Source organism: Malus sylvestris, chromosome 14 (assembly GCF_916048215.2).
Source record: "Malus sylvestris chromosome 14, drMalSylv7.2, whole genome shotgun sequence".
Classification (NCBI taxonomy): Eukaryota; Viridiplantae; Streptophyta; class Magnoliopsida; order Rosales; family Rosaceae; genus Malus; species Malus sylvestris.
In genome coordinates this window covers 27,627,731-27,769,541 of record NC_062273.1, presented here as the reverse complement: position 1 = coordinate 27,769,541, position 141,811 = coordinate 27,627,731, and the positions used below count along the sequence as shown (strand labels likewise).

Below are 141,811 nucleotides of genomic sequence, written 5' to 3'. Positions count from 1 at the left end.
TTTTAAACCCATAATATATTTTATCCAATATCTACTAGGGTATAGTGCTATTTCCACGTTCATTCTGTATTTTTGTACATTTTTGTTAAATTATTTTTCATTGATATTTTTTTTATTAATTCAATTTTGTGATTAGAAATTAAGAAGAGTATGTATAAAAATAAAATAATAAGTATCTAAATAACACCACCCTATCTACTAAACTATTCGAGTACATTTTATCATATTTTAGTATTTCAATATAAAATTAAATAAAGGGTTTTTGTAATAAATGATCTTTAAAATTGACCTACTTCATTAAGATGGTCTCTAAAATTAAAAACCAATCAATATAGTCTCTGAAAATAGATGTCGCAAATCAATGTGATCATTTCGTAAAAAATTCTGTTACAGGCTGACGTGACACATAAATGGGTTCCACAAATCTAATTAAACATTATCATGTGAAACTAAAAGTATGTAAATAATTAAAAAAATATTTTTATATAATTAAAAACTTAAAAAATTAAAAATGGAAAAACTCGGTTTTGAGTTGGGTCTGGCATTCGACTGCGCCACGGATCGAGTTCAGCGACGGCGAGTCGGGATTGAGTCTGGGTGGGACAAACATGGTTGAGGATGGTGAGTTGTCAGCGAGTTCCGATGAGGAAGAGAAGGCGATGGTTGTGGCGAAGGAATGGAAGCCACCGGAGCTGAAGCCCAAGAAAAGGTGATGCTGATGTTAACTGTTTAACCAACCAACCAAATTGGGGGTTCATCATGTGGTAAACTCTAGTAGCAAAATCTATCCAAAGTGTGAAGGATTTCTGAAATCCTGAAAGCTTTAAAAGGCAATGAAGGTTTTAATTGGGGAGGGGAAGAAGATGTCTATTCATCTTTTCTTTTATTTTTTTTAAAGTTTTCGATTATACAAAAATAAAAATAGTTTTTTAATATTTTAATATTTTTAATTTCAAGTGATAAATGCCCAGTTATGTGCTACATCACCATATAACAAATTTTTTTACGAAATGACCATATTAATTTACAACACTCATTTTCAGGAACTACATTGATTGATCTTCAATTTCAGAGACCATCTTAATGTGGTTGGTCAATTTCAGAAACTATTTGTGATAAAAACCCTTAAATAAATTTAGGGTAAATTACATAGTAGCCCTTCAGGTTTGAAGTCTATTACAACCTCATACAATATCTTTAAAACATTTCACTTTCATACCTTTCATGCTATTTTATTTCAATATAGTACCTCCGTTACATTTTTCATCCATTGATCAGTTAAGAGCTGACGTGGTTGCCACATTTGTACCACGTGGCTGCCACATGTGTGCCACGTGGTAAAAAAAATTAATTTAAAAAAAAACTGAATCATATCAAAAAATAAAAAATAAAAACTATAACTCGCAACCCTTCACCCCCAAAAGCAAACCCAGAAACCTCTCTTCACCCCCTCCCATCCAAGAACCCACCCCACTTCTTTTTCACGCGCTCTGCATTTCTTTGCTGCTTCCCGTCTTCTCCCTCCCTCGCCGATCAAATCCAACGATCCAAACCCCCCAACTTTTCTCTCTGCACCCCAAAACCCTTAACCCACACCCACAAATTCCCAAATGGACCCTCGCCGGCCGTCCCGCACAGTCAGCGACCCCAAGGTCCGACAAGTCGAGTTCTTCGCCTCGCTTGACCCCATCGCCTCCTCCTCGCCTCCCATCTCCAACTCCCCCTCCGGTAACTCCCTTTCTCCGGTAAGGATCCCCCCGCCATGTCACTTCTCCGGTAATGACCCATTTCGAAAATCCGTCTCGAAATCCATCTTGAACCATCACAAACCCATCTCGAAATTTTCTTCCCTTAACACTTAGATCCAGCGAGATGCCATTAATGCCCAACTCCTGCAACCTCAGATTCAATCCAAAACCCAAAATCCTTCGTCTCTCAGCATCTCTGCCATGGCGACCAACTGAGTTGTACATCATTCAAACTGCACCATCGATGCTAACGAGTTTTCAAGGGGGGTGAGAGTGAGAAATTGGGTGTGTGGGATTTGTTAAGAAAAAAGAATTTTCATGGTGCTAAATGCTAGAGGGATTGTGGAGTTTGGATCTGGGAGGGATGTGAAGGTGTTTCCATGGAAGGTGGAGATGCAAAGTGGAAGGATGGAGATGCAGAGAGAGGGGTAGTTGGAGAAAGAAGAAGGGAGTGCGTCGGGGGTGGGGGTTGCGAGGGAGGGAGTGGGTGGGGGGAAGATGGGTTCTGGGTTGGGTTAGAATTATAATATTTTTTTATGTATAAATTTTTTTTTTTTGCCACGTGGTAGCCACATCAGCACAAATGTGGCAGTCACGTCAGCACTTAACGGATCAATGAATGGAAAATGAAATGGATGTATTATATTGAAATAAAATAGTACTTGAGGTATGAAAGTGAAATGTTTTAAAGATGTTGTATGAGGTTGCAATAAACCTCAAACCTAAAGGACTACTATGTAATTTACCCATAAATTTATTGAGAAACTATAAAATTGATTCCTATATTTTTATTATGAAATTAATTTCGTTTTTTAATTAAAAATTCGTTAGTTTTAATTTTTAAATTTTATAGTACATATAGCATTGGTCTATTTGTTAACTTTTCTGGCAAAATCTAATTTTTTTTTATACAAATTCTAAAATGTTATAAGAAAAATTAAACAAAGAAAAGAGATAATTAAAAGAAGAAAAAAACAATTAAACTAGTTTTACCTCCAGCAATCCGCAACCACCCCAGGTCCCCAGCCCCCAACCTCCCGCCATCCACCCCAAACCCCTACCTCCAACAACCCGCCCAACCCCCTATCTCCCACCTATCTCGCATCCACACCACCCCTTAGCTCTTTTTGAAAGTAAAATATGTTGATTATTTAAAATCTGAGAGAGAGAGAAACGGTGGTGAAGTCGCAAGCATTTGGTGGGAGGGATGGGAGGCGGTGAGAGAGAGAGGAGAGAGGTCTGGGTACGATTTTTTCTTTTCAAGCTTTTTTTTTTTTTTTTTAAATTTATTTTCAGATACTAGTTTTATAATAAAACTATTATTTTATTTTAAATTTTGATGCCACCACGTAAGAGAAATAACGGAAGATCTAACAAAGTTATGATGAAACGACCAATTCTCCACATTTTGTCATATTCAAGGACGAAATCTAAACTATAGTAAATATTCAAGGACCAATTCTTCACATTTTGTATATTTGCAGCATAGTTGCAGGAGTATTTCTTTTTATTTCTAAGTAAGAGGTTTAAGATTTGAATATCATAAATAACAAGTTTGATACCAATTTATTCTTCTTCTTAGGTCATCTCCTCTCATGAAGGCTAAACGTGGTCCCTCAAAATTAATAATTTACAAAATAATGTAGGTTAAAGTTTTCTATCTCCAACTGTGCAAGGCTAAATATGTCCATCTCAGTTTAGAATGCACGTGTTGCTACTCATTACTACGGTCTGATGATATTCATCTTCACTAAAATTGAGAGGTCTTTGGTTTGAATCTCGTGGATGACGAATTCGATACCAAATTAGGCTGCCCATTATGTAGCTTCACCGAACTCTCCCTTCCGTAAAAATATCAATGTACTAAAAAAAATAGAATGCACGTGTTGGAGTCCACCAAAGAGCTTGAGGACTTACTATATATATGTACCTAACATTTGGCTAAATTTGACTTTAATTTTGGGTTTTGATCACAAATGGTCCCTGAAAATTGACCCTCATCATCAAGATGGTCCCTAAAATTGAAAATCAATTAATGTAGTCCTTGAAAATAGGTATCACAAATCAATGTGGTCCTTTCGTCACAATCTGTTAAAATTTTTGTTAAGTGTTGATATTAGGGGTGGGCAAACGGGCCCTGAGCCCGTAGGTAGGGGCGGGTATTAGCGGTTCGGAGTGGGTTCGGGGCGGGTCCATATTATTTTATACACAAAACGGGACGGGGCAGGTAGGGTCTAAGTAAACAGAGGGGCGGGCCGGATCCAATTTTCTGAAGTCACAGATCCCCGACCCGAACCGTATCCAATAAACCTCACTCTCAAATCTCTCACACACGCACACACACATACAAATCTCACTGACATCCTTCCTCTTCATCTTTCTCTCTACCCCCTTCCCCACCCGAGCCGCCATTCTCCCATCACCACCCCTTCCCCCATCACTTCCGCACCAACAAGCTTCTTCCTCTAGCACCACCACCATCAATTTTACCCCACCTTCCTCATCTGCAAAGCCCGGAGCAACCCAGAAAACCCCAATTCGTGCCCTCCACCCCACTTCAGTGCATGCAGACCCTTCCTCATTTCATTTGGGTAAAAAGAACAAGATGGAATTTTTATATTTTTTGCTGCTTATTTGGTTGTTTATAGATCTTTAATGATGTGCAAGTTATGGTTTTGATTAGCTTTTGTGATTGAATTTTGGTTGAAGTTGAAAACCCATACGGAAAATGTGCTGATTTTTTGTTTTTGTTGCGTATTTTCACTTCTGGGTTTTCCCAGATCTGACTCAAACATTGAAGAATGGACATTTCTCATCGATTCACGGTCTGTGCTTTTACCATTTTGTTGATTTTTGAATCCGGATATGGGTTTTACCTTCCGGGTAGTTACCCTAACAACATACCTTTAAGATTTCTTAAAGAAAAATATGAAAAATATTTTTCATATTATCTCTCTCCCACAGTCCAGACTGACCCTTTGAACACCATTATCGCCATCGTCTTCTCCCAAACGTGACCACCCAAGGTCTTGTGAACCATCGGCACCACCTTCGGCAGCCAATGTTAGCAATGCAGACATGCATGTCACCATGTCTGATAAGCAAGTGGGTGGCAGACATCATAAGGGATTTGCTGCTAAAGAAGACTTTGCGAAAGATTGCCCGCGTATTGCGACCCTCATCATCACCGTCGTCAAACTACGATTTGAAATATCATATCATTTTCTCTGAAATTAAGGTAAATTTTAAATTAGGGTTTTTTGAATTATCTGGTTTTTTAGTTTAGGGATTTAGGGCTTTTGAATTAGGATTTTTGAAAATTTTAAGTTACTGAATTTAGGGATATAATTTCTAAATTTTTTGGATTTAATTGGTTTTGGTTTTGATTTTAGTTTAGCTTTGGAAAATCATGTTGTAAAGGATCTTGCTGGACTTGTTGAAGTCTTCTTTTTATCCACTTTCGGGGCTCGATTTTGCTTGATTTCAGGCCACTAATGGCAGCATCGGCGGAGGATGCAGCGGCTGAGGATGCAGAGGCGGATGATGCAGTGCAGCCTGTTAGGATTTTTTTTTTGTTGGGCTTGGTTTCGTTGTCCTTTGTAGGTCCATACTCCATACTTTTGTTGTTGGGTTTGTATTGTGTATGGGCCTAAATGTAAATGTGTGTTGTTTTTAATAAAAAAACCAGCCCACTGCCAAACCCAACAAAAAAAAACCGAAAAAAAAAATTAATTGGACCCGTGGACCCGTCCCGAACCGGCCCGTTTGAAACGGGTCGGGTTAGGTCCGGTTCCCAAACTCAAAATCCTCTTACCCGGCCCGGCCCGGCCCGACCCATTACATTTTAAAACGGGTAGGTCCGATTCCTTCAAATTTGGGCCCGGCTTGGCCCGTGCCCAGCCCTAGCTGATATGGCGCATAAATGGGCCCCACAAGATTTACAAGTTTTTATCACAAATGGTCTTTGAAATTGACCACACCATCAAGATGGTCCCTAAAATTGAAAATCGATGAATGTTGTCCTTGAAAATAGGTGTCCCAGAAGTCGTTGCTAATCGGCCAAGCCATCACCAAAGGTGATATAGATCCAAGTTCAATTCGGTGAAGAGTGTTAAAGTGTGTAAAGATGGGTGTATTGAAATTTTTTTTTAGAGAATCGGAGGTAGAGGAATGTGGACTGGGATCGAAGGTGATTGCAAGACTGTGTTTTTGGGTTGACAACTTTTTATTAACTATTAAATTATTGTGTAATTTTTTTTTTAATTTAATTAGATTTGTGTGACCCATTATGTGTCACATCAGTACATAATAGAATTTTTGACATAATTGTGATGAAATAACTACATTTATTTGGACCTCTAATACATCCATTCTTTTCCCTGATACAGCACATAATCAAAATCAAATGTTTCAGAATCTTTTGTATAAGTACTATTGTTGATCCAAAGCCACAAGAAATATCATTAAAAAAGGACTCAAGAAAAGTGATATTGTTGTTAGAACTGAATATGAATGGTTTCTTATAGCATGCATATCCATATATAGCAAGCAAAGTTTCACTTCATTGGTTCTTAGGCGCTAGATCGTCTTTTTAGTTACTTTCTATGGAAATTATTCATGCATGTTGTAGATAATGGTTTCAAAACCTGCAGCAAAGTGCGGGCAAATTTTCTAGTAATTACTAATCTAAGCATCTTATTGTGACAATTCCTTTCTCTTCTTAAAAAAGGAACCAATGTTGCTTCCCCTTATCAGTCTATATTTTTGGAGACTAAAAAAACTTACTGAGGTATTTCAACCTCTCCTAATCATCACCGTGTGATTCATCAACGTTAGAATCAAATTCAAAACATACCATTATAAATACAGGCTTATAATTCCACACAACCACTAAATTGCTATTACAATTTCCTTGAGCAGTTGCTACTTGGTACCATGGAAGAAAATATCGATAATATCGGCGAAATATCGCCGATATTATCGGTTTTTCAGGTAATGGATATTTAAATAGGTATCCAAATGGTTTTCGGTAAAATATCGCGATATTTTTTTAACCGTGCTACTCGGAGAAGAACGCCGGAGCTTCTACAGCTCCTGCCGACCACAAACAAGGGTTCTAGACCCCGATCTAGGTATCAAACAAAAGCACGAGACGAGAGGAGTGCGTTTATACCTTCCATTTGCCGTGAAACGACCCGTGGTGGTCGGAAAACCTCTCGACACCCACGGTCTCGTCGGAGATGGGTGCGCCTATTCCCGGGCTGATTCCGTGCTAAATCCTTGGTAAAAAGGACAGAATAACCTCAATAATCACATCCAAGCAACAAACCAACACGGAAAGAGAGGTTCGAGGCTTACCTAACCATAACCCATGAAGAACTCGCCGGAGGTTCTTGGGGTTTCGTCGAGTTGCGTAGCGACGGGAGAGAGAGAAAGAGAGAGAGAGAGAGAGACGACGGCGTGTAGAAGGTGATGACGATGCCGTCGACGGAGTACCACGAAGGGTGTGCGTGGGTGCTCTCGGGTGTGGGTCAAAGGGTGAAAGAGTGAGGGTCTTCGAGAGAGGGAGAGTGAGTGCAGAGAAGAAAGAAGGAGAAAGAGGTCACGGGGTGGGGAGAGAGAGAGATACGTGAGGGTGCTAGGGTGCTGCCATGTGGTAGCTTGAGAGAATTTGGAAATCAAGATGAATGGTCCAGATTTGGTTAAGATAGGGGACTAAAACGATAATTTCATAATTATTTGGGGAACCACGAAAATATATAAAAATTTGGGGTTGGGTTGTTACAGTGTGTATGTGCGTGTGTGTGTAGAAGTGGGGTGCACTTTGAAGTGTGTGTGTGTAGAAGTGGGGTGTGTGTGTGTTATCCGAGAGAAGAAAAAAAAAATCCAAACCTGCTTTCAAAATATCCAGGCTATGTGTCAGTCTGTGTGTGTTATCTGAGAGAAAAAAAAATGCAATATATAAAGTGTAAAATATTGTACTAATTCATTGTATATAATGATTGTGGTGTCTTTAAACTTTTTTCATTAATTACTACATATTTTTTACACTCACAATGTTTGCCAGCTCGCTATATAATCAATTTAAATCAGTTAAATCCATCATGCAATGCATTTCCTTCCAATTTTTTATGATAAACTAATAGATAATTGACTAAATAAACATCTTGCAAAGTTTCAATTAAAATTTCCAAGTTTTTCTTACAATTTCCGTGGTTTCCATGTAATTTTTATCGATATCGATATTTTACCGATATGTCCATCGATATTTCCGTGTTTTCGGACTACCGATATTTCCGATATTACCGATATTTAATACCTTGCTTAGTACTACTTGCCTAGTTGTGGCCGACATGGAGATATTGTTTTTGGGGACTGCATACGTACGTGGCTCTGTTTCAGTGAAGATGGGGGTGGGGGAACAATCCAATGAAATATTTTTGGGGACTGCATACGTACGTGGCTCTGTTTCAGTGAAGATGGGGGGGGGGGGGGGGGGACAATCCAATGAAATATTTATTTTGGCTTAACGGATCAGTTTTAAATTGTCAATTACATTAATTCTTAATTAGTTGTGTTATATATATGAAGAAAAAATATTGTGAGATGTTAGAATACAATCGTGCGGTACAACTAGTTGATGTGTATTTTTATTTATTTTTTAAATAGCAACGATGGAATAGATTTCATTGATAAAGAGGAGTCAGATACAAACTATTGAGAACGGCAGTTGATGTGTAATAATATAGTAAGATGATGAATTTATACTTAATGTTTTAGATAATAATATCAACAAATAATTCCTCTAACACATATATATTAATTATATAACAATCCTCAAGATGATAATTTTATCCGTTATATTTGTTTACTGAGGATATTTATTCGTTTGGAGAAAATTTGGATATGAGATAGATTTCTTGCATGCTTTTGAATATCATTACGACTTACGAGAATGAAGATCCTAAATATAATTAAGGCTTTTTGTCATACGCTACCTGAAATTCAAATTTAAATTCACTTTCTTCTTTGAAATAAAAATATATTCACTTTGCATTCCGTAGCTCTTTTTTTATTTTATTTTATTTTTTTATTTTATATCATTTTGGTCGGATTCTGTCTATTTCGTAAAAATTAACAGAATCCGTTGGCGTGGAAGAAATATTGGTTATGCGGCGTCCATGATCCATCTAAACATATGAGAGAAGGGTATTTCAGTCAAATCGTCATGTCTTCTTCCTTCTTAAAAAAACCCTGCGAGTTTGACCTTCAAATCAATGGAATTTGAACCCCGAATTCACACAACAGCTGCAAAGTTTGAGCCCCAAACCCTTCGTCAAGTCTTCTTCCTTCTCTTCGATCTTCTTCCATCTACCCACTGCGTGCGTCTATGGAAACGACGCCACTCGACTGTGGTCCGTGGATCTGACGACGTTTGTGCCCAAGAGAAAAATAAAAAATGTGTTTCAATCATCCCATTCACAACGATAAAGAAACAGATTGGTTCTTATGATGGGTGATATTCATATTAGGTTTGAAACTCTTTGAAAAAATTATGAAAGGAAAACAATAAAATGGAATAAATTGACAGAAACCCAACCCAGCAGCAGCTGAAGTTCCCTCAACCTTCCTCATCATAAGCCATACCCACATCAGTCTCGTCAGTCGCTGTCCATCGAAGAGAAAGAGAGGGACGTATTGTGATTATGAATAAAGGGTAAAGGAAGGTGGTGACGCGGGGAATGATTTTTTAGTATGTCCAGAACCAACGGGATCCGGAGGATCTTTTGGTGAGGATCTTAGGGATCCGTGAATTGTATTCATTTATTGTAAATTGTGCGATTATTTTTTGTCAGGTATTGTTTGAGGTTTGGGATTTAGGGTTTGGGGTTTACTGTTTGTGTTTAATTTTAAATAAAAATATTTAAAATAATTTGTGACTGCACGATGTACGATAAATGAATACGATTTCACGGATCCCCAAAATCCTCACAAAGAGGATCCGGATTCTATCCAGAATACGGCACACTATGTCATATGTCATTATACAAGTAGAGGGACATTTCAATAATAAAAAAATTCACTTATAATAACGAGAAATGGTCCAAATTTTTTTTGTCACTCCGTACTATTGTCTGGTAGTATCCCTCTTCACTTGGAAGTGAGAAGTCTTATGTTCGAATCTCGTGGATGGCAAATTCGATACCAAATTAGGCTACCCATTGTGTGATTTAGCTAAACTACCCCCCTTAGTGTAAAAATATTAATATACTTCAAAAATAAATAAATAAATAAAAACACTAAACCATACCGCCTCGTATTCAGGATACATTGAAAAATGGGATTTTATCATTAATAACCAAAATTGAGCCTTTAAATCCATAAATATCAGTTTTTATAAAGAATTTCAGTTGAATCCAAAATTCTACTTAAATATACTCAACTGCCCTCAAAATTAAAACCTAATTACAACTAAAAGCCATCAGCCTTCTAAATTTATTCATCGTTGTTCATGAGGAAGGGAGTGGCAAACGGGGATATCGCAGGCCTTGTCAAACAAGCCAAACACCATGAATGTATGTTGGCTGCACCATTGTGAAACCGTAACGCATTGTAAGTATAAAAATTGAAGTAGAAATTGATATATTAGAATTTATGGGGAGCAATCGAAACAACAATTAGATCGTTATAAAAGTGTGTGTTCCCCCAAATTAGTATTATATATGCATAATGCCATGGAACCGTATACTAGAGATTTCTACCCAAACGAAGACATGAAAAATTCTATTTTGAAAATATGTAGAAGTTTCAGGTCTATGAAGTTTTCAGAAAAAAAATATCAAATGATTATCATGCAAGAATATATAGTTGCAGGTGTTCATCAATTAATAGATGAATTAGACAAAAGTTGATTGCTCATTCTCTTTTTGTTCTTTCTACTTATTGGATAGGAATATATTGAAATAATCAAAACCCCTAAAAATGAAAAAAACGAAGAGTAGAAAAAATCCCATCTGCATATATACGTGAATTGAACAATTACTAGGTACGGAGAGAAAAAATCCCACGAGCTCATATGCGATGAGGGTATTTAAGTCTTTTGAAGTTCATTTTTGGCTATATATGATATTTTTTTTATATAAAAACTGATATTTTTGAAAATAAAGGTCCAATTTTGACTATTTAGAAAAAAATTTCGTGATGGTAAGTGGAGAGGGGAGGGGAAGAGTGGGCACGCGGAGGAGGTGGGTTTATTATTTTTTTATTTTTATTGCCACGTCACCAAAGAGAATGGTACTGACACTTAGAATGAAATTACTTTATTTGAAAACTAATCAAAATTGTTTGAAAACTTTAAGTTTTAGTGATAAGTACAAAATAAAGGGTAAAGTGAATAGTATCAAAATTGATTTTTTAGTGTAAAAATATGATTCTTTGTTAAAATGAACAGTACTATGAGCTTTTGGTTAAAGTTCCTTACTTTATTACCCTTCTATGTCAGTGTAATTTATTGAATAGATAAAGATCGATTAGAATAAAGCGAAAATTGAGTTTTATGGTGTAAAGTGATGAGTTAATAAAAGGTAAAGAGCCCTGCCGTTTGTAAAATATCCAAAGCATTTATCCCAAAAGAGTAACCACCACAAGGTGTTGGTGATCCTTTGTGGTACCACTACCACAGTGTCACCATGATGATTTTGTTCTCATCTTTCTTTTGTCGCCAGATAACTTAGGTGTCCTAATATGACTGGCTCCTATATGTTTTCTACTTTTAATTGTAATAATATAATATTTCATTACGATAACAACCACAGAAGAGCGAATAAACAGGTCATGTATATGAATTGTAATAAAGATGATGTTATGTACACATCTTTTGTTACCTTTTGTCGTTTGATATTTATCTATTCATGCGATTCTATATTTAAAATTGAGATATGTGTATGAAAAGTAAAAAAATATGTATGTGAAAAATAAAAAAAAATATGTGTGAATAGTACACACATCCTTTTTAATAACGATTATGAAAAAATCTTGTTTGAGAAAAAACACGTGGGAATATATGCTATTCTAGCTGGAGTTTTGAACATATTCCAAAATTCAAAGGAAATCAAGGACAGGTAAAATATGCAGGATAATTACATTGACACTCCTTAAGGTTTGATTTGGATTCTATCGGAATCTAAATGGCAGAGATTTAGGGATCCTCACATCTTAAACATTCATCGTACATCGTGCGGTCAAAACTCATTTAATTTTTTTTATTTAAAAATTAAACACAAATAATACCTGAAGAAAATTGACCGTACGATATACGATGAATGATTAGGATGTGAGGATCCCTAGGATTCCCACAAAGAGGATCCGGAGAGGATCCTCATCCCCTAAGGTTTACCGTATTTTGACAAAATGTAATGCTAGATAGATTAAATTTGGAAACTAAATGTTGTGTCACCAATAAGAAATAAACACGTTATTCAACACTTAGGTTATAATTTAACCGGCAACTTTCATATCATTTAGTTTACAAAATTTATCTCCCTAGCATCACCTTAAAAAGGAAATGCTAAGGAGACTCTCAAGTGGGCAACGTCATGGACTCTTACAATTTAATGTCAATTCACGGATCAACATTATAAAATATAGTATAAAAAACATGAGGTGGCAGAGAATTCATGAACAATCTTATTACTTTAAGAGAGTATCCTTAACATTTTTGTTTTAAGAAGGCTAAAATTGTATGATTGCTCTTAGTGTGATTGGATTGATGGAGATGATCTACAATGACGCCTAATTTGATGGTGAATTCGGGTCATTATAGTTGATCCTTTACATGCACGCGAAAATCAAAAGAGCAACAAACATATCAAAATAACAAGAATAAACAAGACGAAGAATCACTGGCTGCAATTGAGATATGTTTTCTTTTTGTTGAAGACATGGCTTAGAAAGAGCACTAAAAAGATTGAGAAATGTTGCTGGCCCACTCGCAAAGCATTTTAGGAGAGGTTACTGGGGAGCAACAATATGTGTCGATGGATGCTGAAAATGGATAGTCAAACTAGCTTTTGGTTTGTATTGCCGACAATAAAAAAGAAGAAGAGATAGGGAAGAAGATGCTAGGGTTTAATTTTTTTAATTTCTTTTCTTTTACTGTTTTATGTTTAATGCGAACCTTTTAATTTGTCTTGATTTTCTATTTATTATAAAGTTTTTAATTTTATGTAATTAGTTGTAAGGGTAAATTTATCTTTGAGGGGGTGATATAAAAGTAAATTAAAATCTCAAAGGGTGTTAGTGTTATTTCTCAAACGTGAGGTTTTTTGTGAAAATATAATAAATCTCAGGGGCCATTTAGTACTATGGTATGGTAATATTTCTCTTCATTTGGAAGTGAGAGGTCTTAGGTTCAAATCTCGTGGATGACGAATTCGATACCAAATTAGGTTGCCCATTGTGTGGGTTAGCCGAACTCCCCACTCCCCTAGTGTAAAAATATCGATGTACTAAAAAAAAAATCTTAGGGAGTTATAGTGTAATTCGTAACTACAAAAATTTATAAATCTATTTTATTTACTATATTTGGTGAAACAATAATTTTTTTTTATGTCATACAATATTTAAGCTGTGCTTAGGTCCTCTTCACTAAGGATTATAGGTCACATTTAGCTTTAAAATTGACGTTGACAAAATCAGTCTCCAACCAAAAAGCTAAAGGAATAGAGCTGAAAGAACCATACTAAGTTTTAACTTGATGGCAGGCAACATGTAGTACCAAAAAATTTGGCTAAAAATAATAATAAATATGAAGAGGAACAAAATTTAGTCCTCCGTAACTAGAGATAGCCTTAAAATTTGGACTATGACTTGCCATCTTTAGTTACAACCCGTGAGTTGACTTGGAAAAACAATTCTTTGTCCATGACTTGGAATATGCACGTCTACATAATTACCATCATTATAAATTTGATTAGAACTAATCATGTCATATGAAGATATTAGTTTAAAGTTAATAAAATAGTAAAAATTTTGAAAGTGAGAGATTCTCTTGCCTAGAAACAAAAAGGAAGAGCGATAACTGATTCGACTATATAACAAACGTGCTAAAAAAATTGACTATTTCATTGGCGGGGTTCAAAAAGGATTTGATGACCCATTACTAACAGCTAGCTTTGACCTTTTTTATTTGTTTTAGCAAAGCCTAAACTGAGGAAATGATTTTCACATTATTTTTGTCTAATTATGCACATTAATGCTTATTTTTTTGGCTTATTTGAAAGTGTGTTTAGCAACGCTGAAAGCATTTTCGATAAAATGATCTTGAAACTAATCTTTAGTTAAAATACAAGTAAATTCTGAAGAAAAAAAACACTTCAAATGATCAGGATGTGTAGATGAGAAGTGTGTGAAAATTATTTACCCATATGGAAGTACTCAAAAAAAAATTTTCCTTTTTTTTTTGTAGAGACGGATTAGGCGAGATTAGATCTTCAACAGTCATGTGCAAGGCACCAACCTCCCCCAAAGGAGAAAAGACCATTGTACCCAAAAAACCCCAGCCCGTCCCCTCTCTATTAGATTTTATTAATAATATGAAGAAAAAAGGAAAAGTAAAACAAGCGGAGGGACTAGGCCAATACCCGCTAAAAACAATTAACGAAAACCATATATTCTAGTTTAAGAATTCTTCAGCTTCAGTCACCTGAAATTGATTTTCCATAATTTTGCTGCTTAAGTTTCACTGCTAGTATCTACCTCCGCAACAACAATTTGCTCCTCATGATCTCGAACGGAAGAATGAAAGCCCGACACGGACCCATTAGCAAAATCAGGTACCAAGTCCCACCACGTAAAATTACTATTCATTGCACCAAAATTAGCACATCTGCCAAAAACTTCATTGCTTTCCAAAATAACAATGAATTCTCAAGAGAAGGGGAGGGACTTCTATGAAACAAGAACGTCAACATGATAATATTTCAAACAAATCATGCAATATTATTTAAGAAACTTAAAATACGTAATGTTAGATTTACTATCATTTTAACGTTCCTGGTAAATGCAACTTCTTCATGAGGGCTTTGCAAGCAGGAAAAAAAATGGTTTTGAATTATTTTTTCTATATCATACTCAACTATGTATATTATTTATTAATATTGCATTTTGTTGGGTAAAGTAATAATTAACCTCTCCGAAATAGGAATCTGTGATATAGTGTTGATTGTTCTGGTGTAGTCCTGTTTTCACTGTAAAACACCAACAGAGAGACACACATGCATCGCAAGGATGTTACTATTTTGGTGAACCCTTTTCTGCCATGGCAAAAATCGAGTAAGCACGTACTTAAACAATAACCTGAAGAGAAAAGTAAAAATATGATCAGTGGGGAAGGTGTTGCACATGTGTTTTTATGTGTGTTTCTGGCTTTGTTTTGGTCTCTGCCCTCTGTGGCCCTCTCTTTCTCTGCCAACATTCAACAGTCGATTAATTAAATTAGGGTTTCTTTTTCACGTGGGCTTTGGCTCAACCCAATTTGCACCCAAAAGGTTAGGTATCTTGTCGTTTTATTTTCTTCTGACCCCTTCTTGATTGGCCGATTCAGGTGAGAACAAGATTCTGACTGGAAAAGGAAATAAAATAAAAGCAGTACAACTCCAAAACCTAAAACCTGGTAACAGCTGCATGCTGCTGCCTTCACAATATATGAAAAACTAATTTAACATAAAAAACTACTTTTACGTGATGAAATACGAGAAATTTTTTATTGTGACAGAAACACATATGGTACATCATGTGTTTTTATATAAGTTTTAGGAAATTTTATTTTTTAAGTTATATACTTTTTAATACACATATTCCATTATTTATATAGTGACACGTGACGTAATGTATCACCCCATATTTCGCTCACACTAAAAAATTTCTCTTGAAACACAAACACCTGGCATAATTGGATCGATACTATAATATAAGTGGATTGATTATACTATGAGGCCGTATATATACCAACCCATAGTTTCTCAAATGACATATTCTTTCTAAATTTGAAACGAGATTTGCAAGTTAAAGTGATTGCTGAATCTCGTGTTGGGAGAACTATAAGGAGCCTGATCATTGGATTGCAGCCACATGTAGTACTGTAACATATGTTATGCGTATATCAATAACAGAATTATTCAAACAAGAATGATTTCTACACATTTTTATCCTCACATACTTATATTTATGGAAGTTTTAACGAAAAGCCTACGGTACTGTTCACTTTAACAAAAAATCATATTTTTACACTAAAAAGTCAAACCTGCTACTATTCACTTTACCCTTTATTTTGTCCTTATCATTAAAACTTAAAATTTTCAAACCCTTTTCATTAGTTTTTCTTATATTTATTTATAAGAAATAAATTATAAATAAATATGAGTGTACAAGAAAATTAGTACACAAAAGTAATTTCCCAATGAGTATATGCTTATCATTTTCCCCTATCAAATCACATCAGTGTAATTGTGACTTAAGACAGGGTCAAATTACAAGTTGATGGATTGATACATGTCCTTTTTTTTGGTAGGAAGATAAATGGCCATCTTCTCAACTATTTGGTTGTATTAGTTTGACTAAAGAGACATGCACTTTTGTTAACGAAGGGATCCAAATTAATTTTATGTCGATATCGACTGTTGAAGGTTATTGGAGTATCCAAAAGGGAAATGTCTTCATTGTCTTTTAAGTAAGAAGCTGGACAAATAAGTTGTCTCCTAATTAAAAATAAAACCAAATAGTTGTGTTGAAAATTGTGTTTCCCACCCATGAAAAAAGAATAAATTATGGTTCCAATGCACCATTAGAAGTTGGGAATTTTAAACTTGAGATTTTTTTGTTCGGAATTTCAAATAATGAGGTTGGCTCGCGGATCTTCTTAATATATTTAGTTTTTTTTTGTTTGCTTCTTAATATTATGTTATTGCTTAGAGCTAAAAAATTGTATTCTATGGCCCACGAATTCTCTTTTTCTTTCTTTTTAAAAGGAGGACAATTGGGATTCACTATTACAGTTTGATGGTATTCCTCTTTATTTGTAAGTGAGAGATATTAGGTTTGAATCTCATGGATGACGAATTTGATACTAAATTAGGTTGCCTATTGTGTGGCTTAGCCGAACTCCCTCTCTTAGTGTAAAAATATATCCTTGCACGAAAAAAAAAAAATGGGACAACTAGTGATAAGTCACGGTTATCCATCTATTTTGGAGGCCGGGAAGACTCACAGAGGCATAAACCCGAAAGAAAAGACAGATTACACAAAAATACTACTAGGCCACTAAACATTAGCGATATATGCAACTAATAATCGACGACAAGAAGGAGGAGCTTGCTAAAAAAAGACTAGACCCAAACTGCACGATAAACCCAAACGAGACAAATCATCAGCAACAAATTCTTTTCACAGTAAATATGTCAAATTCACAAGACTAGCTTTGGTGCATTGTGCATAAGAGCACGACAATTCAATACCAAATTTCCCATAGGATGATTATCTATTTTAGCACTTAAAATCAATTGTATTGCAAGTGCAGAATCCGATTCCACTATAATCTTCTTAGTTTATTATTCCACGCAAGTTGCAGGCCAATAAAAACACTTCAAACTTCAACACATAGATTCTCACCTTGACCAAGATTAATTAGCACAAAAACTAGAGACCCATGCCCTCAATGCGTTTTTGAGGTTGTCAATGAAATTGGCCACCCCCTAACGACACCCATCAACAATAAGCTTTTTTCAACCCTGAGGAGGAGGTTCTCAATGAAAAAAAAAAACATGTGTTCAATGGGGCTTTATGAAGGAAATCATATCCACCTAAAGCCAATCTTTTAAGTAGGTAACAATAACTGATGTGGGGTCATTAGGGAGGGCAAAATCCTGTTGAAAAATATCATTTTAGAATATCAGTGGATACCGGATACCTCATACCGTAGTTAATTTTTCCTGGCGGAGAGCAATGAGAGGACCAATAGTTTAATTTTACCACTGGGTAAAGCATTCTCAAAATCTTTGGGCCCACAAGTAAGTCTGGGAGCCCAGGCCCAAGGTTTCTCATTATTTGGTTGTCTATACATGTCATTGTTTTGATCACCGTGAAAGAAAGATTTGAACCTTTTGAGAACTTTTTCGCTGTAGTGAAAAGAGTACAACCAAATTATGATCTTGTGCAATGTTTCATAAGGACAATGGGTACTCATGCGTTTGTTTTGTGTCAGTAATGCAAAATAAATAAATAAATGGTAGCAATTTACAAATTTGAGATACAAACTGTGATAAAAAGGATTGACAAATTTAAGATATAAGCAAGTGGCCTCTTATCAAAATGGTAGAAAGGAGTTGCCTTTGCATCGCGACTTGAATTCGAACTCGTTGGCTCTTTAACCTAAAATGACTTTTTAGCAAAAATGATTCCTGAGATTTGAATAACTCCTCACTTTGGTCTCTGATAATGGAAATCTATAGAATTGGTCCTTGAGTTTGTCCACAATCAATCATTTTGTTCATTTCGTGAAAAATCTCTATAAATTAAGGATAAAATGATAAAAATACCCTCAATTTTTGTCAAATCATTTTGGCATGTTGTTTACCATATTAAGGGTAATTTTATCATTTTGATCCTTATTTAACATAATTTTTTACCAAATGACCAAAATGATTAAATATTGATGGTGGACAATCTCAAGGACTACTTCTATTGATTTCAAATATCAGGGACCATAGTGAGGAGTTAGGCAAATTTTAGGAACTATTTTGGCTAAAAGACCATCTAACATCTAATCTAATAAACCTATTGTTTGACGAAATAAAAAAAGAAAAAGAAAGAAGGATTGTAAACCTTTATATATACAAATTGGTCTCATACATTTCATAGAAGTTTTTCAATGACATTAATTCAACTTACAAAACATATATATATATATATATATATATATATATATATATATATATATATATATTATTCTTATTGTTTCAAGAATCATTACAAGTTGCATAGAATTATAAGATCATAACAGAAAATATTATAAAAGCTTGATCAACATGATCCCTTGCTAATTTTATTCCATACATATACATATATATATGTATATGTATATTATATGTCACGATGGATATTATATGCATAATCAAAGTCAAAGCATCCACCCAGGAATATATCCATTAACATACTGGCCCGGATTTCCAACATTCATTTCATTATCTGAACCCATATGGGTGTATCTGCATAACCAGTGAGTTTATGCAAAGTAGTCAGAAAAAGAGAGAAAGGAAAAGATTGGTTAAAAAGAAGGCTTATTTATTCACTTTATCCTTCTAAATTTAAATTGTGTCACTTAACTCTTTAAATAACACAATTTGAGTTTCAAAGGTTAAGTGAGACAACGCTTGAGTTGCAGGGACGTTATCATAAATAAGTTTCAAAAGTAAGTGTTGTTGATTAATACAAAAATAATTAATGCGGTTAATTTTTTAGGTGAAATTTGTTACCCAATTTGGGAACTGGAGTTGTTTCCTTCCAAGGGATGGAAGAAGGCTTCTGAGTGGGAAGGAAGCCGAGTTTGCTGAATGTTGTTGGGGCCATGGCCAGCAGCTTCCCATGCCATTCCTTCTGGAGCTTGCACACTTGTTTCTTCCAGCTGTACGTTTAATTATACATACATGTATATAAACACTTGGGGAAAAATGCTGAAGGGTTTCAACCCTAAACAAATTTGATGAATAATTCATATTCATGCAAGGCTTTGTTTGTTTACCTTCCTCTTCAAGGCTTTGTTAGCTTCAACTAGCATCTGTTCCTGCTCAGGAGCAAGAGGCAAGGCCAGATATGAAATATATATATATACACACACACACACACACACGTAGAAAGGCGATATCATGCTTGTGTATATTGTAGAAGAGTATCGATCAATGCAAAAACGAGATTAGTTAATGACTTACCCTGTTTTGAAGATCAGAAAGCTGATCGAGAATAAACTGAGTCTGATCAATAACAAGTGGCAAAAAGAAATTATCAGAAAATTATTTCGATCTCTTGAAAATGCATAACAATGAAGTGTAAGTTGGAATGAAAAATTCTAGCTAGTATTCTAATCATATATAGGAAGATAACCTATAAAATTTATATGCCTCAGTCTATCCACATAAAAGCACATATGGCTCAAGGAGCGAAGGGCCAGGTTTGTCCGGGTTAAGCCAGGAGTTTTCAAAAGGACTAATTAGTAATACATGATTCTTTCTAAATTTGTAATCCTTATTTATGAAGTACAAATTAGGGTTTCATGCATGAACATGCTTCAGTAGGTGAAACCAAAACTCTTTGAGTTAATTAATTAATTACCTTTCTTGACCTAATTTGCTTCAAAGAGGTCTCCAATTGATGCTCAAGATGCTCAAGCTCCTTTGTGTTCAGGTGGGACAAATCTTCCCCAAGAAGGTTTCTGCAATATTAGTTAATTCAAGAATGTCATCAATCTGCATCCTAAATTATTGTAATAGTTTCAAACTGTTCCCCCTCACTTTAAGGCTAATAGTAATTAAAAAAAATCATCAATCTACTTAATTTTACGTAAAATAGAGGATTAGGTAATATTAGCTCATTGGAGTAGAACAATGTGTGAGGATATGAAGGTAAAAGAGTCACACATCGATAAAAGGATAAACTTTACAAGAACTTATAAGAGGTTAGACTGCTCTCCATATTTCTATTGGTTTTATAGTAGAACCTCAACTTTCTTCACAATATAGGACACAAAACATTCACCTCAAACCAATAAGTTGGAAGCTGAGAAAAATTACTTAATGAAATTTATGCATTCAAACCGTGATACCTTTGAGATTGTTGGAGGACCTCAACTCTTGCCTTCAACATCAAATAGTCCTGATAGCTGTTCTGCTTGGGGACAAATTAAATACAATTTTGTCATTAGATCAACAGTTTCTAGCTAGGTTTCTCGAATCAACAAAATTTAATATTATACACGCAAACGAATACTGATTGAAATTATTCGATAAAGTTGGATTGTTTTGGTTCTCATAATATGGTACTCCAGCTTAAGGAGCTACCTGGGTCTCGTTGGCTGGTAGGTTGGCTTCCAGGGAACCATAACTGCAACTTTGGTACTTTTCAAGCGTTTTCATCATGCTAAGATGAACAATTGGAAATCACAATAAGATCACATTTTTAACCACAAAAAATAAAAAATAAAAGGATTGGAAACTTTTAGAATAATTAATAGATCATTGAATCCACAATTAATAAAACATGTAGATTCGGAAGAAGAGAACAAAAAATTTAAAAATATTAACTTTTAGATGTGTAAACACATATTTTCGTAGACCAATTTCAAACTAAGCAATCCAGTATATAAAAAAAATTGGAGTCTAAACCAAAAGGTGATGAAAAGACTAGGCGAGTTGAACTATAAATAGGGTTTGGTCATTGGACCATTATTGTGGCTGTAATTACTCCTTTCTTGTTTATCACGATTAGAGAACCAAAATTCTTAGGGCTGGTCATCAAAGTTGAGATTTCAACATAAAACTAATTCGTAATTTAGGGAATAATCCAACTTACTTATAAACCCACGCAAGGTTTATCCTCCCATCAATGTGGAATTCTATCCCAATATGCCCCTAATGTGTGGCGAATTTTCAAACCTAACACATGGACAACACAATCAAGGTGATGTGGACCACGTATGACCATTGAGCTTTGCACATGGGACAAAATGCTCATATACCATGAAGAAAGTTGAGATTCCATCATAAAATTAACCAATAACAATATGATGAGTAGTCCAGCTTACTTATAAGCTCGTACAAAGTCCATCATCCATTTAAGTGAGATTCTATCTCTAACAACTTAGTGTTTGACATACTATTGGAGCCTACTTTCTTTCCTCTCCTAAAAATTAGAAGGTATCAGACCCTTGATAGATCACTCCCCGTCCTTCAACCCTTAACCAGTTTAATTTAATAATTACAATCAACAGAAAATTCCTCGAACAAATCTTCTAAATCTCAACAAACACACACATTTGCTAAACTGAATTAATCCATAATACAATGTTCAACACCATTTAACAGTTGAGATAACATGAACGAGCTACTATCCAGTGCTAAGTTGTCTGTCAGTATACCTCGTATATATATTGGCTTAATGCGACTTGGATTAGTACTACATTAAAAACGAGAACCTCTGAGTTTTCAGTTTCATGTATGTTTATTGTTAGTTGCTTGCTTGGAACCCTAAAATAAAGGATGGCACCTCTTATATTACTTAAAAAGAAGTTTGGAACACAAAATTAGCTGGGCATTTTTCTAGTAAATCTTGACTTCATGTCCATTAATTTGAAACCAGATATAATACTTAAAACTATATATAGAAACATAATGTCTGCAAAGTACTTTCAGTGTAATGTTGTAAACAATTAGCCAATACATATCACTATGAATCGTAGACGAGTAATTAAACAAAAGAAGGAAAAATATGCAAATTACTTGAGCACTGATGACAGAAACTATAAGCATCATTTCTGTTCAAAATTATTCCTAAAATTCTTGTATATCTGCTTGGCTCTATTGCCACTCGCATTACTTCTCCTTCTTAAATAGCATCTTTGAAAGGTAAACGTATTTTTTAATTGCATTGGGCTGGTTTCATTAAGGTTCGATATTATGGACAAAAGGGCTTTTGGTGGTAATGTGGACGTAAAAGTTGATATTGCTAACAATTTTGATACTTTAAATTGGAATTTTCTACTACATGTGCTTTCTAGCTTTGATACCTATATGTCATTATATATGACACCTATATCATAAGTTGATAACCTCTGATAAAGGTATCTACAAAAATAAATAAAAATTAGTCTTCCTATCATCCATGAAAATAGTTCAAAGAATTTTCATCTTCTATACATTTATAAATTCATACTAGTATATATGATATATATATATATAGTACCAGCAACATAAATTAGTTAATACAGTTAATATGTGATGGAGATATAAGAAAATTTTAAGATACGAATTTGGAGCAGGAACAAGGAGAAACAATATTTAGTTCTTATATTTAATTTTAAAATTGAGTAAAATTTGATAAAAAGATAACAAAAAAACAGATGTGGATAATCGGTGAATGAATGGACCTAAACCAGCAAAGTGAACTCAACCCAATAATGACTCACAAAATATCAAACATCAAATTAACCTGCACCGAATCATAACAGCGACCGGGGTATTACTGGTCTCTCCCATTAAAAAATAAAAGTTCGACTGGCGACAATGAAATGATCAAAGAATCTGTAAGTTTCTTGTCAATTGTTTTTTCAGGAAAACACCATGAATCAAAGTGTTCATCTTGTTGGTTTTAAAAGAGTAAAGAAAATACACACATATAAAAATAGTTAAAAAAAAAAAAAACAATAAACCAATTCTATCTACAAAATGGTTCACAATTCAGGAAAGTTGTTTAAATTAGCTGAATCCTACATATTATAAGCAGCAAATACTAAAAGCGAAATCAAAATTTTAAAATTTTAGGAAACTTTAAGCGTTTCATATATATATCGATAGGTTAACAATTTCACAACTTAACAATATTAATTAGATTTACAAACTCCATTTCCTTAAATTTGGGAAAATTAGTGTTTAAAACTAATTAAATATAAAGATCAAACTAAGATCAATTTAGAAATATAGGAAAATTAAGATTGTGAACCTCCAAACAACCCAGTAAATTTGATTCATCAATTGTTTCAAAACCTAATGAATTATCTTTTACCATAATGTACACAAATCCAAGAGCAAAAAGTGTTCTACAAAGAAATAAAATTAAGAAAGATGAGAAATTAAAAGAGTTTAGATCTTTAATTATGAGAAAAACGATAATTAAGAGAGCATCTTCTTGCTTAAAATGATTACTTGGAACGGATCAACATCTGAGCTGAATAAATCAAGAAGAAGAAAGAAAATGAGGGAAAACCCACTTATTTTTGCTCATTACAGCCACTGGCATAAAATAAAAAGGCCACACACATTCATCAAATACGTAAATCCAAAGTAAAATAAATGCATCTTTAACATTAAAAAATGTATAGAAAATTTTCAGTGTGCCGAAAAAGAGAGACAGAGATATATTTATATATATATATATATATATACCTGAAACTGCTACAGAATTCATAGAGCTTGCCACGGCTAGAGAAAATAATGAGGGCAACCTCAGCATCGCAGAGAACTGAGAGCTCATAAGCTTTCTTGAGCAGCCCATTTCTTCTTTTGGCAAAGGTCACTTGCCTGTTAATTTTATTCTCTATCCTCTTCAGCTCAACTCTGCCTCTGCCCATCTCTCTCTCTCTCTCTCTCTCTCTCTCTCTCTCTCTCTCTACTTGGTTAAGATCAGAGGTAGACAAACTTTCTTTCAGGAGGCTGTGTGTTTAGGGTATACCAAAAGGGATAAAAAGATGAGGGTAACATGAAGAAAATGGAAACCCTTGATAAAAGGGTGTTTGCATTGGTGTTTGGTTTTATCTTTCCTGTAGCTACAAGCTATAGTGTTCACTATACAAACATGTATTAAATATCCTTGTGTTCTGTGTATCGTATATCCATCCATCCATACGTACGAGGGTTTTGCCTGGTTTCACTCTATGGTCCAGCTTTTCCACTGCATCATCTATTTTTTATTTACTTTTTTCATTTTTTTCCGAAATAAATTTTCTTTCTTCAAAAATTGGAGGACGAAGGAATCAAAAAATTTAAAAGTAGATTTTACCAAAAAAATAATAATTTAAAAGTAGAGAAATTAAGGAAAAAGAATCCGACCGACTGGCCTTTTAGTTGATTTGTTTTTTAAGTATTTAATTATTAACTTTTAAAAGAGACTCACCATTTTTCGATTCTATATAGTTGATTCGATTCTTGACTCTAAAGTATTAAATTATAAATTTAATAGGAAACTCATACTTTTCGGATTTCATACGTGAGTAAGCACGACGAAAAGCTAAACATTCTTGTACTCATATTTTGGCAAATAGTAAATACTGTACAATGTCTAGGCCTCTAGGTTACCTTGTATTGCCTAGCGGACGTCAAGCAACAGGTATATGCTTTTGGTTGGATGAATGCGTGTCGACTCCTAACTGGGAAGCACTCAAATTATGTCAGATATATACAATACCTAATGTTTAAGTAAGGCCACCTGTTTCTTCAGTTATAAGTGCCTTCGGTAGACGAGCTAAAACAACTTTTAAAGTCCTTTTTTACCCAAATTTTCTCAAACACTCTTCTAAGTTAGAGACAACCTATTCATGCCAATTTAGTTTTTTTCAATAATGGCTTGCTACGAGAGAGAAATTAGACTAGGCAAATCCATTCATATGTCCAACTTTTGAAGTAAAAGTGCGATTTACTTTTAAAGAAACAACTAAGTACTCGAGATTTTTTCTGATTTGATTGGATCAACTCAGTTATTTAATGATATTATGGGAGTCCCTAAGACTAGAACTATTTGTAATAATTCTTTAAGTTGATCCACCCCGCCTTATGTTACCCAAAAAAAAGTACTCGAGTTTAATCAAACTTTGAGTAGCATAGCTTGATGGACAAAAACTTGCATATGTTATGTGTCACAACCATTTTTCTTTATCTATCTCATTATTACACGATGAGAGAAAAGAAACATATATGAGACACGAGATATGAGAGTTTCTTAGGTGGATAAGCATTATAAAATGACTGTGGAGCCAAAAATAATCACAAGGCGATACATGGATTTTTGACAAAAGAAGACAAAACTACCCTTGAGGCATAACGGGATTCCTACGCGTAAGCAGCAGGCAATTATCCCTCAACCAAGTCAAAAGTGCCCAAAATAGGTATCAACTTAAAACCTAATTTATTCATATATTTCCCATTTCATTATTTAGCTAATCAATTAGCTAAATAATATACTTATTCCTTTCATATTTCCTAAAATCATAATAATTGACTAATTAAGGGATTAATTACCTAATCAATCCCTTAATTATCAATTGAAACACCCATCCAAACCTAAAACTACTAAAGTGGCCGGCCAATCCCATCAAGAAAAGTAAACCATCTTATTCTCCACCTTTTCCACTATTTTCCCTTATTAATTACCCTAATTAACTAGCCAATTAATTCCAAAAACCACCAAAACATTCATTTTATGTTTAATAGCCAAATAAATTGGCTACTTAAACCTAAATCAAACACAAAAACCCTAGCTAGGCTGGCCACCCCTATCCCTATAAATAGATTCCCATTTTCACCAAAAGATCATTCCAATACTCATGCAAAAATCCCAAAATTCTCTAAACACTATTTCTCTCTAAATTCTAACTTTGGCATCGGAGGTTCTTCGGCCAAAGCCTCCCCCCCCATTCATCGTGGGCGCGTGAGGCTTGTGGCCATAACCAAATGTGTTATTTATTTTGTAGGTGCAATTTTGTCCAAGATAAGGAGGAAGAAATTTGCATCCACAATGACTATTTGAGAGTCCGTTTGATAACACTTTCAGTTTTCATTATTTTGAAATGTTTGCAATTAATTTCAATTTATTTTCAATTAAATAGCTTGAAATGTCGAAAGAAAAACTGAAGTTTTATACTGTTGCTTCCTATCGAGATAATCCAAGTCTCTAACACAGTTGAATGTCCATGAATATCCATGTTCATCCAACGTTGTTAAAGTAACCAAACATTTAACATTCTACTGTTTTACGTTATATGAAGAAAGCTATATGGAGAATTCATTATAATTAGGGTTTGATTCGGTTTGAGAAAACCAACAACTTCTTAACCAAAAAAAAAAAAGAAGTGGCGATCGAGAAAAGAATATATGCATGAAAAAACTAACAACCTTGTTAACCATTTGTGCCATATATATATGATCCCTCGGGAGTCAAATGAAATGGTGTATGTGCTTGAGTTTGGTCTTCCTTCCACATATATGGTCATACTGGGTTTGTTTAATAGAGGAACTTTCTTTTTCTGGTAAATTCTATCTAATATAATTTTGAGAAATTTTATGGGAATTGTTATTAGCACTCCAAAAATCTCATTTGGCACTCCAAACTTTCAATAATTAGAAAGAAAAATACACTTGTGAGGAGTGTAGAATGAGATTTTTGGAGTGTTAATAACAGTTCTTAATTTTATTTGAATCCATATAATTTTTTTTCATATTCAACTTATACTCTACAGTCATATTATTTCTAATTAAAACTATTGATATCTTTTTAAACCCAAATTTATTACTTAAATTACCTTCACAAACTCAATTCAATAAGTAAATTATCTTTACACCCATTTAGAAAATAAAAAACCAAAATAAATGTTCTGCTACTCATTCAAGGTGTAAAGGGAGCAGTCAAATGAATTATGTTTACCACAATATGTGAGTGATTATTCAAAAAGGGTAATATGCTTGTTTGCTTATGTGGCTAATTCATCACTCACATATTGTAGTCTCTCTTTAACTGAACAGTTTCGTAGGCATTACAAAAACAAAAATGCACGGCTACAACCATGGAAAATCGCACGGCTAGAACCTTACACTCCTAAACGCTAAAAAAACTTAAAATCAAATGAAAAAACTTGATTGGCATAATCCATTTTTCCTTTCGTTTGTTTTACACACATACTTGGACTAACAAGACCTTTTTTGCAGGCAATACGCTCAACACTAAAAAAACAAAAAACAAAAAAAAAAAATCCACTTGAAATCAGATGAAAAAAAAGGTGCATAAATCAATTATTAATACCTTAGTTGAACGATTCAAAACTTAAAAATCACCACCCATCTGTCAAAAAGATTTTTTTTTCTTTATGAGGGTGTAGAATAAATGTTGCATGATGGTAAAGTTTGCTTATTGAGTGTGAGTTTATTGATACATTTTAGTATTATTGTTAATTTCATTTTGTATTTGATGATAATTATGCAATAGGGTAAAAAAAGACAATTTATATTTTAAGTTTAAATTAGGTGTAGAGTGAAGTTACATGCGTTCGAATAAAATTTTTCTTATGATACGCAAAAGCATAGTCCTTTTTACAATTCTAGATATGCAACGTAATGGTAAGAAAATAATGTTTATCTTCGTCTACCTAACAAAGTTAGAGTAGAATATTCATCTTTGGATTTTTCTGTCACATCCCGGCCCGGGGCGGATCACTTCCCGGGCCCACTCCACCACCGTAGCATGATAATTCGGAGTTTGCCCCGGGCCGTGTAGGGTCTCCGGTTGATTTATTATTTCGCCTGATTTATATTGATGCATTCATATTATATTTTGGCGGTGTTTTGACAGAATTCACAAATGTAGGATTCACCCCCGGGTGTTATATCTTAGTAATTGTATCTCTAAAGCTTCCGAACTGTGTAAATGGTTACGTCACTCTCACGTGACGGCCAGCATGCCCTCATTCGGGAACACACCCCGATCCTAGAATCGAGGCGTGCTGGCCGTCACGTGGAAGTGACGTAACCATTTACACAGTTCGGAAGCAAGATATAACAGAAATATGAAGGAATTTAAACCAATCACTAGCAGTAATAACCTACTAGCATAAAAGAGTGAGTTATTACTGCTAGTGATTGGTTTAAATTCCTTCATATTTCTGTTATATCTTGCTTCCGAACTGTGTAAATGGTTACGTCACTCCCACGTGATGGCCAGCACGCCTCGATTCTAGGATCGGGGTGTGTCATTTTCTCCTTATTTAGGGTTTTTTTTTTTTTGTGTACTTATTAAGTTTACAATTGTAATTATTTTAGAATTTCTACCACAATTAGCTAGGTTATGCCAAATCTTATGTATTGTAAACATTGTAGTTGTACAAAGTCGGTAAACAAAATTTGCAGTGCAGCACCTCAGTGTTTAGGTTGGCCGTATCTAGATTAAAGTATTTAATCATGCCTCGCAAATAATTTAACTTTGATAATTTAGAATCTATCTACGCTATACTTGCTTAATTTAAGCAAACATCCTTGCAACATCAGGGGTTTATCCATGGGTCTTCTGTCACATCTTGTTGTTTTCCAATGTGTTTGGCTGGTCCGCACTATAAGAACAATGAAATCAACATCTTATTTATGAGATGAAGGGGAACCGGTAATTGATTGAGCACCAATAATATATTGCTTCTGGTATCAATTATATTCTCGTCAATTATTAACCCAGAAAAAAATAGAAGAGCTATTAAAGTTCGTTTGTTGAATTTAGACAGGTGCAACTTCAATACGTTTAATAATTCTTCCAATTTCTCCGGGTTAATAATTAAAGATAATATAATTGATGCTAGAAGCAAAATATTGTTGGTGCTCTGAGAGATTATGTTGTATAACTATATATGTCAATAATTTTTATATATGTAGATATCGAAATTTTGGTGAAATATATCAACAAATTAAATTTTGACTCGTTCGGACTTATATGGCGCTTTTTGGACCCGATTTTACATTTTCGGCCCAAGCAATCGAAGCGGTTGGATGATTATGAAAATTAAGAGAATTTTCTTGGCATTACTATTGATTTTAATCATAGTAATTATCTTGAAAATATCCTTAAAGCTTACAAAGTTATGTGTGGGATTCTTTTGCAGATAATTAAAGGTTTTATCGAATTGTGGAGAAATTAAAGGAGATTGCACATCTGGCTGCTTGCCAACCCTTTACAATCAATATGGCAGTAAGGAGAGTTTTGTAAGGGCTTGCTGTGCAGCTTTAGGATTCTATCCTAATCAAAATGGTATCTAGTTAGTTGCATGTATGGGTGGGCAAAAGGGTACAAGAACCGCTGGTCGGGGTCGGTTCCTAATTTTTAAAAAGAAAAATGGGGCGGGGCTTTGGAATTTTAGGGGCAGGCCGGGTCCAAAAGTATAAAAAAAAAGGGTACCTGGACCGACCAGTTCTCACTCTCGAGAACACTATCTCTTTGTCTCATTGTCTTCCTCTCTCTTATCTGGATGCTTTTTCCCCTTTAAGAACACACACACCCCACTTCGCTGTGTTTTCCCCCTTCCTAATCCTTTGAACCTTCTCCCTCATTCCTCTCCTTGTTTCTTCTCCCCCCATCTCAACAACTTTCCTTCCAGGAGCACAGACACACCACACCCACACCTCACCGCCACCTCCACCAGAATGGCGCACATTCCGGCGAGCATCATCACCACTTGTGGACCATTCATCCTCTCTTTTTAACTTCCCGGCGAGCACCATCAGGCAAGGAAAGACCTTGTTTGGGTCGTACAAGACGGCTGACCCATCAAACCCGAGCGAGTTTTAGGATCTGGAGAAAAGGGATTGCTCATTTTGATGGGTCTAAGCATGGATTGCAGATAGAGGCGCATATCTTGGTAGCTGCGACGACGGAGCCTTAGCTGTAGCTACGACGACGAAGCCTCCACCATTGTTGTCATTCGATTAGTAGACTCAATTGCATCCACTCCCGCAAAGCAGTGGATGCCTGTCGTGGTCAGATTATGGGTCTCCATGCCTAGAACCGACACTGCGGTTGAAGTCGGATTGTGCTTATTCTTAGTTTATAAATTATATAAATAAATAAAATAAAATAAAGTTTGACCTATGGGGCCCGTGGGTCCAGTAAATAACGGGTCGGGTAAAGCCCGGTTTCAAAACTCAAAATCCTTCTACCCTGACTTACTCGTCCCTTTACTTTTTAAAACAGGTATGGTTTGATTCCTTCAAAATTGGGCCCGACCCAGCCAGTGCCCAGCCATAGTTGCATGGATTCCATATTTGAATGGGTTTGCATACAGAACCACGTGGAACAATGGTACAAGGATGCAACTTTGGATGATTAGCATATGGATATGCCATTTTATCTGTTTGAAACGTTAAGATGGTGGTGTACCGTGAAGATTAAAAGATCCAATGCATCGCAGTGATTAACATTACGATATCACAAAAAGTAAGAAGATAATGTGTGGTAGTTCATGATTATTATTTCACAAGGTATGGTTCGCGGATGACTCTGCAACTTGGTTATCTGGTCATCGTGAAAGTTCACGTTTATAAACACGGACAATCTGCAATGAGGACATCTCTTTTAAAATCAACATATAAATTGCATTGAGCGAAGCTTCTCAACAACCTTGGCGACATCTTCAGTTTAGATAGACAACACTGGAGCCGTAGAATCAGCCGACCAAGAAGCACCTTCAGTTTGGATAGACAACATTGCTTCGAGACCGACTGGTTATTTATCCAAGTCTCGGTCAACAAGGATTTCTGAGTCCTCGTTGGTGTAGGTCATCTCATCAGCCTTCTCAGCGAAGTGAGGTGTTAACAGGTTACTATATTGGGCACATTGAAAGTCGAATTTGAAATTGAACTTTGCAGAACTAGCAACCTTGTTTTCAAGCTCTAGAACCCGAAGGCCGAGACGTGTTCATTCCTCAGCCACAGTCGCAAGATCAAGAAGTCCGCAGCGCGCCCAACACCACATTAACATATTTTACTCCCCGGCTGAACCCGGCAAACGAGTTGGCATGCTCCGCACACAACCGAATGACGTAGTTAGCTTATTAATTACTCGGCATGCATGCCACGTAGGCTTGATAGTTTTTAGGGTCAATAGGTGCACACCATGCATATTGCCAAATTCCATGTGACTCATCAAGTCGGACGAGTCATTAAGAGTGACACATGTCGACATTTGAGACCTTCATCAAATAAATCAAATCAAGTAAAAAAAAGCAAATTAACCATATTGATCAAATCCCTCAATTATGGTTTAATTTATTAAACTATTGATTATGATTTAATTAATGACTAAATTATATCAATTAGTTTGAATCAAATCAAATACAGCCACTCAGTACTACGGTTTGGTGATATTCCTCTTTGCTTAGTAGTGAGAGTTTAGGTTCGAATATCGTGGATGGCGAATTCAATACCAAATTAGGTTGCCCATTGTGTGGCTTAGCTGAACTCCCCCTCCTCCTAGTGTAAAATTATCGATGTACTAAAAAAATCAAATCAAATGCAAAAGGGGACAAATTATATCAATTAGTGTTTAATTTCCTAAATTAAAAATTTTAATTTAATTAAGAGCTAAATTAAATAATTAGCTTAAATTAATTTAAATTAGAAAATCAATCCCGCAAATTATGGGATTTAGATTGGGGATTCTAAACTAAGACTCAATCACCTACAAATTCTAGGCTCATTTTCAAGAAAGACGACATCAGAGAAAACGATAAATCAGAAAGCTATCTGGCCAATGCAAACACCAAACATACAAACACTCTTGTGTTATTCGTCAAGCTCGTACATAATTAACAAGCGCAACAAACACGTGTTGATCACGTGAAGCTCCTCGTGGTTCCATTTCATTCAAGATCAAGCATCGACGTTCCTTGAAGAAATTACGAGCCCGATTAAAAATCAAGTGTTCACCACGTTTGAATCAAATTCTACTTTGGAGATCGAATTAGAGGAATATTCTTGCAAAAGAATAGCTACAAAGATTGTGTCCCTGAATTCATTAATACAAATTCATTATTGGGAGTTTTAACGAAAAGCCCATGGTACTGTTCACTTTAACGAAAAACCATATTTTTACACTAAAAAGTCAAATTTGCTACTATTCACTTTACCCTTTATTCTATCCTTATCATTAAAACTCAAAGTTTTCAAGCCCTTTTCATTAGTTTTCCTTTCATTATTTTGTACACATGTTCTTGTTTCAATTGTTGTTGATAATTTTGTGTCTACAATATATATGCCAATCCTTCTGTTTGTCCCTCTGATCTTTGAGAGATTTTGCTGTATAACTAGGATTATATCCTCTCGTATACATCCCTCATCTTGTAATCATGAAATGTTAACACAAGTATATATCCCCAACTGCGTGTGAGAATTCTTTCCTGGTTGTATGCAAGAAAATATTTCCTTGAAATTATTTGGTTGAAAAGATACTACATTAAGCCATAAAGGCAGAGGAAACAAGGTCCTTGAATTCTCGAGATAAAGACGTATGCACATAAGACCCAAGAGTCATCAGATTGAATGTAAATTCCATGGATTATTGATCAAATTAAGAACAAAAAAATTAAAGATATAAGTGTATGAAAATAATAAAAAATTATCATTATAATTGCATTTGAAAGGGACGAATTTGATGACATAATATACATTAGACCATTCAGATACAACTCTGAAGGCTGAAGCCAGCTAAGGTCCAGATAGAAGCAAGTCTATAAACAATGTTACGGCTCGTGTTGTCAACTTGTCATTGTCAATTTGTCGTGGACTCACATTGCCATGTGAATTAGCGTAGTCCCCTTCCTTTTTATGTGGCAAGCCAATACTAGTAACTAGCCTCCACACGCGTTTGAAAGCTGTAGTTTTTTAATTTCTGTGATTGTTTGGAATTGAATTAAGAGCAACATCACTATGGGAAACCAACCAGACTATTCATTATTTAATCCACCTAGTAAACAGTAACTGTCCTTAATGAACAGTAAATGTCTTTTGCATCTCCACTGTTGCACTTGAATAGCCCTGGTAATAGGTAATAAATTTTTTTTTTAAATAATACAAAATAAATTTATTTGTAATTTCGGAGAAGATTTTTAATCGTTCTCATTGCACCACGTGTCATTATTCGAAAAGACAATTATTGGTGATGGATTTCGATAAGATTTTTATCCAATGCCGTCGTGGCACATGTTGTTACCTTTTCAGAATCTTTGAGGATAGATTTCGATCAAATTTTTAACAAATGATGGCATGTCACGTGGCACTATCTACAACCTAAATCCTCCATATAATCCATCATCTATCCTCTGAAATCTCACACCAATTTTCTCAAGATCTCTATCATTATTCATAGTTTATGCTTCATTCTTCACCAAAATCAAAATCTGTATCATTATTCATAGGTTCTGTTTCCTTCTTACAATGTCTTTTTCTTCAAGGATGATGTGGGAAATTGATCAGCAAGAGAAAGAATTGTTTAACCAATCAGAAGGAATGCTCCATCTCTTGGTGGCTCAAAATGAGATGGAAGAGGATGAAGAGCGTAGAAGAAGAGATGACGAAGCAAGAATGGCTAGAGCATCACATTCCTGTTGAGTCATCCAAGTTGTGGCTTAGATATCCAGGCCCAGCTGTTCCGGAAACCTTGATAGAAACAGGCAACGATAAGGTGCGAATATCTTAGACGATTATTTTGTCCGTAACAGTACATTCCCTGATACGTACTTCAGACGTCATTTTAGAATGGAACAACATTTGTTCAACAAAATCATGATTGCTGTTTGCAACCATGATTCTTACTTTGTGCAAAAGAATGATGTTTTTGATGCTATGGGTCTCATTCCTGAGCAAAAAATTACTGCTACGATGCGGATGCTTGCTTATGGAGCATCTGCAGACCAAGTGGATGAGATAGCGAGGATGGGGAAATCAATCATTCTTGAGTCCTTGATGAGGTTTTGCGGAGCAGTCGAATCTATCTACACCGCAAAGTACCTCCGAAAACCTACTAACATGGACTTGCAAAGGCTTCTAAAGAAGACCGAGATGCGAGGTTTTCCTAGGATGATTGGAAGCATCGATTGTATGCAATGGACGTGGAAAAACTATCCAAGTACATGGCAAGGCGCTTATGGGGACAGAAAATGAGCAAAAAGTATTATTATGGAGGCGGTGGCATCTTTTGATACATGGATTTCGCACACCTTTTTGGAGATTTCGGGAGCTTAAAATGACCTAAATGTCATTTCCCAATCCCCAATGTTCAACTATGTCCTGCAAGGAAAGGCACCAAAAGTACTGTGTCAACGAACATATGTACGACGGGCCATACTACCTAGCAGACGACATTTACCCAAGGTGGTCATCATTTGTCAAAATTGTACCACGTTCGCGAAGTGCAAAGGAAAAACACTTTGTAAGCTGTCAAGAGGGGTGCAGGAAGGATGTGAAGCATTTTTTTAGTATCCTCCAAGCTCGCTGGGCGATTGTCAGGGGTGATGCGAGAATGTTTGATGTAGAGTCACTTTGATCCATCATGATGACGTGCATCATTCTTCACAACATGATTGTGGAAGATGAGTACGATTATGATGCCGTTGATGAATATGAGCCAGACATGATGAACAATTCAAGAACACGTATATATTGTGCTCATGAAGCCACCAAAGAACCCGTGCAACATGAGCCATTAGAAAGGGATTGACATTACAATGAATTGATCGTTCAACGATATACTGCACTTCAAATGCCATATATGCACAATGTCTGACAAATTGACTTGATAGAGCACCAGTGAGAATTGAAACAAACTCAAAATACTTAAGTTCATTTAGGGCGCGTTTACTAATCCATAATCAAATTGAGAGGAATTGAATTGAGGATGAATAGAAATGAGGGGGAATCAGAATCAGATTCCTTTTGAAGTTGTTTACTAAAACTGTCTGGAATCGGAGTAGGAATGATAACTGTTTACTAATTCACATGAATCGGAATGAAAACTATTGTGATTACTAAAATACCCCTAGTTTAATTAATCTATTTTATATGCTAATTATTTTTAGTAAATCTTTATTCTTTCTTTTTTTTTCTTTTTTTAAGAGAGAACCATTATTATTTTTTATTTTTTAGTAAAACTTTTATTGTTTTATTTTTAGATTTTTTAGTGGAATTCTCGTGCTTATCTACAAACCTAGAACCCACTGTTCTCATCCAAATTGGCATTATCTAGAACCCACGGCTCATAGCCTCATCTCGGCAGAGAGATCACCGTTCCTACCGTTTTTTCTTCGGCGACGTGCAGGCGTCAAAGCCTGCACCTCAGTGTGGGACTCCGCAACCCTGAGCTCCAATTTAAGTCTTTTTCGTGTCTCTCTCACCTAAACTCGCTCCTCTCCCTCGGCCTCTCTGGTACCACTTTCTTCTCCGTCACTTTCGTTTCCTTTTGTTACTGAATTTTCTGAAGATTTGATTTTAGCTTTGGGTATGCTTGCCATTTTTAGGTTGATTTTGCTGTGTCGAATCCTATGGAGGAGGAAGTGGAGGATTTTGAGTTGGTGGAGCGAGATGAGGCGGCAGAGGAGTAAAGAGTTGCTGGAGAGGATGGTGGAGGACAACAAGAAGATGGAAAAGAGTACTGAAGGTGCATGACATTTTGGGAAGGAAAATTTGATTCCGGATGGAGCCTTCTCCCCGGAATCCAAATACTACTTTCTTCTAGGTAATCCAATTCCGACAATATCAGGAGATGAATTCTGGATTTTATGTGGGGCCCGCAGAACTGTTCATTCCGCTTAAGTTGGTAAATAGAGGAATAATTAGGAATGAAGAATGATTCCCATTCCGCCATATCCTTTCCCCCTATGTAAGCACGCCATTAGTGTGTTTGTTTTTATTTGGTGTGTTTATTTAATTTTATTTGGTGTGTTTTTTTTTAGTTCATTTAGTGAGTTTTTTATTAGTTGGTATGTTTATGTAATTTTATTTGGTGTGTTTATGTCATTTGAAATAAATTACTAAATTAAATAAATTTACTCTCACTTTAAATAAAGTACTAAATTCAATAAATTGGAAACAACATAAAGTACTCTATTCAATAAATAATAAATTACAACCCAAAATGATTGGAAAATTATGGGCTCCGATTACAAAAAGTACTTTATTCATCATCACTTAACCAATTTGTGGTGCTAGGATGATATTTTCTTGTCGTGCTAGGACCATCTCATCTTGCTCTCGCTTCTCTTGCACGCCTCCTTCGCACCACTTCTGCTTTCTCCGACTTCCAAAAATATTTCACAATCTTGTTGAGCCATTCTTTCTTCTCTAACATGTTCCCTTTCTTGCCTAAGTAGCTCTATTTCCCTCTCATTAGCTTGAAATGCTTTCTCAACAGCTGCAGTTTTTGCCTTCTCTCTAGCCTTATCAGCCTTAAATTTCGCCATTTTCCGCGCCAAAGTCATTTGACCTTGGTGAGCAAGTTCTTCCATATACTTTGCATACTCATTCTTGGAAGCACTCATTTTTCTCTTTGAAGCCTTCTTACCTTGAGGCCTAATTGGATAACGGGTTGACCACAACGCTTATTCAGGGGGGCATTTCGAGCACTTCTTCTGCATCATCTTCATCAACATGCGAGGCATGATCGGGTATAGAGTGTAGAGGGGTGTTGTTCATGAAAACTTCTGGACCGACAGGCACAACTCTGAATTTAGGACAATCTTGTGAATGATTTGTTTTTGCTTTTGCGTTTGGCATTACAGCAAACTTGTGCTTGAAGTTCCTACACAATGCGGGAGAAAAAATAATTATAATAAAAGTAGGTAACAAATAAATAATACAAACAAATAATTATAATGAAAGTAGGTAATAAATAAATAATACAAACAAATAATTATAATGAAAGTAGCTAACAAATAAATAATACAAACAAACAAATAATATATTGTTACCTGATCCGCTAAAATTTCCCCACTTCGAATATTACCACTAGCTTGTGCCAAGGCATCTCTCCACATACTAAACAATTGGCTAAGTATTTTCCAACGACCGAACATTGATTCTTTGGTTCTTTTCCTACCCATTTTCTCAAGATAATTGGTATGAATAAGACTCCACATTTCTCGCAACTGCATCTCATTACCCGTAAGCGAATTATAAGTAACTTCAACCCAGCTACTACACAACGCAACATCTTCAAGAAGCGTCCAATTCATACCTGCATTAGTAGTCATTTTGTTGGAAAAAAATTGGATTGAAACTTTGAGAGAAAGATAGGAATGTGGTTGAAAGTAGTTGAAAAAATATGAAATTGTGGTGTAAGGTAGAAGATAATGAGAAAGTATTTATAGAAAAGTAAAATCATTTTTTTTTAATTTTCAAAATTTTTTTCCGAATTTGTATTAATTTTTTACATTTTTTTTAAATTTTATTCACCTAATTAATCTCTGACCGTTGATCTCAGATCCAATGGCTGAAATTAAATAAGGTTTTTAATTTTTTTTTACCGTTGGAAATCCAACGGCCCAAAATTTGTTACCGTTGAAATCCAACGACTAAGGGAAGTGGCTTCCCAACGGTAACATTTTTTAATTGTGCCGCGGGCCTAATTTCTGCAATTTTGTCTGCCGACGCGCGCCCACATGCGCATGAGGCCCACGCACTTGATAGAAAAAAATTTAAAAAAAAGCTGACGTCTAGCCGACATCAGCTATGCGTCAGGAAGCCTTCGGGCTGGCAATTTGTGCCAGGCCTCTTCCTCGGGTTGGCACACGCTGGAGCAAGCAGACCGGGCTATTACCCTTTGTTTTGGGGCCTGTTGCTAGGGCTACTCCACATGGTGGAGCTGCTCTAAGAGCTCGTTTGTATGTGTTTTTTAATTGACTGAAAGCATTTTTTGTGAAAATATTTTAGAACCAATTATTAGTAAAAATGCAATTAAATCCTGAAAAATGACTTAAAGTGCAGAAAGCACTTTAAATGTTTTTAGAATTCAAAAACACTTTCTCAAAAAGCACTTTCAAACATTTTAAAAGTATATCTAAATGAGTCATAAAATCCTATTGAAGCACTTGGCAGCCAAGCAATTAGAAAAATAAAAGATAAAGACCGCAGTTTTTTTTTTTTTTTTTTTGAAGTAATTAACTGGTTGCAGCAAGAAGGATCACCCACAAAACTGCAAAGAAAGAGCACTAGGTATAACTTATTTCCAGACGGAATCAATATTTATTTGAACAACAACACTCAAGAGCATAGGCAAAAAGACTACATGGCCCTGAAAAAACGTGCAAGTCGCAAAATATTTGTGTCACATGTTTATCATGTTCACAAGGTTTACAGAGACCGTTTTTCAACAGGATGAATATTTTGAAGGTGATTTTAGCCTCGGACTTGCTCCTGTATAAGTGTCCGTTTTGTATCGGACTCTCTTATAAAAAAATGTGACTTTGACTCACGACAAGTGTGAACTTGATACACACAAGACTAAGATGACCTAAACAATAAAAGTGTTTTAGCTAAAATGATTAATGAGATTGCCATAACTCTTTACTTTGGTCTCTAACAATGAAAATCGATAGAAGTGGTCTCTGAGTGTCCACCGAAATCATTAAAAAAATTGTCAATATTCTTATTAAGCAGAGTGGTTGGTTTGACAAAAATATCCTTAAAAAGATTGTCACGTGGTCGTTCACATGACAATTTAACGAGAATATTAACAGATTTTTCATGAAATGATCAAAATAATTTACAGTTGACAAACTCATAAATCACTTCTATCGATTTTTATTGTTAGAGATAAGAAATTATGCCAACAATAAATTCAACACAGGACAACGTTTCGAGACAAAATCTCCTATATATTTAAACTTTTGGGATTAGCCAAAATATTAAAGGAGTTGCAGAGTAACAAGTTAGTAGTATGATAAGTCTAGGATTTGACTGACTGACCATGTAACCAAAAAAGATTTTTCAATTATCTGCCTAAATAGAAAAACATCCTGAATTTCCTAAAACTTCACTAGTTCACTTGTTAATAGCAACCAAAAAGTACACTAGTGAAGGGCAACATCAAATGAAATGAAAAATTTCCAGCCCCAAGTTTACTGTATAATGTCGGGCGCAGTACATACCCACATTAAACATCTCATGGTGTGAGGGCACATCAATGGCTCTGGATTCCTTGTGGGGGGTGGTTTCTTTCCTTTTTCATATAATTTGCAGATGTTTGTTGTGTGTGTGTCGCTTTGGATCCCTCATGTTCTTTACTTCAGCCAAAAGGCCCAAGAGAGTTTTGATTTGGGTTTCATTTCAGTTCATGAAAATTGAAACAAAACTTCCATTTCCTAGGCCACTACAGCCTTTAGAAATTGGGTAGGGAACAACGGAAGTTAATTTGAAACAAAGAAAAGATGGGCCAATTTTGACCCCATTATTGAGCTTGGGTTTTGCCAAGCAATTGCTATTCACCCTCTTAACCTTGTACTTTTTTTCTGATTAATCCTCTTCAAGCCTTCGAAGTTTTGATTCGGGTAATAATTTAATTTAATTTAAACTACAGAGAGAATGATTCGAACTTAACACTAGGTGTACTCCTTTAACATGTGTGCTCTGTTCTTTGCAGCAATCTCATGTTTGACTGCTCCATACAATATTTGCTGCTCCAACCGTGAAGGGGATGCTAGAGTATAGGATGGATTGCTGAAATTGTGAAAAATTGTTAGTGTTGTTATGTAAGAGCAACTCCACCGTGGGAGCCCTCCCTCCTAGGCAATACACTATGATATCCACCCAATGAATAGTAACTGTCCTAAATGAACAGTAACCGCATTTTGCATCTCCACCGTTGCACTTCAATAGCCCTGGCAATAAGCAATAAAATATTAGTATTTTATTTATTTATAAAATAATACAAAATAATTTTATTTGTAATCTCGGATAAGATTTTTAATCGTTCTCGTTGTGCCATGTGTCATTATCCGAAAAGTTATAAAATACTACAAAATAATTTTATTTGTAATTTCGGATAATAGTTGAGAAAGATAGGAATGTGATTGAAAGTAGTTGAGAAAATATAAAATTGTGGTATAAGGTAGATAATAATGAGAAGGTATTTATAGAAAAGTAAAAACAAATTTTTTTTCTGATTTTTTACAATTTTTTACAATTTTTTATTCAACTAATTAATTTCTGCCGTTGGATTTTAAAAAAAATTGAATTCCAACACTCCAGATTGTGCCACGTGTCACAATGGTAACATTTCTGATTTTTAAAACTATTTTTTATTTATAAAGGCTAATAATATCAACCGTTGATCTCAGATCCAATGGTTGATATTAAATAAGGTTTTTTTATTTTTATTACCATTGCAAATCGGACGGTCCAAAATTTTTTGCCGTTGAGATTGAACGGACCGTGGGAAGCCACGTGGCTTCCCAACGGTAACAATTTTCAGTGGGTCGCGGGCCCTAATTCCTGAAATCCTGTTGGCCCACGCGCCCATACGAGCGCTTGAGGGGCAAGCGCCTAATAGAAAAAAATAAAAAAAGTGGCTGACATCTGGGTGACGTCAGCCATGCGTCATAAAGCCCTTGGTCTCTCGGGCTGGCAACTCCTGCCAGGCCCCTCCCTTTGGCCGAGCCTGTCCCTCGGGCTGCCACACGGTGGATTCTCTCACTCGGGCTCTACGGCCCTGTTCACCAGCCTTTCCCTCGAGCACCAGCCAACGTTGGAACTGCTCTAAGAGAATTACTCTCTCTCTCTCTCTCTCTATGTAATTCAATCAATATTCCAATCAATCCAATCAATGAAAAACTTCTTATTCATCATAGTTTCATTTGCTATCTTAACACTAGCCAACTTGGCTATGTTCATTCTTCCGGTATTCATCGTTTGTTATCCAAAAGATCTAGTAATGTCAGTAGGACTACTAGCTAGTCTACTACTTGACCATGCACGTATTTTTTTAAGGGTAAATAGCCAAAATAGTCCCTGAGATTTGCATAACTCACCTCTTTGGTCCCTAACATTTCAAATCAACCAAAGTGGTCCCTGAGATTGTCCACCATCCATCATTTTGGTCATTCCGTTAAAAACTCCGTAAGTGTCCTGGAACTCTTGGCCAGAAGTTTAGGCAATTTTTAAAACTTCGTAACTCAATCGTTTCTTAACCAAATTCGACCCATAATATATCAAAATGAAGATAGGAAAGTGTAGAATAAGATTATGCCTATTTAGAAGCACAATGGTTGCCGGCGATGGTCGAAAAATAGCCTCAAAGTTGACTGATCCGAGAGAAAACTGGAAAACTCGCCAAAAACTGGGTAAACTTTAAACGTTCATAACTTCTTCAATACTCAACGAAATCAAGTGATGTAAAAACTAAAATCATACTTCTCGACGAGACGAAAAGAATGGTACATTTTTTTTACGGCTAACTCATCGTGGTTTGGCCGGAAAACGGCTCGAAAGTGGCTGTCAGTGGCCATTTTCGAGCCGTTTTCCGGCCAAACCACGGCGAGTTAGCTGTCGAAAAATGTACCATTCTCTTTGTCTCGTCGAGAAGTATGCACTTTCGAGCCATTTTCTGGCCAAACCACGGCGATTTAGCTATAAAAAAAAAAGGTACCATTCTCTTCATCTCGTCGAGAAGTATGATTTTAGTTTTTGAATCACTTGATTTCGTTGAGTATTGAAGAAGTTATGAACGTTTATCTCCGGCAACCATTGGGCTTCCAAATAAGTATAATCTTATTCTACACTTTCCTATCTTTATTTTGATATATTATGGGTCAAATTTGGTTAAGAAACGATTGAGTTACGAAGCTTTGAAAATTGCCTAAATTTCCGGCCAAGAGCTCCGGGACACTTAACGGAATTTTTAACGAAAAGACCAAAATGATGGATAGTGGACAATCTCAGGGATCACTTTGATTGATTTGAAATGTTAGGGACCAAAGTGATGAGTTATGCAAATCTCAAGGACTATTTTGGCTATTTAGCCTTTATTTAATGTGTTTTGGAAGGTAAAAAATTGAAACTAATCTAGCTACTGGGTTTGCTTCTCTCTGTAAATTTTCAAATATTACTTCCTTGAAAAAGTCAAGAGATGCATGAATACATATGATCTTAGCGGGGACCATTCCACCAAAAATTTTGTTGGAGGATCATGACTGAGTTGTCTTCTCTTTCAGTCAGTCCGATCTTTTCCCATCCATAAAAAGAGGGACCATGATTGCCTGAAAGAAAGAACAACACGGTGCCAAAGTGTACCAGCGCTCCTCTCTTTGGCAAGAGGGAAGGAGTGGACACTAAAAATACGTGGGGGTGGTGGGTCCTTTGCTCCAGTATATATTGCATCGATCGAGTGGCTCCTTTTCTATCCCTAGCCACCCAGAAATTGCCTGCTTTATCTTTTTTCTTAATTTTCCTTCATGCAAAGTTGTGTTTGAATTATTTTGAAAGGGACATATGAAAGAAGAGGGGTTTATTGGGGTCATTTTCACTTGATAAAAGGTATAGTGGTATTATCAATTTTCTTATAGCAATGTGTGAATGTGTATGATTGTAGGTATAGCTCCAAGGATAGTGGCATCGACCTCTATTGTTCCCTCCCAACCCATCAAAACCCAAAACCCAAAGTTATTAGATATTCTTTTACAACAACAAAGTGAATGCGTTAGTTTGCATTGCTACAAGTTTTCCAATTTTTCCAATTCAACTATCAAACAACAAAGCAAATATTAAAAAACAATTGGTTCAGAGTTTTGAAGAAAGTTGAGATGATTTAGTTCCATAACCAATTAACAGTCAATGTGGAGTGATTCAACTCCTTATAAAGTTATAAGCCCTCACATGACTTTTTTTTTTTTTTTTTTAACTTTATAAGGTGAATCAATTATTCGCATCCTCACATGTTTGATAAAAGTAGAAAGGGATTTTGTCTCAATGTCATTTGGCAGTTAATGGAGTGATTCAACTACTTATAAGTTTTGTGACAGATTTGTCTCACAAGTTTGAAAAAAAAGTTGAATTAGAATTTAATCTTGCTTTTGGCAATGACATTGCCTGTGCCTTAGTTTAGAGGTTGGTAACGTTTGTTGTTTTTGTGACAGATTTGTATTATCAGTTGGTTAGAGTTTCCTCACCCCAAAACTTTTCTCTCCTTCCCGAACACAACAAACTCTAGATCTGCAACAACCATGGTCGCCGACCCCTTGCTTCGGTTTGGGGTTCATGGCTGCCTTTCTCCTCCCTCCTCCTAGCCTATCTCTGCCACTCCACTCTCTCCTAGTCGTCCCCCTCTATTTCCCCTCGACGCTAAGCCCCACCCCCGCTTCCTTCCCCCCATGTTTCCCCCTTGATAAAGTTATTAGTAGACGTCATGTAATCAGTCATTATTATTATTCATTTTGAGGTTATTTTTTTTTATATTTAACGGTGTTACACTATAATATTAACATTAACTTTTGAATTACAAAAAAATAAGATTACAACATAATCGTCAAAATTTATTTTCCAATGTTGCATGATAATAAGGTTATACAATTGATAACATAGAATCGCATCATTATTACTCTTACAAGATTAGTGTTTGATATGTAGACGTAATTGTAATACAAAATTATCGTTCATATTAAAAGGGACTGTAGACTAACTTTGTAGCCTTATTATATAGCAATCAGAGAAGAAGTTCTTTTATCAAAATAAATTTGAAGACATGCATCTTCTCTCTCTCACTCTCTCTCACACACACACAATGATTTTGGGTGGTTGACCAGTTGCACTGCTAATTTCATGCAACGCGATATATAACTTGGAATTGGATCCCATCTGGATTTACTTTGTGAGAAATCTAGGAATTTTCACATCTTAATCATTTATCGTGTATTGTGCGGTCAGAAATTATTTGATTTTGTTATTTAAAATTATACACAATTAGTATATGACGAAAACTAACCGTACGATGTATGAGGAACAACTAGAATGTGAGAATCCCTATGATCCCTACAAAGTGGATCCAGAGAGGATCCTCTTCCATATAACTTAATTTGCTTTTGATGGTATGTAATATATATATATAAAGCTAATGGCCCAATGAATAGTATTTTTTGGTGTCACAAGCTTCACCAAAATAAATTAAACAAAAATGTCCCTCAAACCAAAAACTTCAAAAGCAACTCAAAATAATGCATCAAATGTGGTAGGGGTATTTTCGTCATTTTAATAGTGTTTTTTAAATAATTAATTTTTTTTGTACAATTTGTTTTTAATAATTAGTACCTTACAATATGCTAGCAATAATGTGATTTAATCAGTTTTCATTAAATATTATTTTCTTCACTTTTAAACACATTCAAAACATCTTAAGAGGCGTGTAATACCAGTTATAAAAAAATATTTCGCACACAGAGGTGGGGGTGGGCTTAGCATCACAGTGGGCTAGCAATAATGTGATTCAATAAGTTGTTTATTAAATATTAATTTCTCTATTATTAATATAAATTCAATAGAGACCGATTTTATTATGTGGATTCAGCTGCTTTAATTTGTTTATGAGGGGTTTCCTTCAGTATGATCTAAGATTATTCATTTACTTCAAATATTTGACTTTCCTTTTGTCAATTTACACATGTAAATACATTTAAAACGTGTAAGTCGCACGAAGCACGACGTGATTCAAAAAATGTCTTTTGCACGCGCGTGAGCGCGTGCATGAAGGCTAGTGTATGTATGTATGTATGTATGTATCACGCGCGTGCATGAAGGCTAGTGTATGTATGTATGTATGTATGTATGTGTATGTGTGTGTATATATATATATATACACACGAGGCCATAATTATAATACGTACGTACGTAAATACCACCAGCTCCAAAAGAATGGGTAAGGGCATCGCCATTGTCGCTTTGTAAGACGATCATGCCAGCGGCGATTGATTTAACCTACAAAAGTATTGATGATTTTTGTTAGTTTGTAGTTGGAAATTAGCTGTCAGCTGCAGCCTGTAGCTGGTACCGCATCTTCCATCTTCCCATCTTCATGAACTGGGTCGATACATATTTTTTAGGCCATGAATGCAGCATCCCAACTAGCTAAGCTATGTTTGGGTACATCATGAGCAACATAGAACTAAATATCGATCTACCTTGTCATAGGTTGGTCACAACTCTCTCTCTCTCTCTCTCTCTCTCTCTCTCTCTCTCTCTCTCTCTCTCTCTCTCTCTCTAACCTATTGGCTGCAGGCTTCACATAACAGGATGTTAGCGAATGTACTAAGCCCTAACCCTAAGGTTGGTTGTATTCGATTTTGTGAGACAGGGTTACCACATATATTTTTAATCTCCCAATCTAAAATCTAAAATAAATTAATATTTCCAGTTAGTCTTTAGACTATGCTAGCTATTACAGATAGATTTTGTCCTTATTGAACTGTATTGTATAAAACATATTACATCTAACAAGAGAACATTTACCTCATTGTCATTTTATGTCGTTCATATTTGTGAGAGTCTAGACTTTCTTCTTTCGACCCTTCTCTTTAGAGATTAGAGAATCACAGCCTTTTCTATTTTAGCTCGTAAAGAACGGCGAAGTCCATCCGAACCGTCCAATGAAGAATAAAGATGAGAGACTTTCGTGTAGTGTGTGATTGGATATAATTGTTAATATTTTTTCTCGGATAAATCTTTCTCTTAATGGATCTCTTCTTGTTCCCAGGCTTGGTCACTGCGACCCCCTTTGTGAGGGGACACCCCTTCTCCCAATGTTACGGGGCTATCTTGCTGAGTTCCTTAAAGAGAGTTGTCTTGCGCCCCTAGGTATTCTCTAACATTTTAAATCCTAATTATCCCCATTTTAGCCAAGAAGTTTAGAACTTTTCCATGTACCAAATTAGATACAGCATTGATAATTCTGTCTATACAACTAAAAGGGCTTCCTTATCTAGAATTTTGTCGATAGTTTTTACTCTATTAAAAAAAATTGCTTAGGTTTTCTTTTTATGTTCGTTAATATAACTCCAATGATTATAAAATTCATTAGAAGGGAATGTTTCTTTTGTGAACAAAGACATCTTTCTTTGTATCATTTAAAAAAAAGTTGCTAAATTGGGTGGGTACGTAAAATATATTCTTTCTTTTTCATCACTTTGACATGTAGAAAAAAAATATTGTGACATTTCATTTCTTACAAATTTCTCAAATTGACTGTTTTTATATATCGCGATGGACGATTCCAACGTTTATAGTAAAAAAGAATAGTCACAATAGGTTTTTCAAACCAGAAGATATCTTTCTTTCTTTTTTTTTTAAATTTTTCTAACTTTGAATTTTCTTGTTTTTTATTCCCATCCAGATAATAAGTTTCATAAACGGGTCTTTTTTTATCAATTGTTTTTTCCTTTGTTTAAAGTGGAATTGATCCTTTGTTTTTTCCTTTCTGTTCACTCGGATCTCTTTCGTTTCATCGATTTTGTTCGTATCCTCCTTTTCTTCCGAAAAAAAGGGAAGGGGAAGGATCTTCTTCGGCGGATCCCTCTTGTTCCTATTTAGTCCCTTCGTTTCGGAAGTTGTTTCTATTTCTACATCTGTTTCTTCCTCACTTTCCCCCCTTTCTTCCGTTGCTGAGGTTTCTTTCAGTTTCTTAGTAACAATATGTGACGGTATTCTGCCTAAATAGTAGACAGGTAATAAATAAGATAATACTAAAGATTCGAGCCATAGAATTTCTCGATTCTAACAGGGAAACTATGGAAGTTAAAGAGTTAGGGGACCGCGTGACAATGAGTTAGTTAGGGGACGATTTCTAAACAAACTGGCTGAAATTGTAGCTGGTGTGCGTAGTTTTTTTTTCCGTCTATGGTTTTATGTATTCTGGTTAAGGAGAATGCAGTGGGATGTAGGGTTTCGTCTCTGGCCCCAACTCTGTAAGGCTCAATCTACAGTCGCTTGATGAATTCACTCTGATGCACGTGAACACACACTTTTCTTCAGCCAACATATACTTTGCATTCACTCTGATGCCAAAGTTTTATCGACCATTTTATGCGTCGCATTTGACTTTGATTCATGGTTTACATTCGCTAATATCTAATCTGAATGCATACCTTTGATCTTTCCTTGAAACTCAATTTCATTTAGTACGTAGAATAATTAATACTTTCCATTTGACATGACCTCTTTTTGTCCAGACTTTCGTTTTCTTAGTTGGAGCCTTGCAAGTCTTTGTGATTAGTTTTGGGTATTCACATATTTTTATTTCTTACATATGCCTCTTAATTTTCAGCTTTACGGATTAAATGAACTGAAAAATATTAATGATAAAAAATTAACAAAAATATGTAAAAAATAAAAATAAGTGTGTAAATATCACTATTCTTAATTTTTTCCTTCTCCCTTCCTACATCGTCGGCAGAAATAAAATAAAAACAAAACCTAATATTTGTGGTCGATATTATGTCATACTTTTTTGGTGAACAAAGGGGGGTGAAGACACCCCCACAATATTATATGGATACTTTTCTGCAGCTAATTAACTAGAAGGATTATTTTTTGTTCTGTCCTTAAATGTACTTTACAACAAAAGAATTTGTAAATGAAGGACTAATGTCAGTCAAGTATTTGAATGAGTAGGAGATGGATTGTTTGCCCTCCTATTTTCATATTATTTATGTATTCTTCTATTTATTTGGTCACGGTTAAATCATGTCATCATTTTATATTGATTTTTTTATAAAAATAATAAAACAAAAAGTGATAGGAATATAAAATATTGACGTGATTTAACCGTGATCACACAAAATAGGAGGAGATGAAAAGAGTATGAAAATAAGAGGACGGACAATCTACCTCCCAATGATTACACTGGAAAGAAAATGTTTGGTTGATGTTTTGTACTGGTTGGAATATTTTGTCCAAGTGACTGAGATGTGCTAAATTCATGACATCATATATTACCGGTCTTTTTTCTTTGATGATCCACCATATTGATTGTTATAACTTATATTTGGATTGAACTTCTTTTCAATTCTCATGTAGTTAGTAAACACTTCAATGAACACGTCTCTTGTCATTTTATACTCATTCTGATTCGTACATTCCTTCCTCTTATGATTCTTTTTAAGTAATCAAGTCCTAAAAATTTGCCAAACACTCTTTTGCTTAGCGATTTAGTTTTACATTTTAACACTTTGGGGCGACAGTCAAAGTGGATTTGTTTTAATGAAATCTCGATGATAAAAAGTGACATTTTATACAAATTTAACAGAAATGACTGCACCAACTTAGTTCAACTTTGTTGTAAATATTGAATTTTTAGTACTTGTTATCATATTTATTTTTTGAACTTAATAGAGATGAGAGAAACTAAAAACATAGATAAAGATGTGAGTTTGACTAAAATAAGAATAGACAAAGATGTTAGGAACTGAGAAATTATGCTAATAGTCGATTAGTTTAACAAGAAAATACGCCCATGACTATATATTTTAGCGGTAGTAGTATTTGCTATTAAAGGAGATTCCATTTCGCAGACTAGGCATTGACTAAAACATTGTTCTCTTTTGTACTCAAACTTGGATCACTCTTTTTATGATTTAAATAAAAGCAATTAGAATATCGCTTAAATTATAAACAGGAATCTAGAATTCGAATGTCATAACAAATGATAACCATCAAAGTAAAATGTGTTTTCACGCCGGTTCGAGATCCGGAAAATGGATAAAATCAAACTAAAATAAAAGTAAATAGAATATCCCTTGAATCATAAACAAAAACCTAGAGTTCGAATGTCATAACAAATGACAACCATCAAAGTAAAATGTGTTTTTACGCCCATTCAAGACCCGAAAAATGGATAAAAATCAAACTAAAACATGTAAGTTACGATTTTGTAGTTTGTACTCGTTGCAAATTTTGGTCCTTGATCATTTGAGTGGATGGTGTAGGAATTTGCACGTCAAATCTTCCTTTTTTCAAAAGCAAGGACAAAGTTAAATGTTGGGTTTGGGGGAAACTTCGCACCATCACCACTAATCCACCAGGCAATAGGCACCACCCCATTCAAAGAAAGATCTGCACCCAAATCTTAAAGTTTATACCCAGCAGATTGAGAGAGATGACTTCTGTGAAAGCACCCCATATCTGTAAGTGAGTTGTTCCATCCCCATTCTCCTTCAACATCATTTGCATGCACGCTCCAGCCAGTCAGGGCAGGAGTGATAGGTTACCACATGTTTAGCGACAAACAATAATTTGTGCAATTTGCACAATTGATACACGTATTTTTTCAGTTTTGTCAAATCACCACGTGTTGCACACTTTATTGCTACAAAAACATGTGTTATGCAGTTTTTTTTCTTCCCTCAACATATTTTCTCTATTTTCTCTAGAAAATCTCAACAAATTTAAACCCTAGTTGAGTGACATGACGAAAATCACCTTAAAATGGTATGTGTACTTGTTACACGTCATCATTTGACGGAAAGATGGATGGAACTGGACATAGCCGCATAGGTGACAAATTGTATTGAGGGTCGTTAGTTGTAGATTCTTTTAATCTATATGGTAACTGCAAAAAACTAGAAAAACTTTAGGCCATTTGTGCAAATTTGCTAAAATAGTTGGACAGTATTGACTTGTTGGACGTGACTGTCGTTCGCATGGCTTTGGTCATCATCACGGGGCATTTTTTAATTCGAGCCAATGTTTTCCTTGCTTAAACTAATCACACTCTCTGCTTTTGGCCTCTAATAATTTTTTTTTCAGTGTGCGCAGAATAAAGGAACCTAAGTCATATATCGTTGTACAAATAAAAAAACATTTGAAAAAAAAAAACTTTCTTTTACTTATATAATGACATATGACTACCTCTTCGTGTTTCAAACCTATTAAAATTTCTCGCGTAGGTGCTTATGAGCTCTATGTTTTCTATATCCACTCCGATATATATATTTAAATTTAAATTTGTGTTTTCAATCAAACTTCTGTCTGCAAGTTTCACTTCTACCAACAAATTTTTCCCCTCACTCACACCATATAGCAACAGTATAGGCTCAAGATTTATCATTTATGCTCTCCTATCCATATCTTTTGTAGAAAAAATTCATGTTAGACCAGTCGATTGGGACAGTTTATTTGATTAATTTTTCCTACATCCAATGAAATATATCGCTATGTTCTCGTCTTTATCAATTAAAATAGTTTAAAATATAGAAAAAAAATTGCTCTATTATTGTCTTGCAGTAATGAAATGAAAAAGAAATATAGGGTAGTTAATCGGAAGTGTGGAAATAGCAATGCCTTGGTCTGCTTGCCTGCCAAAGGAAAAAGTGGGTAAACTTCTTTTGCTTTCTAACTTTAGTCTACTAAATTAAATAAAGTTGCAGTTCAGTTCAATGGTCTCAGACTCTCTCTCTCTCTCTCTCTCTCTCTCAAATTAGCAAGTTAGCTACTGCAAGCTCTTCCATGGAGTTTAATATTTAAAGCTCTTCCAAATTTGGGTGTATCTGCCTCAACCCCGTACTACCACACTATACCAACTCTCCACCTTTACACTGGTATACTGAACTCTCTCTCTCTCTCTCTTTTGGGCAACTTTTGGTTATCCTTTCTATCAGGTGCTGATTAGTTTTTCCATTAAGTACTTGAATACTGTGCTGTTTTGTTGGCTCTTGTTTTCCCACTTTATTCACTCTTTTGCTTTCCATTGAGCATGAATAGTTTTTTTACCTCTTCCTTCAATGCTTCTTGATTGAATTCAACTTGTTTTGGAGTTTGGTTATATTTATCTTAATATAATCCTGATGGGGTTTCCTTTGCAATCTGTTTGGCTTCCCAGAAAATGATATTCCCATGAATTTGAACTCCAAGGAGAAAACTTGGTGCAGTCCCTCGTTTTTTTTGGTCAAGTTAGAATTTTTTTGGGTTTTGTAAAGTGGTAGTGATGATTCTCCAATGGGAACCTATAGATAAATAATCAGTTGATCCTTGGGTAAAAAGTGTGATAATTTTATGGCATAATTTGAAGTGGGATTTGGGTAGAATCTGGTCATTTCTATTTATTTTTACATGCAATGGAATCTTGGAGCTGTATTTCTGAAGGGAAAGGGTTTGTTGTGTCAGATGGAACAATTTCACATACTGATTCACTTTCTAGAAGTAGAAATGGTTTGATGGGTTGGGAATTGAACACCCCTTGTACTTTTATGGAAAGTCAAGGTTTTGGGGAGTTGGGTTTTCCAGAAATGGTGGGCAAACATTTGCAGAATGATTCAATTAGAGATGCAGTGAGCACAAGTATGTCTACCCCGAATTTGTTTTTCGGTGAAGACGAATCCTCTTCGAGGATTTCGAGCTCCATTGTGGACTCCAGCAGTAGGGATTCTTCACTCATTGACTTAAAACTAGGGAGATTGGCTGATCACAGAGATGTTCATAGCTCTAAATTGTCTAAAGGAACTCCCATGTTGTCTTCATCTGGATCATCAACGCCCCCTAAGCGAATGCGCGTTTTGGGTGTGTATCCTCGGCCTGCCTACTGCCAGGTTTATGGTTGCAACAAGGATCTTAGCTCCTATAAGGACTACCACAAGAGGCATAAGGTTTGCGAGGTTCACTCGAAGACTGCGAAAGTTATTGTCAACGGCATAGAACAGAGGTTTTGTCAACAATGTAGCAGGTTTGTCATGATTCATATTTTCTTGATTGAATTTCCTGTTCTTCGGTTTGTCACAAACATTTGGCATTCTGATATTTTGCACGCTTCAGTTAATCCCAACTGGATTTTGAATCGAACTGCTTTTCTAATGTTACGATTCTTATTGCCTGCTGATAGAATATGTACTAGCTTCTGACCATACAGGTTTCATTTGTTGGGTGAATTTGATGATGGTAAGCGTAGCTGTCGTAGGCGCCTTGCAGGACACAACGAGCGGCGGAGAAAGCCTCAGATAGGGAGTCATCCTGGAAGAGCTGGGAGGTTCCCTCAGTCATTTGATGGTATGACTAAAATTTAATAATTCATTTCTGATCTAGACTATCCTTGCATTTCCTGGTCCCCCCCCCCCCCCCCCCCCCACCCCTCCTTTTTGTCCTCAACTGCATACAAACACACTGTCATCTCTTGCGCATCCGTGTCCTCTATATATTGTTGACCCCCTTATCGATGAAAAATTGTTTTCTGACCCAATTTCTCCCTTACGATTGAGGCTTTGAGCGACTACCATGTCGAAAATCAAGCCTTAGCAATGGAGGAATGTGTCCACTGGGTGCATATTGCAGCTGCAACATTGAGCTGAAACTTTTTGCCTCGGAGAGTTAGGCCTAATATACAATTGAAATTTATATTGAAATACGTAAGAGATGGTTTCTTTAAGTAAGTCAACCTCCTTGAACACCACTATGGATGAAAAAGCCTTAAATAAGAGTCATCTTCTCTGTATGATCATATGTTTTTGTTACAATTTCTCTAGAATTCAACTCAAAACCTTCAAACGGGCCCAACGCGCACCCAAATTTACAAAAGTTGTGTTTAATTTTCAAATCCGCAATTGCATTCACAAATGAATCCAACTAGTCACCAACGGTTAAACGTTATGTGTTGTTCTCATGACTCGTGTTTCATAAGACTCCAATCGAATGTAGTCTAAGGATTCTCCTCTATAACTTACCGTTCCCAGAGTGTCTAATTAGAGAATCATCACTCCATCTCTACTGTTTTGAAGCATTTGGATTTTCATTGCTTATCTTAAAGTATGCGTATCTTGCAGGTGGCAGATTTGAAGGGAATATGTTAGCAACTGCATCTTTTATCTGCCAAGAGATACTCCCTACTGACATTCCTGAGAAACATGGAATGGGTGACTGCTGCAGGCACGTAAAATTTGAAGGCGGGACTCATTATAGGCCTTTGTCGGGGATGCCTGTTACAAACGGGCATCTGCATTCAAAACCTGTCTTCCCTTCTTACGATATTGGCAAACAGTATCCCTCATTTCATGAAAACGGAACTAATCCTCTAACTGCAAGCATATTCGGTCAGAATGGTGGTCAATATCCACAAGATGTGAGAGGCCTAAGTTCTGGTTCACATTCTATTTTTCATGAGACCGCATTAGGAAGTCAAGATTTCAATGTTTTCAACACAGCTTCAGCAGTTCCAGGATTATCAGGAATCTCAAACTCTGGCTGTGCTCGCTCTCTTCTGTCATCTCAATCACAGAACTCTTCAAGCTATATGTCAGGAATTCCTATCGTGCGCCCCTTGGTCATACCAGCCAGCCATAAATTCCCTTCTTCAGGAATGAATTCTGGCTCTAGGAGTCACCTGAGTCCCATACTGCTATCTAATGATTGTGATGATACCAATGATTTTGGAATCTCAGATGGGATTATCCAAGGATCAGGTTTTGCGAACACCAAAGATCGTCTACCCTGTCAAGATGGAGCCACTATCGACTTGCTTCAACTGTCATCGCAGCTCCAACAAGTAGAGGATCAACGGCAATCCATGCAGGCGAAGCAGGAAAATGATGCTTTCTGCTGCCTCAGAATCACTTAAAAGTGATCTGCAAATAAGGTAAGTTGATGTGTACCACTGTAAATTTGAATTCTATCACGGTGGTTCGATCAAAAAGCCAAATGTTGCCTTGTATCATCGATTATATGCCACATTGAACAACGAATGTGTCCGAAAAATATATCTGGACTCGACTTGAGAAATAAATCTCAGTCCCTAGTTCACGAACCTATCACTTTGTAATTTACATTAATCTCAGCTGTATTCTCAGTCCAGTTTCTCTTTGAATACATTATATTTACTATTTTGAACTTGCATTGATATCACAACGTTAATTATTCCGTCTGTAATGAGACAGGATGCGAACCGTCAATGCACGTCGGTGTTGGGAACAAATCTACCATGGATCTCCTTGAGAGACATTGATAGTAGCACTTGGAGTGTGCAAGAAGAAACTAGAAATCTTTGGTTTACCTTTAACCTGCTGCTACCGACCTTTTAGTTCACTTGCATACGTGGTTAAATAATCGTCTTAACCTCCTGGTTCTCTTTACTCTCTGCATTCTGAAGAAATTTCGTTGATAAGTGCTGCTTTGAAACTGACATCCTTAGGAATAAGTTCTGTTTCTTACCCTTCTGCATACCTTTCGAGATGAACGTTTTTTACTGAATCATATCGGAAGTGTTTAATTGTTTTGCTGTATCAAGTTGTAGGATTATTTCACTGCACCATCTTATATTACTAGTTATGACTTAAATCTTCTCTAGTTAAGCGTAGATTATCCCCGAAAAGTTCGATAACAGGTGAGTTTGCAGGCGGTGCAAGCAGCACAAGCAAAGGGTAAGAAAATAAAGACTTCATAAGTAAACTATGTCGAACCGACGATAGTTCAAGAGCTGCTAGATATGCATCAGGCAAAATGGTTCTTACCAAATGCCCCGAAAACTTGCAGAAAAACAAATTAAGCTCCCAGAAATTGTTAATGGCTGATTTGCAGGGGCTGCATAGTGAATGTTGTCTTGTAGATCACATATATTTGGCTAAAGCTCCAAAGAAATTAACATAGGAATTGATCGCCGGCGCCATTTACACTGTGGGTATTTTTTTGGTAACAAATGATGGTAGCGGGATCCCAAATCTATCACGCACTATCGTATTTTTTTCAACTTGACCACATAGCATCAAGTGATTGATCCCGAATGCCACAACATTAACGTCTCAGTTGCGTGTAAGTTATTATTGACAGTTGCAATTGTTTGAGTTGAAAAAAACTCTTATCACTGCATGGGTGGATACTGTGCATATAGGAATCTGCTTTTCTAATTGTGTGGTTATGCATCTTTCAGAATCCAGATATGCTTTTACAAATCTGGCAATCCATAATATTTGAGTTCAGAACTTTGCACACAAAGGCTGCAGGCAAACTGGCAGTGGAAAAGGGAAATAATAGGATGCAGGGGTGGGTGAGTGCATGTGATATGCACAATTATAGTAATAGTTGGTCTCCCTTTTGTTTTTTTTAAATGAAAGTACTGATAATGGATTAGACGAGTTGAACTACACATAAGGTTAGACTGTCGGACTATAACTTTATTCTTTAAACCCGTACAAGGCGGTTAGAAAGAATGAAGACCCTGAGATTAGCCATCAACTACAAAATAAGCTACTTTCTTCCTGAGTAATTAGAAAAGTCTCACTCATTTATTGAAATAACTCTAGTTGCTCTAACTTAACTTTCATTCCCATTTTCAATCTCCTTTGTGTGTGGGAGAGACAACATGGGCAGGACCGCCGCATAGGGCAACTCTCTCATCGAGATTAAAGTGGCGTTATTTAACACCAAAATACCGAAATTCTTTTGCTTGTATCTCTTCTGGTAAGAAAAAGGAAAGATAATTTCATTTGCTTCTCAATCAATTTGGTTGGATGTATTATCACAAATTCAAATTTGAGAAACAAATAGCTTGTATGGTTGAGAAAAGCACCTTTTGGACGAAAGGACGCTAGGAAAGTGTTTAATTACTAAGAAGGAAAATGCTTCGAAACTCAACTCTTTCCACAAGCTCTCACACATGAAATTTTGAACCAAATGCTGTGGAGGCATAAAAGTCATGCGGAAGAAGTAAGAAAATGAAGAATTTTGGCCCAAAACTCTCTCTTACGTGGGGCTATACTCCATTTCTTGAAATCTTGTTGCCGGCAAATCATACATACTAGTTTAAAAACTCATTCACAATGGGTGAAATTGTGGGTAACGTTGAGGTCCCACTGTCTCATGGAGAAAGAAGGCAGCTCTCATACCAGAACAAAGGACATGGATCCTCTCCGGATCCAATTGTCCTAATCCTAGGGATCAATGAATCCGGACTATTGAAATTTGATCCAACGGTTAAAGTTATTATTATAACTTTTAAAGTATGCCCCTGTTTGTAGCCGTTGGATCAAATTTCAGTGATTCAGATTTATTGATCCCTAGGATTAGGACAATTGGATCCGGAGAGGATCCATGTCCCAGAACAAATCCACTTGAGTTTAGTAGGACCGAGAAAAAAAAATGTCGTGCTTAAACAGTCGCATGAATAATGCGATCCGAGTACTACATATGTTTTCTGATTTGTGAATGAGCTATTGCATTTGCAACTTTACTCAAAACCTTCTAGTATATATTCAAGGGCATCACGTATGACATTAATAAAAGCACAAGTATTACTAATATTAACGTCGATCTGATGCTCTAAAACTTTAAAAAATAGCTAGTGAAAGATTGCAATTTTCAAAAATTATATCGTGTTCAGGGCATTTTAACAGTTGAATTCTACTTTTTGTATTTTTAACCAAAAATCTAATAGTTAAAAAACTCGACGTACACAATACTTCGAGCACCGTAGAAAATCCATGCATGATACCTTCAAAGTTCAAACTTTGAAAACAACTCCACTTGTTTTGCCAAATTCCGTACTTGATGTTGAGCAATGTTCCAAGGATTCGAACGGCTTTATGTTCTAAAATATCATTACACTCACAAGTAATGAAATGTGCCAACTCATTCTTTAGCATTTTAGATGCTGGAAAAGATGCTCAAGAAGTCCGCAAATGAAAGAATCAAAATAGAGAACTTATTCTAATTTACGGGGAAGGGGATCCAAACTTGGACGTCCGTTGATATCAAAGAGTTAATTATACCATTTGTGATGTGACAGGATGTGAAGCGTGAATGCATGTTGGAGATATGAAGAAATCTACCATTGATCTCCTTGAGACACATTGATAGTAGCACTTGGAGTGTGTAAGAAGAAACTAGAAATCTTTGGTTTACCTTTAACCTGCTGCTAACTACCCCTTCAGTTCACTTATATACGTGGTTAAATAATCGTCTTAGCCTCCTGTTTCTTACCCTTCTGCATACCATTTCGTCATGAACTTGTTTACTGATTCATATCGGATGTGTTTGTTGAGAGTTGTCCCACATCGATGAAGAACAAGGTTTGTTATGTGCTTATATGGTCTTGGGCTACTTCCCATATTGCCAATTGGTTTTACGGTGGAACCCCAATTTCATCATGGTATCAGAGCGGGTTGTCCTCGTGTGAAGCCAAACGGCCACACGCGTTCCACGTCACCCAGTTGTTGTCCACGTGTAGGCTTGAAAATCCGCCACATGTGTGCCACATGTGCGGGAGCACGAGGCAGTGCAAGCAGCACAAAAGTTTGTTTTCGCGGAAGAAAATAAAGAAGGATGCTTGCTTCGTAAGTAAACTATATCGAACCGACGACAGTTCAAGAGCTGCTAGATATGCATCAGGTAAAATGATGCACCAAAAACTTGCAGAAAAACAAATCAAGCTCCCAGAAACTTGCAATACAATCTGGCAATCATTTTTAATAGGCTAGAACACGTTGTTGGTGGCTGATTTGCAGGGTCTGCATTGTGAATGTTCTCTTGTAGATCACATATATTTGTATTTCTTTGGCAAAGAAGGATGGTGGCGGTATCCCAGATCTATCACGTACCGTCGTTTTTTTTTTTTTTTTAACTGGACCACATAGCATCAAGTGATTAATCCTGAATGCCGCTTCATTGACGTCTTAGTTGCGTGCAAGTTATTCTCGACGGTTGCAACTGTTTGAGTTGACAAAAACTCCTCACTGCACGGATGGATGCTATGCATATAGGAATATGCTTTTCTAATTGTGCAGTTATGTATCCTTCAGAATCCATCTCTGCTTTACAAATCTGGCAATCCATAATATTAGAGTTTAAATAAAGGCTTGCAGGCAGTGGCAATGGGAAATAATAGGATGCAGGGGTGGGGTGAGTGCATGTGATATGTTCAATTATAGTTCGTCTCCTTTTTATTAATTAAAGGACAATAATAGATAAAGCGAGTTGAACTACACATAAGGTTTGGCCATACGACAACAATAGTAGTCTTATTCTCTAAATCCACACAAGGTGATTAGAAAGAACCAAGACTCCAGAATTAGCCATCAACTACAAAATAGGCTACTTCTTTTCTGCTCAGAGCGATTATAAAGGTCTCACTTATTTATTAAAACAACCCTAGTTACTCTCACTTACTTTCATTCCCTATTTTCATCTCCTTTGCCCATGGGAGAGAATCATAAGCAGGACCGCTGCATAGGACAACTTTCTCAACGTGATTAGAGAATGAGGTTATATGACACCAAAATACTGAAATTATGTATATTCTTTTGCGAGATTGGTGAACAAAGTTACATGAACCTGACCGACGATTTTCTCCCATTTGTGAGGGAGATGAGAGTGATGTTTTCCTGCCGAGGCAATAAGAAAAGGGAAAGATAACTTCATTTGCTTCTCAATCAATTTGTTTGGATGTATTATCACAAATTCAAATTTGAGAAACAAATAGCTTTTGTGGTTGAGAAAAGCACCTTTTGGACGAAAGGACTTGATAGAAAAGTGCTTAATTACTAAGAAGGGAAGTGCTTCAAAACTCAACTTTTTCCACAATCTCTCACACATGAAGGTTTTTGAACCAAATGTTGTTGGGGGGGGGGGGGGGGGGGGGTGCATAAAAGTCATGTGAAAGGAGTAAGATAATTAAGAACTTAGGACCAAAACGTTATCTCTTATGTGGGTCCATACTCCATTTCTTGATATTGAATTTTTTCGTCGGCAAATCATACAAGCTAGAGAGAATGGCAGCTCTCATACCAAACCAGACCCACATAGTTTTGTCGGATTGAGCTAAAAAAATGTCGTACTTAAATAGTCATATGAATAATGTAATTCAAGTGCTACATGTATTTTCTCATTTGTGTATGATCCATTGCGTTTGACAACTGTACTCAAAACCTTATCGTTTATATTCCTGGGCATCACAACCGACATTAATAAAAGTCACACATACTACCAAACTTAACATCGATGTGATGCCTTAAAACCTTGAAAAAGAACTAGTGAAAGATTGCAATTTCCAAAAATTCTATAGTAGTTCGGATATTTTAACCGTTGAATCTTAGTTTTTATATTTTTAACAAAATATCTGATGGTTAAAAACCCCGAAGTAGATACCTTCGAAGTTCAAACTTTAAACAACTCCACTTGTTTACCAAATTCCGTACTTGATGTTTGACCAATGTACCAAAGTTCCAAACGGCTTTATTTTCTAAAATATCATTACACCCACTAGTAATGAAGTCTGCCAACTCATTCTTTAGCATTTTAGATGCCGGGAATGAGGCTCGAAAAGTCCGCAAACGAAAGAAACAAAAAACTATTGAACTTATTCTAATTTACGGGAAAGAGAGATTCAAATTTGTGTGTAAAAAGACGGACACACTGTCCTGGTCAATTGCCCTAGATTACGTCGGACAGAACGAAAGAGAGAAAACAAACAGTATAACCAACAAAACTGTCACTGAGTCGTCGTTGAATCGAATAAATTAGCTAACACTTTCAAATGTATAATGGAAATACAAATCCGTCATCAAATTATTGTTCTAAGCTCATAGAACTAAACACGAAAATATCTTCTCCGACCTGCGAGATAAATACTCCCCTAGCTCGAAACCAAAAGCTCGGAAAAGATGACGATCAGATTACAAACCAACCCTATGACTGAATATCGAAACCAACCCTATTTCGGAACAACTCCGTTGGCCTCGACAGCCTTTCCTTCGACTGGGTTCAACTCATCCCATGCTTCGACCCATGTGACCATGGCATCTGCAAGCTTGATGAAGTAGTCATCGACCTTGCCGAGTTTGGCCTTGACTTGCTTGGAGAGTTCAAGGTAGCAGCCCTGGACGGTGGTGCAGTCCTTTGGGATGGTGGCGGACTGGAAAAAGGGGATCAACTCCTCTTGCCAGTAGATTCCTTTGTATTCCTTCTTAAGGTTCACAAATGGGTTGCTTGCCTTGCTATGCCAGATGTAGGGCAATCCTGTCTTCACTCCCAACCCCAAGTGGTCACAGATAACCTGTAAATCCAACAATGACAACTCATGTGAGCCACTACAATTCGAAAACACAAGGCAGGGTGTTTTGATTTCGAAATCATTGCAATGTAATAACAAAGGACTATACATATTTATGGGCTCTAAAGTCATTTTGAGAGAGATACCTTCATGCACCAGCCAGCCCACATGTCGTCGTAGCGCCCGATTGGCTGACCATCACCCATGAGTCCGAAATACATAGCAGGTCCAATCAACTCACGGTTGAATGCCAGATTCATGCCGCACATGGGAAAGAGAGTTCCCTTGGGAATGGTCAGGACTGCATCCACAAACCTGAAAACACGGCGACATTATAGTCAGCAAGTATTTTATAAACTCACATACAAAATTTATGGATGGAAAATGGCAGAACATTGTACCTGGTGTTTCTCTCTAGAGGCTTAACAAGCTGGGTGGGAGCATCATAATCCGGAATGTTGAGCCAGAGGCCGTGAGAAACAGCAGTTGGGATACCTTCACGCAGACTGAAGGGGTATCCACGAACGAAATCTGCCCCTTCACGGTATGGGTCGTACAGGGTGTTGAAGAAAAATGGAGTTGATGGAGACAGAAGGTTCTTGATATGCTGCTCAAGGGCATTGATATCTTTGCCAGAAGGATCCTTAGCAACCTGCATTTTCACAAAGAGTACCATACTTCAGTTAGAACACCACAGTTTCACAAAATTGTACATACCGATGAAAGCTGAAACACATTCGCACCACAATAACTGCTAATTTCATCAATGGTTTCAAAACAAGGATCATTGACCACTCAAAGTTCGGATAAGTGAAACCAAAATCCAACATTGCCAACTTAATCAAGATATATAGCCTGAAACTATGAAGTGTAAATCCGAAAGTAATCTGAATAGGGTGCAGGGTGGAGATCTGTGAATGTGGTAACAATATATCAATTGGCCTAGCGCTGAACCATTAAGATTTACGCAAACGAATCGAAACTCAATTGTCAACCTATCATTCAAAAGCTTTGCTATCATAATAGCGCAATTAAATTGACATGCTCTCACCGAAACCAGATCAGAAGACAATGACTAAACAAACCCATCTCTGCACAAGACATTAAGTTTACCAACTGAAAGAACTCATGGTAAGAAACAGATCCATCCAAAAGAAACTCAGATATTAACATATAACTCAAAAGAAACACATATCAAAGCAGGTAATGCATATTAAGATAATAAACGAAGAGCATAAGTCAAACATTAGCAACAGAAACAGATCTAAGCAACAAAAGCAACATAATTTCAGCACAGACTAGTCAATTCGAGTCGAATCGAAATTCAATTGAACTACAAGATCTAACAAAACCCATATCCCAAAACCCACCAAGATCCAAGCTTTTCAACTCAAAAATCAAATCCCACATCCAAAACAGCCCCAATTAAGATCCCGAGTTTTCGAAACCGATACTTACAAAGCAATCGTCGTCGATGGTGAAGATGTACTTCTTCTTGGAGACCATGTACCCGAAGCATCTGCAAGCAGAGTCCTTGAAGGAGATGCAGGACGCCTTGGGACCCAGAATCCGGTTGATGTCGTTGCGGTTGTAAAGCTCGTAATCGAAGCCTTCCGGGACCTTTATCACCTTCGACGGGTCACCGTCCTGGACGATGATGAGGTGGTACTGCTGGAAGAAGGGCCTCCACATCTCGAGGAAATCAAGGTTTCGGATGGTGGGGATGACGATGTCGAGCTCGTCTTTCAGCAGAGGGGTCGGGGCGACCTTGCTGTACTCCGCCATGGCTGCAGCTGCTTCTCAGCGACGGAGGGAGAGAGGGAGAGATGGGTTGGAGTTCAGAGAGAGCGTTGGGTTGGGAGTGTGGGAGATGCGCCTGTATTTGAACTATTTGAAGGCTTGTTGACACGTGCGAAGAAACGGGCGACACGTGCGAAGAGGGAGGAGAGGTGCATTAGAATTTACAGTTTGTAATTACAATTACAAATTTGTAAGGATTTTGATTAGGTTACCATAATTTGAGATTATGTGGGATTTAGAAGTGAAGGAAATACTTGTTTTGGTATTGTGAAAATTCGAAGAGAATTCAAGTGGGATTTGAAATGTTGGAGAGAAGTAGATTTGGTCAAATTCCAATTCTTAATGGGTCAAATGAGAGGGATGAAATATTCTTTACTCATTATGTGTGTGGCTTCTATTATTGATTGACACGTATTAAAATTATGATAATAAAGTAAATGAGAGTTAAGTTTATAAACATGTGTCAATCAATAATAAAAACCGGCCACAAACAAAATGAGCACAGAAAATTAGAATTTAAAATGTAATTGGTAGAAGAGTAAAAAGGCAAAATAACAATCATAGTGTAATTTACTAAGTTTTTTTCTTCTAATAAATGTCTCTCTTAATGTACTTCCAGATCTTAGGGATTTTCTTCTATTAATGTTGTAGGCCTTTATTTAATAAAATAACATGGATAAATTTTTAAGAAAAAAATTAATGGAATTATATTGAGAGTAAGTTTGGACATATTCTTGAATATCATTAATTGTGTATGACAAAGAGATACTCTTAAGTGTTGCCACTTAGTACTACGGTTTAGTAGTACTCCTATTTACTTGTAAGTAAGATGTTTTATGTTCGATTCTTGTCAAATGCGAATTTGAACCATATTATTGCTAGTGCATTGTGAGGTTAAGCCCACTTCCCTCCCTCTTAGTGTAGATAATATCGTTTGTTCAAAAAAAAAAAAGATATTCTTAAGTGTCACTAACTGTCTACAACTATGTGTCTATCTATTTCATCGTGTGATTAGTCAGACGACAATAAACCTACAAATAAAGTTGTAAACAATCCACTTGACATATTATCTAATGTAATTTCCAATTTTTCATATTAACAATATTCAAGAAATTTTACAACAAAATTCTCTAGTGCCTTTGGGGATATTTCGGACTTTTAATTGTTGGATGTTAATTTTTCTATTTTTGAAAAAAAAATTCTATAATTAAAAGCTCATTTGAAATTGTTTTTAAATTGACTAAAAACACTTTTGATAAAAATATTTTGGAGCCAATCGTTAGTAAAAACGCAAGTGAAACTTTGAAAATCATTTGAAGTGCTCTTCAAGTAATTTCGGAATCCAGAAACATTTTTTCTAAAAGCGCTTTCAGTCATTTTAAAAATACTTCTAAACGAGCCTTAAAATTTCAGAATTAACAAACCCGTTCAAATGCTTTTACAAAACAAAAGTGATTTTCTACTTTTTCTATGGAACATTATCAACACGCTTTGAATCATAGTCAATTCTAAATTCTTGTAACACTTTGACGTACAATCACATCAAAGTAGCTTAAATTACGGGGATCGTTGGCAAAAACAAGCACAAGAGTTTAATTTGGGGAAACCCCACCGGCCCCGGTGGCATTGGGTAGGCGACTCCTTCAAAGTCGCCGGCGGCTCTTGCATCTTTGGACATTTCTCTCCTCCCTTCAAATGTCAATTTCTCGTTTGTCCTTGTGGAATCCCAACTCCCGAACCCATTAGGACGCCGCCACGTCCCCAGCCCGACGTGTTCCCGACCGACACTTTCACTACTTTGAGTAATAGGAACACTGGATCCAACCCCTTTGCCGCAGATCTCGAACTTGTAACATAAAGATATTTTGATGTGTCGGAAATACGGTTCGATACATTAAGTATCATAATATAATTGATTATAATTTTTTTTTAGTTTTATATAATTATACTATTACACTTGGTGTACTGGATCGTGTCATCGTCAAACAAAAAAAGCTCACTCTTTGAGGGTCAAGTATTGATAGATTTTTTCAGTATGTCTGAAATACGAAGTGGTACACCACATGTCATTATGCAAGTAATGAGATACTTGTCTGGTCAAGTGGTATTATTATTCACTTGTAAGTGAGAAATCCTAGGTTCGATTTTCGTTAAATGCGAATTTGATTCATATTATTGCTAGCACATTATGAGACTAACCCACTCCTCACCCTTTTAGTGTAGACAGTAATAAGTAGTGTATCATTCGTGTTTCGGACACATTAAAAAATTTCTTCGAGTATTGAGTGAGATGGTCCCCAGTTGTCTCTTTCATTTACTGCACAGTTTTGTAGAATTTCACCATCTTCTTACCCGTTTACCCCTCTTTGAAAAGGGTTGATCCCAAAGTTGAAATGTGGGATTTATTTGGTATAGTTTGGTCATTTTGGTCTACTCCAAATCAATGGTTTTTGAAATTACTAGTGGATCATGCACGTTATTAGTTGGTTTAGCAGTATTTAGTTGAAAAAGGTCTCATGTTCGATTTATATAAATATAAGAGCAATAAATATATTTGTGTGAATTCGGTACAATTTATAGTTGGGTTAACATTATATGCTCACAACAACACTAAACCACTACAACTAGGCTAACCACGCACCGCGCCTAATTAAATATCAAACCTATCATAAGTATTCATTTTCCTCTTTTATCTTTGTGAGTTGAACTTGAGAGAGCTTCCAATTAAGAGAAGACAACTACTTTCAGACCAAATGCTAGTTGATATTGTCACACGATAGTAACCGTCTAAACAATCTTATACGAACAAATGGAGAATTCATAATTTAAAGTATAGTAGTACTATTAATGTATAATCCGTTCATATAACGTATGTTAGTTGTATAACATGAGATTATTTCGATAAACAACCCTAACAAATTCTTAGTTACGGTTTGATTTGACCTTCATTTTAATAGGTAAATAGGTAGCGGTGGTACATAGTAAATGCACCATACCAAACTTTACCAGAAAAGCAAACACCCCACCTTACAAAAATTCGGTCTCTACTCTCTAGGGTTTCATTTCATGCACATAAAATCTTCAAAATTTAGAACAAAATCCACCCTTCCAGCAATGATGAGGAAAAGCAATAACCCACGATCGCCACACACATCCTTTTAAATTATAGATTATATTGGAACTTGAGAATTGAAATTCATGGACCGAGCAATCTAGATCGTTCAAGGGAGATTTTTGGGTGTTAGAGAGCGATTGAATGTGAGGTGGGTAAGTGAAATGAAAGACCACATAATTTAAATTGAATAGTCTGCCGGCTCTAAAATGTAAGATCCGAAGAGAATCCCATCCCTAGAAATACCACCACCACACTACCACAGCTGAGTACAACAGAGAAATGATTTTCTATTTTAATACAAGTGATAGTGAAAAAGGGAGAGTCGAACTTAGTATCTCGGGTATAAAGATAAATATTTTTAATCACTTTGAACTAAAAACTCTTACAACAAATAAAAACGTGTCATAAAAATGACATATACTATTGTATTATTAGTACAGAACGCTAGTGTTATGAAAATTACTCTTACAAGTTATAGAGTAGTCCTAGGTAATCTAGAAACTATAGAATAAGTAGAAGTGCACGACATGTCGTCAGGGAGTTAGATATTAGAGAAATAGAAGCTCATCGGGATTGGCGACGTGAGGTGGGGAGGTTTTTACTTGCTGTAACGTGAGCGAACATGTTCTTCTGTAGTTGAAAATTTGTTAAAATACCACCGACATGCCAACTGGTGCCCACTTCCTGCCAACGAACATATACAAAATTACAAATACAACCCCCTTTCATTTTTTATACGAAAACTATTGAAAATATATTGAAAATTTTGAGTTTTAACTAAAATGATAAAAAAATGTTGTAAGTAGATAGTACTAGAAGTAACTTTTTAGAGTTAAAATATCCTTAACGTTAAAAGTGAACAATACTATGAGTGTTTCATTAAAACTCCCTTTTTTTTTTTGGATCAGGATCCTCTCTTGAGCTAAGGGTGAGGATCCTTCTGAGCAAGCCCATCGGGCAGTTCAAATTTTATCCAACAGTTGCAAGCAGGAGGTCCCTTTAAAAGTTATAATAACTGTAACCGTTGGATAAAATTTGAACGGCCCGATGGGCTTACTCAGGAGGATCCTCACCCTTAGCTCAGGAGAGGATCCTGATCCCTTTTTTCTATAATTTTTTGTGGTTTTGTTACCATTTGTGTATGGACGGTGTTAGTTACATGCTTGTTTTTATCTTTAATGTACTCTTATTAATTTTTTGTTATTGATTTTTTTCAATTCATGCAGTTCGATGATTGAAAATTAAGAGATGTATGTAAGAAATAAAAATGGGTATATGAATATCATTGGGATTAATTTTAAAAAAAAGTTAGATTATGGCAAGCATGATTGCTTTTGCTATAAAACAAATGGGAATATGGGAAACTCCCACTAATCTACTTTTGATTCATCATTTGTCTCTCTAACTATACTAGTTAGATCCCATCGAGATTTGATTAATCAAATTCTTTTTTCTTTCACCAATGAAATATCTCCAGATGTCCTGTGTCTCTTATTCTCTCATTTAAATATCGCTTGCATAAAAACTGTAAAGATTTTATAGTCGGGTTAATAACTTACTACTAATTACACTGATATTGTTCTAACTTAACACTCTGCACAATTAGATAGATATTGAGCTTTATCATAAAAAGTTGTAATTTAAAATTTTCAAGTTTTCAAAGTGGATTACAATTTTCAACAAAAACAATCAAATTGAACTTATTAAGGCCTTTTCCACAAGTTTAGAAGAGCATAAAATCCAACCATGAAAGCCCATATTAGTCGAGCTTCTAACCCAACCCACCAACCACCAATGTCATTAGGCCTTTTCTTTTACAATTCTAAGGCCCTGGGTGGCCGAGAGGAGACTGGAAAGCCCAGTCCAAATCAATTTTGCTTGTGTTCTTAGAGTTTTTTTGTAAATATGGTGTTTGTGTTCAACTATATATGCAGACAACCAGATGGGAATCATGGGATATGGCAAAATGACTATTTAAGAGGGTCCCAGGAGAAGGTAAATTCAATACTACAACGTTACTACGGTTTGGAGAAAAATTTAGGTAGAAGTGTCCAACCACGTCATTTGTAGACATCTTGTATAAACTCTCAGTACTTCAGAATAAGAGTTGCTCTAATTAAACGGAGTCTCTTCTATTTAGTATTTATTGTGCACAAAGTGATTGTTCCTTGCAGTTGGTAATCATTTATGCCAACGTACCCTACCATTCTAATCACCAAATATTTAGTACACAATGTATACGTTTCATCAACTTTACTCACTATTCATAATTTCATATATAACTTCATCTTAGCAGTCTGAATTTTGTTTGTTTTATAAATAAAAATATGAAAAATAAGCGATATTAGCTTCTTGGAGTAGGACGTATAACGTCCACACTCAAACCCGAAGACCCACCGCCCGTCCCTCCATTTCAACTCCAAGCACTGTTCAAATCTCAAACTATCTGCAGATTTGATGATAAACAAATGTCTTTTAGGCAAAGCACATCATGTTCCAAGAAGATGCCACTTAACATGGTTTTAGAAAACGTGGATAGATGAACATAGATGAAAAAAGACCAAAAAAATAGTATGAAAAAGCTGAAATTAATTAGTTATGCAGGTCACAGTCAGCATTTGGCAAGAAGCTTGTGCAATCTACTGCTTTGTCTCCAAAAAGCACTGGTAGGTTGGTGAATTAAAAGCAATTTTCTGCTTCCAAAAAGCACCTGAATATTATTTAATTTTGGCCTCAGCTGCAGATACTCGTACTGTAGATCCTGCAATGTAAAGAGAATAAGGGACAAGGAGAAAACGTTAAATTATTTGACCAATATTTTTCTGATCTAAGCAATACTCTTGATAGATGCAGGAAGTTGACTTTTCTTGCTTAAAAACATAGGGGCTTGGTTGACCTAGTTAAACTTGGTATAAAATATGAGCAATTTTGTATCTAATTATAACATTAATCAGCAGCTTATCATCTTAAACCTGATCAGACGTCTTAAGTGATTGGTTATAAACACAGAAAAAATGGGAAGATCACCTCATCGTCTGCGCCCACCTTCGCCGGCCGGCAGGATCAATGTTGCTGCAACAAGGAATCTTCCATGCCTTTAAATTTTTATATATTGCAGAAGTATATACATTCCTCATATACATATACTTTTGTCGCAATCAAGTACATGAGAACATGACATCTGTAAAAACCCTAGCACAAGATATAGTATTTGGTTTGAGCTTAGTTGCTTATAAATACTGACATTTCGACAATCATATCGTACCAAATACGTTGTACAAAAAACCCTAGGCAGCATACTGGAAGTTAATCCATGGAGATTAGGAAGTGTAAAAGCACATTGTTTGCATCTGTCGTGTGTTTCACAATATTTTCTTATGCAGGTGAGATTTTTAACTGTAATTAGAACTCTAATTAGGAATATGATTCCTTGATTAAGCATCGTTGCTTGTTCTAATTTGCCTTTTTTTTCGTTCCGGTCATGTTTGTAGTGGCTTATGATCCGTTTGATCCAAAAGGGAGCATAAACATCAGATGGGATGTTGTTTCTTGGACTTCTGATGGCTATGTGGTGAGTGCCACAAGAACTTGTAAAACATCTTTTTTGTTGTGTTTTTGGTTTGAACACTTCGAGTAACCCTAACAATTAATAAATTCAACAAGTATAAAATATGAAAAAAGTATCATGTCCAATGAATATTCCTCCAAAATTGTCGAAAAAGTACACAGAAATGATTCAAATCAATGCCAGCCATTTTGTATAAGGTCAACTTTGTAATCTTATTTGTTTATTAATTTTCTTAGAATTTTGTTTATCTTAAGTTTTGATTAAGCTCTAATTAATGCAAATATTCAAGCATTTAGAATCTCCAAAAAGTTAATTAAAACAAATGCTTATTAATATTACCTTGATTACGCAGGCTGCAGTGACAATAAGCAACAACCAAATGTACCGCCCCGTCACGAGCCCAGGGTTGACCTTAGGATGGACATGGGCTAAAAAGGAGGTGATCTGGTCCATGGCGGGAGCTCAAGCCACTGATCAAGGATACTGCTCCAAGTTCAAAGGAAATATTCCACACAGCTGCTCAAAAATTCCTTCAGTTGTTGACTTGCCTCCTACGGTTCCATACAACCAAAGATTTTCTGATTGCTGCAAGGGTGGTGTGTTGGAATCACTTGGACAAGACCCCTCAGCTGCTGTCTCGGCATTTCAGCTGAGTGTCGGGCATTCAGGTACCTCGAATAAAACAGTAAGACCACCCAAGAATTTTTTCCTGCTTGGTCCTGGGCCGGGGTATACCTGCAGTGCTGCAACCATTGTGCCACCCTCAGTCTCCTACTCGGCTGATGGTCTGCGTAAGACTCGAGCAATGAGTAAGTTTTACCGTTCGAACAAAATGTGCCCAAAGTGTCACATTCCATCTTTTGATCATATCTTCGCATGTACATGCAATAGCGTTTCAACTAGTGGCCTTTGATTTCATATGTTTCAGCATGTGGTTTATAAATTGCTTCGACAGCAAAATAAGAAACGGTACGCCTCTCTAACATGTAAATATCGTGTTCCCTTTTTGGCAGTGACATGGAGTTTAACCTGTAGTTACTCGCAAGTGCTGGCATCCCAGAACCCTACTTGTTGTGTCTCTCTGTCATCTTTTTACAACCCGATGATCACTCCCTGTCCGTATTGTGCTTGTGGCTGTCAAAATAAGAATAACTGCGCGTCAGTACTCTCGTACCCACAACTTTCTTAGCCTAATCAATTTCGATACTTGTAAGTTTATATTATCTGTCCTCTAACATTAGAACATATGCAGGGACAATGATCCTTCAAGTGTCGTAAGTTTGAAAACCGTAGTTCAGAGAAATGCATCAATCTTAAAATGCACAGATCACATGTGCCCAATTCGAGTCCATTGGCATGTGAAGGCTAACTACCGAGCGTATTGGCGCGTGAGGATTGCCGTCGCAAACTTCAAGTACCGGATGAATTATACACAATGGACTCTTGTTGCTCAGCATCCAAATCTCAATAAACTTGCTAATGTTTCAAGCTTTTTCTATAAGCCACTCATTCACTACAACACAAGTAAGTTTACAACGGAACTACAATATTTGTACATTAGTACTATTCATAAATGGGGGTAAGGCTAGCCGACATTCACCTCTCCTAGACCCTGCGTAAAGTGGGAGCCTTGTGCACTGGATACGACCTTTAGTACTATTCATTTTTTCTCAATCTGTTTCACTTCAAATATGTACAGACGACACTGGCATGTTTTACGGCATAAAAAATCTTAACAACCTACTAATGGAAGCTGGAACCGATGGACATGTTGAATCAGAGCTTATTCTCCAAAAGAACACGAAGGAATTCACATTGAAGCAAGGTTGGGCATTTCCATTGATGATTTACTTCAATGGTGATGAATGCAAGATGCCCCTTCCTGATATATATCCATCCCTACCCAACTTTACTAATTCAAATCCAATTCCATCGTCTACACTAGCTACCCTTTTGCTTTCAGCACTACTACTAGTCTTCTTCAGCTCCCGTCACTAAGGACGTGACCAAAAATCCGAATGATGGTTTTGAAGATGCTCCATCTTCATCAATACAACTAATGGAAGGATTGGACAAGAAAAGATTGGGAGTGTGTGAACTCTGCCACTATATGCCTGTAGAGTTGTGATCAAGTTCAGAAAAGTTGAACAAATGTGTAAAATTATATCCAAATGTATAGAGAGACAAGACCCCCATATACTCGCAGAGGATAATATGGAGATCCAAACATAACTGATGGAATGTTTAGAGTATCTCTATTTCCCGAAAAATGATCTTGTAAATATCAGTATAAATGATCTTTCCATCGTGTTCGATTATCGCATTAAGTTGGTAACCTCGGAATCTAAAGCTACTTGGCGTTTTGAATCCAGTTCCAACAATGCACTTTTGAGATAGAGAAAGCGGAACTGCTTGACGCTGCATATTAGAACTCATTAAAGCAGAAAATAAAGAAAAACCATAGTCAGGGGGCAAGGGCAACGGAAAACCAAAACCCCTCCAAGAAAAAAATGGAACAAAGCACGACAACATAAACTACAAAACCACTCCTAGCAAACCTACAACAAGGAAGCCGAGAAAGATTACGAGAATAATTAGTAACAGCACAAGGAGGGCATGAATCCTACCAATGAACCCGGGTGATTAACACCACAATTAGCCAAACCGTCGGCGCCTTGTACCAGAAAACTTGGACAAGTCACTTTAACCATATTGTATTACAGGTTAATCAAAATTTCATGAGGGTACCTAATATAACAAAACCTGCAGAGGTTGAAAAATCCCTGTCTGATTTAGAAAACCCAACAGTCCCAAAGTTTAAAATCCAATCTAATGATTTCTTATATTCCACGCTTCGTTTTTTTTTTTTTTTTTTAATCCAGGGGAGGATGGATTGAAGAGAAAGAGATGCAAAAGTCATTGTCAAGTGTAAGTATTGTAATTTCTAGACGGAAAACTGTTCAGATTGCCTTTTCATGCGAGTTAGATAGTTGTATCATCGAGTTTATAATCCTAGGAACGTGTATGATCCTTAAAAACTAAATTGTCCTAACATCAATGTACGACATACATTGTAGATCCAACATAAACTGTTCAGAAGGTTGTAGATAGAATTTTCCCTAAATGATCATGTCTTTTTGGAGGGATTTTACTGCGTAATCGGAGGTATATCCCATCTTTCTATCTTTCTCATCCTGTGTTTGGAATAACATTTTGGCATGCGGGAAAAGGTAGTAGGTCATTTTCACAAGGGAAGTTTACTAGTTGTGTCAAGCTTGCCTCGAAACGCAAGATACCATTGATAGTCACATCAAACATAGAAGTACAAAGATTGCAGGTATAATCTACATTTTTGGTAATACAGATCATGCTTGTGGAGTACTCAAATTAAATCTCTTATTTGTCGTGAATGGATCCAAAAATATGACCTACACTTATGCTGACGGTGGGCTGTTGTGTTGAAACATTCCAAAATTTGCATAAAATACCTAATAAAATCACTAGGTGAACTTGGTTTAAGCTCCTTAACAACACACATGTTTGTTCATAATTTCTCATGCAGGTCAGCTTCTTAAAAAAAAGACCAGTTGGTGGCCAAGCCACGACAATCAATCCTTTCAGGGACCGGGAAAACTTATAAACGCATTTCAGCCTTCCCTTAAGCACTATCATATGATTCACCAAGGCAACAAATATTCTTTCAATAGTACAATTCGGTCCAATATTCTTTGTTTGATGTATTTAGTGCATTTAAAACAAACGAGATATATGAATGGATGTTTGGTGTCATCCATTTCTTTTTTTAATTAAAAGGTTTTTTTAAGCAACTCAACCGAAGTGAACCAAACAAGACCACCACACTTCACTTCACCAGAGTTTGCTTAAACAATCAATCACTTTAATGCGTTATTTAGCTACAAGCTCATGCTACGAGGACCATTTTAGTTAAAAGTTTATTAACAAGTCTTATCCTTGCATGTTTTCCTAAATTTGAGAGTTTAATTAGCTATGTATATAAATTATTGAATTTGGATGGAGGCCAGAAAGTGCAAGCACGAGCACAGAAAGTGGAAGTGGTGTTGGCTACAAGTTAGTAAAAGAAAAAAAAAAAAAGACTTGTAATTGAAGCAATCCAATTACAAGTTTACAACATGCTCTCTTGGCTAAAAATGGGAGGCTTTTGAGCTCATATGATATATGACCTAAAGAAGCAACAGTGTGTGGAAAGACAACTGACCGTTGTGCTGTTGTCTTCAGAGTCTCTCGAACTCTCCCGCCAGCTTTTCACATAATTATTCTTCACCAAAACTTGCTTCAAGATGCAGAAACACGTCGCAGATAAACAATTTAAATAAGGTAATATATACATATATATGTGTGTGTGTATGAATGTAAAATATATCAAATACTGATATAGTCTCTTCCCTTTTCCTTTCTAACACCCTACATATATCTTTGTCTCCTATTCATTCATCCTCTCATCGCTGCCGCTGGAAAGCGTGTGATCTGGTGAACCGAGGCCATGGAATTCGAAAACCAGGCCAACCCAACTCACAAAATCTGTCTCACATGCTGTTCTTGGTCTTGGATGAAGTTCACATTCTTGGCTGTGCTGTATTGCTTGATACTATCGCCTGCAGGTAAGTTTTTTTTATAACAAATCTAATTTGAAGAAACAGGCCTTTATCTCTGTTATTGGTAAGGACAAAATAAAGGGTAAAGTGAATAGTACCAGGATTGACTTTTTAGTGTAAAAATGTGGTTTTTCGTTAAAGTGAACAGTACCAGATGCTTTTCGTTAAACTTCCCTAATTTAAGGAAAACTAATGAAAAAGACTTGAAAACTTTGAGTTTTAATGATAAGGACAAAATAAAGGGTAAAGTGAATAGTACCAGGATTGACTTTTTAGTGTAAAAATGTGGTTTTTCGTTAAAGTGAACAGTACCAGATGCTTTTCGTTAAACTTCCCTTAATTTATTTGTTTGCTGATGTTTGCTTTCGGTTTTGTGATCTTTAGCGGCGTATGATCCGTTGGATCCAACCGGAAATATAACAATCAGATGGGATGTTATGTCTTGGACAGCAGATGGTTATGTTGTAAGATCTCTATCATTTAAGTGACTTTGTTTTTGTCCATGATTAAGAGTAGCGATTTACACATTCCCAGTCTAACTTCTGACGCTCCCCTTGTGAGTGTATAAATTGTAAATACAGAATACGGAGTGTCCGAAGCTAAACTAAGAGTTTGAAAATCGCGACTAATTGATTAATTTACAAATCAAATTCTTATCCATCATTTAATTATGTTAGGCTGCAGTGACTATGAACAACTTTCAAATGTACCGGCAAATCCCAAGCCCGGGCTGGACTCTCGGGTGGTCATGGGCGAAAAAGGAAGTGATCTGGACAATGGTGGGAGCTCAAACCACAGAGCAAGGAGACTGTTCAAAATTCAAAGCAACCATCCCACATTGCTGCAAGAAAACTCCAACAGTTGTAGACTTGCTTCCCGGAGTTCCCTACAACCAGCAGTTTTCTAATTGCTGCAAAGGTGGCGTCCTAGCGTCTTGGGGACAAGATCCCTCAGCAGCAGTCTCTGGCTTCCAGGTGAGTGTCGGGCAAGCCGGCACTTCAAACAAGACGGTGAAACTGCCCAAAAACTTCACCTTGCTTGGTCCCGGACCAGGGTACACTTGCGGCCCTGCAAAGGTCGTGCCTTCCACAGTCTTCCTCACAGCTGATCGCCGGCGAAAGACTCAAGCACTTAGTAAGACTTCCTCACTCATATTTCTAAGATCTTCCTACTCTCTCATCTTTCAAGTATCTCTTACTAATTTCTATGTATTTTCCTTGTAATGCAGTGACATGGAACGTGACGTGCACCTATTCGCAGTTTCTAGCCTCCAAGAATCCAAGCTGCTGCGTTTCCTTTTCGTCTTTCTACAACGAAACCATTGTTCCTTGCCCGTCTTGCGCTTGCGGTTGTCACAACAAAAAAAATTGTGTCATGTAAGCCTCCATAACCCTATCCACATTACCCAGATTTGCACACACTTGACCTAATTTCTGGATGCAAATCTTTTACAATGCGTACAGGAGTGACTCAAAGTTGGCACACAAGGCCGGAATAAACACACCGAAAAAGGATAATTCGCCGTTGCTTCAGTGCACGCATCATATGTGCCCCATCCGAGTACACTGGCACGTCAAGCAAAACTATAAGGACTACTGGCGGGTCAAGATGGCCGTCACCAATTTCAACTACCGTATGAACTACACAGAGTGGACGCTCGTTGTACAGCATCCTAATCTCAACAACGTCACTCAAGTCTTTAGCTTTGGTTACAAGCCCCTCGTCCCCTACCAATCCGTCAGTAAGTGTTTTACGATCGCGAGCTTCTGAAGCTTCTTTTTTCTCAGAGTTTTGAGTTTCGTCCTAATGTTCGAGCGTGATTGACTGTAATCTGCAGATGACACCGGTATGTTCTACGGCATGAAGTTTTACAATGACCTACTAATGGAAGCTGGGCCATCAGGAAATATTCAGTCTGAGGTGCTTATGCAGAAGGACCAGAATACCTTCACGTTCAAGCAAGGATGGGCGTTTCCTCGAAAAGTTTACTTCAATGGCGATGAATGCATGCTGCCCCCGCCGGATGCATACCCGTCTCTACCTAACTCCGGCCATGTAAACTCTATTTCAATCTTACAAAAGGCAGCCTCCATGCTTCTGATAATGTTTTCTCTATGTCTTTCACTTTCCTGATAAATTTTTGAAGGTCAGAGCGACAGATGTGGTCCTGTGTGCGATAATTCGGTATAGATTGTAAACTATATCTGAATTCGTATAATCTCACACAATTTTTCCATATCTGTCTGTGACACAATTTTATTCTTGTTTTCGATCTGTAGTATGTAAAACGATACGTGGATTCGGAATTCAACAGGAATCTATGAACAAGACTCGTACATCATCTTTAATTTCTTATGAAATATCATATAGCACTAACAACATATTCACTTTGGATTGTTCTAAATAATCGCACAACAGCTAAACTTGAACAAAAACAGTGGTGACAAAGAAAAAATGTAATACGTGTAACAGATAACGAAACAGAATTTTGTAGCGAAAGTCAAGCCGGAGTGCACCTGAACTGCTTGTAGAAGCCACAGCACTAATACATTTGACATCATCACTTGGATTTCCCATAAGCCTTGGGGAAACCTGAACTTGATGGGAAATTCTAGAGTGTATTGATAAAACTGATGGCCTTTGCCGCCTAGCCCGAACATACTCACTACGCATAAGCCAATAAGATTACCAGAGATGCGAAGGCGGTCATGACTGGACCAAGTATGCTAATAATTCGTTTGGGACTAGCATTCGGCAACCATGGGTAGGCATCAGGAGGTGGCATGACGCAGTTGTCTCCGTTGAAATAAATCCTTCGAGGGAAAGCCCAACCCTTTTCAAAAGTAAAAGTTGAAGTATCCTTTCGAAATAGGAGCTCTGACTGCACATTTCCAAGTGGACCAGCTTCCGAGAGGAAATCGTTATAAAACTTTACTCCCCACAACATGGCCGTATCATCTGCACAACCAGAAGTATAACCGAATTTTATGTCAATAAAAGTCAAAAGAACTGCAGATAGGTATTTCACAAAAATTGATGAAGGGCAAAGAAAAGACTTACTTAAGCCAACATAAGGAGTCAATGACTTGTAATTGAAACTGAAAATCTTGGTCAAATTATCGAAGTTTGGATGTTGCACGACAAGATTCCACAGCGTGTAGTTCATTCTGTAATTGAAATTTGTAATTGTGACTTTCACCCTCCAGTAATCCTTGTAATTGAGCTTAACATGCCAATGTACTCGGATTGGACACATATGACTGGTACACTGGACTAGAGGAGTATTAGCAGATTTCCCGGAACCAGCTACAGCTGAAGCTAAGTATGGATTCTTTGGCCTACAAATATCAGCAAAAGAGGAAAGATTTTTTATTTACTATTATTGCAAACTCCGGCTTTGGACATGAATAACGTACTGAAAAACTTGAGAAAGTTTTGTAGGCGATAGAAAAACAATATTCAGAAATGCAAGAAACACATGAATTAGAGAACTTACTCTACACAGCTTCCTGGGTCTGTAGCGTTGTTCTGGCAGCCACAGGCACAAGTGGGACAGCTCACTATGGTTTCATTGTAGAAGGAGGAGAGCGAAACACAACACGTGGGTGTCTTTTGAGCTAGAAACTGCGAGTACGTGCATGTAACGTTCCAGGTCACTGCCACAAGAGGATATCGAGGTTAGATAAAGCATGAAAATTCTTTCATGTTTAAAGTATTAATACCATACTCATCAGTCGAAATGCATCTTTCAATAGGAACAACATTTTAAGTGCAGGCAGCTTAAACTACAAAGTTGTTTTGTTCATACGCTTTAACTACTCTAAATGCCTTAGCAATCAACTCACCCAAAGCCCTAATCGAAATTTATTCTACTTGGTGTGAACGGAAATAAGGCGGTTCTGAACTTACTCATTGCTTGGGTCCATCTCCTTTTGTCCGATGTTAGAAATCTGGTTGGTTTAACAATCTTTGCTATCCCACAAGAATATCCAGGCCCCGGTGCTCTCAATGTGAAGTTTTTCGGCAGTCTGACAGTTTTGTTAGTTGTTCCAGCAGCACCAACACTGACCTGAAACGAACTTATGGCATTGGGTGGGTCCTGAATCCACGATTGCATGACTCCCCCCTTGCAACAGTTTGCAATCTGCTGATTGTATGGGGTTCCAGGCAATAAATCTACAACTGTGGGATCCTTTTTACAGCAATGTGGGACATTCCCCTTGTATTTTGAGCAATCCCCTTGTTCTGTTGTTTGTGCTCCCACCATGCTCCAGATTACTTCCTTTTTCGCCCATGTCCATCCTAAAGTCCAACCTGGCGCTTGTATATGTCGATACTGCTGGAAGTTAAACATGGTAACTACTGCCTGCCATTTCAGAAATATAGTTCGTATCAGAAAATTCACTGGAAAAGGCAAATAAAGGATTATATATCCGAAAAATCAAGCTTCGAGGTAATGGAAATGATCGGTAATGGAATACTAAATCAGATTCTCCAACATATGGAGAAATACCAACAAGGTTACTATTGATGTTAACACAGATGGGAAGATAATTCTAAATCAAAACCTAGTATCTCTTCTTCTCAATTCAGTTTCAAGCAAACAATAAAATCCAGTGCAGAATTTGAACAAATTATCCACTGCATCTTTTGAAAACACTTAAAATCTAACTCAAAAACTTCAGATGTATAACCGAAACAACAATTTAAGCCGAACCAAACTCAACGATAGCCCGCTTTCAAAGTATCTAGTAAATGTATAGCATGATCTCATCAAAGGAATCCTCTGCCCATCAATACTTACAACATAACCATCCGGAGTCCAGCTGATGACATCCCATTTAATCGTTATATTCCCAGTGGGATCAAGAGCATCGTAGGCTTCTGCACAAACATCCAGCAACACGCAGTTCAATTCATCAATCCTCAAAATCTCCATAACAGTGACTTTATTGCAAGTACATGATTTATTAGTCAAATTGGATATTTATACAGCTGCTTTACTATATAACAACAAAAATATCCAATTTAATAGGAAATATCAATCATTCAATGCTTCACCACTCCAAATTTAGAAACAACAAGCACAAAATCTCAAACTTCGCTAAAAGATTCACCTACCCTCCAACGATTTCTTCGAAAGTTGGATTCTTTCGAATCGAAAAACAAGTTTTCGGGTAAGTTAACCAAACCCCACAAGCAGAAACAAAGAAAAACACTAAAAAGAAGCTAAATTTGGAAACTTGAGCACGAAGTACTGACCTGTAGAAGTAAAAGTGAAGCAGGAAAGCAAGAAGGCGAGCAGAATGGTGAAGCTGGTGAGCTTGGCTATGGATCCAACGGCTGAGAAGCACTGCGGCTCCATTTTCTGATGCAGGTTTAGTTTGTAACAGTGATGCTTATGTTCTGATTTAGCTCTCAAGATCTGCATAGAAAATGTAGAGAAAGAGAGAGAGAGAGAGAGAGAGAGAGAGAGCTGGGGATGTGGCTGGCTTTTCTTTTCACAGAGCTGGTGGCCCTTGAAGCTCTCACTCTATCACTCGCTGTTTAATGTTACTCAAGTTTTATCGTCGGTGACTCGGTGTCACAACATGCATCACAACATGCATGCTTAAATTCCATTTTTACCCTTTGCAGTTTTCCTCTAATCAAAATATACCGTAGAGCTTCGCGTTTAAGTTCAAATTCTCTCGTTATTCAAACGTCTCTTATTAGTTTGTGCGAAGAAAAACTAATATAGGATGAGAGACAAGAAAAGAAGAATATACGTCAATTGTATGCAAGAATTCTATGCGTCAACATATGAAAGTTGACGGAAAAAATGCATGAAAAAAATCGTAAGAGAGAAATATACAACTCGTTACACCATATATTTTGCTCACGCAGAAATAATATTATATCACTAGTTGGGTATTTAGGTCTCGAGCAACCACCATTTCCCGTTTGGTTAATTGTTTTACTTATTTTGGCTTGATATGACACCCCTTACTTTTAGTTAGGTAATTAAAACAAGTTCAAGAGATGCCATCGTACAATGAGGGGCATTTTCGGAACCAAAAAAACATAGCGTATATGTCACTGGAAAACATATTAAACAACTGTTAAGCCAGACAGCAAAGGATGTAGGCCCCACAAGGCATTCTTAAGTGTCGGTGGAGAACAAATTCAATTACTTGTGCACTCGGAAAAGGGAAGAGATATCATGATTTTTTTCTCTTGTAAAAATATCTGTTGATGGCTTTATCACGGTATTTTATTTATTTTTAATGAAAAAAATTCACAGATGTATTTTAGTTTCTTTTTAATCATTTTCGTGTGATTAACCACGAGCTAGTGGTCCAGTAGTAAATCACGGATTACGAGACTTCCTTAAAATTAAAAACTGAAGGTCTCAGGTTCGAAATACGCTGCTAATGTAGAAGCCAGACTTGTGACCAGAGAAAGGTTGAAATGCCTCTGTGAGTCTTCTCAGCCTCTGGAAGAAGTGGATAATCTTAACTTGCCACATGTTGTCTCTCTTTTTAAAAAAGAAAAAAGAAAAAAAATCATCGTCATGTGATTTACTGCCGAAAGAAATCAAATTCAATGCGTGTTGTATAAATACAAATTTAGGACCTGAAATTCATCTCTAAGCACAGAGACAACCGAGTGGTTAGATGTTCATGATTTGGATCTTTGCAATTTGTCCAAATATTTTTATTATTATTTTTCTCTAGCTACCAGATTATAACATAAAGTGGTATTCTATTATTTTGGCAATTATTTAGTTGCATACTCCAACACATTGGGGCCATCCATTTCCCCTATTTAATTAGTGTGAGATTGTCTTTTATTGTGCAATTCAAATGTTTGGTTGTTTTTTTCTTTAATGTACTGGAATTAGGCCTACAATTATTTGGTTAGTTAATTAGTCTCCTCTCTCTCTCTCTCTCTCTCTCTCTCTCTCTCTCTCTCTCTCTCTCCATTCGAGTGTTTGAGAATTCTCGATTTAGCTTATTCTTATCTATCGTCTTACCCAACCTTACTACTAACTACTTTTGGTCGTTTTAGTGTAATTTCTTTAAAAAATGTTAATGTTTGGAAAACATTTCAAGAATCAAATTATAACTAAAACCACTTTACTTATCAATTGTAAATGCTAAATACATGAAAAGTATGTGCAATATGAATAAGTGATTTATGGTTTGTTTAGAAGTGTTTTTAGAGAAAATATTTCTGATTTTCGAAAGCACTTAAAGGGCTTCATGTAAGAAGCACTAGTTATATGTTTTTTGTAGGAAACATTTCAAATACTTTTTCGGGTTTCATTTGCATTTTTACTAAAGATTGATCCTAATTTTTTTTTTTACTAAAAATATTTTCAACCATTTTAAAGCAGTTCCAAACAAACACTTAAGTTCTTTTGTGTTTGTGACCAAATTAAGTTTGAAAGGGCTTATTTGCGAAGATCGTGGAACTTGAGAGTGCAGGGTAGAAACATATTTACTTTAGCCAACTTAGATTTATTTAGTGTGGCTAATATAATATAATATAACGGACCCAAAGGAACAAAAAATAAATAAAATTAAAGGTTGTACGACATGTCGTTTATTGTGGTGCAAGTAAAGGCAGAAGCTTTGGGGACGATGGGGTTTTGAGGGGGGAGAAAAATGGAGAAGAACATCTTGGAAGAACTGCAGGATGCCAAGCTCCACAGGCAGCTCAGTTCCCTCATCCTCGCTCATCTCCGTGACAGCAATCTCTATCAGGCAAGCAAATTACCTCTACTTCTTCATCATTACGTATACGATATATGATATATATGTATGTATGTATGTATGTATGTATGTATATTATATGTATGTATAGATGTTCGTTTGTGTTTTTTGGTTGCTGAAATAGTGTTGGAAAACTAAAGAAATTGAATTTTCAACGTAAAGATTCAATATTTTTTGGTTTTTGGGAAGAAACGAGTAGTTAAGCTCACTTGGGTATGAAGAACATGTTACAATCTCAATCTGGAAGTAGAGTTTTTTTTGGGTTGCAGATTGATTGGTTTCCGGGAAAAAGTAGGAAAATCTGCTACTCTCAAATTCAAATTTGTATACTTGACTTAGTTGGGAACTTCATGAGCATTTGGTTCCTCTGAAGTTCCGGTTTTTCTTGGGTTTTGGGGAGAAAATGGTAGATGGTAGTTATGGGAGATGAGGATTAAGATGTAATGAGACCTTGGATGTTCTGGTTTTAAGTTTGGAATTTGAATACGTTGATTGGAGATTGATTTGATTCCGTGTTACCAAATACATCACTACTATTTGATGCTTAATCTGCCTTGTACCAATTTTCTGTGGTGACCTATCGTTTTTTACAATCCATGGTGGGGAAGAGTTTAATTCAAATGTTAAGGTTGATTGTGAATTTTTGGTTATCTTTCTCATCTGCAGGCTGCAAGTGCCGGTGCTTCAGCAACAATGACATCATTGAATGCCGAAGCCCCACGTAATCGGCTTCTTGAACTGGTTTCGAGGTTTGTATTTGCATTACAAGGCTTTTTTTTCCCTCTATTTTCAGTGTTATGTTGCATTGTTTAAACTCGGAAAGAAAGTTTTGGCTCTAAGGTGATTACAGGGCCTTGCAGTGGAGAAAGATGAGATGTTGAGAGGGGTTTCTTTATCTGCATATGATTTGGGTACATCAGTAGCTTCTAGATATGGTGCAATCCCAGCTATTCGCACTGCTGCTGTTGATTTTGGGTAATTATCTTTTTCGGAATAGGTTTCTGTGTCATTTGATTACTGCTTGATGCCTTCTTGATTTGCAATGGATTACAAACAAACTTCCAAACTTTCGGCTCTGGTACTTATCATTTAGTTGCTCAGGGAAAAAGGAAACTGACCATGAAAAACTCCTAGGAATAATATTTACAAAATTTTGTATAACGAACCCTATTAATCTGATCTTGCAGATCTTCGTGCAAACAGTGCTGTGCAGGAAACAAAAGGCTCACCAAAGAGTTTTCCAAAGCATGAGACACGCCATCTTTCAGAGCGCAAGGTATACATAACAAGGGAAAAAATTAATTGCATAACATGTGTGCTTATTTTCATTGATTCACTAAGTTAGCATGATAAAGTCACTTTCCACTGGGCGTCTTACTTGTTCTGATGGGATAAACTTTCTAGAATATTGCCAGATGTGCAGGGTTTAGTCCTGACGGGAAGTTTCTTGCAACTGGAAGTTCCAACACATCAATAAAGCTTTTTGTGGTGCTCATTCCTTTAGCCATAGGATTAGTTCTTTCTTCACCATGGGCCCAATCTGATTCTCAGGCAGTGTTAAAATGTTTTAGGTTTCAAAAATTAAGCAAATGATGCTTCCCGAGGCTAGAGATGGTCCTGTGCGACCTGTCATACACACATTCTATGACCATTTAAAAGTAAGTAAATGTTTGTTCCTAAAAACATTGTTTTGCTTATAAATTTCCTCTTTCAACCACACCCGTTGTATGCGATCATCCTATGTTGACTATCCCATGACTCTGTCTAGGAACATTACACAGGGAGAATGATTAAAGTAAACTGATAGTTTAAACTCTGTAGTTTTAAAATTACATATAACATCCCTTCGAGTTGTCAAATTGCGTCTGTGTATAACATGTGGATTTAGCTCGGATTCTATTCTTATTTCATTTAAAGCCAATTAAACAATGTCTTTGGGATATTCCCTTATGTCTAATGTTATTCGGATTTAATTGCAGCCTAGAAGGGCTTGGATTTCCATCCTCATAACACTGTTCTTATATCTGTGCCAAAAGATCAGACCATAAAGTTTGGGTTCTTTTACTTTCCAAGATAATATTTGAATTTCCATTTGTTTTTTATTGATAAGTTCTTTTAACTTGTAAGGCCAGCAACATAACATATCTTCTTCCCCCTCTTCTTCTTCCCTTTTTAGTCGTGTTGCTGTTCCCTCTTCTCCAAAGCCCTTGACCATTAACGAAACAGGAGTTCGCTTTGAACCCTTATGTCAATTTTGTTACTACTTTCAGGTTCTTTGATTTTTACAAGATGACCGCAAAGAGGGCATTCAGAGCATCCAGGTTTTGCTTGTCATCTCATATAGATTGAAGCAGAGTATACGACGACACTCCTTTTATAAATTGTCCTTTTAATGACATAGGATGCACACAAGGTGTGTTCAGTATGTTTTCATCCTTCTGGAGATTTTCTTTTTGCTGGTGATACTATGCTCTTTCTTGTTATTTTCTATTTTCTTGGTGGAGTGAAGTCGCTTTAGCCAATTTGATGTTTTATGCAGTCTATGAGTTGGTGTTTTCCAGAATGTGTACATTTGTCATGGTTTATAGTCGAAGTTCTGTTATAAATTTACTCTTGCTACAATTTATCCATAGCTTCATCAAATATTTTAGTTATATATCATACTTTTTCGTTTTCTCATAGAGGACGTTGTAAAGCGGATGTATGATGAAGTTGATGACAGAAATTTCTATTGCTCTTGGTCTGTAATGTCCGAAAGTATTAGTTTACATTAAGATATCAATACAGTGAATTGGCTTCTAATGATGTTTATATCTATCAATAAAACCGCAGGGACGGATCATCCAATTCCACACTTGTATGATGTCAATACCTTCCAGTGTTACCTATCTGCAAATGCCCCAGAAATCGATGTTAACGGAGCAATAAATCAGGTATATGTTTGACTCCATCTCTTTATTCATGCTTCGAGTTCTGCTATACATTGTTCATAGATAAACACAATTCGATGAGGGCATTCAAATCCACATATTTGTTCATCAGGTCAGGTATTCAGCTACAGTGGCAAGCATGTTACAGCTTCTAAAGACGGTCTTATTCGTTTATGGGATGGTATAACTGCCAAGTGTGCACGCTCCATACCCGCACATTGCACAGCAGAGGCAACCAGTGCAAACTTTACTAAGGATCAAAGGTATGGAATATGGATCATAGGATAGGTCTATGCCCTGAAACATGATGTGTAAGAAGTGTGGAAAATTGTGAAAGTACATGTCTGGAGGGTTGACTTTGTTATGTGAAATATCTAAGTTGTTTCACAAATGTTGGATAACTTGGCTAAGGAATATTTTGCTTATATCTCCGTCGAGTGTCTGGCTTGAGATGTGTTAAAACGTCACTGTAAATTTGATTCACCCCTCATTTCTTTCTAAATCTTCGACTTCACAACCTTCCAGTTTTCTTTGGGATATGACTCAAATGCTGGTCTTCTAGGTTTGTTCTATCTTCTGGAAAGGATTCTACGGTGAATCTTTGAGAAGTTGGCACTGGGAAACTGGTTAAGCAATATCTCGGAGCTACACAAGCTACATATACTCAACTGCGGTGTCAGGTATTCCAGAAAGGCGTTCTTTTGGTGGTTTTTTCTTTTAAGAATTCTAAAAAGGATTTGAGAATGCAATTTCTTAAGCCAAAGAAAACGGTACATAAGTCCTCTTGTCAACTACGTAAATTTCTAGACCAGAATTCTTCTCCACTCTGCTGCCCAGTCTGAGGAACCCAAATCAGAAGATATTAAAGTTTGGTGATAAACTATTCATGTATCAATATCTTAGGTGCTTTTATAGACTTATCTGCAGGCTGTTTTTAATGATACTGGAGAATTTGTACTGTCCATCGACGAACCAACCAATGAGGTTTGTTTGCTCTTACTGTATTTAGATAAATGTTCTGGTTAGTTTCAATTGATAAGAGACCGAAAAAGAAATGTTTCAATTGATAAATATGGGATGGTTGCAGATTGTTATCTGGGATGCTACGACAGCAGACAAAATGGCAAAGTGGCCTTCCAATCATATTGGTGCTTTCCGTTGGCTTGCGCACTTGCCAACGGAGGCAGCATTTGTTACCTGTGGGACTGACAGATCAATCCGGTTCTGGAAGGAAAGTCTGTCAAGCCTGTAGAAATCCGGCTGGCGACTTTCTTGATGTGAAGAGTGTAGATTGATGATCTGAGTTAGGATTTTACTCCTCTCCCTTAAAACTAGATGAGTTAATAGAATGTAACCCACAACAGAGGACCCCCAATTTTACTGGTTCAGTTTGGTAAGTAAAATATTTTCATTTTACCTTTTTAATCTGTCTTTTCTAATTGGCAAACTCTTTGAATAGGTATGATTTTCGTATTTGAGTCCGATACAATGTGTATATTTGGAAGTTGATTAGTAGATTACAAGCTAGTTTCAGATCCGACATCGGTTGTGAAACAAGAGGTCAAGTAAACAAATGGACATTTTGAGCAGCTTCAGCAACCCTGTTGGAATGCGACACTTGCAATTTCCTATGCCGGAGAAAATGGCTAAACCGGTTGAATGGTCCGTCTGCAGATGAACCATCTCATCCGCCCAGCCACACAAACAGAGAATCCCTGTATTAGATAGAGATGGGACGGACATAGGGTGTGTGGGACCCTAACACAAAGAAATCCGATGTGTATGGTCGGTCAGATAACGTGGTTCACCTGTCGGACCCATAAATTTCATATAAACCAGAACATCACGCATGCAAATGACAATGTAAATTAAGTAGAACAGTGAGATTATTTTATAGCACACAATAGAAAGACAAATGTGGCAATAGACTGAAGAATCAAATGAATCAAAGTCTAGTTTATTTCTAATTTAACCAACTATAAGATCAAAACAACAATTCAAAAGTAAGGCAACTACATTCGACATCAACGAAAACAAACGATCAAACTTCGAAAAACAGAAACTTTGATCAAAACTGTCATTCCCCTTTGATAATTTGACAACTCCGACTTCTAATGGCATCTCATCAGTAGGCTCGACGCTGCATTTTCTTCGGCTTCTTTACGAAACTCAATCGAATTTGCTTCAACCGTCTCTTCTTCCTTGCCATCTTCTCAGGGAAAGTTTCCCGCTTCTTCTCCTTCTTCGCACCCTTCTTCAAAGCCTTTAGCTCCTTCTTCTTCTTCAAGAAATACGGGTCCACCGGATACGCCTTCTGTGTCAAAGGCACCCCTCTCTTTTGAGCCTCATTGAACAGCGCAGTGGCTCTATCGACGCGGTTGTGAGCATACAGTTTTCCCATCAACAGCTCATAAGTCTTGATTCCGGGCTCACATTTATCCTCCTTCATCTTCTTGAAAACACGTAATGCGTGATCGATCCTCTCAATGCCACACAAAATCTTTACGAATCCATAATATTCCTTCTTATTAAGAGCCTCGCCAAACCCGGCAGACTTCATCCTATCAATCATTTCATCCCCTTCCCCAATCCTTGCCGCCTGATACAAGCTCCTGATCAACACAAGAAATGTAGTTTCATTCGGGTAACACCCCCACTCACCCATTCTCTCAAACAGGTTCAGAGCATCCTCTGTCTTCCTAATCTTACACAAATTACTAATCAACACATTGAAGGTCTCCACATTTCTCGGAACCCCATGAGTGTCCATATCCACCAAGATTTCCTCCACCTCCGAATCAAGGCGAAAGGGATCCTTCTTCCTACAAAGCTTGGAAACGCAATCGAGAATCGCATTGTAAGCAGTAGAACCAATCTCAAACCCTCCTCTATACATCTCTCCAGCCAACCTCCTGGCCTCCTCGAGCTTCCCATCAACACACCAACCCTTGATCAGCAAATCACACATATACTCATCAGGGAAAAACTCATTGGCCAAACCCTTCACCATTTTCTCAGCATTGCTCGCAAAACCGTTTTCGCAGAGCTTTTCGATAACCAATTTCAGCGAATCTTTGTCGCGCTTCAACCCGTAATCCTTCTCCATCTTCTCAAAGAAAGAAACAGCCTGAGCAGGCCTCCCAGCTCTCACCAGCCTATCAATGGCGGAAGCAAAGGTTTTCGCCCCAGCAACTCCACCTGCACTCACAATCACATCGTGGGTCGCCTTGAAATCCTTCCTCCTCCCAAAGTAATCCACAAAATACGAGAGGGTCTCGTCCGTGTGCTCGAAATTAGGGTTCGAGATCAGCCACTGGTTAAACCCTAAAACCGTACGGCCGGCCTCGGGGGACTGATTGAGTACGTTAAGGACCAGGGGAGCTGTCGGGGTGATGTGGGAGAAGCTCAATTGGAGGCGTTGGGTTACGGAGAGGGGGTCGGAGCTAGAATCCTGTAGGAGCTCGGAGGAGAGAGACTGAGCTAATTCGGACTGATCTGGATCTGGGGTCGGTGGGGCGGAGGAAGAGAAGGGTTTAGAGAGAAAGAAATGGGGTAGAGATAGAAAGTGGGAACTTGTTCCGGTGACTATGGCGGGTCGGGAATGGAGGAAATGGGTGGCGTTTTGGGGGAGAAATGGAATGTGGGTTTGGAGTGTTTGGGAAGACGACGGCGATAAAGAGGAGGTGGAGAGGTAGCGGAGCAGGAGCCGCCGGAGCCGCAGAGGCTGTAAAGGCCGCATTTTTAGAGAGAGAGAGAGGGGGGAGGAGAGAGAAGCTCACTGTGAGACGAGGGTTTTGGACTGTTGGAGGAGGAAGGAAAACCTAAACGTTCCTTAGCTTCCAAAACGCTGCGTTTCGGGTGAGTTTTCTATGAAATGGGGCTGCGCCTAAGACCTAGGCATCAGGACTAGTCCAATATGGGCTGACGATGACTGCTTATTTTTCATCTAAAATTGGCCTTTCCATGTAATTTGTTGGGCCTCAAGCCCAAATCACATGTTATTCTTTCTGGATCAAAGACTAAAAACTCGTTTGATAATTACATTTAGTTTTCAATTTTTAATTCTTTGGAAAGTGAGAGTAGTTATTAAACGAGTTTTTAGTTATAAAAAAAACAAAAACAAAATGGTTATCAAACGGTTCCTTATTCTCTATGTGTTAGTAAAAAGAGTATGAAGTGATCTGGATGTGATTAAAACCGGGCATTGGGGCTGAGGCAAATTATAACACGCATCGACGTGATTGTCATTATAAAATTTGAACTCAGGTTTTCAATCAACAAGATGAAATTGAGTGTTACTAAACTAAATGATCAAGCATGACCTTTTAGTTTAAAGTACCTAAGACCTAATATCTTTTGGCAGTTAATACTAGTATATAAGCAATCAAACTTTCTCCCACAAACTATGTAAATGTATCTTTGAGGAGGTTTATAATCTAATAATCCCAGGCTAACTTCTCTCACCATCTAAATTTATATTTCAATTACGTATTGCCTTTGTTGTGGATGTTGAAATTGTCAAGCATACCATTATATGTTTGTCAAAAGTTATGCCTGTAGGGCTATAGGTCTATTAGTACTAATCATATTGACACTCAACTTTTTTTCGTAAGTTAGAAAAGTGAGAAATTGCATATATATGTTCATATAATAGGGTATATTTTTGCTCACCACTCTATAGTTGCGAGAATATTTATTATCTTACTTGCTAGTTGTGTCTATCAACTACATAGATTTCAAAGTTTAAACTCATCTAGCGGTAATAATAGAGTGGTGAGCATCACGTCCACTTGACGGTGGTGAGCAAAAGTTTTCCTTTATAACATTGAGATGGGATGATCTCTCTCTCTCCGCGTAATCATGATTAACTATTGTGATTGTCATCATTGTAAATCATAATGATAGAGATGATGAAGAAGGGAATGCATATATAATTATAGAAGCATGTAGAAGGACATGTCCATGCGGATCCCATTTAACACTGAGAAAGCATAAACAAAACATCTAAACTTATTAGGACCTACATATAATTATTAAGATAAGCTAAAACTAATTATCTTTGTTGTACATAATTGTGTGAAACCATTGACGCAGCAATACAACTTTGGATTAAAAAAAAACTATGTACCCTACAGCAGGGTCTGGTTCTTCTTCCTATCTGGGATCACAAGGACAAAGTCTCTCTATATATTGATACACCAATTGTCCGGTTGATTCACATCACTAATTATATGTGCAAATGTATATGTATAATTAAGCAAAGTGGTCCATCCAAATGGGATGAGGAGCTACCACAATTTGCTTTTTTCTCAAGTTTGCGTTTTATTAAATTAACATGTAACATATGTTGGAGAAGCATCCTACAAGAGCAAATAATGAACCCTGTACCCGCATAATTTATAAGCAAACAATAATTAGTGTCGGAGAGTAGGATCCTGCATGGGTCATATGACAAAATAATGTACAATTAAATATAGGAGTTTCCACTCTTAATATCACCGAGGCCTTTTGTAATACAATCCAACACCTAGAAATAAGTACGTGGTTAAATTAAAATAATATCGACGATATTGGTGGTGGTCCTGCATTAGTTTATAAAGTTTATCAATTAGTTGATCCTTGATCAGGACCAGCCACTTGAATACGCATGAAATTATGTAAAGCAACAATGGTTTTATAGAATATCTTGATACAATGCATAGTACGATATAATGATGAAAAACAATTTAGTTTAAGAGGGTTTGTGATTAGGGTGGTGGACGATGATTCGCTCAGATGTTCTTCTTTAGGGCTTTAGATCGGACCAGCTATGGTTTTCCAGTCGATGGAGTAGGCAGCCCAAAATTGTACTTATTCATTTTTATTGGCAACTTGGTTAGCCAAAATCATGATGACATCTTCTCCTCGTGGAAATGAAGATAAGCGTGAGTGTGCCATGCTTATTGTAATGGTGAATTGATAATTTGGTATTATTATCAGTTTTAAATTATGTTATATGGGTTCTGGAGGGGCCATTGATGTTTATGACTTGCACATATTTGTCTTCGGTTGTTCAACTAACTAGTAGTTTATCTTTTAAAGTCGTTCATTTAAAAAAAAAAATCGTATTTACCGTTTGTTTTCTGGTCTAGTCAGTAGTCCAAAACTATTGAAGAAAATTTAGACTCTGCACATATAACTATCTCATTTCAATTTCCATGCATATTGGTAAGGAAACAAAACGGTACTGTTAGATATTCCCTCTATATATGCCCATTTTATATCTTGATGTTTCCATGGTAATTGAGGAACAAAATTGGGGGATAGGTTCATTCTACTCGTTTTGCGAGCGGAGCATAGGCTTTTGTAGTTATCTGACAACCAAACTCTGATGTGTAGTTATGTTCGACTAATCATTTATTACCCTGGATCGTTGTTTCAATTAAAAAAAAAACAAAACAAAACAAGCTAGCAAGCCAGTTAGACAACTTTATATAAAAATAGAGGTCAAGGGAAAAAAAACAGATCAAAATGGTTATGAACTATGCAAGCAAAGGCAGCAGCAAAATTCAATCTTAGTAATATTCAAATGCGGAAATATGGAAGGCTTAGAGAAGAAGAATCCTTTCACGTTTAATATTGGTGGTCAAATTAAAGAATGATTCCTTTTACATGAGCTTTTTTGCATCAACATAACCTAAATTCCCTTTGCAACCCACAAATTTAGGCTTTGGGATACTAGGTAGCTAGTTAGCTTTGCTATAGATGCCAATTGGTGACTCATAATTCCTTATCAAACTTTTGGCATCCAATATTTTCTGGTATATATAAAAGGTTTTGTGATTTTATTCACATGATACCATAACCATACATGTGGCTAGATTATTACAAAAGAAAAAATCTCCCCTTTCACACAAACTCCTTAGATGTTAAGCGTACTCTGTCAACTTTACGCAAGGCAGAGTTTGATTTTTGGGCGTTTTTACCTTTCCTCTCTTTTATATACCTTCCCATCCATCAATGATTTATGTATCCATACCCTGAAAAGAAAAAGCCTTGTTTTTAGGGCAAGATGAATCTCAAATGAGATGAAACAATGAAAGCCCCATAGCCTATTTCGTTTGGGATGGAGGAAGATCCGTATGATTCTAGTTTGTGGAATTTTTTTCGCTCCGTCCTTGAATCGGGACGAAGCAAGGAAGAAGGAAGGACAAAAAAATAGAAGCTCACTTTGTATATGGATATCATGAAGTTGGTACAACACTTCCAACTGCAACAAATTCGAAATGTTTTCTGAGCTAATTAATACATCTGCTGATGCTTAGCTAATTTAGAAGTTCGAACACACTAAAGTATAGTCTTTGTATTTGATTTTATAATGTATATGCTTCAATTGATTTACGTGTGTTGTATGATAATTAATAAGAACTTTGGAACCCCAAGTGGTTCCTCTCTATAATTTTTTTGACATCAAAAAATAAAAACATGTGGCTATCTAGAGGTAAAGATATAATTATCTGCACTATGAGAACCAATTATGTGCAACAGATCGTATATTTTCATCATCCTAGATTCTTTTTCTTTAATTTTCTCATGTCATTATAATGTGCATTATGTGGATTATATGTTCACACCCTTTGTACGGATATATGCCATTTGCTCACAGTGTCATTAAGCTAGGTTAATCAATTTTTTTAGATCAAATTTACAAATCATGTGATGTTTTACTAATAAAAAATAAGCACGTTAAGCAATATTTAAGTAATAATTCAATCATACACAACCATGTCATATGGTTTACGAAATATATATAATTTAAATAGATAGCCTCCCTAGAATTATCTATCTATAAAATCAGCATTTTGCATACAATACGTATATATAGACACACGTATACATATAAATACAGAAAACGATAGTGAGACTTAATTAACTTAAACTACAAGAAGGGGGAGCCGACTTAACTAACCTTGTCATTATATTTTGAGTTGATTTTTCTACTATTGATCGTGATAGTGTACGAGGACTAGGAGGAAAGGAATATATAGGTAGGGATATGGGGGTGTGAGTCGAGTGACAGAGAATCGGTTGAAGGCCGAAAAAGCATCTACTTGCATGCACTGATGTAGATTTATAAGGAAGAAAAAAATGTTAGTTTAATTGGATATTCAAATCTGTTTCCATCTTTTCTTTATAGCTGGAAAAAAGGAGCAAAGCTTTTGATCACAGGCATATCTTTCACCAAAATATATTCTTGAGGAAGGAATTGGATCTCATAAAAGAGGGTGAGAGTTGAGCCGTATCATTGTTTGGTTTAGGTTCTTATTCCTCAATCATTTAAAACTTATGCATTACAAATGATCAAATTAATAAAAAAATCTAGAGAAATATTCTTTAATTTTATTGTATATAATCATAATTAAGGAATCGTAACCCTTAATTATTTTTTATATTCAATTTTCGCATTCAAAAGGCTATATCCGATACCGATATCGATCATAAAGAAATGTTAATAGAAAGCATGCAAAGAATAAAGAGGAAAGGGAAGGCCAATGTTACACATACACAAAGACAGTTGAAGTGAGAAACCAAAGAATAAGATTGTAGATGGGTTTCAAATAGTTTATTTTCCTGAAAAAAAAATTGATAGTTAAATTTAACCTGATGAAATCCGATTCCTAACAAAAGTCACCACGATGCATTCCTAACAAAATTCAGGATTTGAACTTTTGGGGCTCAGTGTTAAATTACAAGTTTTTTATATACGAATAAAGCGTGAAACACACACAAAAAAATTATGTTTATTCAACTAAGACATTTCGTCGAACACTTGGTGGTTTTATTGTCGTCAGCCAAACCAAGTTGTGCATATGTCAACATATATTCATTATTGCCAAAGCAATCTGATGAGTGATATCGAGAAAATTTGTCGAGTGTTGTTGACGCAACATGTATGCCTAGTAGGCATTATATCCAATACTTGGTAGACACAAAAGGAACATGTATCAAACATCCGGATGGTCCTCAGAAGACCTTCACATGTATATTTCTCGGACTATGGGTGATCTTGGGACTACCTTGGTCCCAATGTACATCCCCCCCTAATTGGAGGATCAATTGATTGCACCTAAAATCTCTTCCCTTTTTTCTTTTTCTTCTTTTTTTTAACGATAGCAGTATTATTATAACGTTAATAGAACGTATAAACTTCACAGCTATATGTTGATGAACTTATTGGTGAATATGTGAGTGTGACAATCACGAGAAAACATCAAGGAAATGTAGCCAGCACTCCAAAATATGCTAGTATGATTAAGTCCTCTGCATTAAATAATGAACGTTCTATTATCATTTATCATTTCTTTGCCCAGGATCAATTCACTCGGGTACAGCGAGCACATACGTACGTTTCTCTACTCTCAAATTAAAATTAATAATGAATTTAAGCAGAGAAATTAAACAACGAACTTAAGATCAAAAGCTGGCATTGCATATTGATGTATAGACAAAAACTGCTTACATGGAAAGTGATACACATGCCCGAGACATAAGATAGAATTAAAACCAAACCCAAATCTCTAGATCGCCACCACAGAGCAACCCTAATTAACCAACTTATTTAATTAACAAAAGTAAATAGAAATTGATCATCAAATCACAACCCTAGGAACAGCCTTGCAGACAAGAGAGTTCTTCATTTCCAGAGAAAGCTTCAAGGTCTCAGACAAATCCACACCTGACTGTCCATCACAAGGGACCCACTTGAAGCTTTGGAGCAACTGACCAAGCCAAAGCTCAACAGTTGCCAATCCCATGGCTTTACCAGGACAAACTCTTCTTCCAGAACCAAAAGGAGCCAACCTTAAATCAGACCCCATAATTGGAACATCTTCACTTATAAATCTTTCTGGTTTGAACTCATTAGGGTTTGACCAGATTTTCTCATCGTGTGTGATTGCAAACATGTTGACCATAGCGGTGGTGCCGGCGGGGATGAAGTGGTGGCCGATGTGAGTGTCATGGATGGCAAGCCTGGCCCAGGACAAGAGGGGTCCTGGTGGATGCATTCTTAGGGTTTCCTTGACTATGGCACGGAGGTAAGGAAGCTTGGGGAGGTCGGAATCGGATACGGATCGTGTCGGAGTGCCTACAACGGCGTCGATCTCCGATTGCGCCTGGGCTTGGATATCTGGGTGGAGAATCATTCTTGCTAAGATCCACTCTAGGAGTATTGCCACTGTATCAGTCCCTCTGAAGATCATTTCCTGGAATCATGAAAGAAAAACGTTTATTGTATAATTAATCACGTTAATTATGTTGTTTTAAATGGATTGGAAAAAAGAAAATTTTAAACATGAGAGTTTTATAATTTGGTACACAAAGGAGAAAATTAAAAATTTTCAAGCTCGGACAAGAAGGAAAATGAAAAAAAAAAGGGTGAAGAATAAAAGCTCAACTAAGGAATTTAGCAAACAAGAAATGAATAAAATTCTCTTATAAAAATGTTGTCGTTATTGGTATTTCTAAAAAAAAGAGTAATTTTGCACTCCAAACTAATAAAAACACATACAAAGTTTGTAAAGAAAAAATGCAGAATAATAATTTTAGAGTAACAACATAAAACCTTATAGAAATAATTCCATAAAAATATTCCTATAATATTCCTAGTAATCATTGAAACTGGAAAACCTAATGTGCAAACGTTACAAATAACTAAACAAATAACTAAACAACCTAATAGGTTTTTTCTTTTCAAAAATCAAATTAACTTACCCACAGAACTGCAATCATATCAGAGTCACTGAGTTTGTTCTCCTCCAAATCAAGAAGCACATCAACAAAATCACCACTTTCATGATCAGTAACCAAAACTCCATTATTTTCATCCCTTTTCACTCTATGCTCCTCTATGATTTTCCCAACAAAAGCATTCACCTTTGCCACCAATTTCTTACACCTCCTCCTCACACCTTGCAAGTCCAAAAACCCCAAAAGAGGAAAGTGATCACTCCAATTGAAAATCCCCAGCAACTCATACCCTTCACTCACCAACCCCTCAAGCTCAAAACCCTCACCATTTCCACACCCTAATTCTCCACCAAACTCATAGCTCCTCCCAAACACACTCATCATCACATTGTTCAAAGATCCAAAATGCAACACTTTCCTAACCTCCACCTCACCACTCCTCTCCATCAAACCCTTCATCTCCTCCACCATTTTGCACCCGATAATCTCTCGGAACAACCCGAAACTAGCAATACGCTTCGGGTTGAACAAATGGGTGGAGGATATTCTCCTCAAGTTCCTCCAATACTCACCAAAAGGGGCAAACCCCATTGCTTTGTGGAACAAAAGCTCGTAAGCCGATTCTTTGATGGGTCGGTCAGCAAAGGCCGAGCTGTTCAAGAGCTCTTTTGCAGTATTGGGGTGGCTGGAGATGACAAAACGAGTAAACCCTACTGAGAACGCCATTAGAGGTTTGGCCTTTGAGGTCTCAGCAAGCTTGGCTAGAACTCTGTGAGTGAGAGAACCAGTGAAGGACAAGACCAAACCAAGAATAGGAAAGCCGGAAGGACCTGGAATGGCGGTTTTCGAAGGGATTTGAGCTTTAAATTTGGACAAAGCCCAAGCAAGGCCACCGGGTGAGAGCCAAAAGCCGAAAACAAAGATGAAAAGGAAGAGACAGATGAACAATTCCAAGCTCAAAACTGATGAAAACCCAGTTGGTGGACTGAAAAGAGGGTTGGATTCCATGGACATTTTCTTGACTCTTGGTCTTTTTTTTCTCGATGTCTGTTTGGTTACTCAGAAAATGAGCGAGACAATGAAAAGCCAAAGCTTCGGAAACAAGAAACCAAGTGGGAAATTAAAAGCTGAGAGGGATTGTGGTGGTGGGAGAAGTGAAATAAGAGTGAGTTTATATAGAGAGTGAAGGTGTCTCTTTGATATTTTAACTGGACTATGATTCTCTCCCCTCCTCTCACATTATCTTATTTTGTCTTTCTTTTGCTATAAAAAATTAATATAAGATGTTGATGTGGCTTAACCGTGATTCGTTTTTACTGCCGCAAAGAGAGAGAATCCTACTCCATTTTAACTGCCGCAAAGATTCATTTTTACTGTAGGAATATAATTGTTGGCCACCTATTTATCACCGTTTGATTAATTTAAATTTTAAAATATGTATAGTAAATAGATATAAATTTCAAAATTTAAACTTATAATAAATAAAATATTGAATTGGTGAGCAAAACTGTATTTTTTTTTCACAGCGGTTACAATGCGCCGTCTCTTTCGAAAATTTGTTTTGATTCCTGTATGCTTTTTCATATTTCTTTCAAACTTTAGCTTTTGGACATCATATGTAGGGATTTGGGGAATATTGTGTACGTAGGAACAATTAAGCTAGTTGACGACATGATGAAGCGCCCATATGGCATATGAGAGGTCGATATATAATGTCATAATTAATCAATTTGATAAGAAAATCTTAGCCGTTCCAAATGTTAATTTTTCACACCAGAATGTGGACGTGGGTGGTCATCATTTTCGAAATTTATTGAGTTTTATTAATTTCATTCATTTGGGTTTAACTCCAAATTAATTAGCTTTTTTTTTTAGTGTGTTTTTATTTATTTGAAGTTTTATTTTTTTTATTTATTTTATGAAGACAGTTTTGCTAGAATTTATTTTGAGTTTTAATAGTTCACTATAATGGTCATGTTATTTGTGATGCCTCATAATTTTTTTTAGAACAAACGACTGTATTTACATTAAGAATGTGGGAGAGTGGGCTAAACCTTACAATGAACTTGTCATAATAATGTAATTCAACTTCGCTTTTGACTAGAATCGAACCTAATTAAGATTTCTCACTTACAAGTAAAGAGGAATACTACAAGACTGTAGTACTAAGGAAATTTCACTTACAACTTCACATTTGCCTCGTATAATTAAGCTAGTGAAACCACTTAGTACTATAGTCTAGTGGTATTCCTCTTTATTTGTAAGTGAGATGTCTTAGGTTTGATTCTCGTCAAAGACGAATTTCAACCACATTATTGCTAGCCCATTGTGAGGCTAAATTCACCCCCTCCCCATTAGCGTATATAATATCATTTTTTCAAACAAAAAAAAAAAACTAGTGAAAATATGTTTTCCTGTACCATTAAATGTTGTAGTATTAAAGAAACTTCCCTCATATGTATATAATTGAAAGAAAAAAAGCTACTGAAAAAGAAAAAAAAAATATATATATATATATATATTTTTTTTTTTTTTGTAAACAAGAAATTTCTTGTAACAAATGAAATAAAAATATGTGTACAAAAATAATACTTTGAATTAATAAACTTAGGGGTTTGACAAAAAAAAAATAATAATAAACTTAGGGTTACGATCTTTGTGTAGCTATTCTTTTACAAGACTCTCTTATTCGATCTCCAAAGTAGAATTCGATCCAAGAGTGGTGACCACTTGATCTTGAACTTGAATTGATTGCTTGTGATTCTTCAAGGGACGCCGAAGTTTGATATGGAATGAAATGGGACCACGAAGAGTTTGACGTGGTGGGTGATTTTCGACTTTGGCGGTGGATAAATTGGCATGTGTTTGTTTTGCTTATTGATTCTCCACGAGTTTGATGAATAACACAAAAGTGTTCATGTATTTGGTGTTTTCTTTGGCTTGAGGGCTTTCTAATTTCTCCAAAGGCTTGAGCTTGTTTCGTTTCTCTCCAAAATCCTCTTTGCTATAATGAGCGTATTATTTATGGGCTCATTCTGAATCCCGTGATTTGTGTGGTTAATTTTATGATTTCATTTAATTTGAGCTAATTAGTGGATTTAATTTTTTATTAAAGAAAAATCTTTAATTTAAAAAATAAACCCTAAATGATATAATTTGATCAAACTAATCAAACTAGGGTTAATTTGTTTGATGACGGATGTTTCAGATGCGTACACATGTAACTCTTGATAACTCTTTTTTTTTTTTTTTTGGAGAAAACTCTTGATAATTCATTAAGTTTACATGAGTCACATGTCATGTGTGCAATTTAGGGGGATCCATATATGGTGCGTGCCACATAAGTCATGACCAGTCGAAATTTAATTTGTTGGTGAACATTAATTACATTGAAATTTTCATGTACGACACTCCATAGAATACTTGAAATCGATTTCCTCTTCTGGTTGACGAGGGTTGGTTTCACCTATACTTATCGATGAATCTTTATGTGATTGATCGAGCACACAACCGGAAAGAATGAAAAACAAATAAATACAAGGGCAATTAAAAAAAAAAAAGGGATTTGCTGAGTATGTCTGTAGGCCTTTATTCAAAGCAAGCTTTCTTAGGCCATCTCCAACCGACCCGGCCAAAGGGCCATAGACAAAAAAAATAGCCATTTTTGACACGAAAACCATCTTCAACCGAGGACTAGGCCAAAGGGCTCGTGGGCTCCACCCAGCCAAAAATTCGAGAACCGGCTAAAGGGCTGGCTAAGACCACCCAACCCTATAGCCCAGCCCAAACACATGCTACTTGACGTCAAGTTACTGTTCGATTTTGAGTGCCACTTTTTTCTTCTTCTTTTTTTTAGACGAAATTTATAAAAAAAATCTAATTTTTTTTCCCTATAAATACCTAAGCCATTTATACCCCATTTCTCACATCATTTTCATCATTCCATAATATCTTACCTCATTTTATTTCAATTATTTACCAAATTGTCACATCATTTTCATTATATAAAGATAAGAAATCTGGAGGCTTATTAATTTAATGACAAGTGACACTCAAAATATGTCTGAAAACCTTATTTTAATATGGTAGTTAATTCAATTAAAGTAATAAATTATTAAGGAGGCTAAAAAATAGTCCCCTTTGGTTGGAGATGAGTTTTTTGTCAAAAAGCTATGTTTTGGACTATGACGCCAAATATACAGTCTGCCACCCCTAAGCCCTAGCTAATGCATGTCTAATTATTTTAAGGAAATATATCTAGGAGTCACCACTTACCGCCTTATAAAAATGCAAAACATATTGTCAATGACTCGTATTGATGATTGGCTACCAGACTGCGGCTTTAGAATTTAGACCAAATATATATATATCCTAACCCAACTGGTAATTTCCTCTTAATTTATGTATAAAAAGAACTTACTGGTTAAATAAATATATAGAGTAATATATAGAGGGAGGGAGAGAGAGAGAGCCAATGTTTTTTATGAGCATTGCTGCGCCAAAACAGCATTCGTGTCTGTCTGCCAAACTAAATCTGGCCAACTAATGCTGCATGCTTATGCTTGATTCTTTTTGTATGAAATTGCATGCATGCATATGAAATTGCATGCATACATATATATATATGCATAAATATATATATATATATATATATTAACTAAGTGGATTAACTCCTGGTGGACGGTAATGTGTTTGGTATGTTAGGTCAATGCAATTTCGAAATCGTATAAGGAGATTTGTTTATTAATTTAGTACTAATGTACATGTGAATAGGGTTTTGCCTCCCATGTTTAGTACTAAGATTGATCCTACGCTGTTACACAATAACCCTACAAGTGGGGTTCCTTGCTGTGTAAGATGCACCTTATTGGCAGACAACATTTAGACATGAATGTAAAAGTCTTCAGTCTTTTGACCATGATAAGTATTGGAGTTTGGTGAATGGGTTAAAATAAACAACAACAATCAATTCTTATTTCACTAAGTGTGGTCAGTTGTATGAATTATAGAACATTACTGCGTTCGGTTTTGCATCAAGTCGTCCGTTAACTCCAAATACTTCCTATCTTTTCTTAAAGTCTATTTCAAAGTCTTTTTCTACTCTTTTGCCATGAGCCTCCGTTTCATAATCGCACCTTTTTTTGGAGCATCTATAGGTCTTTTGTTCACGTGTCTAAACCAACTTAACTAATTTTCTCTTATCTTATCTTCAATTGCAGTCACTTCTACTTTATGTCGTCAATATTTGATTGGGCCAAAATAACCACACACAAAAAAAAAAATTCAATCGTACTTTATGGGTCAAAATGATCAAAAAAATTTAATCCTATAATCAGTTTTTTAATATTTGATTGGTCTAATCGTTGAAAAAAATTCCAATCTAATCGTTATGTCATTAATATTTGATTGATCTAATCATTTTAGTCATTTTTCTGTGAAAAAACAAAGTTAACCAAATCGGTAATCCATAATTATAGTAACCGAAAGCACATCTTCCTTCCAATCTTATTCTGTTAAAATATTGGATATACAAGATTGCAGCTGTGATATTCTTCCTAGATAAACGTATAGATTCTCTGCAAACAACCTGCAGACAGTATGCATATCTGTATGACCAAATGTTGAACAACGTTGAAAAAGCCATGTTCATCGGTGTGCTACTTTTGGGTTAAATAAGAGGATCTTTACAGCTCGATTTTGGTAGAATCTTCATGGGGACATTTACTTGCTTTCTAAGTATGGACCAGGCAAATTGCCTACAAGGTATCATATGCATATCTCAATTTGTACGTTAGATCTTTATTCTGTTAATTACTACGGTTCTGATATTTGCATGACATATGTATGTGTGTGTGTGTGTGTTTAGGGCTCACTTGCACATTGGAATTCATGATGGTGATATTTCAAGTTAATTATACACTAAATATATAGAGAAGTTAAGCATAAAGTAGTGTATAATTGATTTGAAATACCGTCACAGTGATATTTATGTTCTAACTGGTAAGAGCATCTCTAATGTACACATCAGCTATAACAGTAAAAAAAACCACACTAATATTCTCCAACCGAAGTGCCAAATCATATGTGGCGATGATATGGATTGGCAGCAAAAGAGGTTGCTGTCAAATTTGACAGTAGCGTCAAATGTTTTTTTTATTAATTATTATATGTATTTTATTAATTTTTAATTAGTTTAATCATTTATAATTAATGTTAAGTTGACCGATGCAATTATCATACTTTTTCTTCTTTTCAATCAAGGAAGGTGAACAGATTACTAATTAAACAATAAATGTCATTTATTAAATTTTAATTAGTTTGACAATTTATTTTATAAAATAATGATTTTATTTGACATATCAGTTAGAAAACAAAACTTTAAAAGATGTCAAAGTGCCACATAATAAGCTGTCAAAATTTAAATTTTATGTTCAAAATTTGACATCTCATTTGAAGATGGTCCAAGTAGTTTACTAACTTTCTATCATTTAACTAAGAATTAAATTTGAACTTCCGAAATACCTCACAGTTTTCAACTCATTGTGTGATCTTGAGTTTAATGTTAGAATTCAAACTTAAAATTCCTGCTGACTGTGAAATGCTTTATTATAATCTGTCTTGGAACATCTCCAAAGAAAATACCAAATTTTAAGTGGAATGCCAACTAATCATTTTTGAAAGATTATATTTCTTCAACCGAACAATATTTTATAAATTTTGATGCTGCCTGAAATTTCATTTCATTTGATTATTAATTGGTAGGTCTCATCATCCACTAGAATATAATGAAATTTGATAGCATGCTTCGGAATGACACATCAAATATCAATAAGATGGAGATGCTCTTATAATCTGTAGTGCTCTAGAGAAATGTTTTTTTTTTTTTCAATTTCTGGACAGGTTTTTTTTTTTTTTTTTTTTTGGTCCCTTGATTTTTTTTTTTAATTTTTTTAATTCAAAAATCAAAACATAGAAATGAGAGGCATAGGGATTTCCAATACAAGCAGAGGGGCATATGGCAAGCTCCAGCACAACATCATGGGGGACATCGTGGGCTTCTATACACATGTTGAGGCCCATCTTGCGGCATTTTATTAACAATACGCATAGGCTTATCTGCTCTCTCATTTAGGTTTGTAATGTTGTCAAGATACATCTTCAAGTCGATTTACAGACTCGTTTGGAAGTGTTTTTTAAAAATAGTTGAAAACACTTTTGATATAAATAGGTTTAGCTTCTTAGCAAAAATGCAAGGAAATCTTGAAATTCGAACTCAAAAATATTTCCTCTAAATGTGCTTTCTATAATTTTAAAAGCACTTTCAAACAAGCCTATATTTTCCGTAAGTACAAATGCAAAATGTGTAATAGTTTCGAAGCAGAAATATAATACAAGAGATTCCATACACGATCAGCATCCATCTGCGGAAGAAATGAATCCGCGGAAACAATAGCCGATTCAACCATTCCATCAGCAAGCTCTGAACATCTGCTTGTCCTTGATGTTGTTTTGTTCATTTCCCTTGAACCCCCCATTTGCAGTCCTCGCCCGAAGCAAGGTTTTCAAGACGTGTTTTACACTGAACATCAAAGTTGTTGCACAAGTTGTCTTCCCGATATCCCCTCAAGATTCGTGGACCTCCGGAAGCCAACCACGGTAGCCAAATCCAATAGTGTTGATTGAGCTTGTATAAGTGATCAATCTGCTGCTTGTATAAATGAACATTCAATTTGTTGTCTGAACCAGCTTCTTCATTCTGTATCGCCTTGAATGCAGAACACATGATAAGTAAGAGCGTAAAATAAGTCGCAGATGAATGATGACGAGGTAATGCAATCAATAGGAATCAGAGAAGTCCATGCTGACTCGAAGTTATTTGCAACAAGCAGATATCAGAACACGAGATACACTTAAAGAAGAAGCAGAGGGTAGACAGGTAACGATTCTAGGTTCCACAACAAACAGGATCCAAAGGAATCCCTGGCCCTTAAGTTCACTTTTACGTTGTATAATCTTTCTGCCAAAGATATTGCAATCGTTCATTCATCCAACTCCCGGCATATGTAAAAATCACTGCCACTTTTCTTCAATTCAATAAAGAATGGAGTACAATGGATGGACACTGCTAACTCCGTTAGCAATGCAAATCTTTAAGCTTTCTTAAAACTTTCTGCAGGCAGCGTAAAAGGCAAAGTGCCAAAAGTCGAGTTTATACCATGACTATGTCTACCATGCACCAAATAACTTCATGCCACCAACCATTTTTCCATGCATTCAGAGTACAAATGGCTCAAAAACGGTGCAACTCTAACCCAGAGATTTCATAAATAGCTTTGTGTTCGTCACATCTTCTTTGGATTCTGGATACTTTTGTGGCTTGAAAAGCTTCCATAGTCCAGCAGGATGTCGGCTTTGAACTTTAACATCTCCTGAAAATCTCCCAAACATTTTTTCACAGTCCGGATATGGCTTGACGTACAGGTTATAGAATCTAAGCCTGCTAGGCCTGATCAAACCCCTTAACCCCACCTCATAACCAAGCCCGCCCTTAGATCTCAAATACTCGATCACATTGTACCGAGGAATGATCTGCTTCTCAAAATTCACACCCAAATACTGTGGAACTTCAACCAAACAACGGGTACTGAATTTCATCCTTTGTATTAAAAACTCAATCTTCCTCTCAATTTCCCCCACCTTATATATAATTGACCTCGGTTCCTTCCACAACACCTCAAAAGCCTCTCTACGAATCAACCCGTATCCGCACAAGCAGTCAACTCTCAACTTCACTTCAAACCCAGCTCTAAATTCTCCCTCACTGAAAATCTTCTCCTTGATTGGTACCCTACACTTCAAAGTCCTCAACAATTCCACACACTGCGAAAATTCGCCCAATTCCATGCCAAGAATTCGTGGCTCTTTCATTATCTCTGTCCTAATCACATCCTCGCTAAAACCGAAACCTTTAAACTCACACAGCAATGGCTTCAGCCTATCTTCAACCCCAAATCCTATAACCCCAGGAAAATATTTTAGAACCCAATTAATTTCATCCCTCAAAATTCCAATTCCCTCCAAGAATTCGATTCTCCGTTGAATCTCCCTCCCATTCATCAAAATCACTCCTGGAAACCCCTCTAAAACCTTAATAACCGTGCCATCCATAAACCCTAAACCCCTCAAAACCTCCACACTCCTAAAAACCCCATCTGGGTCAATCTGAAACCTCTTAGATTGTTCCAAAACACTCCTAACCATCAATGGGGAAGCACTCAAAATCCCCAAATTTGAAAAACCCTTTTCCCATTTCTTCAGAAACTGAAAATCCAAAACCCCAGGGCAGTCACAAATCAAAGAAACAAGGGATTTCTGAGGGATTTTGAAGGATAAAAGTATAGCCAGAGACTTCTCTAATTCCTGTAAGTTGGAATTCAATAAAAATTGATGCTTTGAGAGGAAATTGTGGAGCAGAGAAGATGGGAAGCCGTACCTTTGGAGCAGAGTGGCGAGGGAAATCTGTTTCCGGTACTGGTACTGGGATTGCTGGGTAAATCTGGGTTTTGCTGGGTTTGTGGAAAAAGATTGGGACTTTTGGTTTGGGAAATTTGGGTTTTGCTTGGCGGTTAAAATGCTTGTGAAGCGTGTAACTGTGGTTCTCGTTAGAACCCTAATGGCCATTTCACAATTCTGGTTTTGGAGCTTGTCGAACGCAAAACTACATGAATAACTGAATAAGTACCGGATACAATGTCACAAGTTATCAAAAATTCTTGGGTGGTATGGTCCGGACTCATCGGATGTTTTAACCATTCAATTTTAATTTTTATAGTTTTAAATAAGAACTTAATGGTTAAAATATTCGATTACTCAATTTTTAAAAGTGATTTATAATTGGTTAGCTTCTTAAAACATTCTAAATAATTATTTAAAAATTTTAAAACTAAACATTTATTAGGTTCATTATCGATCAGTGATGATACAGACAAACATTAAACATGTTTTAACTCTTAAGTTATCCATGAAAATTTTAACCTCAAACTGGACGTCATTTAGCTAGTGCAACTTGGCTAAAATGGATCAATTTGGGGGATTAGAACTCCAAAGAGGTCGATTAGTGAAAACCAACTTTAGTATTTATTCACCTCATCATTTAATATTAATAACGTCATCAATTAATGTTGATAAACTTTATAAATTATGACAGAGTCGAACATGTCACGTAATAAAATAGATTGACCAAAATTTGTGTTCAACATGAGAAAATCATGAGTGGATCAACTGGGGTAATACCGTAATTTGGTCACTCCCAATCCCAAGTTAGCTTCTTTCTCTCCTCTCACATTTAAATTTGCAAATTTTATGACGATCTAGTGAGATTTCTCTTCATTGATAAGTGAGATATCTTATGTTCGATTTTCGTTAAAATGAATTTAAACCAACATTGCTAACGTATTACAAGTCAGAACTTAGGGACTCGGAGGGTGCCCTGTTCCATAAGCAAGGAACTTCCCAATACCCACCGAAGAGCGCCTTCCATCAAAGCCTCAAAAAATGCAGAGGTTCCTTTCTCTGAAACTAGCCTCCTCAAACCTCCCCAGAAACCTCCCAACCTCCGTCACATCCACCGCCACCACCTCCCCAATCTTCCACTCCCAATGTCACAAAACGTTTTCTCTCGCCAAACCGCCCATAACCCAGAACCTAAACCACTTCTTCAGCTCCTTTCCTGCACTCCCGCTTCGCCACCACCCTCATCCATGGCGGTCGCAGCACACTCTCGCGCAAAAAATTCTTGGGTTTGTCTCCAACCCATCACTCAGAAACCAATCCTTTCTGGGTTTCTCGAATACCCTTCTGAGAGCTTCAAGCAAGAGCCTTTCGGACTGCAGAGTCGGATTCCTCAGAGCCCAACTTCCCAAACGGAGCTTTAAGTTCAACCAGATCACTTCTCATCGGAGTCCATGGTAACGTTTAATCTGCATTAACTTTTTTAATTTTTTTTAATTTTGCATTATTGTGAAATTTCTGTTAGTGTGTGAAATTGTATGTGATTCAGCTAGGGTTCTTTGGGTTGATTTGGGATTTCTTGTTGGCTTTTGATTTCATATTTTCACGGTTGATTTGACCAGTGAAAAAAAGAGTAATGTGGCTGGTAACGGAGAAGGACGACACGTATCGATTCGTGATTGGTTGGCCGTACAAATATTACTTTTTATGTGCTGCACGCCATTGCTTGCTTCTTGTTCATCACAAAAGCTCCTGCATTTTTTACTGGAAACGTTTGCTTTTGCCATTTTTGAAAGTTGATTGATGAGAAATGCAAACTTCTGCCCACCCGATATAGTAACGCAGTTTACTGTTAGGAAATGAAAAAAATATGTGCATTGCTTTTACTGTTTACTAGGCGGTATTAGAATTACTCTAGTCTACAGGGAGGAGATTCGAACTCGGCCTATTTGGGTTCATTTAAAGAAAAACTAACGAAAAGTTTAAAAAAAAATTAATTTTAATGAAAAATGACAAATAAAGGTGTAAGGAATAGTATTAGGAAAAGGTAAAAATGTGGTTTTCATTAAAAGTGAACAGTACTGGAAGTGTTTCGTTAAAACTCCCTTAATTTAAATGTAACAAAGTGTGTTTGTGAGTTTAAAGAGATTAATTTTGGACATTTGTGGTGATTTTCTCCACTCAGAATTGAGCAGATTTTAAATTCACTTTCTGATTCAGTGTGTTTCTTCGAGTTATGCTATAAAATAAGTTATGTTTCAAAAATTTTGTCACCTTATTATTGAAGAAAACATATGAAATCAACCAAATATTTGACCTTTTGGGATGGTGAAGTCTCTACTCATAGTTTCTATCTAGAAGATTATTTGGACATCCGAATACTTTATTAATTATTTAAAAAGTTCTACTAGACTGCACTGCGATAGAGTGTAGAACCTTGCTCATTCATAACAAACCTTGACCATATGCAGTTGCCATCGTAGTGTTAATCTGTCAGTAACTTATTTTCTCATCTTTGTAGGAGGTCGTGGTTCGGGAGGTTATCGAATAATGAAGTGGTTTTGGGATTGATTCTAGCAAATGTTGCTGTTTTTCTTTTATGGAGGATTGCAGATCGTAGCTTCATGATGAATAATTTTACCGTGAGTCATTCTAAATTTGAAGTGAACTAAATGTCGTCAACTTGTCATATGACTGTATTTCCTGAGTTCCGACACCTCTTCGTGTGCACTCTCTTAAAAGTGAGAAGAAATCCTAAACTTAAGGAAAGATTAAGGAAATAAAACGTTGAAGGACAAACTCTTTACAGCTGCTAGTACTCTAGTTTGATGACAGAATGTTTTTCACTTCAATTTCCTAATTTGTTAATTTGCTCTTTCTCTAACCAGATTTCATTACACAATTTTGCAAGTGGACGGCTGCACACGTTGATAACTTCTGCATTCAGTCATATTGATGCTGGGCATATCTTTTCTAACATGATCGGACTATATTTTTTTGGGATGAATGTAAGCCTTTTTATGATCGAAATTTCAATACAATCGTTACCGTACAGCTAAGCTTGCTTGAGTTGTTAAATTTTGATAACCATGAAGGGTTATGTTCAATCTGTTTTTATCATCTTTGTCTGCTTTTGGTGCACTAACCAGATTGGAAGAGTTTTTGGGCCTGAGTTTTTGCTGAAGTTGTATCTAGCCGGGGCAGTTGGTGGCTCAGTCTTTTTCTTGGTCCACAAAGCCTTCCTGGCCTCATCATCGCAGGTGAAATTATACTCAAACTAATAATACTCATTTGAGCAAAGCTATAGTTTATTGCTTTGCTCAAATGATAATCAACAGAACAACTTGTTCACAGAAGATAATGCTTCTAATTTGCTTACTGAACTCTTAAAATGTATGGGAACTCCTGGATGGTTTTGTGATTGTACAGTATTAGCTCTTGAGTATCTCATCACAATCTGCTCTTTGCAGGGCCGAAAGCCTTGGAACACGGAGGCGGCAAAGATACCAGGACTGGTATGCTTTCAGAAACTCTTTAGCTGCCGTGGTTTTTACATTTCTAAACAGACCAGGATACTGGCCTAGAGTATAATTTCCCCAAGAAATTTGAACAACTGCCTAGAGAAAGAAAAATTACCAAAGAAACTAAATTGTGAAAGATGAGACTATCGTATGGTGCCAGAGTTTAGCATCATGCCATGCCGGCCATCCCATTAAGCGTTTTCATGGCAATAGGAATGGGATATTAATTCTGTGGATGAGCTTTGAGTTTCCCTTTCTTCTCCTCCCCCTGGCTTGTTTTTATCTATCATTATTTCCCATGCATAAAGCTAAGTTTCATTTTTCACAGATTGTTGGTATACATTGCTTCGTATTACTTGTTATACTCCGAAAAAGAACATTAACATTACATTCATTTCACTATTGTGTCTGTTTGTGACATCCAGGGGGCAAGCGGAGCTGTTAATGCAATCATGTTGCTCGATATATTTCTCTTCCCAAAAGCAACACTCTACTTAGAATTCATCATACCAGTTCCTGCCATCCTGCTGGTAAGTTTGCTTCGTTATTGTTGTGTGATTGGTCGAGGCTGTTCAGCAAATCCTTGAAAACTTAACCTCTCCTTTTCCATTTCAGGGTATCTTTCTAATTGGGAAAGACGTCTTGAGGATAATAGAGGTACGTTGGTTATCTCCCTGGTGTCACTTTCCTTTCTCTCTGTGTGTGTGTGTTTGTGGTGCATTCGTGCCATGAAACGGAGTAGGAGTTGAGAGTCACGGTTATCATCAAACGAATGCCATTGTCATTCGTTACTTCAGAGTACATTTAGTGGTAGCATTATGCTCTTATTGCAGGGAGACAGACATATCTCAGGAGCTGCACACTTGGGGGGTGCTGCGGTTGCAGCCATAGCGTGGGCACGGCTTCGGAAGGGGCGTTTCTGAGTTTTGTTGATGGCTCTGCGCATTAGTTGGACAACGAGTTGTAGATGTTCTGGCTGGGAAACTTAAGGTAGCCCAACGTGTAGTGAATGGTTTAAAATTTACCTAATCATCCATTGAGACAGACTTCACAATATTTCCTGAACTTTACTACTTCTCCCATCATATTTTAGGGTCTTTCTTGTGGAAAATGCTTTTTTTTTTTTTTAACAAACGATATTATTTACCTAATTTAAATTTTCATTTAAAAAGCGATTTTAAACTACCTAATTTAATTTATTTTATAAAAAACTCCCTTATTTTTTATTGATTGGTATTGATATATAAATAAAGATACAAAACAACAAGTTCTTAAGTTATTTATCTTGTATCCTCTCATTATTTCGCACTCGGATAAAATTATCAACAGTTTAATTAAACCCTACATTCCAAATTTTAGTATTTTAAAATTTGTATAACAACTTAAAAAAAAAAAAAAAAAAAACTAACGAAAAGTTCAAAAGTTTTTTAGTTTTAATGAAAAATGACAAATAAAGGTATAGTGAATGATACTAGGAAATGTAAAAAATATGATTTTTCGTTAAAAGTGAACAATACCGAGAGTGTTTCGTTAAAATTCCAGAAAAAAAAAAGGGACTTGTCCGTTTGTATTTGAGTTCGAGTCTCCCTTCCAATAAATTATATAATTCAGAATACAATACCCTATTGCCAAAGAAATCGAATCACAATTTCAATGGCAAGAAATATAACAAAATATTCACGATAGGAAAAAGATGTTTGGACGTGTGTTAGCATGAGCGCACTAAGTTAAAAAATCACTATTTATATCCGTGTTAGACCGCGAAAAGGCTACAGATTTTTATATATGAATTGAGTTTTTTGCACTCAAAGATTTGTTGTGTACTATATATTTTTATGAAAAGACGTCATAATTTAAGGGATTTTAACAAAAGTTCATGGTACTGTTCATTTTAACGAAAAATTATATTTTTACATTAAAAAATCAATCCTGATACTATTCACTTTACCTTTTATTTTGTCGTTATCGTTAAAACTTAAAAATTTTAATTATTTTTATTAGTTTTCCTCGTAATTGATGTAACATTCTAACGTGATGCTGAAGTTCAAGTCTAAATGTAACAAACACAATTGCAGTGAGGACATGTAACGTGTCATCATATAACTAAATTTTATTCATGAATAAAGTAATTTGTATCCATTTAGAGTAGACTTGTATTTTGGAGCTGACCCGTTAATATTAGTATTTGGATGGATGTTTAACGGGTTGGGTCGTTAACGGGTGAACCCGTTAACAATCTGTTAAATAACGGGTTACTTTGGGTCAATCTGTTAGACCCGTTAGCACCTGTTAACATCCGTTAGCTGAGGATGTTTTAATAATTTCAGTAAAATCTTAACAACAAAATATAAACTCTATGCAAAAATAAATAATAATAATAGTCGTTAATGGATGAAACGGGTGACTCGTTAGCTTAACGGGTCGGGTTCAAGTAACCCATTAGCTTAACGAGTTGGGTTCGGATAACCCGTTAACTTAACGGGTCGGGTTGAACCTGACTCAAATCCAATAAACTCGACTCATTTACAGGTCTAATTCAGAGGTAATTATTCTTTTGTTGATTAAATCACGTTGTAATTTCTGTAAAAGATAACAAAAAGTTATTTTTATAAATTTGAAAGCAAATTACAAACTTTCTTTTTTATGATATAAGAAAGCAAATTTTGTTGATGTTTTAGAGCTTGTTTAGATGTGCTTTTAAAATGATTAAAAACGCTTTTGGTGAAAATATTTTTGGAACCAATTCTTAATGAAATGTAAGCAAATCCTAGAAAAGCACTTAAAGAAGCACATAACCGGTGCTTCTTGTAGAAAGCACTTCAAGTGCTTTTGAAACCCAAAAACATTTTTTTTAAAAGTGTTTTTTCAGTCATTTTGAAAATACATCCAAACGAAGCCTTAGTGTAGTACTTATAATTTATTTTTTCAATTTTAAATAAAAAACAGTTTCTACACACTTATTTTAATTTCTTAATCACCTAAACACATTTTTTTAAATAAATCAATTTCCTATAAAATGTATGTAAAAATCACTTCTCCACATGCACCTATTATTATTATTTTTAACAATTAATATTTTTTACATTAAAAGAGAAGTAGTCTCACAATGTATTAGTAATAATGTAATTCAAATTCGTTTTTAACGAATATCGAATTTAAGATCTTACACTTACAATTGAAGAAAAATACTAACTAAATGGTAATACGTGGCTTCAAATACACCTACTTAAACACATTTTCTCTCATTTCCCAAAAAAATATTTCCTATCTCTTAATTTTATTTATTCAATTTCAATGTCCTTATTTGCATTAACTAGAAAAAAATAAAATCAGCTCAATCTCAGAACACAAAAATCCTAATTATAAAAAAATAAAATAAAATAAAATTATTCTGTGTAATTCAGCATATTTCACTGCTTCCCCATTTTTCTAACCCAACTGGGCGTCTCTACCCAATTGTTTACCCAGAAAACACAATGAAGTGGGAAAGGGTGCAGCTGCAGCCCAAACAAGCTCACCTGCAACAACAAGAACAAGAAGGAGGAGGAGTGGCGGTGGGCGAGGTGTCTGGGCCCGGGAAGCGGTGGGGCCATACATGCAATGCAATCAAGGAAGGGCGGATGCTGTATGTATTCGGTGGCTATGGCAGAGATAACTGTCAGACCAACGAAGTTCACGTCTTTGACACTGGTGGGTCTTCCCCAAATGCTAAAAATTTACCCAGATTATTCGTTTAATTTGTACCTTTATCGTTTTTTGCATGTGGGTTTGTGTAAATTTGGTTACTTGTGATTTTTCTGGGAAAAAAGCTTGAATCTTTATGTAGTTAACCACGTTAATTAATGTTTAAGGGGTGTTTAGTTGGCTTGTAATTAGGGTTTTTGTTGGGTTTAATTTGGTAATTTTGGTAGGAATAATCTTCTTTAGAAAATTGGAATCAAATGCTGCGATGGGTTAATTTTCTGCCAGAATTATTGAGTAAATGCTTCATGGGATTATTCTGCTAAATTTTGATTTTTAGGGGTTTTATTGGTTAAAAATTTCGAATAGTGCTACATAATTTCTTTAACTTTGGTTTCAAATTTTCATGTTGGTGTTAACAACTAGCACTCTGCATTTTCCTATGTGTTGTTGCATTTTATATAGAGATTGTTATTGTTAATACTCTTACTCTGCTGACTGCAGCTACGCATTCATGGAGCCAGCCAGCGATTAAAGGCACCCCGCCAACTCCAAGGGACAGCCACAGCTGCACCACTGTTGGTGATAATCTCTTCGTCTTTGGGGGTACGGATGGGATGAATCCTCTCAGGGATTTGCATATATTAGACACCTGTGAGTGACTTTCTCTCTTATATTTTTGCTATTTCCCTAGCTTTTATATCTTTTCTTGACTACGTAGCATGCTCATGCTTCTATACGTTATTTTGGGTCAAGTAATTCAATCAGATGATTCCTTTTCGGAATAAATAATTAAATCAGTGATTCTAAGTCCGGGGTGGCAATTAACTTATTTTCCTATCCACTTTGGATTGGTATATCGAAGAGTTGAAACCAGATATACTCAATTTTCAACATTTACTACACTGTTACCATTTAGGGCTTGGTTTGGAACTACGTGACCAGATATACTCAATTCTCAACATTTATTGACACCACCACCTTTTAAGGCTCATCAAATTCCTTATTATTGATTTCTGAACTGTGCGTATCACTTCCCACTTATGTTCTTAATGCTCGTGTAGCTTTACATACATGGATATCTCCAAGTTTAAGAGGTGAAGCACCAGAGGCACGGGAGGGTCATAGTGCTGCCCTTGTTGGGAAACGGCTATTTATATTTGGTGGCTGTGGAAAATCTGTTAGTAACGACAATGAAGTGTATTTCAATGATCTTTACATTTTGAATACAGGTAGGTTTCCTTGTAAGGTTTGTTCATTAATCACTTGCGTGAGGATTGGTTTGATTTACTTTCATCACACTTTTTTCTGATAGTAATTGTGCATTTACATCACAATGAATTTACTTGATGTATCTCACTTTAGCATAGGTTTTTGGATAGCATGTGGGACTTCTTTGGGAATGAAGTTGTTGGCATGCTCTTCAGTAAAGTCTATAAATATTATGTGCCTCTTGCTAATATTTTTGTTGTTAAAAATAATGATTCTGCATTTGCATGGTACCACTCGCATTGATCTTATGAATTTACTTATTTGATATATCTGTCTTTTGGTGTGGACCTTCTTACGTCATGAAGTTGGTGGTGTGTTGTTCAGTAAAGTCATATAAGAATTTTGTCTCTGTCCTCTTGCTCTTGTCGTGCTGTGAGTTTGTAGGATTGCACAGGGTCATCTCTGTCACCTTGTTCTTTTTACAACCTAGGGGAGGAAGAAGAGAGGGAGTGTTCTAGGTGTAGGACATCGCATTCAGTTTTTAATTGCCTTCGCAATCTACATTTATCTAGAACCTGAACATTCAACTTAACTAGGTTACTGATCGATACATATAGCACGGAAGACATGTTTAATCCCTTTTCTCATCCTATCTTGTAGAGACGTTTGTATGGAAACGTGCTATGACATCAGGCAACCCACCATCTCGGCGTGATAGCCATACTTGTTCATCTTGGAAGAACAAACTAATTGTTATTGGTGGTGAAGATGGGCATGATTACTATTTGTCTGATGTCCATATACTTGATACAGGTACCATTATTTTCTGAATTTTTTTACCCAATTGCAAGTTTATTTAACATTTTACGTAATTTAGATACTACTAGTACCTAGCTCTTGGATATTGTATATGACATGTACCTTCTGTAATTCTTGTATTATGGTACTTAATTAGATACTCTAATTTGGAGGGAGCTGAAAACTACTGGACAGTTTATGCCACCCCGAGGGGGTCATTGTACTGTTGCTTTTGGGAATAACTTATTTGTTTTTGGGGGATTCACAGACGCCCAAAATCTATACAATGACCTCTACATGCTTGATGTTGGTAAGTTTCAAGAAATTCTCTAAAACATTCACCTTTGGCTACTTACTTTTATGGATTGTTTGAAGCTTCTGAACCTTCCTGTCTATCCACCTTCGGTCACGTGTACTTTACACTCTTTCCATTGCCCTAATTTTTGCGAAATTGTATCCTTAGATACCCACTCTATCTTAACTGTGGTGCAGACACTGGTGTATGGACCAAGGTGCTAACTGCTGGTGATGGACCGTCTGCTAGATTTTCTGTTGCTGGGGACTGTTTGGATCCTGTCAAGGGAGGTGTTCTTGTATTTATTGGTGGTTGCAGTAAAGGTCTTGAGGCACTGGACGACATGTTTTACCTACACACAGGTTAACTATCATCTTTTCATTCCCCCTCGCCGAATTATCTATGTTATCTTCTTAGGGTAAAATTTTATGTGTATGGAGTCTTACTGGCCTGATATAATCTCTAATTTTAGGGCTTGCCAGGGAGAATGAAAGTAAGCTAGAGAAATTATCGCTGAGGAAGAAATTGAAGCTAAAGTGCCAAGAGCAAAATCTCGCCTCTGTTCATGACAGAGCCCTTGTTCTGGTTGGAACTAGTGCTGATACGAGCCAACCCATGCCAGTTTCATTTTATGCCCAACCATGTAAGTGATACTTACTAAGATAAAGTGTCCTGTTTTCATTAACTCATTTATTTATTATGCATCAAATGTACATATTTCCTGTAGGAATCAGAATGAGATGTCTGAAATGTGCCCTATTGTTTTCTTATTTTTGCCGAATTTGCGTACTCCGAAGTTATTTAGAGGCAGGGAAAGCTGTCTGACCCTAGGAAGTTCTCTCTTTTCTTTTTTCTTTGTGTCACTTTCGAGTTTCTTACTCCATGAAAACAGATTTCACGAGTGCTATCAGTTTTATGTGTTTTGGTTTCATTAGCATACGTGTGTGTATATGTTAAGTTTATCACAATGACTGGTTTCATTAAATTTATCATGCAAATGAAAGATGCCCTTGGCAGCTGTTGGATAATGTTGCTGCGCTGTTGCACTGAACTAGCTAAACGTTTAGTCGTTTAGGGTGCATTTGGGTGAGGGTTTAGAAGGGGATTTGTGACAAGGGGATGACATTGGGAAAATCCGGATTCCTGAATACGCTGTTTGGGTAAATTTTCAAAGATCTTGAAAAACCCGGGGCCAAAGTGTGGGCTTCAAACCGGGAATTAACTCAATGGATTAACCCTAATCTCAACCATAAATAGGTGAGATTGCATCGTCGCCTCTCTCTCTCTCTCTCTCTCTCTCTCTCTCTCTAGACCGAGATCTTGAGCAGATGACGACGCGCACAAAAAATCCAAGGCTGAAGCCAAAGCCGGAGCTGGATCTGGAGCTGAAGCCGAAGCTGGAGCAGGAGCAGTATCCGGAGCTGAAGCTGAAGCTGGAGCAGGAGCAGTATCCAGAGCTGAAGCCGAAGCTAGAGCCAGAGCAGCATCCGGAGCTGAAGCCAAAGTTGGAGCCGGAGCAGTATCCAGATCTGAAGCCGAAGCTGGAGCCGAATCTTGCACGTGTGCAATTCCCATTCCATCCCATCTGTATCTCTCTTTCTCCCTCTCCCTCTCTCTCTCTCAATCTCTCTCTCTCCCTCCCTCTCTTGGTTTGGATGAAATGGTTTGGTCAAGGCCATCTGATCTGATGGCCGCGCTTCCACTTCTCAGAAGCATAAGCTCAGATCTGATTCGTTGTCTACTAAGCTGAGCCTAATCTCCAATCCGATGAATTTGGGATTTCCAAGCCTGGTGGCTGTTGTTTGGTTTCTGAGAAAAATCAGATAATTAGATCTCCACTCGTACAATTCTAATAGTTGCTGTGGTTTTCGTGTTATGTAATAAATTAGAATGAATCATGTTTGTTTTTGTTTTTATTTATTTATCTTCTTCTCTCTTTTTTTCAGACGACTTTATTTTTTTATTTTTTTTCAAATGGCTAACATGCACAAACACATTCGTGTCCTGCTCCCATCCTTGCCAATCCCTTGGAGCCACCAAATTCCTCACCCAAAACGGACCCTTAACCATTTTAAAGGACCAAAGAAGGGTTCGGTGTCTACTGTTCTATGATCTAGGTTCTTCGCCGAGAAGAGAACAAGGGTTCTTTCTCAATGGACAGGGAAATGAGAAGTTAGGTTATTATAGTGTTATATACATTTATACTTGCAATCTAACGGTGTTAGTTTGACTGTTACCAACCATGGCCAAAGTGGTGTTCGCCCTAGACTTATTTTTCCTCAAATGTTTGGCGGAGAGCTTGCCATAGGTCCCTTGTTTTCTTGTCTATTCAATCTCTTTATGAGTGAGGCACCGAAGTTCTGAGGTAGAGTAAGCCGTTGGATTCTGCTAACACAAGTTGTGACGCAGTGAATGATGCAGCACAGCTATTTGCTCAAATTATTTGCTGATGGACAGGACTACCGTTTGGTTCTTCGTTTTAAACTCTTGTCAATATGATTAACAGTCTCTGATGGCCAATCTTGACTTTTTTTTAGATACTTCCTTAAAGGGAAGCGTTGTACCTATACTGCTTTATGTTTGACTTGCTGCGATGTCTGTGTACCTCCATTTGCATTTTGTGTTTTGGCCTTGCTATGACTGTTTGCATTCAACTCACTGGGTAACTGAAACTTCCGTTCCCTACTTGCGACTTTTATTTGTTATCTATTCAAAGAAAATGAAAAATAATGTAATCGAAAAAAAAATCACTGGTTGAATATGTACTTGAGGAGGGATTTTGATGTCATTCACGAATGATCTTGTGCTATAACTGCAGGCAGGCAGAATATCCCTTCGAATCAATCCCAGCTTTCTTCGGAGAAGAAGGCATTTGTTGCAAAGGTTACTGACAAACTTGCTGATGGATACGCAATTGAAACTGTTATTGATGGAAAGCTTCTTCGTGGTATAGTTTTTCCCAACCGGCCCGGGTTTAACATTGATATTCCTAATTCCAGCAGGTAAGAATATGGTGTCTATATGTGTGTGTGTGTGTTTTGTTGAGATATATTACTAATATATTTGAATATTTTGATTCAACTTTGATCGTGTGAATCCCTTATCAGGAAGCGGACTGCCGGTGAAGCTGGTGGTTTGATGTCAAATGGTGATTACAGCAGCAAGTCAAAAACTTCTAGAGGAGATCTGATGGATAATTTTCATGGAAAGGCACCCGTATCACATGAGCATACAGAAGCTGCTGCAGGTTCCATTTCAAACCATCAAGCATGTTCGGCCGCTTCTCACTTGCATAAGGTCTGATTTTTCTTTCCCTTGTCTTGAACAGATAGAGGGGCAGAAATTTGTTTAGTTTGTCCTGTGCACACTGAATGTTATCTGTTGTGGAATATATATTGGGTTGCACCTAAACCCTGGGCTCTTATGCAGTTTACTGGAAACCCCGAGCAGTCAGAGGTTCCTTTGAATCTGGGCAAAAATCAGACCAATAATGCTCCAAACTCGAACTCTGAAGTTGCGGGAGACAACAGGACTCATAAGCCGGCTGATGCACCAAATTTCAACTCTGCAGTTACAAAGGAAAGTTTGTCTGCCGTTGCTAATTCCGCTGCTGCTTCATCCCTAAACCAAGGTAGGAGTGTAACGAGTATTTTTCTACTTATTTGCCTTGCTACGGGCTCATCAGCATTGTACGCAGATGCTTATGCTTACTATAACGAGTTATGCCAAAGCAATGAGTTGAGAAACAAATCTGATCAATCGTCTCTTACTGTTCTGATGGCAGGTGACAGGAAACTAACATCGGAAGGACAGAACGACGCAACATCCATTTGAAATTGAGTATTACTTCTGAACATAACCAGAAATGAAAAACCACCAGGTATCTGTACATTCATCATGCGAAGGAGATCATAGATGCCTATGACGGGAGACACAGAATTTTCCTACCGTTGTTATCTGCAAACCTCCAATAACAGTCGTAGGTTTAAAACTCTAGTCTGTAGTGCTCATCAAAACTCGGGCGAATTCTCGATTAGGTCCTCCCAATTGAAGGGGAAAAAAGAGAGGTTGCTTTTGCTCATAAGAAGTTTGGTCTTTTTAGCTTAAATTTTACCTTTCTTGTTTTGGTTTAGAGTCTTCGTTAGATGGAAATTAGTAACTAGTTACATTGATAGTTTTATCTGGTTTTATCGGGTCATGAATTCTGTTCTTTGAATCTTGATGTTAGGGCAAGTTTATCAATCTCTTAAACTAGTTTTTGATTTTTTATAAAGTAAGTTGTAGCAACGATCCCTCAACTAAAAATCCATTACCATTGGCCTCGCAACCCATCAAAATGTGTAGCTATGGTCATTTTCGTCAACTTTGTAAGAATTTTGTCAAAATGAGTTGTGCTGGAAAGCCAATTGTAATGGATTAAAGTTAAGGGACCATTTCTCCAACTGGATTAAAGTTGAGGGACTATTGGTAATGGATTTTAATGAGTTGAGAGACCAATGATAATAGATTTTTAATTTATGGACCATTGCTATAATTTACTCTTTTTTATAAGGTCATACGTTTTCTTGAACGAATCTCTAGAGGGGGATTCGAATTCGAGTCAAAAAATGGGGAGCACATTGCCTCGACCAGCTAACCTAACCTATGTTGATTTGTCGGTTAATTGATTTTGCCTTGACCAACTGGCCGAACTCATGTTGATTTGTCGGTTAATTGATTTCATCCTATATGGAAGTGTTGGGAGAAAAAAAAAGGTTCGTTCCTAGGTATTTTTAAAGAACACTACAAAATTCGAGCACAAAAAAGGGGTTTCAATAACATCAAGTGATTTTTTAAGCGACTTTATGGAGAAACACTTCTCGTGTGCTTCTTTCCTTCCGAACAGGATCTAAAAAACTTGTACAAATTTCGATTAAAACGAAAACCTTGTAGAACATGCAGTGCAATTTGTGAACGATTATATCATCGGCCAATTTAACTCGAAAGTTTCAGCAGCATAAAAGCTTAAACCCAACATGAAAGGGATGAGAAATCATCTACAGAGGGTCCAAGTTACAAAGGTGCCCGAGGACCAAACTGACGATTCCAACTTCAGCGGCGTGAGGCTTTCACTTGCCACCGCCACCGCCACCGCCACCGCCACCGCCACCGCCTCCAAACAGGTAGTCTAGGGATGATCCACCACCGGGAGCTGAGTGCACTTTCGTTGATGGTCGATCCTGTCAACCAAATTTTCAAAGCCATAAACAGTGAATACCAAACATGAAAGGGTGATGAAAGTTGTTAGCAAAAGATAAAGAACATTCAAATTTCCAGTCAGAACATCATAAAATATGCAAATCTGCGAATCACAGATTTGCGAACAATCTCTTCACGAGAGAAACAGAAATGCAGGTGAAATTTCTACCGAACAAAACAAGACTATGAACAAAGATCATACTGTGATGAAGTTGCCGCAGTTCTGGCCATCAGCTCGGAAATAGTTGTTTGAAGTGTTCCCAGGTACGCCAGCGGGAATCTCCTTATTGACTTCTGCAGGTGGTGCGGGAGCGGTAGCCCTCTGAGCAGGTGGTTCGGCAGTTGGAACCGGCGCCTGGTTCTGAGGAGCTGCACCCCTTTTCGCCACGGGATTCTGAGTTTCTTCTCCACCTCCAAACAGATAGCCCAAAGAGCTTTCTCCCCCTCCGCTGCTCACTCCACGACCCATGTTCCTCTCCTCGAATGAATGGATACTGCACATAGTTTTCCAACCAATTAAATAACAATCAATGAAACCAACACAAAGCAATACCAACCAAAATGTATCCAGGATTGCATGAATCAGAAAGAAAGCAAGAAAATGCCACCTCAGTGGCGTTCTAAGATTCATACAGTCGACTCTACTTAGTAAGATACGGCTTTGTTGTTGTTTATCTCCGAAACATTTTGTGCTATTACGCCGCAATTAATGTCTCCGGATCTCGAAATTCATATTTTTCATTAATTCATAATATCAACTGATCAAAACCAAACCTCCAATAATATCAAATTACTATAGGACCATGAAATTCAATTCCTCGGCCATAACTCAAACTCCGAGTGTGAAATCTGACCCGAAAACAGTAATGAAAGATGGATTCAAGCTATTGCAAAATTTGCATTAAACAAACTTACACATCTGCAATCCGAAAATTTCTAGCTAATGCATGAGAATCAAAATTAAGCAAAGAAAATGCACAATGTTCATAAGATCATAACAAACTAATAAAAGCAATCACCAACAACAACAACAAGAAGCGATTCCACAGTAAAATCACGATTGTAAATTCCGATACAGATCCACCAAATGTAGAGTAAATTATTCATGTAGAGTAAATTATTCAGTTTAGCTAATTTCAGAAGATTTCTATACATAATTTTCCTGCATTTTCTCGGGAAACAAACAGCAGATAGAGATAGCGAGCGAGAGTTACCCGTGAGAGCACTGCGTTGTGTTGTTTGGACTTCAGATCTGAGTCGCGAGAGCAGTGAGTGGTAAAGCAAAGCCAGCGGCAACTTTCTGTATTTATACTGAAATTCAAATCGCATGCGCTGTGGCCCACTATCAGAAGATATTTTCAATATTCGATTTGTTTTTTTTTTTTTAATAAATTGTAGCAACCGTCCTTAAACTTTAATCAAATTGGAGTAATAGTCTCTCAACTAAAAATCTATTATCATTGGTCCCTCAACTCGTCAAAATATGTAGCTATGATCATTTTTGTCAATTTCGTCAGAATTTTTTCAAAATGAATTATGTTATAATAACCATTGCTACAATTGGGTTAAAGTTGAGGAACCATTGCTACAATTAAGTTAAAGTTAAGGAACAATTTCTCCAGTTAGATTAAAGTTGAGGGACCAATGATAATGGATTTTTAGTTAAGAGACAATAGCTGCACGTTTTGATGAGTTGATGAATTAATGGTAATGAATTTAGTTAAAAAGAACCATTATTACAATTTACTCTTTTTTTATCATATTTTTTTTTTCCGAATATTTTACTTTAATTTAAACTACTTAAAGGCGGAACTTTCAACATTTGGGCCTTTGCACCAAAACAAAAATTACCATTTGGGCCAAATGAGACCTTATCAGCCCATTAACAGAAAACTAGGCCCAAAACAACAATAAAGAGTCCGGCACAGAGAAACCCTAATCCGAATACGCAGAGGCGGCGGATGAAAACGCAAAAGTAAACACCTTGTAAAATGACGAAATAGCCCACCTAGGTTAACAACAGGTAGACGCGCATCGAAGCGGAAGCTTAAAGCGGTTAAAATTCCAATTGCCACTCTTCGACCTTTCGACTCGCCGCCGCTTCGACTCCCTCCGCCTCCCACTCATTCATTTTCCTCTCTTCTTCTGCTTCTTCTCTCCGCCGCCAATTCCGTTGCTCCTCCGCGGTTTCTCTTATTTCTGCCGTCAGAGATTTGCTCGGTGCTGATACTGCCGAGGTTGCTCCTCCGCGTCTTCTCTCAATTCCGCCGTCAGAGATCTGCTCGGTGCTGACATTGCCGATTGAACAGAGGTCGGTTCTCCGTTAACTATTATTTTCTTCATATTTTGAAATGCCTGATAAAAATTTAGTTAATTAACGAATTAATTGCGTTTTTGATTTACCAATCTCTATCCTGTTTGCTTCGGCTCATATTATTATTATTTTTATTTATAATTGTTGTTGATTAGCTTCTGAATGGTGATTGTGTTATTGCTTTGAAATTAATTTTGAGCTGTTAATTTGATTGCTTGATTGTTTGTGAATGCATTTCAATGGGTGTTCAGTTCTTTGTATATCAGGTGACTGTGTGTAGTTTTCGGGTTTTCAATATGGATATACTTAATCCCAATGTTTACATGAAGAAAAAAATGACTTAATCCCATTGTTATATGAAGAAAATTATTTAATCCCATCTCAGTCCTGTGTATATCTGCTGATTGAGTGCAAATTTTCGATAGGATCGATTTCTTCATTAGAATAAGGAAAGTACATAACCATTTCATTAATATGATGCAAATGGATTAATCCCATTGTTGTACGAAGAAAATTATTAATCCCATCTCAGTCCTGTGTGTATCAGCTGATTGAGTGCAATTTTCGAATTTTCATGTTACAAAGTTTCAAATTCTTTATTAGAATAAGAAAATTACTTAATCCCTTTGGTAATACGAAGCAGACTACTCAATCCCATTTTCATATGAAGCAAATTACTTAGTCCTATTGTTATATGACTGCCGAAAAATTAAGTCCGTTAGTTATAGCGGAGGTTGATCATCAGCTAGAAGTTTCCCATCAGCTTCATGGATCCTTTGGTTCTGTTTATTACTATTATCGTTTGTTATCTTGTTAATTTCAATTTTGATTTTAAGCGAAAATGCGTATAACAATGAAGCATCAACACATACGTAAAATGGGTTTAGCGGAGATGAGAATGCTTCCTTGGATGTGTGGGCACACAAGAAAGGATAAGATTAGGAATGACTTTGTCCGAGGTAAAGTAGGAGTAGCCAAAATTGAAGAAAATATGAGAGAAAATCGGTTACTTTGGTTTGGACATGTGAAACGAAGGCGATGCGATTACGGGACAAAGGTTCAGGGCTGAAGGGGTAGAGGAAGACCTAGGAAGACTTTGGAAGAGACTCTAAAAAAAGACTTAGAGTATTTGGATCTAACGGAAGACGTGATACAAAATCGAGTGCAATGGCATTCTAGGATTCATATAGCTGACCCCATTTAGTGGGAAAAGGCTTTGTTGTTATTGTTGTTGTTGTTGATGCGTATAAACTACAGATCCGGGTATTGTGCTTATGTGAATATACACCCTGGACTGATTCTTTTACTAATTTATTATGATTTTTTAATTGCATTCGGTATGAAATTTGTAATTTTGAAATCCAAGCATGTGTTTAATGATATTGGCTTCTGGGTGTTCTATCTCTATTTTAATGAATTAGCGTATTTTTCTTTATTGCTTGTGGAAAATGCAGAAATGTCTTACGAATCTGTTTTTTCGTTTATGTTGACCATTCTTTCAGGTGTTAGAAAAATTATGGAGAAGACAATTTTAGTTGACAATGCTTGATTCAAGGAGAAGATTTCCCAGTGATTATCTACTGATCAATATGGAAACTGCAGTGTGTAATGAAAAACCAAATTCACAGTCAGAAAAGGAGTACTCAGAGAAGCTCAATGAGTCCATGAACAATGTTTTGTTGGAGGAGCCTTCAGTAAATATTAGTGCAAATTTGCCTCTAACTGAAGCCCTGCCTGCTGTATTGCCGAAGAGACAGCGGAAGAGAGCTAGGAGCAGTGGTGCTAAAGTTATTAATAAGTTCGATCCAGTGCAAAGCTTGGACATTCTGGTAAACCCAGTGGAATCCCATGTGCAGAGAAGTCATGCCCCAAATCTTGATGATTCAGATCTATGCTGTTTGAAGGGGACACTTTCAGTTGAGAATATTACTCCTGAAAAAAAAAATTGTGTGCAGTATTTGGGTAGGGATGAACATCATAATGCTTCACTTGGGACTGATACACTGATGGATGAGCCTTCAATGAGTATCATTTCTGATTTGGTACCAGCTGAGTTACCTCCTCAGGGAGGCTTGACCAATAGGAAGAGAAAGAAGAAGGATACAATAGGTGTTGCCCTAGAATCTAAAAATTCATGCCCGGAGTCTTGTGCTGTAATTTGCACGGCAATTTCAGAAAAGGAAGAACAGCAAGAAGATTTGTTTCACGAGCGAAAAAAGAAGAGAAAGAAGCAGGATAAAAGGCATAAAATCCGTGAGAGTGATGATAAAAATTGTGATATTTCTGTTGGTACTTCTTTAGCTGAAACTATTATGCCAACGGTAGATCATTCTGTAGAGCCTTCTGTCGTAGACTTCCCTGAACAAGTGGAACAGGTGGCAATGGCACAGCCACCTATGGAGGGAGTTGGCACAAATGAAAACTCAAAAATTGCTAAACCTATTAAAGATTTGAGCTCCTCAAGAAAAAAGAAGAAAAAGACTCGGAAGAAGTCTAAAACCCAAGAGAGTAATGATGAAAGTTGTAGGAATGACAGAAGTTGTGAGCTGTCAGTTGGTATTTCTTTAGTGGAAAGTATTATGCCAGGAAGAGATCTGCCTCAACAACCTCCGGTCTCTGAATCCTCAAAACAAAAGCTAGAATTGCCACAGCCACTTATGGAAGGAATGAGCATGAAAATTAATTCAGAAAGTTCTGAACCTACTGAAGATTTAAGTTCCTCAAGAAAAAAGAAGAAAAAGACTCGGAAGAAGTCTGAAACCCGGGAGAGTAATGACGAAAGTTGTGGTAATGACAAAAGTTGTGAGCTTTCAGTTGGTATTTCTTTAGTGGAAAATATTATGCCAGGAAGAGATCTGCCTCAACAACCTCCAGTCTCTGAATCCTCAAAACAAAAGCTAGAATTGCCAAAGCCACTTATGGAAGGAATGAGCATGAAAATTAATTCAGAAAGTTCTGAACTTATTGAAGATTTGAGTTCCTCAAGAAAAAAGAAGAAAAAGACTCTGAAGAAGTCTGAAACCCAGGAGAGTAATGACGAAAGTTGTGGTAATGACAAAAGTTGTGAGCTTTCAGTTGGTATTTCTTTAGTGGAAAATATTATGCCAGGAAGAGATCTGCCTCAACAACCTCCAGTCTCTGAATCCTCAAAACAAAAGCTAGAATTGCCAAAGCCACTTATGGAAGGAATGAGCACGAAAATTAATTCAGAAAGTTCTGAACTTATTGAAGATTTGAGTTCCTCAAGAAAAAAGAAGAAAAAGACTCTGAAGAAGTCTGAAACCCGGGAGAGTAATGACGAAGGTTGTGGTAATGACAAAAGTTATGAGCTTTCAGTTGGTATTTCTTCAGTGGAAAATATTATGCCAGGAGTACATCCTCCTCAACAACCTCCAGTCTCAGAATCCTCGAAACAAAAGCTAGAATTGCCACAGCCCCTTATGGAAGGAATTAGCGCAAAGATTAATTCAGAAAGTTCTGAACCTATTGAAGATTTGAGTTCCTCAAGAAAAAAGAAGAAAAAGAATCAGAAGAAGAATTCTGAAACCAGGGAGAGTAATGACAAAAGTTGTGAGCTTTCTGTTGGTATTTCCTTGGTGGAAAGTATTATGCCAGGAGTAGATCCATCTCAACAGCCTCCAGTCTCAGAATCCTCAGAGCAAAAGCTAGAATTGCTACAACCCCTTATGGAAGGAATTAATGCAAAAATCAATCCGGAAAGTTCTGACCCTGTTGAAGATTTGAGTTCCTCAAGAAAAAAGAAGAAAAAGACACAGAAGAAAAAGTCAGAAACCCGGGAGAGTAATGATGAAAGTTGTGGGAATGACAAACGAGGTGAGTTTTCAGTTGGTAGCTCTTTGGTGGAAAATATTGTGCCAGGAGTAGATCTGTCTCAAAAGCCTCCAGTCTCAGAATCCTCAGAACAAAAGCTAGAATTGCCACAATCACTTATGGATGGGATTAGCACGAAAATTAATTCAGTAAGTTCTGAACCTATTGGAGATTTGAGTTCCTCAAGAACAAAGAAGAAAAAGTTTAAAACCCGGGAGAGTAATGACAAAAGTTGTGAGCTTTCAGTTGGTATTCCTTTTGTGGAAAATTTTATGCCAGGAATAGATCCCTCTCAGCAGCCTCCAGACTCGGAATTCTCAGAGGAAAAAGTAGATTTGCCACAACCACTTGTGGAGGGAAATAGTGCGGCAGCAAGTTCAGAAGGTCCCAAGTCGCGTACTGTGGACTTGAGTTGCTCACAAGAACAGAAGAAGAAGAAGCGAAAGAGAAGGCATAAGACCAACGAGTGTATTGATGAAAGATATGATCTTTCTGTTGGTACTTCTTTAGGAGGAAATACTTTTCCAGGAGTAGATCTTACTGTACAGCCTCCAGTTACAATGTTCTCAAAACAAGATCTAGAAGTGGAAAAACCTCTTGTTGAGGGAATTAGACAAAGAATCAATTCTGAGAGTATCGAACTCATTGAAGTTTTGAGTTGCTCACAAGGGAGAAAGGAACGGAAGAAAAGGCTTAAAATGCGTAAGAGTAATGATACAAGTTCTGATCCTTCTGTTGGTACTTTAGTGGAGAAGATTATTCCAGGAGCGGATCCATCTCCACAGCCTCCGGTAGCAGTAGCATCAGACCTAGACGTGATACAATTACTTTTGAAGGAAAGTACTTTACAGGAGAAAAATGAGGACAACGATCAGAACAAGAGATCTAATGCCTCAGGAAATAACAACACCAACCACCAAGTTTGTGCTGGCTTTCCTGGCCAAGTTGATTTGGGTGCTGTGGCGAAGGAAGGCAGTCGTTCACAGATACCAAATTGGGCTGTTGAAAGACCTCTTGTTAGCGTTTCTAAGAAAAAGCTTCTCATTCTTGATGTAAACGGGCTTCTTGCAGATATTGTTCAACTGGTTCCCCAGCAGATTAAACTGTATAAACCAGACACAATGATATCAAGGAAATCAGGTGATAATTTACATTTAAATGTATATGGAGAGTTATATACTTTTCTAGCCTTACTGAAATCTAATCCCCACATGTTTTTTTTGCAGTTTTTAAGAGGCCATTTTATGATTCTTTTCTACTGTTCTGCTTTGACTATTTTAACGTGGCTATTTGGTCTTCAAGAAACAAGTAAACTTCATTCCAGGACTGATACACCTGTTCCTTCTCTCATTTCCGGTTTTGTTGGGTTATGATATCTTACACTCGCTTTTTCAGGAAGAACGTGGATGAGGTGGTGGATTATCTTTTGGGAATTTCCAAAAAGAAATTGCTTTTTTGCTGGGTAAGGACTTCTTCAGTATAGTTTGTAAGACAATCCCCTGTAATCAAACTTATCCAGTAAAGTAATTTAGTGTTACTTTTGCAATTTGTAGAACTTGTATTTTGGGTGAATCAATTCATAATTGCATTGCATTGATTTCAATTCTATTACATTATTCTTACAACGATTGGTGTTATGCAGAATCAATCCCACTGTACTAAAACGAAGTTCAAAACTCTTGACAACGAGAAAAAACCCCTTGTTTTGAAAGAACTAAGAAAGTTATGGGAGAAGCATGATCCTGATCTTCCATTGGCGAGGGGAGAGTACAACGAGACAAACACATTATTAGTGGATGATTCTCCATACAAAGCTTTATGCAATCCAGTTAATTGATCAACTCTTTCCTCTTTATTTCTTCACTATGACGTGATTGATTTAAGTACAAAAGTTACAGCCTGAAACTAATACTTTTGTTTCTGATTGCTTAGGAGAACACAGCAATATTTCCCTTCCCATATCATTTCAAGAATCGAATGGATAGATCACTAGGTGAGATACCGTTCAAGTTTTTGTGTATTTGGAAATGTAAGGAGATCAATGGTTGCATGTATATCACACATTCTAGCCTCATTCACGTTTGCATTGCACATGGTCAATCTCAGCGAAAAGAATTATGTTGGTTAAAATTTGATCCACGTGTGGACCTAGTTTTGCTGTTATGTCTTGCAAGTATTATGCACGTTTGTGTGGCTTCAAAGCTTTATGCCTGTAGGTTCCTCCAGGTTTTTGAATTTATGATTTTCAGTTTATCTATTCTCAGCCTCAATGTTTTTGTTTACTTCTCTAAATAGTACTCAATTACTTTTACTTCCAAGTATTTACAATGTTACTGGTGTGAAATTTTAGCTTCCAGGTGTTTTATTGCAATTACTTGTCTTTTGCAGTGTCATCCCCTATCGTTCGTTGTATATTTTCGGATGGCATTTGAGTCATAATATCATTTTATTTGCTGTTTTTGTTTTCTACTATCAAATACTTTTTACATAATGATTTGGTGTAATATGCAATTATACACTTGGTTCATCACAGGGGTTGGAGGCAATATTCGTCGTTATCTGGAAGGATTAGTTTATGCTCCAAATGTTCAAGAATATGTGAACCACCATCGATTTGGTCAAGGCCCCATAACAGAAAACGCTAAATCATGGGAATTTTATAGTCAAGTTTTAGAGGATCAAGCGCGGTCACCCAAAAATTGATACCATTACTTGTATTGGCCGGCGGAGTTGCAGTTGGCTAAAGTTACTCAGGAAACGGGTTCCTGAGTTGATTCTAAACACCTCTATGGCAACGAATAATTGTGTAAGTTGCATTGGCAACCCACATAAACCTTGTGCTTCCAGTCAAGATGAAATTGTTCGGCTGCTCCTTCTTCAGAAGCCTTTCTTGTGCGCTTGGATCCTTCGATGTTTTTCACTTCCTAGCGGTCCAGCTCTCAGTTAACATGTAAGAGTACATTCGTTGTTTTGTTTCGGTTTTTTGTTTACCAAGCATACAGAGCTAGAAGGATAGAGCGTTTTATTTACTTAGGTAAGAAATGCAATATCTTCAAAGAGTTTGCTACTGAATTTTGTTGGCTTAATTATATTCGGTTTTTTATATAAGCGACATTCTTATTATCTTCGGTTTTTTGGTTATATGGTTCATGTGACGTACCAGACTACAAGAGTTTTTGTTTATAGTCTTCACTCCGCATGTAACTCATGTGGTTTAGAACATTTACCTCTAAACCGTTACGGCGAGTTTGAATCTCCTCCTCGAGTATGGTTTTCTTGTACTATGCAAACAGGATGATAACTGAGTGCTTAATCGTCATCTTTGTGCGAATTTTGTTGACAATGACGGTGAGAAAGTTAGTGTTAGTGAACTCGCCAACCATGGCAGCACCAATTGACCCTGCCGGATCCATGCTTCGTAGAGAGGATCGACGTCATCGGGCAACCTTCCCTCAGCATCGGAAATAAAGTCCGGAGGACAGACAGCGGTTCCATCCGCGAACGAGGGAAGACCACGGCTTCTGAGAAGAGGGAAGTATTTACAATGTTATTGATGTGAAATTATAGATTGTGACTTGAATCCTTGATGTTTGTAACTTCCTTACGGCGCAAGTTTCAGTTATGTGTGGTTTTTCGTTAAAGTGAACACTACCGGGAGCTTTTCGTTAAAGTTCCCTTTGTTGTTTGTTACGTTTCAGTATTTGTTTACCAAGTGTACAGAGATCTAAGAGTAGAGCATATATTCGGGTAAGGTAGCGAAGGGTTTAGATGACCCCATGTGTTGTTTCATCACCTTGCTTGTAACTCACGATTAAGATAATCTCTACCTCGTCATTAGAAGTCTTGAGTTTGAATCCCCTCTTTCTCGAAGATGATTATCACGTAAACAAGACGATGACCGAGTGTGTAATCGCGTCATTAAATGCCCATACAGATGACAGCTAAGGCACAGGGGACCTGAAATAATTTTTCTTCACCATCCTCATCACTGTCACCATCGTCTTCAACTTCATGCAGATAGTTGGCGTTGACGGTTGATTGAAACTGGTTACCCAACCACCACGTTTTTACAAGATCTTATGCTTTGAGTTTGGAGGTAAAATCACATCTCGTTGGCTCTGCCCTTGCTTATATAAATCATATATCTCAGCTAAGGGATAACATACCAACCAAATCAGATTCCATGCGCCTGCCCTGTATATTTCAGCTAGCAGATATGGTGAACCCTAAGCTTGTTCATCTCTTGGGTCCACCAAAACTTAATCTAGTTGGGCCAACTTTTTTTAGAGACGTTTGACTTTGTGGCAAAACTACTGAACGAGTGATTCATTTTTTAAATACACGGCATAATTATATTTGTTGTGTGACGCAACTTAAAATTTTATTCGAATTTCAAGAGACAATTTCAGCACGAAGAGGTCGTTAAGTCTAATTAATTATCATTGATTAATAAACATTATCTATAATGCAGTGCAATTCTTGAAGGCTATTTAGAAAACCCAACTCATGATTAATGTGAGGTTAGGGTTTTATTTTTATTTATTCAAATATGATCAACCAGGGCATGTGCTGAAAAATGAGGTTGGATTCGGATGATCTGGCAAATCAGTTTTCTGGCTTGGTTCACCAAAACTCTCTGGTCTTCTTGGTGTTAATTTCAAATCAAAATATTTTATCCAACGTGTACCTGTATAGGTCGGTATATATTTGAAATTTCTGAAAGATTGATTCACTAATCTTCATATGTATTTTATATTGATTATTGCCTGTAAAATATATATATATATCAGAAAGTGAGCTTTCTTAAAACCTAATCAAGCTTAGATAGAGTTCATTTCGAAGCCATTATTTGGACAAGAAAGTAGACCATTGATTGATATGTTTCTTATAACCTAATTAAGCTTAGCAAATTCATGTTTCTTAGAACATATATGTGATTCCATCGTGCATGCATGTTTTCATATGTGGTCACTCAATCACGATGTGGGGCATAAAGATATTTTATTCGCAAACTGTCATTTTGTAATTTTTCGCTTTATGTAGAATTTTTACATATCACCTAAATACATTCACATAACCTTATATATAACACTCATCAGAGTATTTGATCACGTAATGAATATTGTATAGATGAAAATACGTCTTCAGTTAGCCCTAACTTTGACCTTGATAATAATTAATGACCTATTATTGATTGGATATACCTGTATGATTTCATCAATCTTATAGTTGTTTTATAATTCCCTTACAACAGTCCTACATACTAATTAAATAGATGAATTTGAAGTGTAATGTCCATGTCCCCAATGATTAAGATGATTAGTTGTGGGGAAGAGGAATAATTGCATAGAAGTTGGGCATAATTTGCCAATCAATTAAAGAGTGGGGGCGAATGAGTAATTACGTGTTCCTTCAAACATGGGTTATGATGATTGAGATGGGTTAGTTGGGTCTGCCCTGATGGAGTTCAGGCATAGCACGTCTGCTTTCCCTTCACTTGTCATCAAATTATGAGTGTGCAAAATTAAAAGATGTATAAATTTTTTGTCTCAATCTTCCGAGAAGGAGTTGCATAATATGGTTATACCATCATCGTAATGTCTTGTGTTAATATATAATTTTTTTTGTGAGGTTTTTTTTCACGATTTTGTAGGATCAATATAAAATATCAAATGACGATCCCAAACCAACAAGATTTCCTTTACGACGATTGAGGGAGAAACATACATTGTACGCAATCTTATCCTTGCTTTGCAAAAAAACTATTTTCACGACAAAAGAGCAACAAACCCGTTGCACCAAGACTCCTGATTAATACAAAACAACACGATATATAAATTGTTCTCCAATCTTCCACCATCAGTTGTAATTAATATCACTATCACCTTTTCATCATTTGGCTTTTCTTGGTTCGACTTTTCCGTGTGTATGAAGAATCTGTTTCCACTTTCTAATAAGCGATCGAAGGCTGGTCACTGATTAGCTAGCAAAGCACATGCAGTACGTTAACTTTCTCTAAATTTCAAAGCAATTATATAGTACCAAACACATATGATATATGATATATGTTCCTAAAGAATCATAACAACACCCTAATTAACAAGGTTAATTGTAAACCAACTAGACTAGATAGTATAACTCTTCTTTTTAATGTCAGAAGAAGTTTTAAATTTGATTCTTCCTCTACGTTAAATAAAAAAATTTAAAAAAAAAAAAACCTTAGTCACAGAATCCATCAAATAGATAAATAAGTGTTAATATAGGGGCTGCAGCCTGCAGATTAGTTTGTTATTGCTATAGCCAGAGCATGTCAAATTGTTAATGAGAGAGAGGGAGAGAGAGAGAGAGAGATGGTGGAGAAGCAAGTGCTTAAAGATTCTAAACAGCATTCCTAAATCTTAATTAGTTTCAGTATTACAAAACATTTTTTTAATATGTTTTGGTATATTTTATTAAAAAACGCCGAAGCATGATAGAATTTTCGTTATATATACTCTAATGTTGTGTTTGCAGGACTCGAAGCACGGGGACTTCATACAACCCACACATTACAGCAACAGCAGCCATGGAAGCTTCTTAATTATATCAGTTTTCTATGAATTTTTTAGTTTTCGTTGTTAATGAGTTGAGATTAAGTATATGATTTCTTCAGATTAGGTGGACTCTTCTAAATTGTTATGGTTAACATGTCTTCAGATGTTCATATTGGTATTTTAGTTATAATATTCCCCTAACTGCAACAATTATTTTCTTCATAAATAAATCATTCCTAAAAAATATTAGGATTAATATATTTCCAAAAAGGCGGACGGCCATTGGGTTAAATCTTAAAAGAGTTGACAAAGAAGCTACTTTCCACAAATTATTAATTTCTTATTTTTATTTTGAATTTAGTGCACTACAAACATATTCCATCTGTATAATTAGGAGAACTTTTGTTTTATATAATTGTGACACTTCAATCTAAAACAAATTAATCAAATTTAATCAGTTAATATTACTAGCCTGAAGAAATTAATAGCATTACGTAACAATGCCAAAATAATTGTAAGAAAATGCTATTTATACTTGTGGTTCTTCAAACTTTCATTATTTAGAAGAAAAAATATTTTATAAAAAAACATATAATTAAAATTTTAAAGTGTCAATAATAATTTCTTTAGTAATTTCTTTGGCCGATTATTAAAAAAAAATAAGAACCTTTTATATGGTCTTTATTTTCAATCAAATAAAACTTGACCAGGTGGGCATTATTCAACTCAATTTATAGCTAGATTTAATTGATACCAGCAACCACTCATCAGCCACAAGGCACGTAGGAGCCTTGACAACATTTGTTTTTATTTTTTAATAAAGGAAGGTAACTGATGGCAAGTCATAGTTATCTATCTTTTTTGGGGGCCGGGAAAACTCACAGTGGCATAGCCTTCCCCTAGCCACAAGTATGACTTTCACACCAGCAATGGGTTTCGAACCCGATACCTTCAGTTTTTAATTTTAGGAAAGTCTCGTAATCCTTCATTTACCACTGAACCACCAGCTCGTGGTTAAGAGCCTTGACAACATTAATTCACCTATTTTTCAATTTTTCTTTTGACAACATCCGACTACAGTATTAACACATATTTTCGAACACTTGAAACTATTTATTGAGCGGTGCATCATCACTTCAACATTTACCGCACCATCTGATTGGATAATACACAGTTTCTTATAAATTGTTTGTAAGTGTTCGTACTTTTGATTCGTGTTCTTACTCTAGAAAATGGTTAATGTTTTCATAAAATGATATTAGCTTCTGCATGAGACTTGAGCTTAAGTAGTTTAGAACATTTTACCTTTGTAAACTAGGTTCTCAAATTCAATTTTCTTCTAGAAGAGCAATTTACATAATACAAGTTCATCGTTACATGACGTTCCGTGCCACTAAATAAAGAAATATAGATAAAATTTTCACGTGTCTTCATTATATTGACTCGTGACGTTAATATAACGATAAATTCGTGCCATATTCTCTTTGCTATCGCTTGTAATTTATAGGAAAGAACTTCTCCTTTGCATTTAGGGTAACTTGACTAGTCTTTGAAGGGAAGGGAACTTGGACTTTTGCGGGTAGAAGGGAGCAGAGGCAAGTCCTTTCTCCCTCCAACTCCAAGTTTCCAAAAGAACTTCTCCTTTGCATTTAGGGTAACTTGACTAGTCTTTGAAGGGAAGGGAACTTGGACTTTTGCAGGTAGAAGGGAGCAGAGGCAAGTCCTCTCTCTCTCTCTCTCTCTCTCTCTCTCTCTCTCTCTCTCTCTCTCTCTCTCTCTCTTTCCTGACATTATCACATGCACATGCAGACAGATTTTGAACCACCCACAACTACATCCCACATGGATGTGAGAGAGAGAGAGCCTAAATTACATCTGCCCCCACAAAAGCACACACTCTCTCTAGAATAAAACCCCATCTTTTATTTTTCTTTTTAATTTTTCCCAACTCTCAAGTATTTATACTCTCACAAGTCCACAAGATTGGTTTCACACATTTGCCCAATTTCCATAAAACAACAAACCTTCCCAATCTGCGATAGCTGTCTTCCCATATGTTCTTTGATGAAAAGCATCTCATACCATCAACCAATACAAGATATAATAAGATCAACAAAAGATAACCTATCTAAAGTGATAGTGCAGAAGTCCTACATAATCACGATGGTAATATGATAAAATATAATCAGATGAAGAATCTCACCAAACAAGAGTAGTAGAAGAGGAACCATAATTTGCAAGGCAATCAACAACTTGATTACCTTCCCTATAAATGTGAGAAGACCAGAATTACATTTGGAAATTTCTATGCAAGCAATTCCTCCACTCGACTTTCAATTGCCAAGGAACCAATTGAGGAGAGCACAATAAGTCAAGAACCAAAGCAGAATCAACTTCCAACCAAATAAAATTCAATCCCGAAACTAAAGCTAATTCAATAGTCTTAATTACCGCTATTATCTTCACTGCAACACAGTTAGGAATCTCCATGTTAAAACAAAAGGCTCCAAGGAATTGTTATTTGCACTTGTGGACTTCAAACTTTCCATAATTAAAAGAAAAAACACACTTATAACAAATGAACAATTAAGTTTTTAGAATATCAATAATAGTTCTGTAAGTAATTCCTTTGGCCCGTGAGAACCAAACCAACTCCCAATTACCCTATTTTTGATTCGAAATGGTCCATTTACTGTACTAAGTTATGGTGATTATTAACCAAAATAAGAATCTTTTAAATGGTCTTCATTCAACTTGAGCAGGTGGGCATTATTCAACTCAATTTATAGATAGATTTAATTAAATACCAGCAACCACGCATCAGCCACCAGTCACGTTACTCACGTAGGATCCTTGATAGGATTCACCCCCTTTCAATTTTATTTTAAATATACGATACTGTTGAAAACATTGGCATTGTTATGAATGCCCACACACACATTGTCAATGCCCTTGCAAATTGAAATAGACTTTGGAAACAAAAGGATTGTTTTCAAAACATGCAATGTAAATTTCAAAATGTAAGAACTTGTTTGTATGGAGCCTCTCTATAAATAGAGTGCTCCGACTGCAGTTAAATGATATAGAAAAAATATAGAGAAGAAAGAAAAACTTCAGTATCTATTCCTCCCTCTTTTATTTGTCATCCTCTTGTGTTATAGTTTCAGTGTGATATTTTACACATGCTTCACTCATGTCACTATTAAAGATTATCTCTCTAACTTTTACATATTTATAACAGATACTCGTATATTTGCCCTTAACACATCCGACTACAATATTAACACGTAATTTTTGCAAATGCTTGAAATTATTTATTGAGTGGTGCATCATCACTTCAACGTTTACCACACCATCTGATTGGTTAATGCACCGTATCTGATAAATGTTTGTAAGTTTTCATACTTGATGTGTGTTTTTACTCTAGAAAATGGTTAATATTTTCATAAAATGATATTAGCTTCTGCATAAGACTTGAGCTTAAGTAGTTTATAACATTTTATCTTTGCAAACTAGGTTCTCAAATTCAATTTTCTCCTAGAAGGACAGTTTATATGACAGATTCTTCGCCGCATTGTGCTCCCTGCCATTAACATAAAAAAATATAGACAAAAACTTTGATGTATCTTTATTTTATTGACTCGAAATATCATCATAGCTGTGAATCCGTGAGATAAAAGTTAATCTTCTTACTATCGCTTGTAATTTATAGAAAAGAACTTCTCCTTTGGTGTTATGGTAAAAATCATCACCTGACTAGTCTTTTTGAAGTACCAGGAACTTGGACTTTTGCAGGCAACTCCAAGTTTCCAAAGAAAAATATAATTCTCTCTCTCTTTCCTGACAGTAGCACATGCACATGCAGACAACCACCCACATCTTCATCCCACATGGATGTGAGAGAGAGAGCCTAAATTACATCTGCCCCACACAAACACACTCTCTCTCTATCTTTTATTTTTCTTTTTAATTTTTGCCAAGTCTCAAATCTAACTCTATCGCAAGTCCACAAGATTTGTTTAACACATTTGCCCAATTTCCATAAAACAACAAACCTTCCCAATCTGCAAAGCTGTCTTTCCATCTGTTTTTTTGTTTGTTCAAAAGATGCTTCGTAAAAGCCACAAAGGCAGAGGAACAAGAAAAACGGTGCAGAAACGAAACAAAAGCAGCAGAAAATGAAGCATTAAGTAGGCGGAGCGGGGAGGCCGTCACGAGAGAGAAGAGACACCAGGGAGGGTGGAGGGGTGTCTTTCCATCTGTTCTTTGAGGAAAAACATCTCGTATTTCTCTTGGATCCACAAAAGGATTCCTCCTTTACACGTTTGCATTGGTTTTAGTTTCTTTTAGGCAATTGAAGGTGAATGTTTTTGATAACTCTGGATGTTGTGTGCTCATTGGCGTAAACTGGGTCCCCAGAGTCCTGAGTTTCTTTGGCCCTTTTGTGCTTCTTCCACAAGCCATTGTCTGGTCTGTTCTGTGAGATGAAACCCAATAAGGTTTCTTTCCCTCACTGATTGGATCGGATTGGATTGGATTGGATTTGGTTTTGTGGGTATACCTTTTTTTTTTCCAATTTTTCTCTTGTAAAGCATATGAGATTTTGGAAAATTGAGGAAAACCCTGAAAGTAAATTCATGGTAGAAGTGGAAATGTTGTGAAAGTTTGGATCTTTATTGAAAAGGACATTTTTGTATGGTGGGTTTTTTGGAAGAAGATAAAAGTTATCTTCTTTGGGCTGCAAGCAGTTGGAGAAAGTGATTTTTAAAGAAGACTTGATTTTGTGGTAACTTCGGTTGGGAAGCTGTGTTTGGAATTGCACGAATGAGGAAAGTTTATTGAAAGGAGCCCCATTGAGCTGCTGGGTTTGCATTTTGTTGAGGAGGCTACTGCTTAAATACGCGATGGAATATTGTAAGTCACATTACTGATTTTTGTTCTGGCTGCCATTGATGGTTGTGAATTGCTTATTGGTTCCGAAATTTTCGATGAGCTTGACATTCAATTTTCCTGCAGATGGGGGATGAAATGCTGCAATTCTCCGGCTTGAACATAGAACAGTAGATGTTTAGGAAGTGAGAGTAATTAATTGTCTTCACTTGGAGGAGGTGGGAAGATGGCTGCAAAACTTCTGCATTCCTTAGCTGATGACAATCCAGATTTGCAGAAGCAAATAGGATGTATGAATGGGATTCTTCAGCTTTTTGACCGGCAACATGCTCTCACCGGTAGGCGGGTTAGCCACCACAAGAGGCTTCCTTCAGGTAGTTGCCTACTGGTGAATGGATATCAAGTTAATGTTGGTTAATTGGAAATTTTCTTTGTCTTCTAGTTGAATTTTGACTTTTGTTCTTTATATTATCTTGTCTTGCTTGCAAATTTGGCGATTGAATTTTAGCATTGCAGCCTGTAACATCTAGTGCATTGCCTTCGTAGGGAATTCCCATTTCAGCAATGGTGGCCTGGAAAGAGAGTATAATAATGCATACTATCGTCAGACAGCACCTGTAAGAGCTTCTACTTGATGACTCCATCTCTTAGACACGTTAATTTCATATCGATCGGATAATTTGTGACCTACTCCTTCGTTAATGTATTTGGAAGGGCTTTTAAACTTTAACTTAATACGGTTTTTAGATGAGAATTTCAGTTGATAGAAAACCAATTTGATACAAAGTTATCGATGGATGTAAACATAGCTAGCGCCCTATGTGTAATTAGAACGACCCTTCATATCTGTGTGCATGCAGCCAGTTTCTATCCGGAGGTGGTGAGCTGCCCCTGCCATCCTTCCTTCTTCCCTTGTATGTGTGTGTGCGTGCGCGCATCTTTATATATGCATATCTGCTTTCTGTATATGGTTGCCTTTCTTAGTTGAGGTTGTTTTAGACCTTAATATATGATCCCTCCCCTTTGTTTTAATCAACATCCACTAGTAGAGACAATGATGTATATCCGAGCTTCTGCTGATTTTGGAATCGAACTTGAAGCCATAAATGTAGATTTCTCTGTGATTTAGATATTTTCTGATACCGTATTTATAATGCTTGTTATTGCAGGAATTGAATTTGAACAAGAGTGAGAATGAGACAAAAAGAATCTCAGCAGAATCGTCAAGAGCCTCTTTCTCATCCGTTTGTTCTTCCTTGTCATCTCTGGACTACAACAAAACAGCTCAACCTGGAACATCTTCCTTTGACAGAAGCATTTTTCCTGAAACTCCACCAAGGGACCTGACAAACCAATCATGTATGTCCCCCAAACTAGGGAGGCAATCCCTTGATCTCCGGGACGTGGTGAAGGATTCTATGCATAGGGAAATTAGGGCACTATCAGTTAAAACTACAACCAAAGAGGAATCTGCAGGTCATGCAGTGAAACATAGAGACTCTCCAAGACCCTTACAGTTGTCCAAATCAGTGGAAGGATCAATTGAAGTTGGGATCAATGGGAAGCAAAATGTTCCTGCTGACCTCAGGGAGTCTCTTCGAGTTCTTGCTAAACTTCAAGAAGCACCGTGGAGTAATGATGACGCTAGAGATCATCCAAGATCATCATATGAATTGAAAGATAGTTCCTGGAACACACTTACGAAGGACGCTCCACATTTTTCTTATGACGGGAGAGAGAGAAATCGTTTGTCTTTGGATTCAAGAGATGCCTTCAAAGCAACCCCAAAGCTAAAAGAGTTGCCAAGACATTCGCTGGACGGTAGAGAAGGTTCAATGCGGAGTTCCACATCCGATTCAAAATCATATCAGCGTTCGAAAAGTTTTCAGAATAGTGGAAACTCAAATGACAGAGACCCTAATCTACCTCAATCATCCGGAAGTCATAATCGACCTCCTAGTGTAGTGGCAAAGTTGATGGGTTTGGAAGCCTTGCCAGATTCTGCCTTGACTAGTGATAGTCACTTGATTAAAACCTGCCTGGTTAAAGATATTGATCCTTTCTCAAAACCACTGAAGCTAAATAATCTGCAGAGGCCTATGCCTATGAAAATTTCTTACACCACAAGAAATTCTCTGAAAGAACCATCATCACCACGGTGGAAAAATCCAGATTTGGTTATGAGGCCTATTTCGAGTTCAAGGTTTCCAATTGAGCCAGCCCCATGGAAAATGCAGGATGGAAGTCAAGGTTCTCAGAAACCATCTTCCAAACCTGTAAAAGTTCAAGCAAGGACTTCAGGCTCCTTCCCTTCTGTTTATAGTGAGATTGAGAAGAGGTTGAAAGATCTGGAATTTAAACAATCCGGGAAGGATCTCAGAGCCCTTAAACAGATACTCGAAGCAATGCAAGCAAAAGGTCTTTTAGAGACCAAAAAAGAAGAACAAGCTTCAAACTTTGGAACTCAAAAAGACAGTGAATCCAAATGTACAAGTTCCAATCTGAATTCGAAATCAACAAACCAGCGAAACACAAGCGACCATGTTGTTGCTTCCACAACTAGAGGTGCTGCTTCCTCTGGGTCTTTTGAGTCCCCAATTGTGATCATGAAACCTGCAAAACTTGTTGAAAAATCTGGTATTCCCACTTCATCATTAATTTCAGTAGATGGCCTCTCTGATGCCCGTACTCTTCAGAGAAGGAGAAGTACAGATAATAAGACGGGTTCAACTAGCAGTCGGACAGTTAAAGATCAGTATCCCAAAAACAGTCGGAAGGAATCTGCTGTAAGTCCTACTGACAAAAAAACAAGTGGCAGGAATATAAGATCAATACAATCTCTGCCAAAGGATACCGCTGGATCAAGTTCAGTAAAGAGCTCAGGATCTGTGAGTCCAAGACTACAACAGAAGAAACTTGAGTTGGCAAAGTCATCTCGTCCACCTACCCCTCCATCTGATTCAAAAAAATCCAGAAGGCAGTCCAGCAGGCAATCGACAGAGTCAGGTTCGCCAGGCGGAAAACTCAGACCAAAATCTTCCAACTTGCAGCAAAGTGATGACCAGTTGAGTGAGATAAGTAATGAATCTAGAAGTTTGAGTTTTGAAGGAGATGACCTCGATATGGAAGTCACTAGTATTGTACGAGCTGCTGAGATAAATGGCAGCCAGAGTCCATGTTTGAGAGCTGCCGAGTATTTGGCTTCTGGTTCAATGCAGCAAGTAGGTGTTTTACTGGTTTCACTTTTCCGTTTCCACTCATTCACTTTCAAAAATTGAATTTATATGTTTATATCTTTTTTTGTAACATTTCAGAAATCAACTCCAAGGTTGGAAGAATATGGATCTGTTGCTGAACTTGCTATAGTTGGTCCGGAACATCCTAGTCCTGTGTCTGTTCTTGATAACTCGGCATATAGAGATGATGCACCATCACCCGTAAAGCAGATGCCGAATGCCCTCCAAGGTACAGTTTAACCTGAAGAGAATACATTATCTTGAAAAAATACTCTCACTAGAAAGATTAGATAGAGTTGAACTAGTGGTGAACATATTTGCATTCTGGAAAAGAGAGATTTTTTTTTTTTCCTCGTTTCTAAAATCTGACTGGAATACTTCTTTTTGGAATACAGGCAATAGTGCCGAAGATTCCAAGCACAGCGAAGGTGAAGATCAATGGAAGCCTGCAGATAAGCTTGACATCATGGGATCTGGTCTTACATCAGAAATCAATCGCATGAAATTGAAGAACATTGAAAACTTAGTTCAGAAGCTTAGACGATTGAATTCTAATCATGATGAAGCAAGAACAGACTATATTGCATCTCTTTGCGAGAACACAAATCCGGATCACAGATACATTTCTGAGATATTGTTAGCTTCAGGCCTCCTGCTTAGAGACCTCGGCTCCAGCTTGACATCATTTCAGCCCCATCCCTCAGGCCATCCCATCAACCCCGAGTTATTCTATGTTTTGGAGCAAACCAAGGCAAGCAGTTTGCTTGCAAAAGAAGAATGCAGCCCCGAAAAGGTAACCATTCCGGTACAAGAGGGAGAGAAATTTCATCGGAAACTCATATTCGATGCAGTCAATGAAATTCTTGTTGACAAGTTGAATTTAGCCGGTATCCCTCCCGTGCCATGGTTGAAGCCTGACAAGCTCGCAAAGAAGACCCTCAACGCGCAAAAGCTTCTGAAGGAACTGTCTAGCGACATAGAACAATTGCAAGCCAAGAAGCCGGAGTGCAGCTTAGAGGACGAGGGTGATGGTTTGAAAAACATCTTGTGTGATGATGTGATGCACCGGTCAGAAAGCTGGACAATTTTCCATGGTGACATCTCCGGCGTAGTGTTAGATGTCGAACGGTTGATCTTCAAGGATCTGGTTAATGAAATCGTTATTGGTGAGGCAGCAGCAGCTTGCTCGCGAGCAAAGCCATCGAGGCGGCGTCGGCAGCTGTTTGCTAAGTAGAGTGTCATCTAATCCGTCTCCTCCTTTCCATTTTCCGTCGTGATTTAAATTTACATTTTTTTGTGATAAGCAGCATAATAAATTATGTGTAAGATCATAATGCTGGATTTGTAAAGAAGTTAACTTGTAAAAGTCCTTAAAAAGATGAACTTGTATTTGAAATCAATGTATAAGATCCTTTTTTCTTCCCTCTCCACTTTCCACTTCCCTTTCAAAAATGCTGTGTTGTGTTGAATCGTATCATGTTTTCTTATCCGCAGCTGAGTTATCAAGAAACCGCTCGAGTTTTATCTAACATCGTTCTCTAGGGTTGGATCGATTGGTTGAAAGGTTTGAAAGAGAACGGTGTTCTATTAGCCGTTGGCATCGGATTCAAAGGATTCGTAACAAAACATCGCATAGCTTCTATGTTCCATCTGACCTAGCACGCTCTGGTGAACAATTTCCCAACCATTTGCTTTCCTTTTTTTTTTTTTTTTTGTTTTGATACAAGCGATAATCGATACAACCATTTTCACATTAGGTTAGTGATTAAATCCGGAAAATGAATTTTGTTGATGGACCTCCATATAATGTGATGTGACTTTGATAAATAATTTAGAAAGAAAAAAACAAGTCATTTGCGAATTAATGATTATGTATTTTACAAATAATTTAGAAACTAAATAATTAATAGTCAGCCTCCGTAGCATA

General features: G+C 36.7%; 13 protein-coding genes, 2 long non-coding RNA genes, 1 other non-coding gene and 2 pseudogenes across 31 annotated transcripts in view; 10 read left to right on the top strand and 8 right to left on the bottom strand.

The window, feature by feature from the left end:
* Positions 1-18,608: 18,608 nt before the first annotated feature.
* LOC126598967 (agamous-like MADS-box protein MADS2) lies at positions 18,609-24,280 on the bottom strand. Its single transcript, XM_050265365.1, has 8 exons — positions 23,954-24,280; positions 20,855-20,933; positions 20,620-20,681; positions 20,130-20,229; positions 19,730-19,771; positions 19,543-19,584; positions 19,277-19,425; positions 18,609-19,009 (listed from the first exon to the last, which is right to left on the bottom strand). The coding sequence occupies exons 1-8, from the start codon at positions 24,136-24,138 to the stop codon at positions 18,922-18,924; spliced, it is 747 nt and encodes a 248-aa protein (XP_050121322.1). The 5' UTR covers positions 24,139-24,280; the 3' UTR covers positions 18,609-18,921.
* Positions 24,281-35,364: 11,084 nt separating this feature from the next.
* On the top strand, positions 35,365-36,347 carry LOC126600253 (uncharacterized). The gene is made up of 2 exons (XR_007615397.1): positions 35,365-35,728; positions 35,821-36,347. It is a non-coding gene; the product is annotated as an uncharacterized LOC126600253 (long non-coding RNA).
* A 14,163-nt stretch (positions 36,348-50,510) lies between these two features.
* LOC126600578 (squamosa promoter-binding-like protein 6) lies at positions 50,511-54,135 on the top strand (annotated as a pseudogene).
* Positions 54,136-59,717: 5,582 nt separating this feature from the next.
* On the bottom strand, positions 59,718-62,173 carry LOC126599808 (probable UDP-arabinopyranose mutase 1). Its single transcript, XM_050266258.1, has 4 exons — positions 61,752-62,173; positions 60,695-60,945; positions 60,440-60,608; positions 59,718-60,296 (listed from the first exon to the last, which is right to left on the bottom strand). The coding sequence occupies exons 1-4, from the start codon at positions 62,076-62,078 to the stop codon at positions 59,955-59,957; spliced, it is 1,089 nt and encodes a 362-aa protein (XP_050122215.1). The 5' UTR covers positions 62,079-62,173; the 3' UTR covers positions 59,718-59,954.
* Positions 62,174-67,302: 5,129 nt separating this feature from the next.
* Positions 67,303-71,786, bottom strand: LOC126598659 (uncharacterized). Of its 5 annotated transcripts, XR_007614919.1 has the most exons (4): positions 71,404-71,786; positions 69,116-69,910; positions 68,236-68,280; positions 67,303-67,969 (listed from the first exon to the last, which is right to left on the bottom strand). It is a non-coding gene; the product is annotated as an uncharacterized LOC126598659 (long non-coding RNA). The 5 variants fall into 5 exon arrangements; XR_007614917.1 differs by having other exon boundaries at positions 68,236-69,910; XR_007614918.1 differs by having other exon boundaries at positions 67,303-68,400.
* Positions 71,787-73,160: 1,374 nt separating this feature from the next.
* Positions 73,161-75,758, top strand: LOC126598898 (COBRA-like protein 4). Its single transcript, XM_050265274.1, has 6 exons — positions 73,161-73,416; positions 73,795-73,874; positions 74,088-74,544; positions 74,639-74,786; positions 74,874-75,151; positions 75,248-75,758. Exons 1-6 carry the CDS (start codon positions 73,299-73,301, stop codon positions 75,541-75,543), a joined length of 1,377 nt encoding a protein of 458 aa, XP_050121231.1. The 5' UTR covers positions 73,161-73,298; the 3' UTR covers positions 75,544-75,758.
* On the bottom strand, positions 75,732-78,954 carry LOC126598897 (protein COBRA-like). The gene is made up of 6 exons (XM_050265273.1): positions 78,673-78,954; positions 78,215-78,294; positions 77,320-77,776; positions 76,907-77,066; positions 76,471-76,748; positions 75,732-76,368 (listed from the first exon to the last, which is right to left on the bottom strand). The coding sequence occupies exons 1-6, from the start codon at positions 78,839-78,841 to the stop codon at positions 76,076-76,078; spliced, it is 1,437 nt and encodes a 478-aa protein (XP_050121230.1). The 5' UTR covers positions 78,842-78,954; the 3' UTR covers positions 75,732-76,075.
* Positions 78,955-81,835: 2,881 nt separating this feature from the next.
* Positions 81,836-83,728, top strand: LOC126598899 (uncharacterized). The gene is made up of 6 exons (XM_050265275.1): positions 81,836-81,916; positions 82,018-82,142; positions 82,371-82,443; positions 82,583-82,655; positions 82,739-82,825; positions 83,147-83,728. Exons 2-6 carry the CDS (start codon positions 82,100-82,102, stop codon positions 83,213-83,215), a joined length of 345 nt encoding a protein of 114 aa, XP_050121232.1. The 5' UTR covers positions 81,836-81,916; positions 82,018-82,099; the 3' UTR covers positions 83,216-83,728.
* Positions 83,729-83,866: 138 nt separating this feature from the next.
* Positions 83,867-85,578, top strand: LOC126599176 (cleavage stimulation factor subunit 50-like; annotated as a pseudogene).
* A 387-nt stretch (positions 85,579-85,965) lies between these two features.
* LOC126598895 (pentatricopeptide repeat-containing protein PNM1, mitochondrial) lies at positions 85,966-87,926 on the bottom strand. Its single transcript, XM_050265272.1, has one exon. It carries the CDS (start codon positions 87,834-87,836, stop codon positions 86,223-86,225), a length of 1,614 nt encoding a protein of 537 aa, XP_050121229.1. The 5' UTR covers positions 87,837-87,926; the 3' UTR covers positions 85,966-86,222.
* Positions 87,927-93,544: 5,618 nt separating this feature from the next.
* LOC126598517 (cytochrome P450 78A5) lies at positions 93,545-95,969 on the bottom strand. The gene is made up of 2 exons (XM_050264886.1): positions 94,850-95,969; positions 93,545-94,341 (listed from the first exon to the last, which is right to left on the bottom strand). Exons 1-2 carry the CDS (start codon positions 95,837-95,839, stop codon positions 93,727-93,729), a joined length of 1,605 nt encoding a protein of 534 aa, XP_050120843.1. The 5' UTR covers positions 95,840-95,969; the 3' UTR covers positions 93,545-93,726.
* Positions 95,970-102,085: 6,116 nt separating this feature from the next.
* LOC126598358 (transcription termination factor MTERF15, mitochondrial) lies at positions 102,086-104,610 on the bottom strand. Its single transcript, XM_050264714.1, has one exon. The coding sequence runs from the start codon at positions 104,504-104,506 to the stop codon at positions 103,133-103,135; it is 1,374 nt and encodes a 457-aa protein (XP_050120671.1). The 5' UTR covers positions 104,507-104,610; the 3' UTR covers positions 102,086-103,132.
* A 672-nt stretch (positions 104,611-105,282) lies between these two features.
* On the top strand, positions 105,283-108,912 carry LOC126598328 (RHOMBOID-like protein 12, mitochondrial). Its single transcript, XM_050264684.1, has 8 exons — positions 105,283-105,792; positions 106,857-106,977; positions 107,224-107,343; positions 107,485-107,595; positions 107,806-107,850; positions 108,282-108,386; positions 108,472-108,513; positions 108,690-108,912. Exons 1-8 carry the CDS (start codon positions 105,380-105,382, stop codon positions 108,777-108,779), a joined length of 1,047 nt encoding a protein of 348 aa, XP_050120641.1. The 5' UTR covers positions 105,283-105,379; the 3' UTR covers positions 108,780-108,912.
* Positions 108,913-111,283: 2,371 nt separating this feature from the next.
* LOC126598861 (tip elongation aberrant protein 1-like) lies at positions 111,284-118,093 on the top strand. The gene is made up of 11 exons (XM_050265235.1): positions 111,284-111,546; positions 112,042-112,191; positions 112,602-112,769; positions 113,410-113,562; positions 113,705-113,857; positions 114,040-114,204; positions 114,315-114,485; positions 116,661-116,844; positions 116,950-117,139; positions 117,272-117,473; positions 117,627-118,093. The coding sequence occupies exons 1-11, from the start codon at positions 111,333-111,335 to the stop codon at positions 117,674-117,676; spliced, it is 1,800 nt and encodes a 599-aa protein (XP_050121192.1). The 5' UTR covers positions 111,284-111,332; the 3' UTR covers positions 117,677-118,093.
* A 638-nt stretch (positions 118,094-118,731) lies between these two features.
* On the bottom strand, positions 118,732-120,383 carry LOC126598862 (protein SPIRAL1-like 3). Its single transcript, XM_050265236.1, has 3 exons — positions 120,295-120,383; positions 119,283-119,574; positions 118,732-119,061 (listed from the first exon to the last, which is right to left on the bottom strand). Exons 2-3 carry the CDS (start codon positions 119,547-119,549, stop codon positions 118,951-118,953), a joined length of 378 nt encoding a protein of 125 aa, XP_050121193.1. The 5' UTR covers positions 119,550-119,574; positions 120,295-120,383; the 3' UTR covers positions 118,732-118,950.
* A 743-nt stretch (positions 120,384-121,126) lies between these two features.
* Positions 121,127-128,348, top strand: LOC126598860 (uncharacterized). Of its 12 annotated transcripts, none has more exons than XM_050265232.1 (9): positions 121,127-121,252; positions 121,318-121,391; positions 122,897-124,001; positions 124,785-126,365; positions 126,452-126,533; positions 126,621-126,687; positions 126,868-127,053; positions 127,158-127,218; positions 127,759-128,348. In XM_050265232.1, exons 3-9 carry the CDS (start codon positions 122,936-122,938, stop codon positions 127,926-127,928), a joined length of 3,213 nt encoding a protein of 1,070 aa, XP_050121189.1. In that variant the 5' UTR covers positions 121,127-121,252; positions 121,318-121,391; positions 122,897-122,935; the 3' UTR covers positions 127,929-128,348. The 12 variants fall into 12 exon arrangements, with proteins under 12 accessions (XP_050121189.1, XP_050121190.1, XP_050121188.1 ...); XM_050265233.1 differs by having other exon boundaries at positions 122,897-124,094; positions 124,878-126,365; XM_050265231.1 differs by having other exon boundaries at positions 122,897-124,094; positions 124,617-126,365.
* A 7,366-nt stretch (positions 128,349-135,714) lies between these two features.
* LOC126599524 (protein LONGIFOLIA 2) lies at positions 135,715-141,308 on the top strand. The gene is made up of 6 exons (XM_050265913.1): positions 135,715-136,672; positions 136,775-137,022; positions 137,195-137,265; positions 137,818-139,869; positions 139,963-140,113; positions 140,280-141,308. The coding sequence occupies exons 2-6, from the start codon at positions 136,875-136,877 to the stop codon at positions 141,116-141,118; spliced, it is 3,261 nt and encodes a 1,086-aa protein (XP_050121870.1). The 5' UTR covers positions 135,715-136,672; positions 136,775-136,874; the 3' UTR covers positions 141,119-141,308.
* Positions 141,309-141,797: 489 nt separating this feature from the next.
* Positions 141,798-141,811, top strand: part of TRNAT-CGU (transfer RNA threonine (anticodon CGU)) — a 72-nt gene continuing 58 nt past the window's right edge. Inside the window, exon 1 of the tRNA in view lies at positions 141,798-141,811. This exon is cut by the window's right edge and continues 58 nt beyond it. This is a non-coding gene — a tRNA (tRNA-Thr).

Coding starts and splice junctions, on each gene's coding strand:
- LOC126598897 (XM_050265273.1), bottom strand. CDS start 78,841: ATGCAGATCTTGAGAGCTAAATCAGAACATAAGCATCACTGTTACAAA. Junction 78,295..78,672: donor CTTCACTTTTACTTCTACAG/GTCAGTACTTCG, acceptor ATGTTTGTGCAG/AAGCCTACGATGCTCTTGAT. Junction 77,067..77,319: donor GAGATGGACCCAAGCAATGA/GTAAGTTCAGAA, acceptor CTCTTGTGGCAG/TGACCTGGAACGTTACATGC.
- LOC126598517 (XM_050264886.1), bottom strand. CDS start 95,839: ATGTCCATGGAATCCAACCCTCTTTTCAGTCCACCAACTGGGTTTTCA. Junction 94,342..94,849: donor ATATGATTGCAGTTCTGTGG/GTAAGTTAATTT, acceptor TCATGATTCCAG/GAAATGATCTTCAGAGGGAC.
- LOC126598861 (XM_050265235.1), top strand. CDS start 111,333: ATGAAGTGGGAAAGGGTGCAGCTGCAGCCCAAACAAGCTCACCTGCAA. Junction 111,547..112,041: donor AGTTCACGTCTTTGACACTG/GTGGGTCTTCCC, acceptor TGCTGACTGCAG/CTACGCATTCATGGAGCCAG. Junction 113,563..113,704: donor TGTCCATATACTTGATACAG/GTACCATTATTT, acceptor GTACTTAATTAG/ATACTCTAATTTGGAGGGAG.
- LOC126599808 (XM_050266258.1), bottom strand. CDS start 62,078: ATGGCGGAGTACAGCAAGGTCGCCCCGACCCCTCTGCTGAAAGACGAG. Junction 60,946..61,751: donor CCATCGACGACGATTGCTTT/GTAAGTATCGGT, acceptor GTGAAAATGCAG/GTTGCTAAGGATCCTTCTGG. Junction 60,297..60,439: donor GGGCTGGCTGGTGCATGAAG/GTATCTCTCTCA, acceptor TTGGATTTACAG/GTTATCTGTGACCACTTGGG.
- LOC126598860 (XM_050265221.1), top strand. CDS start 122,936: ATGCTTGATTCAAGGAGAAGATTTCCCAGTGATTATCTACTGATCAAT. Junction 126,534..126,620: donor ATTTGGTCTTCAAGAAACAA/GTAAACTTCATT, acceptor TCGCTTTTTCAG/GAAGAACGTGGATGAGGTGG. Junction 126,688..126,867: donor AGAAATTGCTTTTTTGCTGG/GTAAGGACTTCT, acceptor GGTGTTATGCAG/AATCAATCCCACTGTACTAA.
- LOC126598328 (XM_050264684.1), top strand. CDS start 105,380: ATGCAGAGGTTCCTTTCTCTGAAACTAGCCTCCTCAAACCTCCCCAGA. Junction 105,793..106,856: donor ACTTCTCATCGGAGTCCATG/GTAACGTTTAAT, acceptor TCATCTTTGTAG/GAGGTCGTGGTTCGGGAGGT. Junction 108,387..108,471: donor CAGTTCCTGCCATCCTGCTG/GTAAGTTTGCTT, acceptor TTTCCATTTCAG/GGTATCTTTCTAATTGGGAA.
- LOC126598967 (XM_050265365.1), bottom strand. CDS start 24,138: ATGGGCAGAGGCAGAGTTGAGCTGAAGAGGATAGAGAATAAAATTAAC. Junction 20,934..23,953: donor GAATTCTGTAGCAGTTTCAG/GTATATATATAT, acceptor TGTTCATCTTAG/CATGATGAAAACGCTTGAAA. Junction 19,010..19,276: donor AACTCCAGTTCCCAAATTGG/GTAACAAATTTC, acceptor CTGGTTATGCAG/ATACACCCATATGGGTTCAG.
- LOC126598895 (XM_050265272.1), bottom strand. CDS start 87,836: ATGCGGCCTTTACAGCCTCTGCGGCTCCGGCGGCTCCTGCTCCGCTAC.
- LOC126598898 (XM_050265274.1), top strand. CDS start 73,299: ATGGAATTCGAAAACCAGGCCAACCCAACTCACAAAATCTGTCTCACA. Junction 74,545..74,638: donor GCGAAAGACTCAAGCACTTA/GTAAGACTTCCT, acceptor CTTGTAATGCAG/TGACATGGAACGTGACGTGC. Junction 75,152..75,247: donor CGTCCCCTACCAATCCGTCA/GTAAGTGTTTTA, acceptor TGTAATCTGCAG/ATGACACCGGTATGTTCTAC.
- LOC126599524 (XM_050265913.1), top strand. CDS start 136,875: ATGGCTGCAAAACTTCTGCATTCCTTAGCTGATGACAATCCAGATTTG. Junction 137,023..137,194: donor CCACAAGAGGCTTCCTTCAG/GTAGTTGCCTAC, acceptor TTGCCTTCGTAG/GGAATTCCCATTTCAGCAAT. Junction 140,114..140,279: donor GATGCCGAATGCCCTCCAAG/GTACAGTTTAAC, acceptor TTTGGAATACAG/GCAATAGTGCCGAAGATTCC.
- LOC126598899 (XM_050265275.1), top strand. CDS start 82,100: ATGGTGCAATCCCAGCTATTCGCACTGCTGCTGTTGATTTTGG. Junction 82,444..82,582: donor GCCATCTTTCAGAGCGCAAG/GTATACATAACA, acceptor GAATATTGCCAG/ATGTGCAGGGTTTAGTCCTG. Junction 82,826..83,146: donor CATTCTATGACCATTTAAAA/GTAAGTAAATGT, acceptor ATTTAATTGCAG/CCTAGAAGGGCTTGGATTTC.
- LOC126598358 (XM_050264714.1), bottom strand. CDS start 104,506: ATGGCCATTAGGGTTCTAACGAGAACCACAGTTACACGCTTCACAAGC.
- LOC126598862 (XM_050265236.1), bottom strand. CDS start 119,549: ATGGGTCGTGGAGTGAGCAGCGGAGGGGGAGAAAGCTCTTTGGGCTAT. Junction 119,062..119,282: donor ACTGCGGCAACTTCATCACA/GTATGATCTTTG, acceptor TTTGGTTGACAG/GATCGACCATCAACGAAAGT.